Source organism: Kogia breviceps, chromosome 3, assembly GCF_026419965.1.
Source record: "Kogia breviceps isolate mKogBre1 chromosome 3, mKogBre1 haplotype 1, whole genome shotgun sequence".
NCBI lineage: Eukaryota > Metazoa > Chordata > Mammalia > Artiodactyla > Physeteridae > Kogia > Kogia breviceps.
This window is the reverse complement of record NC_081312.1, coordinates 29,182,389-29,326,567: the sequence shown is the minus strand read 5'-3', so window position 1 is coordinate 29,326,567 and position 144,179 is coordinate 29,182,389. Positions and strand designations below refer to the sequence as shown.

At 38.4% G+C, this 144,179-nt stretch overlaps 2 protein-coding genes across 7 annotated transcripts in view; both read left to right on the top strand.

Moving 5' to 3' along the window:
- RBM25 (RNA binding motif protein 25) overlaps positions 1 to 49,701 on the top strand; it is a 53,691-nt gene extending 3,990 nt beyond the window's left edge. Inside the window, exons 2-20 of one of the 3 annotated variants that reach the window (XM_059055798.2) lie at positions 1,904 to 2,013; positions 3,443 to 3,563; positions 9,160 to 9,209; positions 11,269 to 11,436; positions 17,393 to 17,450; positions 20,370 to 20,530; positions 26,568 to 26,753; positions 28,465 to 28,518; positions 28,762 to 28,845; positions 32,339 to 32,625; positions 34,585 to 34,807; positions 34,917 to 35,006; positions 37,618 to 37,691; positions 39,157 to 39,307; positions 42,826 to 43,150; positions 43,532 to 43,806; positions 44,149 to 44,247; positions 45,259 to 45,306; positions 49,015 to 49,701. In XM_059055798.2, coding sequence (XP_058911781.1) covers positions 3,458 to 3,563; positions 9,160 to 9,209; positions 11,269 to 11,436; positions 17,393 to 17,450; positions 20,370 to 20,530; positions 26,568 to 26,753; positions 28,465 to 28,518; positions 28,762 to 28,845; positions 32,339 to 32,625; positions 34,585 to 34,807; positions 34,917 to 35,006; positions 37,618 to 37,691; positions 39,157 to 39,307; positions 42,826 to 43,150; positions 43,532 to 43,806; positions 44,149 to 44,247; positions 45,259 to 45,306; positions 49,015 to 49,107 — 2,532 coding nt within the window. In that variant the 5' untranslated portion in view covers positions 1,904 to 2,013; positions 3,443 to 3,457 and the 3' untranslated portion in view covers positions 49,108 to 49,701. The remainder of the gene's footprint in view (positions 1 to 1,903; positions 2,014 to 3,442; positions 3,564 to 9,159; positions 9,210 to 11,268; positions 11,437 to 17,392; positions 17,451 to 20,369; positions 20,531 to 26,567; positions 26,754 to 28,464; positions 28,519 to 28,761; positions 28,846 to 32,338; positions 32,626 to 34,584; positions 34,808 to 34,916; positions 35,007 to 37,617; positions 37,692 to 39,156; positions 39,308 to 42,825; positions 43,151 to 43,531; positions 43,807 to 44,148; positions 44,248 to 45,258; positions 45,307 to 49,014) is intronic. The other 2 variants (XM_067028198.1, XM_059055797.2) reach the window with 2 other exon arrangements.
- An 8,626-nt stretch (positions 49,702 to 58,327) lies between these two features.
- PSEN1 (presenilin 1) lies at positions 58,328 to 141,668 on the top strand. Of its 4 annotated transcripts, none has more exons than XM_067028196.1 (12): positions 58,354 to 58,504; positions 67,402 to 67,483; positions 67,576 to 67,713; positions 91,031 to 91,284; positions 93,622 to 93,763; positions 102,702 to 102,769; positions 107,654 to 107,874; positions 112,898 to 112,996; positions 122,560 to 122,646; positions 125,675 to 125,848; positions 135,450 to 135,568; positions 137,193 to 141,668. In XM_067028196.1, the coding sequence occupies exons 3-12, from the start codon at positions 67,627 to 67,629 to the stop codon at positions 137,346 to 137,348; spliced, it is 1,407 nt and encodes a 468-aa protein (XP_066884297.1). In that variant the 5' UTR covers positions 58,354 to 58,504; positions 67,402 to 67,483; positions 67,576 to 67,626; the 3' UTR covers positions 137,349 to 141,668. The 4 variants fall into 4 exon arrangements, with proteins under 4 accessions (XP_058911858.1, XP_066884297.1, XP_066884298.1 ...); XM_067028197.1 differs by having other exon boundaries at positions 58,369 to 58,504; positions 67,576 to 67,701; XM_059055875.2 differs by lacking the exon at positions 67,402 to 67,483 and having other exon boundaries at positions 58,328 to 58,504.
- Positions 141,669 to 144,179: the final 2,511 nt, after the last annotated feature.

Genomic DNA, 144,179 nt, shown 5'->3' with positions numbered 1-144,179 from the left:
TTCTTGGTGAGACCTGACCACCATGTTTAAAATAAAGCACTCACTAGCTCTCTTCCCTAGTTCATTCTACAAAGTACCTACCAACTTTGACTATCTGTATAATTTATTGTATTACAATTTATCACCTATAGGCAAAGATGATAAGCTTCTTTTATTATAAAAGTTTATTCTCATTCATTTTCACATACATCAAAGTATACCAAACTATGTTGAAGTAAGTGTTGATATTCATTTTAGGATTTTTTTTTGGCTGTGTTGGGTCTTCCTTGCTGCGCGTGGGCTTTCTCTAGTTGCAGCGAGCAGGGGCTACTCTTCGTTGCAGAGCATAGGCTCTAGGCACGTGGGCTTCAGTAGTTGTGGTGCACGGGCTTAGTTGCTCTGTGGCATGTGGCATCTTCCCAGACCAGGGCTCGAACCTGTGTCCCCTGCATTGGCAGGCAGATTCTTAACCACTGTGCCAGCAGGCAAGTCCCTAGGATGTTTAAAGTGAATATTAATATTTATCAGAGATCATCAGAAATGTTTGTTTTCTGAATTTCCATAGGAGGGGCTGTTATCTTATTAAGATTACCTTCACCTTCGAAGTTTAGCCTACAAATAAGCAACTTTTGAACAGTTCCAAATAAAAGGGAAATACTTCGTAGAAAAATTGGAGTGAATGAAATGAGTATATTAGCATAAACTGAAACATAATCTGGTTAACTCTTAACAGAATGGATACATTTGAAAACCATGAAAAATAGTTTAAACACCAAGAACTTAGGGGGTTTCTTTTTAAAAGTAGTATTTGTATTTAGTACTTGGGAAAAAGTGATTCTGAAGATGAATTCGTGGCCCAATCTTTGTAACCATTGTGAGGCTAGGTACTGAGTCATTGCTAGAATAGTACCTGGCACATGGTAGCTTCTTAATAAATTTATTTAACGAGGTTCTCAGAGTTTGTTTACTGATTCATTCACTGATTATTTATTTAACAGGTATTAATACCAACTGCCCTCCTAAGAAAGTGCTGAGATAGAGTATTATAATGATAATATAAAAGCTTCTTTAAGTAGGACAGTAGCCCTCGATGTTTTAAAAGGATATACACTCCTGTCCCCTTCCATGTGGAATATTTGTTTTTGTTTTGGGCAAAAAAGTATTTTAAAAAAGATTAATAAAAAATTCAACACGTTTTGTTACATTTTTCTTTTTAACTTAAGTTGATACCTACTTAATATTTAAGGCATTTCCAGTACCTTATTTACTGGTATACAGCAACATTCTAGGAATTTATTTTACTTGTAAAGCTTCCTAAATATTTTAAGTGTACTGTGTTTTCGAAATTGAAGTTTAGATTTTACAGAATATTGTATATCCTAACTTTTAAGTGAAAAGAATACTGAGGAAGAAGAGCTGTGAGGATGAAGGACATGATTTTTGAAGAAATGTCTAATAAACAGGTAGAAAGATACTCAGTTGCACTAGTGATTAGGGAAATGCAAGTTGAAACTGTTTTTTTACCTGTCACACTGGAGATTTACTACAGTGATGGTGAGGAAAGAGCGTACCCATGTACTGTTGGTGGGAATATTAATTTGTACACTAGATTTGGAGGATGATTTGGAGGTAAAGAGTAGATACATACAGTACTGATCTGTATTATAGAATTACTTGCACAGGTGCTTAGAGTTATATGTCCAATATATCCAAGAATGTTTAGTATGATTTATAAGAGGTAAAACGTGGAGAATCATCAATGTTGGTTAGTTACAGCTATATAGTAATAGTTTATTGCATTATAAAGAATGGAATAGAACTTTATCAACTGACATGAAGAGATGTTAATGATGAGGGAGAAATGCACATAACAATATAGTATGATTATATTGTTTGCAGAGAAACATAAGTGATTATATATTAGCTTGTGTCTAGAAAGATATTTTAGAAGAATACAACGAATTATACCAAACTGTTGGAATCAGGGGCGAGGAAGTAGAAGACATGCACATTTTATCCTCTCTCTTCTAAAGGGTGAGTAAAACAATATATAGAACATAGAAAAGAAAATAATAGAGAAAAACATTTTTTAAAAGCTTCTGAAACTCTAGACTCCTTCAGTTACAGAGTGTAGGTGGGGGAGTTTTTCCTAGTGTCCAACAGAAAATCTCCTATTAATCAAATCACCACTTTTAGCTGCATCACTGATAGGAGATCAACCCACTTATTTTGGCTGCTTGTTAAAATTGGTGCATGGAATCCTACTAGGGCATTCTAACATCATTTTTCTGCTTTTTTTCAGTAGTTCTGGACACTTGAGTATGTTGACAAAAATATAAAATTTGGGGGGAGGAAGAGTCTTAAGTACTTCTATTTTATTTATTTTTTACTCTGTCGGGTCTTTGTTGCTGCTCGCGGGCTTTCTCTAGTTACGGCGAATGGGGGCTACTCTTCGTTGCGGTGCGTGGGCTTCTCATTGCAGTGGCTTCTCTTGCTGCAGAGCATGGGCTCCAGGGGCACGGGCTTCAGTAGTTGTGGCGCGCAGGCTTAGCTGCTCCGCGGCATGTGGGATCTTACTGGACCAGAGCTCAAACCCATGTCCCTTGCATTGGCAGGCAGATTCTTAACTACTGCACCACCAGGGAAGCCCAGTACTCCTATTCATTTAGCTAAAAGACAAAAGTTTCTTATTAAGGAATGATATCACAAACCAAATCACACAGTTCATTGTGTTCTTGTATTTTTAAAAATCCAAAGCGCAGCGTCTGATTCTTGAGTTTCAGTCATTCATTCATTGAATATCATTCAAGAATGGTTAAGAGGTTTGCTTTTAAGTTTAAGAAAAATTACCACTTTTTTCTCATTGTCACAAGTTGTATGTGAATGATTTATATTTGAACCATTATATTTGAATGGTTATTATGTGACCTGATATATGGAGGTCATCCCCCCTCCCCCCTCAGGTTTGTAGAAAGTTACTGAGACATTCATTTTTCCTGGAAGAACTGGCCAACACTGAATCAACAAATACTGTGTAACTTTGTAAATTTAGTTTTCAGGGTGCTGATGTGTATAAAAAATTAATGCATCAGAACACTTAAAAACTGTTAGATATCTTCCTGGATTCTGAGTTTGATTTTAAAAGATTCATTGATGTTTGGTATTTAATTTTTGGATATTAACTGAACCTCAAAATTTTTTTCTTCCTTTATATGTATTCCCATATGACTGTAGGAGTCTATCCTGAACTTAGATCGTGTACATTTTGGGAACTTATTTTAGAAAAGATCTAAGTTTAAAAAATTCTCAATGGACAGACAGAGAAAAGAGGGTCTTTGCCAACTCCTTTGGGTAAGAAAACTTGAGAATTTTGCAGATACTCTAAAAATGAAGGCCAACAAACCAGGCATATCAAATTGTAAAGTTTTCAAATAACATGATTTGTCATGATTTCTTTCTTTAGACCGCTGTGGTAAGAATGTCTTTCCCCCCTCATTTGAATCGCCCTCCCATGGGAATCCCAGCACTCCCACCAGGGATCCCACCCCCACAGTTTCCTGGCTTTCCACCACCTGTACCTCCAGGTAAGTTTATGGATACGGTTGTTGTTTTTGAAGTGTAGTTGATTTACAGTGTTGTGTTAGTTTCTGGTGTACAGCAAAGTGATTCAGTTATTTATATATATAAACACACACTTTTTCAGATTCTTTTCCATTATACTTTATTACAAGATATTGAATATAGTTCCCTGTGATATACAGTAAATCCTTGTTTTTTATCTGTTTTATATGTAATACTTCATATTTGCTAATCCCAAACTCCTAATTTCTCTCTCTCCCCTTCCACCTTTGGTAACTATGTTTGCTTTCTGTGTCTGTTTTGTAAGTAAGTTAATTTGTATCATATTTTTAGATTCTACATGTAAGTGATGTCACATGATATTTGTCCTTCTCTGTCTGACTTTTAGTATGATGATCTCTAGGTCCATCCATGTTGCTGCAAATGGCATTATTTCGTTCTTTTTTGTGGCTGAGTAATATTCCATTGTAAATATATACCACACCTTATTTATCCATTCATCTGTCAATGGACATCTAGATTGCTTCCATGTCTTGGCTATTGTAAATAGTGCTGCTGTGAATGCTGGGGTGCACGTATGTTTTGAATTAGAGTTTTCTCCAGATATATGCCCAAGAGTGGGATTGTAGGATCATACGGTAGCTCTATTTTTAGTTATTTAGGAACCTCCATACCGTTGCCGTAGTGGCTGCACCATTTTACATTCCCACCAATGATTCTGTGTTTTTTTTTTAACCCATCTTTATGTCATTGCAATATTAACTTTAGGAAGATGATACATATGTGACTGTTGGTAGAAGAGCTGTTAGCATTCTGGAAATGTGATGTCTCATTTTCTTATGGTGATAGTTTTCATTTCTGGCTGAGTATCAGACTCATCTGGGAAATTAAAAAGTCTTTATTTAAAATATAGGTAATACATTTATTTTTAAATACTATACGTTTTAGATAGTATAGTATTTTTAAATATTATACGTTTTTAAAACTATACGTTCAAACATCAATCAAAAAGGTATACAGTGGAAAATTTTTCTCACATTCCCATATAACTAGTTACTGTCCCCTTACTGAAAGGGGGAACAAAGCAGGGTTATTAGTTTCTTTATCCTTTCAGATATTTTTATTTTTCTATCCATTTGTTTTGTTTTATTCTTTTGATACCGATATACAGTAACATCCTATGTATTCTATTCTGCCTTGTTTTTTTTAATACTTGACAATAAATCTTTTTTAAATTAATTTATTTATCTTTGACTGCATTGGGTCTTCATTGCTGAGCGCGGGCATTCTCTAGTTGTGGCGAGCGGGGGCTATTTGTTGTGGTGTGCGGGCTTCTCATTGCGGTGGCTTCTCTTGTTGCAGAGCACGGGCTTTAGGCGTGCAGGCTTCAGTTGTTGTGGATTCTGGGCTCTAGGCGCGCAGGCTTCAATAGTTGTGGCTCGCGGGCTCTAGAGCACAGGCTTAGTAGTTGTGGCTCATGGGCTTAGTTGCTCCCAAGCATGTGGGATCTTCCCAGACAAGGGCTCGAACCTGTGTCCCCTGCATTGGCAGGCAGATTCTTAACCACTGTACCACCAGGGAAATCCTTGACAATAAATCTCAGAGAGCTCTCGAAATAACTATTTAAAAGCTTCTCTCCAATGTTTTATGAGGTTTAAAAAAAAATAAAAAAAAATTTTAAGGCCCCACCTCAAGCCACTGAATCAAATCCTCAGAAAAATTGGGCCTCAGGAGTCTCTTTTTATCAAGTTCACAGATGATTCATAGGTATCCATTTAAGCAGAGTTAAGAGAACCCGCATTTGAGAACCATTATCTTGAGGTTTGTAATTAATATTGACTTAGGAGAAAAGAGTTTTCTTCTGGTTTATGAGTGGTAGTTCACATATTTTTTATTTTGATGGGGTTGAAAGCATTTCATTTAGAATCAGTTTCCCTTCTGAAAGGTAGTATCTAAGAGTTCTCCTTAATTTGCATGTTAGAAGTATTTTCTTTTAACATAGACTCTATGTAATTCAGGCTGAAATGAACAAATGATCTTGTAAACAAAACCATCCAGAAGTATTTCTTTTTGAAGAAAGGTCTACTTCAGTGACCTGGCTTTAACCATTGGATTATGTGTTTGAAGTTAACAGTGTTTACTAAAGAGCTTGACTGTTGCAAAATCCAAAGTACGTTGCAGTTGGCTCATATGATGGGGTGTTAATTCATAACATGTACATTTTAGAGGCTCAGCTTTGGGGGCCTCCTACCCCTAGGTGAAGTACACAGCAGTGTTGAAGTAAGTGTGAAAAGTCACAAGATAAAAATGGCAATTTTTCTGGGGTATCATTTAAAACTTCAGGAATTTGAGGGTAAATCATAACTTTAAAAAATCAGAACAGGGCTTCCCTGGTGGCACAATGGTTAAGAATCCACCTGCCAATGCAGGAGACACGGGTTCAAGCCCTGGTCCGGGAAGATCCCACATGCCACGGAGCAGCTAAGCCCGTGAGCCACAACTACTGAGCCTGTGCTCTAGAGCCCACGAGCCACAGCTACTGAGCCTGTGTGTCACAACTACTGAAGCCCACGCACCTAGAGCCCATGCTCCCAACAAGAGAAGCCACCACAATGAGAAGCCTGCGCACTGCAATGAAGAGTAGCCCCCGCTCGCCACAACTAGAGAAAGCCCATGCACAGCAATGAAACGCAGCCAAAATTTAAAAAAAAAAAAAGAAAAAATCAGAACAACTACTTATGTATATGTATTGTGGAGTAGAATGCAGTACTTGTACAAGTCTTTAAGACATTTATGCTTGTAGCTGGCTGTTTTAAGTTGGTCTTTTAGCTAATCATGGATATGTATTTGTTACCCCTTGCTGCCAGGGACCTAGTGTGAACGTTTGAGTACTATCAGTTTATTATTCCATGTAACAGTTACTGAATTTTAGTCAGTGACTTAACTGCTCTGTAATGGACTGTAAAGGAATTTCTCCCGAAAAGGGGGATTAAGACAATGATGTTAACAGAAAACTGAAAAAAGTTACTTGTCAACCATCAAACCAGTTGATTACTTGAGAAGGATAGTGTCCTGAGCCACTTTCATTTGGGCATCAATATTTGAGGGGGTCCCCATATATTTTTCCATTAATTTATAGTCTCATAATACGATCTATTTTTTGATAGTCTTACTAATAACCATGATACTTTTTGTGTTATTAGAGTTATAGGGAAGAATAGTTTACTTTCTATTTCTGAAGAAATTTTAAGGCATTGGAGATAAAGCTTAATCACTTGTTCAGAATCAGGAAAGGTGGCAATGAAAAAATCAGTTCCTGAATTTCCTTACTAGTATATTGGTTTTATAGGAAAGATTTTAAATTCCTTTGAATTTTTAAAAAACAACATACTAAATGTAACTTGTTTTCTGATGAACACTATACTAAATTATAAATGGAAGTGGAAGATAAATGGGCCATGTTTCTCTTAAGGCTACTCCTAGTATATCTTTTAAGATGGGTCAGCAGACCTTAAAACCAGATTTTCAGTATTTCTTCTTGTCTGTTTGGTCAGTGCCATACTAATGTGGGCATTTGTTCATAGAGTATTAACACTATTAAACAATTCTGATTCCATTTGTGATAGCATACAGTATCATTTCTGTTTAGGGAGGTATACTTGAATGATAAATCAGACTTTAGTTACAGCTAGCTCATTCATACATGCATCCTGTGTGCAGCGTCAATACTTGAAAAAATTTAAAAAAGAAGTATGCTTGCTAAACTAGTATAATAATTCAAGACCACAATACCCATATTCATGTATAATTTTCTTGTGTTGCCTTTTAGTGCAATTAATTGAACTCTGAGATAACGTATGTGGTGATCACATTATATATTAAATTAGAAAATAAATTTTAAAAAACCATAATTTTTCCTTAAAAAGTAATGCATGCTATAGATTAAAGGAAGTTTTCCCCCCATAGTTCCTGAGCATTCCCTTCCCCAAAGGGGGGGGGAGTCTTTCTTATCAGTTTCTGGTGTGTAGCTCTCCAGAGATGTAATGTATATCCCACTGTGTTTGTTTATGTTTATTCTACCCTACTTGTTTTTTCAGACCTCAGCTGGTATATACACTGTTTGCACTTTGTGCACTTTGCCTTTTTTTTTTTTTTTTAACCGTAGCATGCATAGATTTGTAATGAGCAGCAATACATTTTTGTAAATTTTGCAATTCATGAAATTAGTAAGTTGAGGTGGGAACCATACTATTAAACCTTTTAGTAACTATTAAAAAGGAAAAAAAAGTTTTTTTCAAAATGTCTTTTTCTTAAGGTTTTCTTAAATAGAAAGTTTACCTGTGGAAGAATTTCTGCACAGGTTACAGTTGGTAAAAGGAGTATTTGCTTTTGTTTTGCAAAGTTAAAAGTTAAAAATTAAGAGTTGATGATAGTTTTGAGTATCCACCTATTTAAGTGCTCCACATAAATGATCTCAGTTAGTAGGCGCTCTGAGGAAATAATTACCTCATTAGAATTGAGGAAACTGAAGCTGAAGTTAAAGAGCTTTCCCAAGTTTGCATAGCTAAAAGTGATAGAACAAAGAATTGAACCCAAGTTTGATTCTGCAGTCTTTTTTTTTCTATTTTGTACAGTCTTTTTTAGGCTTATTGATAAGTATCTTGATTTTCATCTTCTAAAAATTTTGTTTAAAACTGAGATTATTTTAAATAGGTTATATTGGAAAATAAATGGATAGTTGTTAAAAGAGTTTATTACCAGTCTTAGATGGACAATTATCTTAAGTTGATGCTAAATTTGAACTGAAAAGTGATTTCAGAACTTCTTGAGATACTTCTAGAAGCATTTTAAAATTTGTGTTTTAGTAGACAGATCTTTTACTGATTTTACCCTCATTGCAACCTTTTTCTTAGTTTTCAAATGGTAAGATTTCGTCATTACTTATGTACACAAGGACTGTCAATGTAGCAACTATTGATTAGTAAACAATTTAGTTGAAAACAAAATTGCAGATTCCACTAAGATGTCAATAGTGATAGCCCATTGATAGCTGTCTTAAACCCTTAGGGCAGTAGATGCTTGTCTTAGAGATTTTTTTTTCTCTTTGACATTGGTTGAGGTTACTAATCTAATTTTTTTTCATGATTTTTGCTTTTATTAAATAACCAGGAATAACAAGATTCTTCCTAGGTTTCCAGATTAATTTCTTATTGGATGCTTTTGTTTTTTAACTATCAAGGAGTCATTAATACCATTGTTCATCTGTAAGCAAATCTGTATGAAAGTTGCTGTTTTTGAGGATGTACTGAAGTAGATGAACATGAATTGATAACTATCCACAGTTTTACTCCTTAAGGCAAAAGCAGGCTGTGGTAGTCTTTTTGCTTTTAGAAAGTCTTTTTGCTTATAAGTTAATTTAGACCAACCTGATGACTATGTTGCTTTTGAAAAATATCCATTAATTTCTCATTTTCATTAATCCTACATTTCCCCTTAAAAGAACTGAGTTGGAGGTACTTATATATATGGCATGTAGTTGATATACAATATATAATTGTATATATAATTATATCCTTAAGATTCATTATGCTTTTTTCTTAGGGACTCCAATGATTCCTGTACCAATGAGCATTATGGCTCCTGCTCCAACTGTAAGTATAACTTTAAGGAGGAATTAGGAGTGCCACTGCTTTTAAATCTGAACAACTTTATAAGCCCAGATAAATTATTTTAACTGTTTAAAAGAATAATAGGGAATAAGAGCATCCATGTATATCATACTACTTATTTAAATAAGTATTGTTTTCACTCTATGCATATAAGCAATTGCCCGTAAAATATGCTCCCTAAATAGTTTAGTGATTTCCCTCTTATTCTCTAGACTCTTCATATACTGTTATTTCAGATTTAGACATTGACTCTTTCATCATGCCCTTGTGTCTTGATCCTGGGAGATAGGAGAAGTGATCTGACATGTCTGATTTCTTAAAAGAAAAAAAAAAAGGAGGAATGATCTAGCAGAAATCTAAATTTTTGAAATGAAAGTTGAATACATTTCTACTCTTTCCTACCACCTACCTAATTTTTAGCTTCTTCCAAGCTGTTTTTTTTCTCTGTCCTCTAGTATGATACCTTCAAGCTTTGTAAAGTTTTATTGAAGCCTTTCCTCTGCTGAAGTGTTTCATTATTTAGTCTTATGTCTTGAACTTTAATTCTCTACATCCATAAAAGCTCTGTACACTCTAGGCATCTTAGTTAAGAATGCTAGTATACGGTAACGTGAATAAATAATAACCTTCTTAAAACATTTATTAAACTAAAATTTTTCTTTGAGTTAACTAGTAAAATATCGGTCTTAATTTATAATTCATTGTGAGGGAGAGTAGGTTTCATTACTTTCAACTGTTTTTCTACCTGTGGGTTTTGAAAAGGGCGGGGAGTGTTATTTATATTAAAAGGGTGATGAGATGGGAACTACATGAACAAATAGGAATCTGCTGTGAGGCAGACCAAGGGGGAGTCCAGCTTTTCTTGCATTGGACATTCATTGGGAAACATTTATTGGGAATCCTCCACATGACAGGTACCCTTACCCTCTTGCATTTTAGCCTAGGAAAAGGCAGCTCCCCCAGTTCACCACTTCAGTGCCTATTGTGGATGTTTTGCTCAGTTCAATTTCAGATACAAAGATGGATAAGACTATTTCTTTCCTCTGGGAATTTGAATGTTATGAAGGGAAAATAAGATAGAAACACAAGTAACTGAGAAAAGGTAAACTTTAAGTGTGGGGGAGTGCTATGGGAGTATTTGAATATCCTACAAGAAAATTAGCAGGGATAATTGAATTTCCTTTTATATGAATGCAGAGATTTATGATGTCTTAAACATTTAAACATTGTCTTAAACATAAAATAATTTATTTCCAAGTTTTTATTTTTGTTTTTTATAAATTTATTTATTTATTTCTGGCTGCGTTGGGTCTTCATCGCTGTGTGCGGGCTTTCTCTAGTTGCAGTGAGTGGGGGCTACTCTTCATTGCGGTGTGCAGGCTTCTTATTGCAGTGGCTTCTCATTGGCGGAGCATGGGCTCTAGGCCTGTGGACTTCGGTAGTTATGGCACGTGAGCTCAGTAGTTGTGGCTCACGGGCTTAGTTGCTCTGTGGCACGTGGGATCTTCCCGGAACAGGGCTCAAATCCGTGTGCCCTGCATTGGCAGCAGATTCTTAAGCACTGAGCAACCAGGAAGCCCTCCAAGTTGTTTTTAAAAGAAAGGTAGGGCTTCCCTGGTGGCGCAGTGGTTGAGAGTCCGCCTGCCAATGCAGGGGACATGGGTTTGTGCCCTGGTCCGGGAGGATCCCACATGCCACGGAGCGGCTGGGCCCGTGAGCCATGGCCGCTGAGCCTGCGCATCCGGAGCCTGTGCTCCGCAACCGGAGAGGCCACAACAGTGAGAGGCCCACTTACCGCAAAAAAAAAAAAAAAAGAAAAAAAGAAAGGTAATCCAGTAGTGGGACTTTACTTGTCATGAATAAGTTCATGTTAATGAAAAATGTGCTTTGGGAGTTCTAGATTAAGTATGTAGAACCTGTAATGGTGATGTGCTGTATATTTAATACTTTAAAATTGATGTTTTTAGCCTAATGTTATTACATTAAGCATGATAGCAAATTTAATTGCAAGTTCAAATTTTATTGTCTTTCATCACTTTAGGTCTTAGTACCCACTGTGTCCATGGTTGGAAAACATTTGGGAGCACGGAAGGATCATCCAGGCTTGAAGGCTAAAGAAAATGATGAAAACTGTGGTCCTACTACTACAGTTTTTGTTGGCAACATTTCTGAAAAAGCCTCAGACATGCTTATAAGACAGCTCCTTGCTGTAAGTTAAACTGTTTATTTTTCATTTTTAAAATTTTTTGTTGTTACAAATTTCAAACTAAAGAAAAATTAACAAGAGGGCTCTGAATTATTTTCTCATTTTTATTTTGAAAAGTTTCAGTCCTGCAGTAAAGTTAAATGAATTGAATGGTGAACACCCTTGTAACACATTTTGCCATATTTACACGCACTTTCTTTGCGTGCACACACGCACCCCTCGATTTTTTTTTCTTCTGAATAATTTGAGAGTAAGTTGTGACATTACATTTCACCTTTGAATACTTACTATATTTCCAAAGACCAAGGATACTCTCCTACATTTTCACAAAATCATTATGACACTTAGGAAATTTAAGGCTGATATAGTATTGTTAATTAAAATACATATAGTTCATATTTAATTTTTCCAGTAATTTCCAGTCGGATATATATATATTGCACTTATTTTTATTATTTTTTTTAAAAAATATTTATTTATTTATTTGGCTGTGCTGCGTCTTAGTTGTGGCATGCGGGATCTTTTTCATTGTGGCATGTGGGCTCTTAGTTGTGGCATGCAGGATCTAGTTCCCTGACTAGGGATCAAACCGGCCTTCCTGCATTGGGAGTGCGCAGTCTTAACCGCCAGACAACCAGGGAGGTGCCTGTACATTGCATTTAATTGTCATGTTTCTTTAGACAGTTCCTTTATTGTAGAACAGTTCCCTGCCTCTTTCTGTTTGCTTGTTTTTGTTTTTGTCTTTTATGACATTGATGTTTCTAAAGCGCCTGGGTCTTTTGCAGAATGTCTCTCCCAATTTGAATTTGATTGATTGCTCATAGTTAGATTCAGAGTAAGCATTCTTTGTGAGAGTCGTTCATGGGTGATGCATTGTTTTCAGGTGCAGCATAGCAAGAGACATACCACGTGTCTTGGTCCCATTTTTGGTGGTATTAAATTTAGTTACTTGGTTAAGGTGGTCAGATCTCTCCATTGTAACGGTACTTTTAGTCCCTTTTTCACTAATAAGTAACCTCTGGGTTAGTATTTTGGGACTATGTGAGTCCTTTTCTTTAGCCACCTTTAAAACAATGATTTTAGCATCTAATTGTGATTGATTGACTCCTTTTGTAGTTTTTATTCTAAGAATACGGAAGTTTTTTTGACTTGGTCATTGATTTTCCTTTTTCTCTTAGTTTTAAAAATTTATCCTGATGCTACATGCACATGTTTTTTAAAGCACTTTTTTTTGGCTGCGTTGGGTCTTTGTTGCTGCTCACGGGCTTTCTCTAGTTGCTGCAAGTAGGGGCTACTCTTCATCGCGGTGCATGGGCTTCTCATTGCAGTGGCTTCTCGTTGTGGAGCACGGACCCTAGGCACGCAGGCTCAGTAGTTGTGGCTCGCAGGCTTAGTTACTTTGCAGCATGTGGGATCTTCCTGGAACAGGGATGGAACCCATGTCACCTGCATTGGCAAGCGGATTCTTAACCACTGTGCCACCAGCGAAGTCCCTACATGCACACTGTAAGTGAAAAAATACTGAATGATTTTTTAAAATTAATTAATTAATTAATATCCGGCTGCATTGGGTCTTCATTGCTATGCGCAGGCTTTCTCTAGTTGTGGCAAGCGGGGGCTACTCTTCATGGCGCTGCGCGGGCTTCTCATTTCAGTGGCCTCTCGTTGCGCAGCATGAGCTCTAGGCATGTGGGCTTCAGTAGTTGTGGTATGTGGGCTCAGTAGTTGTGACTCATGGGCTTAGTTGCTCCGCAGCATGTGGGATCTTCCCAGACCAGGGCTTGAACCCGTGTCCCCTGCATTAGCAGACAGATTCTTAACCACTGCGCCACCAGGGAAGTCCCTGAATGATTTTTTTAATGAAAAATAGCACTGTCCATACTCGCTCGCTCCATAATCTCCACTGTGTTAAGAAGTTATTTTAAAATCTTTTCCTTCTTCATTTTATCAGTAACATACATTATTGCCAGTTCTGTTTTATAAATCATGGGGTTCTTGCTTTAAAAAGTGTTTTTAAAAAGGTATTTAGAAAATAAACACAAAACCTAGCTTAGTCAGATCTTAATGTTTTGTGATACTAGCTTCAGATTTTTATCCCAAAGAAACAAAACATGAAGGTTCTAATTCCCATTTCTTTCTTCCACAGAGGTAATAACCAGACATAATCTACTATCCTAAGTTTGGTGTTTATCATTCCTGTCCATATTTTTTACTATAATTATATATATAAATAAAAATTTATAATTTTTAAGTTTTAGTTCTGTATTCCTCCACAATTTGCTTTTTTTCACCCTGCCTATATGTAGCTCTAGTTTACTTTGCACTGTTACATACCATTGCATTATAGAAATATGCCATAAATGGTCAGATTTTTTACTGATGGTCATATGGATTATTTTCTCCCTTTTTTTTGATATTGTGTTTTGCTATATAATTAGTGGTAATAGCACATCTTCCTAGGTGAACATAAAAGAAATTCTGTCATGTATTCTCTTAGAGGAGGAATTTGAGTCATGGGACATGCTTATCTACAGTTTTACAAGATGATGCCACTTTTTTTCCCAAAGTAGAATGTTGGGAGGACTTTTTAAAGACATCTTTATTGAGATATAATTCACATACCATAAAGTTCACCCTTTTATAATATACAGTTCAGTGGCTTTTAGTATTTTCAGAAAGTTGTGCAAACATCACCACTGTCTTAATTCCTGAACATTTTTACCACCCCAGATAGAAACCCTGTACCCATTAACAATGCTTCCCATTTTCTCCTCCCCTGAGCCTCTGGCAGCCACTATTGTACCTTCTGTCTGTGGATTTGCCTATTCTGGGCATTTTACGTAAATGGAATTTTAGAATATGTGGCTTTTTGTGTGTTGTCTTCTTTCATTTAGCATAATGTTTTCGAGGTTCATCTGTAGTGTAGCTTGTTGGCGGTACTTTGTTCCTTTTTATGGCCAGAATATTCCATTTAATGGATGTACCACATTTTGTTTATCTGTCCATCAGTTGATGGACAGTTGGATTGTTTCCACTTCGTTATTGTGAATAATAATGCTGTGAATATTTGTGTACAAGTTTTTGTGTGGACATACGTGTATGTTTTCAGTTTGAAACATCCCCTTTTTTTTTTTTTGCGGTACACGGGCCTCTTGCTGTTATGGCCTCTCCCATTGCGGAGCGCAGGCTCCGGACACGCAGGCTCAGCGGCCATGGCTCACGGGCCCAGCCGCTCTGCGGCATGTGGGATCTTCACGGACTGGGGCACGAACCCGTGTCCCCTGCATCAGCAGGCGGATTCTCAACCACTGCGCCACCAGGGAAGCCCCTGAAACATCCCTTTTTAAAACTGTTGTTGATTTATATATGCAGCAGAGTGTTTTTTAAGCCGTCTTTGGGTTCCTGAATTTCTCTCTTCTATTTCTCTTTCACTTTTAAGGCTTTACTTAGATGTCTGGTGATCCTTGATTGTCCATATTTAAGAGTTAGGGATTAAAAGGCTTTTTGTGTGCGTAAGCTGAACTTGTAAAATGTGGGCATCTTTGTAGGGTAATCTAAATGGCAGCCAGAGGTTTTAAATGTTAATCCGTGGCGTCTTTTCTTTGAGGCTGGTTGGTTTCTCTAGAAAATTTCCTATTTTATGCCTACTGAGTTTAAGATTGGCTGCCTGTATGAGGTTGCAGATGCAGGACTGAGTTCAAGCACTTCTTATACCGTTACTTTCTTCCCTTCTTACTCTGTATCTCATACAGATCTTTCAGATCTGGTGCTCCACATCCCAAGCTTGTTCTGTTCACTTTCTTCAGACTATAACTCTTCAGGCTATCTTCTCTGGGGTTGGGGATAGGGTAGTTGCTTGAAACCTCTGAGGCTTTGATTATTCCATATTTGTATTATCAGGCAAGAACCTATTTTTATTCAGCTTCACACTTAAGCCCCATTCTCCCCTGTACCTTTCCCCCGCAGTCTGGATCCACTGGGTTTTGTAGAATCAGTTAGCTTAATTCTTATTGGTATCTGCTTCTGTAGACTCGGTGTCATAGCTTTCTTTGATCTACTGAATGAGTTATTATCCATCCGTTTGTCTTTTGTCTTTGTAAAATTTTATTGAATTCTGCTGCTGTTAACCTCATGCTATGTTTGACCTTATGGACAATTTTCATTTTTTTTTTGAGGGTGGGGCACTGCATTGGGCCTTCATTGCTACGTGCTGGCTTTCTTTAGTTGTGGAGAGTGGGGGCTTATTGCAGTGGCTTCCCTTGTTGCGGAGCACGGGCTCTAGGCTCCCAGCCTTCAGTAGTTGCAGCACACGGGCTCAGTAGTTGTGACACACGGGTCCTAGAGCTCATGGGCTTCAGTAGTTGTGGCTCGCGGGCTCTAAAGCACAGGCTCAGTAGTTGTGGCATGTGAGCTTAGTTGCTCTGCAGCATGTGGGATCTTCCCGGATCAGGAATTAAACCCATGTCCCCTGCATTGGCAGGTGGATTTATTTATTTATTTATTTATTTTTATTTTTGGCTGCGTTGGGTCTTCATAGCTGCATGCGGGATTTCTCTAGTTGTGGCGAGCAAGGGCTACTCTACATTGTGGTGCGCTGACTTCTCATTGCGGTGGCTTCTCTTGTTGCGGAGCACGGGCTCTAGGCGGATGGGCTTCAGTAGTTGTGGCTTGTGGGCTCTAGAGAACAGGTTCAGTAGTTGTGGCGCATGGGCTTAGTTGCTCCGCGGATCTTCCTGAACCAGGGCTCAAACGCATGTCCCCTGCATTGGCAGACAGATTCTTAACCACTGTGCTGCTAGGGAAGTCCCAGGAAATTTTCTGTCTATCTATTTATTTATTTATTAATTCATGCATATTCATTCATACCACGCTGCACAGTATGTGGGACCTTAGTTCTCCAACCCTCGCCCCCTGCAGTGTAAGTGTGGAGTCTTAACCATTGGACTGCCAGGGAAGTCCCAATTCTTTGACTATCATTTTAGTAATTTCTCTGAAGGGAAATATATTTCCTTTCAAGAAAAATCCACTTAGTTCTCAGCTTTGACAGGCAATCTTCAGTTATTATTTTCCACAAAACTTTTTTTTAAACCTTTGTTTTTACTTTAATAATTAGAAATAATATTTAAGAACTTTGGAAGTAAAGTGTAATAATAGCCCACCCTCAGACAACCTGCCCCATTAACATTTTGGAGTATTTCTGATCATTCTATGGGAAATTTTTTTCTTTACATAGTTACAAATCATTGTATATCTGCAATTTCATGGTTCAAGTTATTTTTGCATCCCATGCTAAGCAAATCCCTGTGTCATTAAAAATCTTTTATAATATATACATGTGTTTTAAAACATAGTCTTTATGAACTCAATATTTACTTAAATTTATTACAGTTTAACTATTATAATATTTGGGCATTTTGGTGGTTTTTTTTTGGTTTGTTTTTTTGTTTGTTTTTTGTTTTTGTTTGTTTGTTTGTTTGTTTTTGTGGTATGCGGGCCTCTCACTGTTGTGGCCTCTCCCATTGCGGAGCGGAGCACAGGCTCCGGACGCGCAGGCTCAGCGGCCATGGCTCACGGGCCCAGCCGCTCCGCGGCATGTGGGATCTTCCCGGACCGGGGCACGAACCCGCATCCCCTACATCGTCAGGCGGATTCTCAACCACTGCGCCACCAGGGAAGCCCCCATTTTGGTTTTATATATATATTTGTAGGATAAATATAACTGTAAAGTGTAAGTTATTGAAAGGTAGGCAGTTTTCTGCAAATAAGAATCAGTAAGTATATTTTCCTTTAAAATGATTTGTTGTATGTTTCTTTCATATAGTAGGTTTGTGAGAATTGTGAAATTTAGTTGTTGACAAGATTTTTTTAACTTCTATTTTTTCCTAGTGGGAATATAATTATGCTCATATTTGCATGGTAAACTGGCTTAGGTGGTAAAGATCTTTGTTTTCTTTTACAGAAATGTGGCTTGGTTTTGAGCTGGAAGAGAGTACAAGGCGCATCTGGAAAACTTCAAGGTAGGTAAATTTTTCCTTGTTTATTGAGATCTTCTTAACCTGTGTGCATAAGTACATTTGCATTTAGTCTCATTGTCCTTAACCGTAGGAGTGTTCTACTAGCACTCTGTCTTCACTCTTTAATAGGATTAAAGGCAATTGGGAAGACGTTGGCTGAGAGTTGAGATTAGAAAGTAGAAAAGGATAACGTGAAGGAGGTAGGAGAGGGAAAAATATTATTCAAACTAACTGGTTTCTTATAAGATTACTTTAAGAAGTCCTTTTTGTGTCAGATCAGGAGTATACGATCAAGATGGAACAATTAGGACTTAGGAAGAAAGTAGGAGAAGAGATGATGAGATAACTTCTTAGTCTTGAAAGCAAACTGTTTTTTTCATACTAGTTGGTAGAGACACCTGTTTGATACACATCCTTTGAACACTTTTATTATGGAAAAAATCATACGTATACAAAATTAGCAGAGTAGTATGATGAACTCTCATGTACTCATCATCTAGCTTTTTAACATTTATCAACTTGTGCCATTTGTGCTTAACCTGTACCCTACCCATTTCCTTCTTGTATTATTTTTAAGCAATCTTGAGCACCAGATCTTTTTTTTTTTTTTTTTTTTGCGGTACGCGGGCCTCTCACTGTTGTGGCCTCTCCCATTGCGGAGCACAGGCTCCGGGCACAGGCTCAGTTGCCATGGCTCACGGGCCCAGCTGCTCTGCGGCACGTGGGATCTTCCCAGACCGGGGCACGAACCCGTGTCCCCTGCATCGGCAGGCGGACTCTCAACCACTGCGCCACCAGGGAAGCCCACCAGATCATTTTGTCTGTAAATATTTAGTATGTCTCTAAAAGATAAGGTCTTTTAAAAAATATATCTAAAATACAATTATAAGACAAAAAACCCCACCTTTCTCATAATTATTAAGTCAGTATTCAGATATCCAACATTCAGTCAATGTCCAGTCAATTATCAGATGTTCAGCTGTCTTAAATGTCAGTTTCTTAAATAGTTTTTTTGATTCAGGATTCGTATAAAGTCTGTGCATTGCAATTGATTGACATATTTTTTAATCTCTTTTAATATTTTTAGTTCTTCTGTCTTTCTTATTTCCCTTGAAATTATGTGTTGGCGAAACTGGATCATTTGCCCAGTGGAGTTTTTTCAGTCTGGATTTGCTTATTGCAGCTCCAGTAGAATTATGTACCATGCATCTCTATCCTCTGCGTTGTAATGTAAACTGGTTGGTAGTTGTAGCTTGAGACTTGATCAGATTTGAGTTTGTGTGCATTATTTTTGTTGATTGTTTTTATATGTAAGAATTCTCTAAAGGTAGTGCTCTTTCATTAGGAGTCATATTGGGGTTTTTTGTTTGTTGGGTTTTTTTTAATGGTAGGAGCTGTTGATTGTCAGTGCCTATGTTGATTCCCTCACTGGGGGGTTGCAAAATGTAACAGTCTATTTGGAAGAATTCTGTCTTTCCCTCATTGAAGAAAAATCTTCATTTGTTAGTAGAATACATCTGTAAGGATAAACTTCTTCCTCCATATACTATTTGGTTACTTAGAAGTATAATTTCTGTAAGAAAAACAGGATAAATGCTTTGGTTCTTTCATTTTTCAAAAGAATGATCTTATGTTCTCAGCATCCTCTACCAGTGATTTTTTTAAAAAGTATTTTGAAGTTCTTTCTAGATTGAAGCATATTCAATTTGGTATTATTATATTTAATGTGGATTAGTTGTCATTATCACTAGTGAAGCTTAAGTTTTCTCAAGTTGCCTCTGGAAATTAGATCTTTGGTGACTTTTGACACAAGCCTAAATGCCTTTGATAGCTTCCTTGTTATCTAGGATGACAAGATATTCAGAACTCAGCTAGTAGTTTTTCTGCCCCAGACTTGGTATCAGCCATTTTTCAAGAAGCTCTGATTCCTTTCAGTGGGAAATTGTTTTCAAAATGGCCATCTGGAAATGAGGTGTACTCATGGTAGGAGTGGTGTGGTCTTTGCTTTGCCAGTGCACATTAATTCAAATTCAAACCTAAAAGTTTTTTATTTAATCTTTTCTGTCATATGTCTATATTTCCTTTCCACATTTAGAATCCTGAGCTTCAACACAGGGGATGATACACTATTAAATAATTATTATTTATTATTATTATTATCATCTCACATTTCACATACAGCAGTTTCAGACCAATACTGTCATCAACAATATGATTATTGAACTTTACTTTTTCATAGACAGGTCTTTTTGTCCTTAGGATATATCAAACTTAAATCTGGTCAAATTTTCTGTTTTAAAATCATTCACAATATGTGGTTATATCATTAACTGTATACATATTTGGATTCACTTGTTTAATTTTATTTTCAATGTTTACTCTTTTTAAAATTTAATTTTGTTTTAATATCTGTTTAAAGTCATGGTAATAATGGTGAGACTAGTTATTAAAATGAAACAGATACAGAAAAATTAGACTGGTAACTAGAATAAAAGATCAGTACTCTTGTAGTTTAACATCTCTGAATTGAAAATGCTGTATTTAGCTTCAGAAAGCCTGTTTTCACTTATCTGTAGCTGTTAGGAAGTCAGGATGGAATGAATTGGTGAAATAATTAAAAGAATTAATCATGGAAGTTGTTGATTCTGCTAAATATTTTATCAGCACTTGTAATAAGTAGCAATTTGCCTGATGAGAATTTTTCTTTTCCCCTGTTTTTGTCTTCTCATTTTTCTTTTGGTTGTTTGAGGGTACTAAAAGAGAAATCCGTATCAAAGGTAATTGCAAAAAAGGGAGGAGTGACAAAAAATAAATAACCCCTGTACTATAATGTTGGTCTGTAATGATTTCGATTTTTCATAAATATTTTTCATCTTTCATAATTGTATTGATATTTCACTAATTCTTTACATCCATTGCTAGCCTTCGGATTCTGTGAGTATAAGGAGCCTGAATCAACCCTCCGTGCACTCAGGTTATTGCATGACCTGCAGATTGGAGAGAAGAAGCTACTTGTTAAAGTTGATGCAAAGACAAAAGCACAACTGGATGAATGGAAAGCAAAGAAGAAAGCTTCTAATGGGGTATGTTTTCTATAGCATTGTCTTCTCTATGCCAGCTGTGCTCTTTCAGTGTAAATACTTCTCATTATAAAAATCTAATACGGGGCTTCACAAGATCATCAAGAGGGTGTTTTTATAGTTTATAGTTATTTTAAGTCTTTTATCTGCCCATAGTGGGTGGATGACTGTTGGTTTGCTTGTTCCAGGTTGGGATGAAGGTAGTAAGGGAGGCTGGACAAGGTTAACTTGCCAGAGAAAACACTGGTACAGACTATTCCAAACAGAGCTAATTCATTAAGGCAGCTTTTAAGTAAGTACAAAATATATTTCAACCTACAAAATTTTTATTAGTTGCCCTCTTGTTTAGAAATACACAGGTTCTAAAATGAATGAAAATAAGTCTTATTGTTTTCATCAGGTGGTGGCTCTATTAAGTGAAGGTAAAGTAAAGGAAATTTTTGTATGTTGTATTGTAATGTATACATTATTATTCCCTCTCAACAAAGCAAAAAATAGCTAAAACCTGAGTGTATATTTCCTTGTTTTCCCTTCCTAGTTCCTTTTGACATGTCAAGCTGAACAGATGCAAAATAGATTCATTATTACCTTTCTGTCTCTACAAAAACAAAACAGCCTTTTTGCTCTCTTCAGGCTTTTCACTATCATTCAAAGTAGAAATAGGTTTCTTGGTTCCACCACTCCCTCCTTTACAAAAACATTGTAAAAAAAATACATAAAAATAGAGCAACCTATAAAGAAGACATTAAGTATCACCCATAATTCTATCATCATTAGTAAGCACTGTAGACATTTTTGTTTCATATTCTTCCAGGCATTTTTCTCTGTATGGATGAATATAGTTTTAATTGGAATATGTGAGTTTATTTTTCTTTTATAAATGGAGGATTGAATTCTGAAGTATTATTTTGTAAACAGCGTTTTTTTTCACTTAATCTTGTCTGTCTCTGGATTTTTAATAGTATTTTAACTGATTTATCTACATTGTTTTCTTTTCCTCTGCCTGTTACAGTAATGCTCTATATTTCTAAAACATAAGTATAATTATGTCAGCCCCCTGCTCATGCATCCTAATGGTTTTGAATTTCTCACAGTGTAAAGCCCGTATTCTTAGCATGGCATCCAAGGCTTGCTTCAGTCTACCTTTCTAGCTTTCTCCATCAATTCCCTTCATGTGTCAGTCATGTATCCCTACAAACTCCTTTGTGCTTTGATGTCCTTGTTGCTCATCCAAGCTCCCTGTTGAAATTCTATCCATATAGTTAAAATGTTGCTTGATTCGTGTAGCTGACATCAGTCCTAGATTCCTCTCAGGCAGAATTAAATCCTTTCTTCTCATATAAAACAGGATTTTACTGTTGTTACGTCAGTCTGGTTTGTAGTATGTATTGTTTGTATCGCTCTCTCACAGCTCCTTGTACCCTGCTTCATTCCCGTATCCTGCATTCTCTGATTATAAGATAGACAGGACAATAAATTCACAGACTATGTTTTTTCATCTTGTACCTCCACAGAACCTGGGTTAAGGTCTTGCTCATAACAAGAATGGGGTGAACATTTATTATAACAGTTTCAGTTATGTTGCTCACCTGGTAATCTTACTGTCTTTCACTAGCTTTAAAAGGAAGTAACACAATTTACACTCCAGAAAAATTGTATTTTATCTCATATTAGCACTATTGCCTGTCATATCAGTAAAACCTTAAAAAAGCCAACTGTCTGCAGCAAGACTTCTTAGATTTTCCTTGCTGTGATAACTGAATTCTTTTTAAAAATAAAGCATGCATTCAGTGTCTTCAAAGTTTTTTGTGTAATTCCCTGGATTCATTGTTTTACTGTGCTTGAAATTTAGCTTGTGAGGCGGTTTAAATGGTGGCATTTGCAGATGGTGTTCTCTGAGCATGAAGTAAATCACTTCACTGTATAGTTATGTAATAAATAAGGAAATGTATAATCATGTGACTTTGATTTATTTTGTAATCACCATTAGTAAGAGGAATCACAATTGAAATCTATTTATATTTTTCTTCAAGAATGGAATTGAAGCCACCTCCAATAAAAACAGAACGGTTATTTCAGATAAAATGAAATTTAAAAAATTAACAGACATGACTTCTGGGTGCATTTGGCGTGGTGCCCAGAGGTACTTGAAGTCATAAGACAAACATGGTATATTTTCTTGGAGTGTCGATTTTACTCAACAATACTGGTAAAATGAAAATGTTGAGCAATTCTGTCAGTGAAAATGTTTTTTCAAACAGCTTAAGCAAATATAAGTATATTGTGGAGTAGATTGCAGGTTTGTCATGATTTTTCAGGGTAAGATGTGAAAGTATACTTGTTCTTTCTCTTTTATTGTCAATTTATTGGAGAAATTTAGAAAATAGTGACTTAAAGTAGGTGACATGAGAATGAGACATTGAGAAACTTGTATGCTACCTATCCAGACATTTTCCTGATTCCCAGACAGAAGAAAAAATACTATTAGTTGTATAGTTCTCCGATTCAAAAAGAACCACGAGTTTGGCTAGAAAGAGATTTTGCCTGACCCAGAATTTTAAGAGGAATTATATGCCTTGAGTAGTAGCTTGATTAAAAGCTTTTATTTGGATTTTGCAGAATTTGTAGAAGCAACTTTTATGACCTGTAGTAAAAGTATTTCATTTGGGGTAGCTACGCTGATTTAGTCCATGTCCTGTTGCTTTCTGATTGTTCAGTAGCAGTATAGGAGTAGAGAGATTTGCTTGATCATCACAGATAGTGCTTGTTAATCACACATTCAAGAATGAATTCTGCCAAGTGGTGGAAGTACAAATAATCTTTGGAAAGAGCTGCTTGCTTTACATTTTAATTGAGGACAGATCAGATATTGCAGGTAAGAACATCTTCACATCTTTGCCTGGAAATTAGTCTGGTTGAATCTACATTTTCTCAAAAGAAAGAACTCTGCATTTGCTTAGTTCCCAAAGAAGTTCTTGTTTTGAACTCTTAGAGGTCAGTGCCAAAGAGTGAGTCTAGTAGAGCTGCTTTCTAACTCTCCAGCTAGCAGCTTTACTATGGAAGCTTTTTGATTCCTCTGAAAAGAGCCAAATAGATTGGCCATGTAAACATCTCATATATTCAGTTGATTTCTTTGATCCTCTTGTACTTCCAAACCCTTCACTTGTTGCTGCTCAGTATTACTGAATGTGCTTTCTGTTTCTGAAGTGGAAGAAAAAACTGGAAATCAGGAAACTGTGGTTCAGGACCCAGAGGTAGAGTTTAGGTTGAAACTAAAAATAACTTTTCCTTCCATGATATATATTGCTACTTTTGTTTTTCTTACATTAACAATTGGTTAAGAGATTTGGGTTCATAAGCTTTCCTTCTAAAAGAGTACATTTTCTCTATAGATGAAGGGGCAGTAGTCATTTGTAAGGTGGTGTGAACTAGTTCATTCCAAATACTTTGCTTCTAATTTAGGTAATACCAGCTATACTAATATTTAAGTTTTGGTTTAGGATGATGGTAGTAGGGAATTTAGGGGCTATGAGTATTTTTAGTTGAGTAAGCCTTTGGATTTATAACCCCACCTCAATCCTTATGCTTAAAAAAGCATGGCGATGTAGAGGGTTCATGGAAAGAAATTTAGAATGTAGGGAAGATGCTAAAGACAGACTGGATGTTTCCTCATGAGGTATATTTTCATAAGAAAGAATTTAGGTCTCAACAGCTGAGTATTTGGGTTGAAATAGCCATATGTATCTCAGGACCTATGGTTTCAGTGACAAGTTACTGGTGGTTTAATTCTTTAATTTAAAACCTTTGGAGAAGCAGAATATCACTGAAGGGATTTTAGTGAAAACTGCATAAAGACCTTATTGTGATATGTTATTGATTCAGAATAAGAAAGGAACACATCACAACAATTTTAGTTTACAATATTCTTGGTAAATAATGTAAACAATTTAATTACAGTCCTTGGTTAAAGCATCTTGTCTTTATCCCAGATGCCAAGTAGAAAGTTAGTTACAAGATTAGATGAAGAGGCAGGTTTGAGAAAGTAAAGTGTGGTTAGTTTTATATAACATTTAATGACTTACGTGAAAGTTATCTATATAATAACCTCTTACTCTGTATTGTTAAATGCTTAAGGGCAAGTTATTTCTTTTTTTAATTTTGAATTTTTTACCATCTAACATAGTATCTTGCATAGGGTAGGCTCTTAAGAGTTTGTTGAGCAAATTAATTTAAGAAATAAATGCTTGTTGAATAAGTATCCATTGGAGATAGCTTTCAGAATGCCAGTTGCTGTGAAATCATGGCTAGGTTATATGAAGGAAGTACAAGGTATGAAACTCACCTTGAATAGAGTTGCATGCATTGTGACCAAGAGCCAGCATTTGTCCAGAAGAGCAGAATTCTTGTTTGTATCTGAAAATTTGCACAATATATGTTTGCCCAAGTATGTATGTAGTTTTAAGTTTAAAAAATTTTTGTACACATACATCTTTATGTTTATCTTGTTGCTTCTTTGTCTTACTTTCCCACCTTGCCAGGTTTTAAGAAGAGAAGAGTCGAGGGTAATGAAATTATCTAGAGGTCATGCTCTAAATTTTGTTATTTGAACTGGATTAATTCCTTAACTAGGAGCCTTAAAATAAAACAGACAGAAATAAGAAGGATAGTAGGACATTGGAAACCAGTAAATTTTTTTTTTTTGCACATCAACACAAGTAACAGTCGACTTCTTTTAAAAAATAATAAAGTGCTGGGAATTCCTTGGTGGTCCAGTGGTTAAGACTGCTTTCACTGCTGAGGGCCCGGGTTCAATCCCTGGTCAAGAAACTAAGATCCCATAAGTCGCGTGGCTTGGCCAAAAATTTAATAATAATAATAATGATAATAAAGTCCTACAAATAGTTACTTATTTGTGAGAAGTATTACAACATGAATTTTTATTTTTATTTATATTTATTTATTTATTTATTTATTTTGCGGTATGCGGGCCTCTCACTGTTGTGGCCTCTCCCGTTGCGGAGCACAGGCTCCGGACGCGCAGGCCCAGCGGCCATGGCTCACGGGCCCAGTTGCTCCGCGGCATGTGGGATCCTCCCGGACCAGGGCACGAACCCGCGTCCCCTGCATCGGCAGGCGGACTCTCAACCACTGCGCCACCAGGGAAGCCCTGAATTTGTATTTTTATAATGTTACATTTTCAAGTCATGGGGAGAAAGATGTGCAGTATTTAGAGTCAATTCCTTTTTAGTGTATAAATATATGAGTTTTATAAGTGGTATTCCCGCATTGTAGAAAGCAGAGGGGAGAAGCCATCATTTCAGCCCCTGACCTTCCTGATGTTTGCATTTTGTTGTATATAGCTATCAAGTGTTTTTTATTTGTTTAACCCACATATGTTTTTGTTTATTTTACTTTTTAAATTTTTTTGAACACTTTATTATATTTATTTATTTTTGTTTTGGCTATGCCGCACGGCATATGGGATCTTAGTTCCCGGATCAGGGATCAAACCCACGCTCCCTACAGTGGAAGTGCAGAGTCTTAACCACTGGACCGGCAGGGAAGTCGCTGTTTTTGTTTATTTTAAATGGTGGCTACCATAGTGTACATAAAATTGTATTTTGCTTTTTTCATGTAATAAAGTTTTCAACTTTGAATGAGTTATTCAGTAAACATCATTAGTTTGTGCAGGTATTGAGCAAGACAATCTGAAAAATTGAGAAAGCTTTGCAGATGTGTAGTACGCTAGCCCTGTGATTTCAGTCTTTCTATAGCTGGTTAGGGGTCAGAATGTTAACTATCAAGGGTAGAAAGGAAAAAAAAAATCGTAAAGTACAGTGTATCTGAGGAAAAAACAATAAAACAAATGAAGTTTAGTTTTGTGAAGTTAGGAATAAATCCAAATCTGCATTTAATAGGACTGCAGAGATGTTTGGGAGAAAACATGTTTGTTTTGTGTACTAATTTGTTGTAGAATGATTTTGATTTTCTTGTTTGATTTCCCCCTTCCCTCTCCTGAATCTGCCTTGTTTTTTTTAAGAATACCAGGCCAGAAACTGTCACTAATGATGACGAAGAAGCCTTAGATGAAGAAACAAAGAGAAGAGATCAGATGATCAAAGGGGCCATTGAAGTTTTAATACGGGAATACTCCAGCGAGCTCAATGCCCCCTCGCAAGAATCTGACTCTCACCCCAGGAAGAAGAAGAAGGAAAAGAAGGAGGACGTATGTGTTACTGATTTCTGACAACAGAGTCATTCCGACAGTTTACATTTTGTACTGTCACTCTTGTGCTTTCATTATTTCCAACTTCTGAGGGGAAAGTAGAATGACTAGCGTTTATAACAATATACTGTTAAGGCTAATTTGACCATGTTTTACCAGCTAACTTCCTAATTTTTTTTTTACCACAACGTTCCTGTTTCGCATGTTTGAAATGCAGTGACATGGAAGCTTGTGCATATTTGTGGATCATTAAGTAAGAGGGGGAAAAAAAAACCCAGACTTGAGTGATGAATAGGAACTGATATTAAGGGGCAAAGTAAGAGGTTTTTTTTTTGGTTCCCTTTTGTCACAAAGGGGTTGGCCTTGTTTTGCCTTACTCCCTTATTTTTTTTTTCTCTCTCTGCTCCAAGCGGGATACCAGGTCTCATTCAGTGAAGATTTTGACCCATTTTCAAATTTTTAGCCACCTTTCCTTATAAGCCACGTCTTATTTCCTTCCATGGACAGTAGTGCTATTGGTCTTATAACTGGAGTACTATGAAAGAGCATCATGAGATGAAACACTCCCCAGTGTATTATATCATCACCTACTTTCATCATCCTAAGCTAATTGAACAATAGGGAATCCAGGTTGAAAGAAAATGTTTGGTTTTCTTATATTCATTTAATTTGGATATACTTAAAGAAATTATAGGGAGTGTTCTTTAAAAATATTGGAAGTGTATTATATGAATGGATTATATATGCCCTGGAAAAGTAGTACTATGAAACATATATTGTGATTTAATATCAAGGTGTAGTTATAGTTCATACCATTTTGGATTTTATAGCCTTTTTAGTCCATCTTCAGTTTTCTTCGTGGCCAGATACATCAGATACATTTTTTTTAATATAAGTTTATTTATTTTTGGCTGCATTAGGTCTTTGTTGTTGTGCGCGGCTTTCTCTAGTTGGGTCAGGCAGGGGCTACTCTTTGTTGTGCAGCTCGGGCTTTAGGTGCACGGGCTTCAGTACTTGTGGCTCATGGGCTCTAGAGCGCAGGCTCAGTAGTTGGGGTGCACAGGCTTAGTTGCTCCATGGCATGTGGGATTTTCCCAGACCAGGGCTCGAACCCGTGTCCCCTGCATTGGCAGGCGGATTCCCAACCACTGCGCCACCAGGGAAGCCCCAGATACCTTTTTATTACTTGGCTTGTTTTTTCTCATGGGGCCATAAGAACCTGTCTAGTGAACTGCCAATCACTGGGAATGGTAATTGGTAAGAGTCAGTCAGGTGTAGGGTAATTGAAACCTGTAGGGTTTGTTCTTCCTCTTCCTCCATTAATGGCAAAGGAGAAAATAACTTGACATATTTGTTTGATATGGGTTGGGAGGAGAGAATCGAAGAAATTCTGCTCTGTGGCAGGAATTATGGGTAAATTTTGTTGTTATGATTGTTTCTTCTGTCTTGGAAGGGATCAAGGAAAAAGCACTGCTAGTGTGAGACCCTCCTTATTCCACTGGTTGGGGGTGTTGGAGGGAGAGGAAGTGGTGGGTCATGGGAGGGGTTATAGAGTGAGTGAAATCTTTTTTATTATCAAGTAATTTGAAATCAAGAAAATGTTACAGAAATCTTGCATTGCTTACAGTATAAACATATAGACAATTGTTTTTCAGAGTAATATGAACTCTTGTTTGTTTGTTTGTTTTAATCTTTTTGGATTTTTCCGCAGATTTTTCGCAGATTTCCAGTGGCCCCACTGATCCCTTATCCACTCATCACTAAGGTTAGTTTACATTATAGGCCTTGACAGTAACTTATGTTGACTGCTAACTGCCAGATTTGTGATTCTTGTCTATCTAACTATTTACCATTTAACTTAGATTGTTGGATTTGTTACTACATAAGTTTTTTATTTACTCCTGTCTTTTGTAAAACCTGTACAGAATATCTAACCTTTAATTTTTATCTGTTTGTATCAATGTAGATTGATCGTTATGCATTCCCACCTGTCCCCCTTGTCTTTTAGGAGGATATAAATGCTATAGAAATGGAAGAAGACAAAAGAGACCTGATATCCCGAGAGATCAGCAAATTCAGAGACACACACAAGGTAGTATTCTTGTTTTTTCACTTGATACCAATCTAGACTTTTTACAGAATCCAAAGCAAACAGACAAAAAAAGAAAAATCAACCTTACAGTAGAATATAATTTTAAATGCTTTTTATATAGGTTTAATTGATATTTAGATAGAAACAAAGAAACAGAAGACCATTACCATATTAGAGTAGTCCTTGGCATATTGTACATAGCTTTTTCAGTTACTGACTACTCTGCAGTCATCTCACTTTAATATGAATAAAAGCTAGTTTTATTTTTAGATTTCAACATAAACATCAAGGTCAGATTTAAACTAGATTCAAGGGGGCAGCAGAATAACATACACTGTAGTGTATTTCTGGGGGCAGTTATTTAACTTAATCTTAGGAAAACCTTTTCTTTAGAGCTGAGATTAAAATTTAAGATTATATTTGTATAGATTTGAGTGGGGGAGATTTTAAAAAGTAGGTCAGTGGTAACCAGACTTACCAAATTTTAGATGCATGGAAGAACTGTAAATTCCCGTAAAGCTAATCTATTCATTGACCCCCACCATTATGATAGAGATCATATGGTGACTAATGCAAGATGAAACTCTCAGCTTGGAAAGTAACAAGGAATAGGATGTAAGTATGAGCTTCTGTTTTTTATTATATTTATGGATGCCCCCTCAGAAAAATATGCAAAGGGGTAACTGGCTTGGAAATGGGTATTTGTTCATAGTAAATCCCACTCACGAGTTTTGCCTATTGAAAGCTTCTCTCAATGACAGTGCATCTGTGAATGTTCCCTGGTGTTGAAGGTGATGCTTATGGACGGTGAAATGCAAATACTGTGTGAAATGTATTTTGATGTTAGAGATAATAAGATGTTACTGGTTCTTTCCTAAGATTGAGTGACCTTTAACTTAGTAAGATGTTAAGTGTTCATTTTTTCTTTTATTTAATCTTACTTTTTTTTATAGCTTTCAAAATCCCACATTGACAGTTAATGCCATCAAATCAATGCTACTGAACACATTATTAACATGATGCCAAGCCCTAGCTCACATACACAGGGCATTTTCAGGAATTAAGTATGTCTAAAAGCACAACTGTAGTTCTCCCAGATTAATTTTGAGAGTTAAAAAGTTAGTCCATGGGAAGTCATTTTAGCGGACTGCTTTTGGTTAGGTTGAGCACTCAAAATTTTCTGAGCAAGCTTGAAAATGGTATACAGTGTGTGTGTGGTTTACCCCCTTTTTGTTATTTGTTAAATCCTGTCATGTCATTGGTAAAGTATAAGGAAATCATGTTTTAAAAAATTAATTCAAAAGGTAATTGCTTCAGAGTTTGAGAAGCTGTCAGGCCTTTGACTGCCTTACACGTATTTCACTGTGGGGAGAATGTTTTGAATTTCCAAAATGCGTTTTAAAAATAAAAATCAAAGTGAAAAAGAAAAAGTTTTTTTTATTGGGTGGTATGGTTAAAGGGGATATTTGAAACTTCGGTAACAAAAATTGAGCTCAGTGAACCTTTGCATGTTTTGGTATGAGTTTATTAAATAACCACAGACTGTCAGGGTATCAGCGTGGCAGGGGGCGTCCATTTACAGCACGGACGAGTCTGAAGAGAGAATAAGGTAAGATTTATGATTTTTTTTTTCTGTCCTTTCCTCTTCATTATTTCACTACTTTCTTATGTCTTTTTAGACCACCTCATTTCCTTTCTCCAGTCTTTGTCTTAAAAAATATATACGTTTGTGTGTGTGTGTATCTATTTACTCCATATATAATCTGATACAATCTTTCAGAATTGCATTTAGTATGGACAAGATTCACTCACTTTTTCATTTACTTAGAACAAAACTTTTGAAATGAGTTCTGAAACAAATCATTATTTACATAAGTGGAACTATACATTTAAGAAATAAGTAGTGTAGTGAATAGGCAAGCATAAAACAATTGAGGGACTCTACAAAAGAAATTATTATTGGAACAGCTAAAATAATCTGTAAGTATTATCTCAGAAATAAACAAATTTCTTTATAAGTGTATGACACTGAGGTAAGTTTTATGTAGTCTAGTAGCCTCATTTTACAATGCACATTTATTTATTCCATTATAGTACTGTTTCAAAAATTAGAATTTACCCCTTTAAATAGTTTTCAGTTTCTGTCCTCTTTTTGCCATTTCTTTTCTCTTCCCTTTGTAATTTCAATGTATTCAGTATTGGCTTTGCCTACATACCATTTTGATATAAGACTGGCACCACAGCTGAATATATTGATCTCTCATGCATTAGCTTTTCTTTTGTAATCTTCTGTCAGTTCTCTGATCCATGAGCAAGAGAAAGAGAGTTTAACAGGTAAGATTGCTTTTTAAAGTTGTTTTAAATGCTTTACATGACTGAGAAAAGAAAAAAATGCACATTTTATTGTTGTCCTTTAAATTTCATTTTGGTGACACTAAACATGGAACCAAAGGAAAAATGTTTTGTTTTTGTTTTTCCTGTTTGGGGTATTTTTTTTTTTTCTGAGTTTGTGTAGAAACCGTGTGGTGCACTGGTAATCTTGTCAGGGTACAAACTTGGTCTGAATGTTATTTGGTTTATTTGTGAACCATGTACTTGCTCTTCCTCCCAGAAGCATAGCTTGTAGGCAAGGTTAATCCAGTGTTGGCGATCCATGTCCTAGCACAACATCTGTAAGTTAATATGCAATCGTTCCTTCCAAGGATGGATTTATCACTGTTAATGTATTTTCATTGTCTTATAGGCATAATGGGCATAAATATGTTGCTTTTAACATTAAGCCAAAAATTAATCTAATTAAATAAAAATATTATGATTATGTACATTTTTGCTTGAAGCGAGTGATTTTCAAACTTTTTGTATTTGGTGGGCTGTCCATCTTGTAATGGTGGGAGTAAATGTTTCCAGTAGGTGATAGGGCAGATATTGGCTGAATTCAGCTTGTCTTTTGGAGGGTGGGCAAACCAGAAGGCAGAAGATTATTTAGTTGCATTCCAGTGACCCGACTCTCTTCTCCCACCTCCCCTTTAAAACACTCAACTAATAATCGTTAGGTAATGGGAAGCCTGGGGTTATAGTTAGCAGCAGTAGTCCCACTGATTTAAAGAAATTCATAATGGGAAGAATTACATTTTAGCCAAGTGATTGTATTTCTAGAAATTATTATGAACCATCGCATTCCTCATGGTCATTTTAGTTATTACATAATCATTGAGTGGTCAGCCACACTTGACACAATCTCCCAGCATCCAAGATTGGAGATTCCTGTTCTGTTTAGAGTGTATGGTTTTGCACGAAATCTATCTAGGCTTGTGATTGCTTCAGTTTTTATTTGTTAAGTAAAACCACAAGTATTTAATATTAAAGTACCAGTGGTTTGTTGGTTTTTTTTTTTTTTTTTTTTTTTGTCGTTCCCAATATTGGGCTTTGCGCCGGGAAAAGTGAATACTGGAGCTATAGAGTTAACTCTAAAAGTACTTTTATTGGTTTCTAGAAACTGGAAGAAGAGAAAGGCAAAAAGGAAAAAGAAAGACAGGAAATTGAGAAAGAACGGAGAGAAAGAGAGAGGGAGCGTGAAAGGGAACGAGAAAGGCGAGAACGGGAACGAGAAAGGGAAAGAGAACGTGAACGAGAAAAGGAGAAGGAACGGGAGCGGGAACGAGAACGGGATAGGGATCGTGACCGGACAAAAGAGAGAGATCGAGATCGGGATCGAGAGAGAGATCGGGACCGTGATCGAGAAAGGAGTTCAGATCGGAATAAGGATCGCAGTCGATCAAGGTAAGGCTTTATGGAAGTTACTCTGTGCTTGATAGCTTTAATAGAACTGCAGGTTAGTACTCTCTTGGGCCATTTGCATGGATGTGGTGATAGAACTTTCTGAGACATGAAGCATGCCTGGCTTGCTGTCTCACACACATGTAAAATATTGGTTAAGGGCTTCCCTGGTGGTGCAGTGTATAAGAATCTGCCTCCCAGTGCAGGGGACACAGGTTCGATCCCTGGTCCAGGAAGATCCCACATGCCGCGGAGCAGCTAAGCCCATGCACCACAACTACTGAGCCTGCACTCTAGAGCCCGTGAGCCACAACTGCTGAAGCCCGCGTGCCTAGAGCCCGTGCTCCGCAATAAGAGAAGCCACCGCAATGAGAAGCCCGCACACCGCAATGAAGAGTAGCCCCCACTCACCGCAACTAGAGAAAGCCTGCACACAGCAACGAAGACCCAACACAGCCAAAAGTAAATAAACTGAAAAAAAAGAAAAATATATTGGTTAAATTAACAATTTTCAACTTTAGTGTTAGTTTCTGTCTGAAGCCAGGTTTTGTACAGATCCAGCACCCACCAGCCGTCCACCCAGTGTTTTGGATAGACATGATTCCTTGTTCTCTCCCTTGGTCACTGGACATTTTCTCTAGTCACTGTTTGATTGAGGTCCCCTCTAGTGGGAAATCAACTCTAATACCACTGCTTTTTTAGCTTCTGGTGTCTGTTTGGTCCTATAGGCCACTGGATGGCCACAGCTTAACCTCCCAGGCTCTAAGTTTACTTTTTTATGGCTCCTAGTAGTTTATTTCACTTTGTTTTTGTTTTGTTTTATTTAAAATTTTTTCATAATTATATTGAATTCATATGACATATCATCTCAAATTCTTTAGGAATGAGGTAGAGCAAAAGTGAACTAAGGAAGTAGAGAAAGGGCGTGAGTAGAAGGAAGCCAGTAGACGGAGGGAAGAGAGGAAATCACACCCCCAAGCTAGTTTTCAAATATAATTACTGTGTTGAGATATTATTTTACCTGATTATAACTGAAGAGAGATCCACTAGTTGCTGGAACTGGAATTCAGTACTCTTATTAATCTTTAGTCGGCATTAAAATCCTTCCCTTCCTTCCTCCACTGGAATAACCATTATTTTGAATAACCACTATTGAGAATTTGACATGTATTAAAATGAGTGGGTTTATACTTTTACTGCAGTGTACTGTTTCATATCATATATATACATAAATGTATATAATTACATCCATGGTATCACAAATCTGCAGTTTGGTTTTATCAGTCTGAATTAAATACTTGAGAACTTTTTATTGCTGATAGATGTACAGTTGACCCTTGAACAATGCTGGGGTTAGGGATGCCGACCCTCTGTGCAGGAAAAATTCGAGTATAACTTATAGTTGGCCCTCTGTATACACGGTTTTCCATATCTGCGGTTCTTCGTCCACGGATTCAACCAATTGTGGATTCAATCTACCTCGGATTGTGTAGTACTGTAGTATTTACTATTGAGAAAACTCTGTATATAAGTAGACCTGCACAATTCAAACTCATGTTGTTCAAGGGTCAGCTGTAGTTCTAGTTTACCCATGCAACATGCCAGAATGCTCTTTGCTTCTCACCTTTGCCAATATCTGTATTACTTGATCACTAGTGAAGTAGACTATCTTGTAACATGTTTGTTGGCCTTTAGTATTTCTCATATCCAGGTTTTTTTGTTTTCTGAGATGCTGATAAGCATTAACATTGAGTTTAGAAAGCAGTTCAGAATTTGGGGCCAGGATTATATTCTATGTCTTTCTGACTTATATAGAGGAGTTTACAATTCTGCAGAAACCAAATGCTAAATTCTGGCTAGTGAGTTTATATATTATTTCATAATATGTGTTGTCCTACTTTCTCTTGGGTTTAAACGAAAACACAAAGACTGACAGATTTTTTAAACCTTTTGTTTATGCAGAGAAAAGAGCAGAGATCGTGAAAGGGAACGGGAGAGGGAAAGAGAGAGAGAGAGAGAACGGGAACGAGAAAGAGAACGAGAGCGAGAGAGAGAGAGAGAAAGGGAACGGGAGCGCGAGAGAGAAAAAGACAAGAAGCGGGACCGAGAAGAGGATGAAGAAGATGCATATGAACGAAGAAAACTTGAAAGAAAGCTCCGAGAGAAAGAGGCTGCTTATCAAGAGGTAAATTGAGGCAAAGCTTTTATTCTTAAATCTTGGTACTTAGTAGGTTAGTCAAAAATTTTAGAACCCTTTGTATACGTTTTTAAGTTTTGACAATTTCTTTTTTTAGCGCCTTAAGAATTGGGAAATCAGAGAACGAAAGAAAACCCGGGAGTATGAGAAAGAGGCTGAAAGAGAAGAAGAAAGAAGAAGAGAAATGGTAATTTTCTTGGTTAAAAATAAGTGATTTTTCAGATAAAAATCAGATCAACTCTTTATTGTTAAGTAGAAGTGACTTTATAGTTAAAGTATGAGCTCCCAGTATAGATAATTTTTATATATTTCAAGTAACTTTGAGACAATTCCGGTACACCAAAATGTTTTTCCCTCCTATTTTTCATGTTTTTGCTCCCTATAAACTAAATTACCATTTGGCATACTGTCAAAGTAAATCTGTCATAGTATAAAATGAGAATTTATAGACCTTGCTTTGATTAAGAATCTGCAATATTTTTGAATTTCAAGAGGCTTTAAGAGACTTTGATATTCTGTATTAGTGTAGTACATTTGGATGAAGGAAATAGTCTCATGAGAAGATCTGTTCTTAGAAATCAGAATTATTGACTTCAATATATAGCTCTTATAAATGATTGTTTTTCCTTATGTTACAACATTATCCTTTTAACTACATGATAATCATAAAAATGAATGTTTTTTTTTTTTTTCATTTACACTGTTTGATAGACTGTAACAGTGAAAGCAATTGGCCAAGGTTGTTACCTAAGTAAAATGACAAAAAGATAATTTATTTTATCATAGTACTTGCTTCAGTATTATGTACCATATGTTCTATCACTGCCAGAAGTTCATGAAGGTTTCTTTATCTCCAGTTTGGAGATTATTCTTCCAAAAACATAACTGAAGTTAGGAATCTTCTTCAAATAGCCTTTGAACATGAGACATAGAGGGAATTTTTGTAAGTAACCAAAAGAGTGAATGCAGCAACTAGATAGATAGTATGGGTTTTCCGGATGGTAGGTCTTCTAAGGTCCTACAGTTATTTAAAATAATTTGATTTCCCTGGATTGTAGCTCCCATTCTAGAATTTCTTCTTAAACCCTAGGTTAGAAAATAGAATAATATAGTAAGAGACATAATTATTTGAAGAAGTGATTCTGCTTCCTGCAAGCAAATCTGAAACCTGTTTTTCTAGAGAAAAATTTCCCATTATTTTTTGTTTAGGAGCTTAAAAAAATATCCAATTAGAAAAGCAGTTACTTGCTCATTAAAAAATGTTCAAGTAACAGAAATGTATAGTGTAAAAAGTCACCTCATGAAAGGTGACTTACGTTAATATTTTAGTATGTCCATTATGGGCCTTCCTGTGTGTGTGTGTGTGTGTGTGTGTGTGTGTGTGTGTGTGTGTATTTATTTGGCTGCATTGGTTTTCGTTGCTGCATGTGGGCTTTCTCTAGTTTGTTGAGCAGAGACTGCTATTCGCTGTGGTGTGTGGGCTTCTCATTGGGGTGGCTTCTCTTGTTGCGGCGCATGGGCTCTAGGCACATGGGCTTCAGTAGTTGCGGCATGTGGACTCAGTAGTTGGCGGCACGTGAGCTCGGTAGTTGCGGCTCACGGGCTCTAGAGCGCAGGCTCAGTAGTTGTGGCGCATGGTCTTAGTTGCTCCGCGGCATGTGGGATCTTCCTGGTCCAGGGTTTGAACCTGTGTCCTCTGTATTGGCAGGCAGGTTCTTAACCACTGCCCCACCAGGGAAGTCCCCTGTGTTTTATTTAGATATTTGTAAATATTGTCACCGCTACCTGACAATCTACTTGAATGCATTTGACAAATTTTGTGCTAGGTACTGGGTGTACAAGAATAACTAATGCTTCAAATTCTTAAACAATTGGGTAGTATTGTCAGAGAGATGAAGTGGTTGCTGTATTGTGTGTGTGTGTGTGTGTGTGTGTGTGTGTGTGTGTGTGAGTGAGTGTTTAAGGTATGATAATGGTGTGTTCACAGTATTTTGGGAGTGGAGTACAGAGAAAGTGATTAATTTTGTCTGGGGGAAGGAGTTGGTCATGGGTAGATGGTTACATTGGGGAAGTCTTTAGAGAGGTGTAACATTTGAACTGGATGAAATGTGTTAATATTTTACTGTAGTCAGAAACCTACATCTGCTTTGTATATAATATTGTTGGTATAGTAGAGATGTAGATTATAAATACTTATTTTAAAGTATTTTTTATGTCTGTATATTAGATATAATTAGATATAATTTCTGTGAAATATAATAGTTGTATTTAAAATCCCAAAAATAGGAGTAAGAGATTCATGTACTTTCATGGTTTGTGTACTCAAAGTTAGGCAGGCATTACCTTTCGATTGATGCATAAACGTGATTTAAATTTTTAATCCTGCAATTCATAAAAATTACTTGTACCATCATCTACCTATAAATGAAATGTAAAATATTTTTGTCCAGTTAACAGATTCAATAAGATAACTTTCAGTTTTCTTTCTTGGTATGCTTGGGTTTCATTAGAAAAAAATTACTGTACTTTGAAGCATATCTTCAGAGAGAAAATTTATTGTAGCATACCATCAGTATATGTGGCTTTCATTTCATGGATAAACCCTAAATCTGACTTGCTTTTAAGAGTGAAAGATTTTAAAAATTTAATGTTACTTAACATTTAATATATGAAGTTTATGAGAATGAAAAAGTTCAAGTGGGATGGATAAGAAAAATCTGTTCCCAAGAGAGGGCGAGGGGGTAATCTAAATTGCTTTTATGTTAATTTTGCACACTTTGTCCTTCATTTCCTCAAAGGCAAAAGAAGCTAAACGACTAAAAGAATTCTTAGAAGATTATGATGATGATAGAGATGATCCCAAATATTACAGGTAAAGAAGCCTTGCTTTATGAACTCATACTGTCAGCTTTTTATTAGCTGTATTTTCTCTTATCTACAAGAGAGTGCAAGTTCACTCAGTGGAATAAGAAAGAAATCTTTGAATTCATCTTGTAATTATCCCCATAGTTGATAATGCTGTTTTCCGGGGGTCCGGGCCTGTTAGAAAAGAATTGACAATTCTATGCACCTTCTTGGGAGGAAGGTTCATAATAGTATTGTGACAAATTAACTTTTCTTCCTGTGTTTTATTTATTTATTTATTTATTAAAACGTGTGTTTGTTTATTTATTTTGACTGCACTGGGTCTTGGCTGCGGCATGCAGGCTCTTAGTTGCGGCATGCATGCGGGAACTAGTTCCCCAACCAGGGATCGAACCCCGGCCCCCTGCATTGGGAGTGCAGAGTCTTACCCTCTGGACCACCAGGGAAGTCCCTTATGTGTTTTAAAGAACTTCAATTTTTATAGCAAATTATAACTTGCCTTTTATGACTATCTAAGGTGGCCTAGAAATTTTTGTCTTCAAGGATTTCTAGAGTGCTACATAGTAATCTGAACACCCTCCCACCCTCCTTCACCCAATTGCTATACTATTATGAAGTGAGTTGTGAAGCCTGCATTTCCTGATATCTGTTCTCATGGCATTTCTAAACTGCTCTCATTCTTCTAACATTTATGGCACTATGGTAAAATTGTTTGCTTTGTTCTGCTCCCTCCACTCCAAACTATAATTTCCCTAAGGTTATGAACAATATTTTGATTTTTTTTTCATGTGCCTGGCATGATACAGGCATGTAGTGAATGCATTTAATATATATAATTTAATACACTGTAGCTGAAATAATCAAAACATTGGATTAACACTTTAAATTGAATGAATGCCAAGGATTTGACTTTGTAGAAAATGCAAAGTAAAATTATTGAATCATAGATTATCAGTACATTATTTCAACATTCTGAGATATAATAAAGTGCTAAATAGAACCTCTGCTTTCTCTTGATTATGCCCTGCTTCTGTTAATTTTTTTTTTCTACAGGAAAGGAGTTGATTTAAATTAAAGGTACAGTACTAATATTCGGGATATTACTACTCCTTGTATTAATTTTTCACAACTTGGCCTCCAAGACAACACAGATTACCTGTTAGTTTCCCTGTGGAATAGGTATAAAATGAGAGCATTCTTCACTCTGAAAGCTACTTTTTTACTTTTAGATACTTATTTAGAATGACTTAAAAATGAGGCGTGGTGATATGTGATAAGACAGTGCCGACTTAGTAAACGTTAACATGCAGAGAGCACACTGTCTTGGGTGTTCTACAGATACAGAGAGTATTAAGACAGTCTTCAGTCTCTTAGCATGCAGCTGTTAATATGGAAAGAACTTGCTTTTGGAGACATCACGTGTAGTAGTTTAGACCTGAGTATGAAATAAGGCCTGTTATTTACTTTTGCAGAGGAAGCGCTCTTCAGAAAAGGTTGCGTGATAGGGAAAAGGAAATGGAAGCAGATGAACGGGATAGGAAGAGAGAGAAGGAAGAGCTAGAGGAAATCAGGCAGCGCCTTTTGGCAGAAGGGCACCCGGATCCAGATGCAGAGCTCCAGAGGGTAAGATACTATGACATCCATAGCAATATTCTTTTAAGACTATCATGTCATCTTAAGCCAGCCAACTATGATATAGTTTAGTTTATAAGGGAAATGTTTACACCATGCGTCTTGCTGTTTGGGGGTAGGATATTAGTATTTTTTTCTTTATTATGTAAGTCATCAATATCAGTTGATTTACAGCTTTATTTTCAACATTTTCTATATGTCTTACTCCTTTATTTCTGTGAAGTATTACTTATTAAGTGAAGGTCTTTTAATGTAACTTTGCTAGAAACTGTCCTTCCTGTATGTGCTCTGACACTTAATGACTTTTGTAGTTTGAATTCTCTCATTACCACCCTAGATATTTTATTTCCAAAATAAAGATGTTTTCATGAACAGCTTGTCATTTAAAAATGAAAAAGACTGTGTCATAGGACATGGCATACCCATTCTTACTTTTAAGAATAGTGTCATGTTAGAAAAGTTTTTAGTTCTTAGTGTATCACAGATCTTAATACTATAAATTCTTCATATCAACTTTAAAAAATCTGTTATATGCTATTAACAGGAACCATGTCTTCTTATATATCCCTTTTATTTTTCAGAATGAAATAGTGTTATTTTTTTCTGTTAAGTACTTACATGAGTAAATAGAAAGTTCAGACAACATAGAACACAGTAATGAAGAAATTAAAAACTGGCTTATTTCTTATAACCCCCCTCACACATAAGTTTTATAAGTGGGAATATTGTTATGTGTGCTTTTTTTCTAATATGCTTTTTTTTCATTTTTAGATTTTTATTGAAGTATAGTTGACATACAGTATTATATTAGTTTCGAGTGTACAACAGTGATTTGACATGTGTATACATTATGAATTGATCACCACGATAAGTCTAGTAACCATTTGTCACCATACCATGTTATTATAACAATATTGACTATATTCCCTATGCTGTATGTTACATTCCCCATGAGTTATTTTATAACTGGAAGTTTGTACCTCTTAATCCCCTTCACGTTTTTGCCCTACCCCCCATTCGGCTCCCCTCTGGTGACCACCAGCTTGTTCTCTGTATCTATGAGTCTGTTTCTGTTTTGTTTTGTTTTGTTTTGTTTTCTAATGTGCTTTTACTTCAGGTATAATCTTCCACCAAGAATTTCTCCAGTTTATAGTCCAGGTGTCTTTTTTTAATCATCATGGTAGTATTGTCAGTGTTTTAAATCCTTGCCATTATAACATTTAGGTTGGGGAATATTACTATGCTTTAATTCTCTGATTACCAGTGGATTTGAATGCCTTGCAGATGGTTTAATGGTTATTGTACTTCCTTTGTGAATTGATAAATGGTGTTATGCACAGATTTAAATTTTTGTGTAGTTCAGGGTATGTATTTTTACTTTTGTTTTTCCTATGTTTGTTTGTTTCATGCTCAGAAAACTTGCTGATGTATTCATCCCAGTTTATAATGCTCTTATGATGATTGTTTTTTATTATATTTTGTAACTTCAGGGGGAGTGTTCATTTTGGTTTAGGACTTTGACTTCAGAATTCTCCCTCCCGTCACTTCTTCCTTTTCCTGTTTGTGAATACAGAAGTGACTACCACCTTCAGCCATTACCAAGAAATAAAAAATGATTATCTATGACCAGGCTGAGGATTTGAGTTGCCTCTTGTGTATTGTGTATACCATTGGGTTCTATTGGGTTGGCCAAAAAGTGCCTTTGGTTTTTAAGTAAAAATAAAAGACACATTTTTCATTTTCACCAAGAACTTTACTGAACAAGAACGTATTCACCCTTTTGTTCGACCTACCTTCTGCCATTTTTCAGGCAACTTCATAATTCCACCTTCCCGAAACTTTTTATCTTTTTGAGCAAGAACTGTTCCAGGTGCCTTTTATAGTCTTCCAGGGAATTGAAATTTTTTCCATTAAGAGAATTTTGTAAAGACCGAAATAAATGGAAATCCGAAGGTGCAATATCTGGTGTGAATACGGGGAATGAATCACAACTTCCCAGCCAAGCTGTAGCAGTTTTTGCCTGGTCATCAAAGAAACATGCAGTCTTGCATTATCCTGATGGAAGATTATGCATTTTCTGTTGACTAATTCTGGATTCTTTTCGTCGAGTGCTGCTTTCAGTTGGTCTAACTGGGAGCAGTACTTGTTGGGATTAATCGTTTGATTTTTTGGAAGGAGCTCATATAATAGAGGGCTCCCAGTCCCACCATTTATACAACATCACCTTCTTTGGATGAAGACTGGCCTTTGGTGTGGTTGGTGGTCGTTTATTTTGCTTGCCCCACGATCTCTTCTATTCCACATTATTGTACAGTATCCACTTTTCATCACCCATCACAGTATGTTTTAGAAACGGAACATTGTCATTACGTTTAAGGAGAGAATCGCATGCAGAAATACGGTTAAGGTTTTTTCGCTTAACTTACGTGGACCCCAAACATCAAAGTGATTCACATAACCAAGCTGGTGCAAATGATTTTCAGCACTTGATTTGGATATTTTGAGTATGTTGGCTATCTCCTGCGTGGTATAACATTGATTGTTCTCAGTGTCTCGATTTGATTGCTATCAACTTGAACTGGTCTACCCAACCGTGGAGCATCATCCAGCGAGAAATCTCCAGCATGAAACTTTGCAAACCACTTTTTGTTGTTGTTGTTGTTCTCTCAGTATGTGGGCCTCTCACTGTTGTGGCCTCTCCCGTTGCAGAGCACAGGCTCCGGACGCGCAGGCTCAGCGGCCATAGCTCACAGGCCCAGCCGCTCCGCGGCATGTGGGATCTTACCGGATCAGGGCACGAACCCATGTCCCCTGCATCGGCAGGCGGACTCTCAACCACTGCGCCACCAGGGAAGCCCCTGCAAACCACTTTTGACATGTTCGATCAGTCACAGCACCTTCTCCATACACGGCACAAATCTTTTTTTGCATTTCGGTTGCGTTTTTACCTTTCTTGAAATAATAAAGAGTAATATTCCAAAAATGTTGGTGTTTTCTTCCATCTTCGATATTAAAATGGCTACACAAAAATTCGCCAATTTTGATGTCTTTTTTTAAATGCACGCTGATATGACAGCTACCACATACATTCTAACAAAATTGTTTTGAATGAAGTTAAAGACAACTAAGTGCTACTAGAGCCAAAAAAACCTGACCAAACCATTTGGCCAACCCAATAAAATAAAATTTCTGATTATAATTTCTTTAATAAAGATATAAAAACATACTTTTTCATTTTGAATTAGCCAACTATTAGCAATTACCTTTGTTATCTCTGTAGAGTATACAAGCCACTGAAGAATGGTAGTATATGTGAAATACTAAAAAAACATTTTGCAGAGTGCCTAATATATTCTGTAGATTTACTTCTGATTATAGAAGGAGGCAAGGTTTTGTTATTCCTAAGGAAGAAGAAAAATAGAGATTTTGTGAAAGATAAAAAATAGAGCTGGTTGAATTGAAGATAGTTGGGGTCTGTTTCAGTTGACCAGGTTATTTTCTGGTTTTAGATGGAACAAGAGGCTGAGAGGCGTAGACAGCCACAAATAAAGCAAGAACCAGAATCAGAGGAAGAGGAGGAAGAAAAACAAGAAAAAGAAGAAAAACGAGAGGAACCCATGGAAGAGGAAGAAGAGCCAGAGCAAAAGCCCTGTCTCAAACCAACTCTGAGGCCCATCAGTTCTGCACCGTCTGTTTCCTCTGCCAGTGGCAATGCAACTCCCAACACTCCTGGAGATGAATCTCCCTGTGGTATTATTATTCCTCATGAAAATTCACCAGATCAACAACAACCTGAGGAGCATAGGCCAAAAATAGGACTGAGTCTTAAACTGGGTATGTTAGCATTTCCTTCCTTCCTTTTTTCCTCCTTTCCCCCTCTACCCACCACAACTACATAAATTTTGCCTTAAGGAAAAAATAAATATGTACTGCTTGGTAGGTAGTTAGAAAACTAGTTAAAAAAATATGCCTTTCTAGCTCATGATTGTTTTCATAGTTCTACTAGTGCTCCTGTATCTGCAGCTGCCTTGAGTTCTGAGAAGAAGTGAAAAGTTAAATTTTCTAGCGCTTGTGAGTAGTGAGTTATTTTTTACACCTGGGATCTTTCTCTGAGATTTATGAAGGTACATTTACACTGCTTTTTAGGCATGGTGGGTTGTAAAATGTAACATTTGAAAATTAAGTTTTTGTGCTAATACAGTATTTTTACTATAGGTGCTTCCAATAGTCCTGGTCAGCCTAATTCTGTGAAGAGAAAGAAACTCCCTGTAGATAGTGTCTTTAACAAATTTGAGGATGAAGACAGTGATGATGTACCCCGAAAAAGGAAACTGGTTCCCTTGGATTATGGTGAAGATGATAAAAATGCTGCCAAAGGCACTGTGAACACTGAAGAAAAGCGCAAACACATTAAGAGTCTCATTGAAAAAATCCCTACAGCCAAACCTGAGCTCTTTGCTTATCCCCTGGATTGGTCTATTGTGGATTCTGTGAGTAGCAAATTGTATTTCATTATTTTATTGCAAGTTTTTGGTTTTGACTATAGCACACAAACTCAGTTCATTCCATTTATGACAAATAGGGGTTATAAGGTTGCTAGAATCTTGACATGGTCAATAATAATAGATTATTGTGGAAATTCTTAGTGGTACCTGAGGTCTTCATAAATTATAAGCAAATAATTTTGTCTCGATACATATCTGTCTTAGTTCAACTTGTTAATGATCATACTGTATTTTATTTAACCTTAAGAAAAATTATGAAGTTATGTAGGTTTTTAAAGTAAATGTAATAAAAAGCTCTTCAATTAGTAACCATGCTTTATTTTATAGATTTTGATGGAACGACGAATTAGACCATGGATTAATAAAAAAATCATAGAATACATAGGTGAAGAAGAAGCTACATTAGTTGATTTTGTTTGTTCTAAGGTTAGTCTTTTACTCTTTCCCCAACATTTGTTATATACTTCAAAATGTTAGAGACTAAATTGAAAATTTTTACAGAGCCAAGTCAGTGATAATTTAGTTTTAATTACAAGAGTCATGGCCACTTAGGTGAACCCCTCTATACTATTTCAGACACCATGCTGCATGCTTTCATTTCAGAGGGTCAGAGAGGACAGAATAGCTGGCTGGTGCCAATTTTGCTCTCTCCCTGCCCCTGAGAATGCCTTGCCACCCCCTTCTTGTCTTAATGGTTAGAATGTTGTACAGTTGAGGTTTTGTGGAGACAGCCAATAGCTTGTCTCAATTCTTTGTCAGTCATCCATCCTTTGGAAAAGAAAGTAGTGCCCTTCATAGCATAATAGTGGTGTTAACTGATTATTATGTGCCAGGCTTCTTTCCTAGGAGGTACGGTGTTAAGCATTTTACAAAACTTCATCTTCTTCAAACCTCCCAACAACCTTAGGAAGTGCAAGTTACTAACAGTATCCCCATTCAATACATGAAGAAGTTGAGGCTTAGGGAGAGATCGTGTCTTGACCATGGTTACATGATAAGTAGCCTGTAGAACTCATGCTCTTAACCACCAAGGTATACCACATCCTTTCATTGTCCCCTGAAGGCAAAGTATTTCTATAAAGGAATAGCTAATTGCATTTTAAGGAAATGGTATTTTTCTACCAGTACTGCTCTTTTAACATTAGGCATAGCTAATTTAAGTCACCCTTTCCACTTGTCATTACTGTAGCATAAACACTTAAAAATATGGATTTGAATTAGAAGACAAATAATGTGATGATTAAGATCCCAGGTTTTAGTGTCAGACTTTTATTGAAAAGAGGGAGATTCTGGGAATTAAGAAATTTATAGAAAGGTTCTAAAGTCACAAGAAATTCTCATACTAGTTTGAGGGTACCTTAAAATTTTTTTTCTTTTTTACTGTATTGCTAATGTTTTATTTATTTTCAAAGTGACAATTATTTTTTCTTCTCTTAGGTTATGGCTCATAGTTCACCTCAGAGCATTTTAGATGATGTTGCCATGGTAAGTTAGAAATTTACTGTTGTTAATATTTTAATTACACAGGGAGATCAGCTCTGTGCTTTGTGACCACCTAGAGGGGTAGGATAGGGAGAGTGGGAGGGAGGTTCAGGGGGGGGGGTATGGGGATATATGTATACATATAGCTGATTCACTTTGTTGTATAGCAGAAACTAACACAACATTGTAAAGCATTTAAACTCCAATAAAGATGTGAAAAAAAATTTAATATCAATGTGAACAAACTAACTTCTGAATTTGATTGAATTTCTCCCTGTGTTGGTTCCAGAATCTTTGTGGGCCTGAATTAAAATTTGAACATGCATTAAGAGGTTAAAGACGTTCATAGTAAGATATTATTAGACAACAGTAGAGTTAGGGGTTTTTTTTTTTTTATCATTCTCTCCCCTCCCCTGTTTTTGGTGTGTGTGTGTGTATATAAATATAAATTCTGAATCTATTCATAAATTTAGAGACCAAATTTATTAAGTGTTTACTGGGTAGAGCAATGTGCTAGAAGCACAGAAAGGTGGAATATCTGCCCTTAAAGAACCAGCAGGGAAACAGGTGTACCAATATTGATACTGTAATATCCTTAGTATAATCGGGATATATAAAAATGATCATGGGGGCAGAGGAGATAGAGTAGTTAGGTGTTGAGGGCAGTTAGGGAAACCATTACAGGAATTACCATGTAAACTGAGACTTGAAGATTGTATTACTCTTGTCACTTGGGCAGGTGTCTGTTGGGTTGGCAGTAGTTAAACATCAAATCCCAAATTGCATTTAATTTGGATATTAGAGTTAGTGGTTGTGGTTGCATTGATTTTTGTGAGAAAAGAAAGGAAGAGAATTGATGATAAAGGTGAGAGAGTGACTGAATGGACTGTGAACTCCAGTCTAGGAAGAAAAGGAAATAATAGAACAGAGTTGGTGGTCTGAATGAATCAAGGACTGGTGGTTCCAGTGAAGCTGTGGGAGATGTGTTTGAATGAAATAACTGGAAAGAGAGGTTTAGTTAGAGAGTAGAATGTTCCAGAATACAATTGGTAAATTAATCCAGATGATGGCAAGGTGCACAGTCTGGCCCTGGGAGTTTCTGAGGCAGAGTTGATGTCGTTTAGAATATCAGTGAACTTTAAGCTGGGTTATAACACACAGAAATAGAAATTACTGTGTGTTGGGACTGGGATTGGAGAGAAATACAAGAACCAGCTGCCAGAGCACTCATTTAATGTGGATGAAAGACTAGATATTTGCTAGACAGCTGCTGTTGGAGTGAACTGGTGGTGTAATGAGATCTTGCGAACCTCAGTGGAGATATTGTTTACGAGGAGAGAAACAACGAAGATCCAGCAGCTTCCCCTCTTTTGTGGAGACTAAAGCTTTGAAAGGGAGGAACTTTCTCAGAAGGCCACAGGGGTGTCAGGGTCTTTAGGGGATGTACCACATTTTCAGTTAAGGTAAGGAGATGAAAAGTCTAATTAAAGAAGTTGGGGATGATTAGCATAAAGTGGAATAGGGTCTAAAGGGCAGAGTGGGAAAGTAGCAACGGGAAGAAGAGTCAGAGAGGAAGGAGAAACGTCAAGCATGATGTGAGATGATAAGTGACCAGGGAAACTTCATTTTGAGCTGCAATTAAAGTTGTCAGGGAGTGCCATAGGAAGGTGCCTAACTAAAAGCTCTAAGGTCAAGATGTTATGTGTCCAAGCACTATATGATGTCTAAAGCCAGATAACATTAGTTTTCTGCTGCCTAGCTAGCCTAATGCATCTGTTGTCTAAAATTCCTGAAAAAACGTTTGTGAAGTTTGATGCCATAGTGCTGAGCCTCAGATGAAAGGAGAAATGTGAATAGATCCCAGTCCTTAGGGATACAATCTGAACTTCCTTGATCTTCCAGCCTCTTCACAAAGTTATCCTTGGGTGAAGAGAGGGTTTTGTAGTTAGGCCTGAGTTAAGGAATTTTTTTGTTAAATCAGGGAATTCCTGGCAGTCCAGTGGTTAGGACTCTACACTTTCACTGCCAAGGACCCAGGTTCAATCCCTGGTGGGGGAACTGAGATCCCACAAGCCAGGCGGCAAAAAAAAAAAAAAAAAATCAGTGTTCTGGTTTGTGGCCTTGGCAGAGGTATAATCACTGTTGGTGAAGATGTCATGTGTCACTATTAATCCGTTTTATCTGTTGATATTTAGAGTATAATTAAACTCTACTGCTTATTTGCTTATATATATATTTTTAACATCTTTATTGGAGTATAACTGTTTTACAATAGTGTGTTAGTTTTTCCTTTATGCTTATATTGTTTTTGATTATTTTCTGGCTCCTTGTTGATCAGAGTGGGAGGAAACCAATTGAGTTGGTATTGTCAGCCAGTTCTGGTAATAGCTCTTGGACCCTCTAAATGTTTCTTGAATAAATGAGATTGAAATTTTAGCTCAAGTAGTATTTTGCTCTTATTAGAAATCTGACTTTTTCAAACTGTACCTTTCCTCATTTTATGTAAGGTAATGAACTTTGGTTGCATTTTTGTACCTGGGTTCAATTCCTCATTAATTAGTGTTGTAGCATAGTTCTTTTTTTTTTCTTTTTTTTTTTTTTTGGCTGTGGGATCTTGGTTCCCTGACCAGGGATTGAATCTGTGCCCTTGGCAGTGAGAGCATGGAGTCCTGACCACTGGACTAGGAGGGAATTTCCACAGCATAGTTTTTTTAAACCTGTGGGTTAAGTCTGGCTCATAGATGTCTTATTTAAGTTCCTTATTTGTCATCAATGAGAAATGTAAGGAAATTTTTCAGGAAAATCCATTTCTGGCTTGTCTTGGGTACTTACTGATTGTACTAATAAGCACTCTTCACAGCACTTGATACATATCAACTTTTTTAATTCCCACAGTAGAAGCAGTATGACATAGCTACTATAACCTCTATCTTACAGATGAGAGAACTGAGGCTCATTGTGATTAAGTAACCCAACCAAGAACACGTAACTAATAGGAGGTAGAAGCGCTATTTGAATCCAAGTAGTCTGGCTAGAGATCTGGTTTGCTTAACTCCTAACCTGGCCTGCTTCTCCAGAGTCTCGGCAGCATTAGGCCAGATGCCATTATGACGGTGGTACCCTGGAACTCAGTCATTGCTGCCTTCTGTAGAAGGAAGCATACTATTCCAGTTTACCGCACAGCAGCCCTGGTATAGAGTGCCACATATGTGTGTGTGATGAGGGCAGGAGTAGTGCAGTGGTGAGGACATGATGCAACTAACTCATAGGTAGATAGAAAAAATAACTTGATTTGCCAAAGAGAAAAGACCTTTTATTTATTCAGTAGTCTTGTGTCCCTTGTGATGATAGTCTTCACTTTGTTTACTCTACCCCAGATACTATATTAAAATGCTATACATATATTCTCATTTAATATTTCAGTGTCACTTACGTAATAAGAGCTCAATAAATGATAATATTGTGAGGTTCTTGGGGAGGGGTAAATGAGATATTCTGTATTAAGTATTATGTAGTTATATAACCAGTTCTGTCTAAATTACTATGTTCTTTATAACATTTGCTTTCCTCAGGAAGTAGTTTTTCAAGACATGTATAAATAAATGCTTGTTGGTAGATAAAGGCCTTTTTTATTCCAGTCACCTTGTTGGGAGATGCTTATGATTGCTTCTCTTACGTGTGTAACTGTTTTTTGTCATCTTCCTTTTCTAGGTACTTGATGAAGAAGCAGAAGTTTTTATAGTCAAGATGTGGAGATTATTGATATATGAAACAGAAGCCAAGAAAATTGGTCTTGTGAAGTAAAATTCTTTTTACATTTAGAATTCCATTTCAATGATTTCTTCTTTCCCACCCTTCAAAGGACTTTAATTTTTTTTTTTTTTTTTTTTTTTTTGGTCTTCAAAGACGTTTGTGAGATCTGTAATTTTTTTTTTAATGTAGAAAATGTGAATTTTTTTTGTCCTCTAATTTGTTAATGCCATGTGTACTCCCTTGGTTGTAAAGACATCTGAATCCTACCATGGTTCTCTTTATACTCACCAGGTACAAATTACTGGTATGTTTTATAAGCCGCAGCTACTGTACACAGCCTATCTGATATAATTTTGTTCTGCTGATTTGTTCCTTGTAAATATTAAAATGACTCCCCAATTCTTTTGCAGAATTGCACTTAATATTGAACTGTACTGTATAGGCACCAACATGAATGATTTTAAATTGAAAGAATACCAGTCATACCTATTACCCTTACCCCCTTGATCAAAAATGGCAGGCCCTCATGATGGCATGGAATTTAAAATTAGAGTGCGAAAAGTAGCAGACAATCCATTCCTACTGTATCTCTCTGTATGAATGTGTTTGTGTGAATGTATGTATAAAAGTCTTACTTTTCCCTAATTCGCTTTGCAAGTTTCCCTGAACCATTTCCTAATTGAAGACTAGAATTGTAAAGGAAACATGGTATTGTGCCAACCCAAATGTCTGGGATAATTAGGTTATTAGTCTCCTGGAGTATGGTATTCTCTTGTGGCAAGCAACAGTCTGTTGAACAGAATGGGTTTTTCTGTTGAAAGCTGGCTGCGTCAGCCTCTCTTTTAAGCGAGTGTGAGTCACAGTGGTTTTCCCCCCTGATTTCATTGTTCAGGTATGAGGCAGATCCTTAGATTCTGGAGAGCTTTATTTAATGCATTTTTTGCACTAATTGGTCCTTAGTTTAATTTTGTACCCCCCCTTTTTTTTTAAAAAAAAAAAAGCTTCATTCAAAAAGCTTAAGTGAAAAAAATCTTTTTAAAAAATAAGCAAAAGATAAAATTAGGCAATTTTATAGACTAGGAATGTTTGACAAATACAATAGGAATTTAGCATGGCAATTTACAAAGTTTACATCTTATTTCTGAGGATAAAGTAAATCGTTTAAAGCAGTTACCACTAGTTTTTTGTTTTGTAAAGGGTTTCTATCTTGTGTGTGTATATGCAGGCACACACCTTGTTTACCTCTGCTCATCAAAGTTTAAAACATACTGATGGTGTTCTTAGAGACATACATGGGGCTTTCTTTATTATAGATCAGAAATTCACCAGGGAGCAAAATTACCTGAAAATGTAACAAGTTTTAAATAGTTCTTAACAGAAATTAGGTGCAGCTATTCCTGTGTCTGAGTATTTATTTTTAAAAAAGATTGGGTGGAGGAGGGGTGTTAAAAACATAAAAAGCATAACTGAGCTTGAGTTACTAGATTTTTTTAAATCTTAAGAGGACATTTGAAAACACTGTTCTTAACATTGGACCATGACATGGTTCCATTATGTAAATATTTCAAATATTAAAAATGTATATATATTTGATCTTGGGGACTCATTCTTTCAGAGTCTTGTTAAATGAATGGCATCATGTTGTAATTATGCGGTGCATACTAGAAACTTAACTTGAAAATACGGGCTGAAATTTTGACGGACTCAGTGTTTGAGTATTAGTAACTAAAGGTCAAAGAGGCCGTTTGCTTTATTTTGGATTAATCTAGACATCTGTGGAGATATTCCACCCTTTAGTGTTATAATATTTTAAATTGTGGTTTCTGAAGGGAAAATTGTAGAAACATGCTTCTTGCCATTTACAAATTCTTTTACTAGCCTTTTCTCAGATTGATCCCAGCGTAATTCCCTGTTCAAGCAGTTTATTATGCCTCTCTATCTTCTCTTACCATATTATTGCTTCTAAAGCATCATATTAGGTTGTTTTTATTTAGCCAGCATTAGCATGGAAGTTTATTCAGGTAGATTTAATTTTCCTTGCTTTGGTCTCTTCTGCTCTTTAAATTACATTTACCTTAAAAGGGCTCTTGTGTGAAACCCTTGGGGGCACATACCATATACTGCGTAACACTTCTAGTGAGATTTGTGTCAGGATCCCAAATTTATACATTAACATTTCTGCAGCAAAATGGGAATGATCACAGTCAGTGGGGTAAGGACCACTACATTAATAGCTTAATGTCAGTTCAAGTCAGGTTTTGCCACAAAGGTTAAACTTAAAGGTTTTCAGAGTTCTTATTTTTCAAGTTTGTATATAAAGAACTGGACATGTATAAGCTGGCATATTGTAGTGTCAGGAAGAATACACATAAGAAAATTTTTACTAAATTGCTTGAACTTTCTGGGTTGTCTTTACTATTTGTCCATAGGTTAATTTCAACTTGGAAACCTTAGTTAATCCATTCAGGTTGTTATAAAATTAGATGAAAGGCTTGACAACCATTCTTGATGTGGCAGTTAGGAAACCAATGTGCTTTTTCCTCATTTGACCCTGTAAATAAAATAATTTTAAATGTGTATATCTGTGTACAGGAAGAAAGTGGTTTTTCTCAAACTTTAACATGCAGCTGAATCACCTGGGGGATCTTGTTAAAATGCAGACTTAGGGCTAGAGTGGGCCTGAGAGTTTGCCTTTCTCACCAGCTACCACATGTTGCCAGTGCTAAGTGATCCAAGAACTACTTTGATTAGCAGTTTAAAGTGTCTACTCAGTACTAGTATTTTATCCTAATAGACTGCACTAATGCAGCTTAATTTTCTTTTTAAGTTCATTTTAAGGAGAAAAACATTTTTTGAGGCAAGCAAAGAGGTAGGTATTATTTATGTTTATGAACATAAAGTAGTCTTCCAAAAAGGTTGCCTGAGAACAACTCCAATATTCTAGGCTTTATTCCCAGCCAGCCCCAGCACATTTTCTCCTGAGAGAAATTTATGTTGTTACTCAATCTGAATCTTATCACATAGCACTTCCTGATACGTAATAGTAGAGGCCGATGATTATTTTGTGGAGAGTGCAGTTTCACGTACTAATCAGGCATGGATAACTAGATATGGTGGACAAACTGAGAGAACAATGAGCTCAAGAGTCAAATTGTACTAAACTTTATTAACATTTTTTTCTCCTTTAATATGAAGAAAAAATTTTAATGCAAATAAATGTCAGCAGGTATACAATGTGTATATGAGGCTTATTTACCCAGCTCTTTCAAATAAGTTCTATGAATGTTTCCACTTTCTACCCAAAAACTGCTGAAAGGTTTTATGTCAAAGTGGTTACACATTTTTCCAAGTCATATTTCAGCCTTCTGTTAATATGAAATTGAGAAATTGTTTTGCTTAGCAAAAGATGGTGAAATTGATTTGTGAATACCAGTAGCTAAAGAAAGGTTATTAGAAGGAATCCCAAACAGGCAAAGAAATAGGCAGTCTTAAGTGTCAGGAAGAAAACTAGGGAAATTCACACGTGTATATTTTAAACCCAGGAATTATTACTATTACATTCATACTATAGGCCTAGGTGAGCTTATAATATTTGATAAACTGGTAGGTTTTTCGAAATATGATTATGTTAAATTATTGAAATATTGTTTATTTGCATTTGAATGCTTAATTTTCATCTTTATTTAAAAGATTCTTTGCCTTTCATTTTATTACTTGACTCATACAAAGGCTAAATTAGGAATGGCAATCTGAAATGCCCAGGAAGAAAAGATAATTTCTATAAACAAAAATGAATAAAAATTTTTTTCAAGCCATGTTGTTTGAATTAAATGATGCTCTAAGTCTGCCTACTCTGCCACATCATGTATTAGTTGTACAGATGACTTTTGGATTCTTTTACACAGAGTGGTAGCTGAAATATTAAGCCAGGTAACCCTTTCGTCTTTTTGTGTATGACTTACATTTGCCATTGAAGCACAATTAGTATGTGCCATTCATGTTTTAAGCTAGATGGAGTGATAGACATAAATAAGATCTCTCTAGTAGCTGACAGTCTAGTGGTGGAGAAAAAAATGAGAGGATCACTAATTAGATATGCAATGTACTATATGAACTGTCAAACTTGATGAGCTAACTTCAAGGTTGAGAGGCAAGGGATAGATAGTAGGAAGCGTCTCAGCAGAGGTAGTAATATGTAGAGGGGACCTTAGAGATCACATAGTCTCTCTCTTGGCTGCACTGCACGGCATGCCAGATCTTAGCTTGCACCCTCAGCAGTGAAAGCGCGGAGTCCTAACCCCTGGACCACCAGGGAATTCCCGAGATCACATAGTCTTAACTACTCACTGCAACACTGCTACAGTGTTCCTTACGTTGGCTATCTAGAGGCCTGCATATTGGATGCTATCTAATTCATGGTCTAGATCTGTGCTATCAAGTTTTTTAATTCATTAAAATTAAATAAAATTTAAAACTCAGTTCTTCAGTTACACTAGCCATATTTCAAGTGTTCAGAAGTGATGTGTGACTAAATTGAATTTAAAAATCCAGTTTTTTGTTAGCAGTGTTCATATTTCAAGTGCTCAATAGCCATATTTAGCTAATGGTTACCAATATCGGGTAGACATTGCAGATTAAAGAACATTGTTTTGACTAAAGAAAGTTAACATTGGATAGATATGGTCTAGATGCTAATAGCCACCTAAGGGCAAAGGAAACTTAATAAAATTCCCTTATAGGAAGCATTTTTAGCAAATCTTTGTTGAGGCAAAAAGTATTGTGAATTTAAAAATAGTCTAAACAATTTTTCCTGTTTTTTTCCCTCACAACAAAAGGAAAAACTAGAGAACACTTCACATTGTAGAATCTAGAAACTATGAAGGTTCATTTTTTTTCCCTGTCAATTAAAAGATAATGGAAAATATACCCAGGTGAAGAGATTTGGCTAATTGTTACAGCAGGTGGAAAAGCTAGATATTAAAGTTTCATTTTGAGTATATTCTTGAGACAACTTTTTTTTTAAAGGGGGCCCAGTTTCTTTTTTTTTTTTCCAGTTTCTTTAAGAAAGAATCTTGAGCTGTTCCAAATCTGAGCCAGATCCTTGCAAAGAATGAAAACGATGTGAGAGCTAGTAAGATAGAATATGGCCTAGGACCTAGTCTTGATGACATTTTCATTTTTCAATTCTACTTTACTCCCATAGCAAACAGAGCAATGATGTGTAAATAAAGGTAAACTGCTTTTATGTGAGAAGTGTTAATAAATTGGACTGCCTTGCTGAATCTGTGGTGTAAAGAACTGGCCTGGAAACCTGACTTTATTTACTTGTGACTAGTGACTGCTCTAGCCTCTCTAGAGGCTCGAACAGCCCCTCTCCCCAGGTAGCTCTAACAGGTCTGGCACTGGATTTCCTGTCTGCTTCATCTTTCACTGCTTACTATTGATTTTTGCCACTATTTTTTTCTTTTGGCCATTTGTTTCTCCATTCCTGTTCCCAAGTTCCAGGCACTTCTGAGGAAAAAATAAATGCACCACTGCAGATAGTCTGGACCCTCTACTATTTTTCTCATTCTTTTACTGAACTTCACTTCTTAACCACAAACACTGCAGCTTTTAAAGTTCTTAAACTTCCAGTGCTGGGACTTCCATGGTGGTCCAATGGTTAAGACTCTGCGCTTCCACTTAAAGGGAAACAGATGGTTTCAATCCGTGGTCGGGGGACTAAGATCCTGCATGCTGTGCAGCATGGCAAAAAAAACTTCCAGTGCTATCTTAGGTAGGTATGAATGAGTAAAAGTCATTAGATTTTCCCACTTACTTAGCAAATAACTCTCAAGGTTAATAAAAGCTTACCTTTAAAAAAGTCATTTAGGCACCTTCTCTCCAGTTTATAGCTCTCCAGTTGATGATGACATACATCTTGAACCTTTGCTTTCTATAAGGATGGGTACTGCTATCCAGAAGACCTCCCCCACTCCTGTTTCTGGTTTCTAGCTACAGTTTGCAGTTTCTTGAGCCTTGCTCTTGAGTTTCTGTTATCTTCTCTCTTCCTTCAGGCTGGAATAGTTTTTAAAGAAAACAAACTTAACCTTAGGTCCTCTCCTTTTCACTACAGTAGAGATTACACAAAGAGTAGTATATATGTGCTCTCCAAATTTCTTTTTTAAAAAAAATCTTCATTAGAGTATAATTGCTTTATAATGGTGTGTTAATTTCTGGTTTATAACAAAGTGAATCAGTTATACATATGTCCCCACATCTCTTCCCTCTTGCATCTCCCTCCCTCCCACCCTCCCTATCCCACCCCTCTAAGTGGTCACAAAGCACCAAGCTGATCTCCCTGTGCTATGCGGGAGCTTCCCACTAGTGATCTATTTTACATTTGGTAGTGTATATATGTCCATGCCACTCTCTCACTTTATCCCAGCTTACCCTTCCCCCTCCCCGTATCCTCAAGTCCATTCTCTTAGTAGGTCTGCATCTTTACCATCTTGCCCCTAGGTTCTTCTGACTTTTTTTTTTAGATTCCATATATATGTGTTAGCATACAGTATTTGTTTTTCTCTTTCTGACTTCACTCTGTATGACAGTCTGTCTCTAGGTCCATCCCCCTCACTACAGATAACTCAGTTTCGTTCCTTCTTATGGCTGAGTAATATTCCATTGTATATATGTGCCACATCTTCTTTATCCATTCATCTGTTGATGGACACACGTTTCTTCCATGTCTTGGCTATTGTAAATAGAGCTGCAATGAACATTTTGGTACATGACTCTTTTTGAATTATGGTTTTCTCAGAGTATATGCCCAGTAGTGGGATTGCTGGGTCATATGGTAGTTCTATTTTTAGTTTTTGAAGGAACCTCCATACTGTTCTCCATAGTGGCTGTATCAATTTACATTCCCACCAACAGTGCAAGAGAGTTCCCTTTTCTCCACACCCTCTCCAGCATTTATTGTGTGTAGATTTTTTGATGATGGTCATTCTGAGTGGTGTGAGATGATATCTCATTGTAGTTTTGATTTGCATTTCTCTAATGATTAATGATGTTGAGCATTCTTTCATGTGTTGGCAGTCTGTATATCTTCTTTGGAGAAATGTCTATGTAGGTCCTCTGCCCATTTTTGGATTGGGTGGTTTGTTTTTTTGATATTGAGCTGCATGAGTTGCTTGTATGTTTTGGAGATTAATCCTTTTGTCAGTTACTTCATTTGCAAATATTTTCTCCCATTCTGAGGGTTGTCTTTTCGTCTTGTTTATGGTTTCCTTTGCTGTGCAAAAGCTTTTAAGTTTCATTAGGTCCCATTTGTTTATTTTTGTTTTTATTTCCATTTCTCTAGGAGGTGAGTCAAAAAGGATCTTGCTTCCAAATTTCTTAAGTCTCAGTCAGTCTGACTTCAGCTGATCCTTCCAGCCACATTAAATTAATTTAGCTCTCAGCAACTCTTTGAGGCATTCTCTTTCTCCAGTTTCTGTCAACTTTTGGTTAATTGCTGCTCTCATCTGCGCATCTTTGTTTATCTTACTAACCACACTCTTGCGCATCTTTGTTCATCTTGCTAACCACTCTCTTTTCAGCTGTCCGGACCTAGACCCTCAGTAGCTCCAGCACCTAAGCACACAGAAAGCTAGCATACGCATTTCCGGGGCGGGGTCTAGTCTGTGTCTTTCTACTAGTTCTTCCTCAGCGCTTTCTGGGTTTCCATATTCCTAAAAAGGTGAAGAAATAGAGAAAACTGGAGGAAAATTTATCTTTAGTCCAGTAATTCAGCCACTGGTTGCTTTTTAAATCACTTTTATTTCCTTTTTGTAGGAATGTGTTTTGACGTATGCATTAATGTTATGTCTAATTTTTTAATTAACAGGTTTAGAATGTTTCTGTTACACATAATCTTCATAAACAATTTTAATGATATTAGGTAAAGTGGGTGAACCCTACTTTATTGTAGGGCATTTAGCATTCCAATTTTTGCTATTAATAATACTTCATGAACATCTTTGCACAAAATTTTTGTATTGAGATTGTTTCTAAGAATAGTTTACCAGAATTTTAACACTTTCTACTTACATCCCAGATTGCATTCAAAGAGATTGAACTAGTTCACAAATGGATGGGTTTTAGCCTATGCTTGTTTGACAAATGTATTGAACTGTTTTATGTGCTAGGCATCGTTCTCAGCATTTACAATATATGTAAACAAACGGACAAAAATTCCTACCCTTGTGAAGTTTTAGGACGGAAGAGAGAACTTCGAAAAAAATTGTTTTTGGGGGGTGTCAACCTTTTTACTTCCCCAACATTCTCTGTTAATGGAAAAACTTAACTACTGCTACTTCTGTTCTTAAATATAAAGTGTGTAAAACCTATTTAAAACCGTTCATGTATTCGAGGGGGGCAGGGAGGAGAGAGGGCTCTAGGAATACGAAGGGTTATCTTGGGGGAAGAATTTAAGAGAAATAAATCTCATTTGGCCAGATTCCATGTTACTGATTTCAGTTTTCTGATTACCTGTGAATTGGAACATTTCTCCATTGTTCACCTTTGGTTTTACATGATAGTATTCATTTGTTAACTCTTAGCTTTCAGATGAATGTACGTGTGTGGTATGCTACTTAAGGAGGTATTGGTACTGTTTTTACAGCCATTTGAATGGAAAGCTGGAAGATGCAAAAATCAAACGACCATAGAGCAACTCACTGTGTACCAGATACTATGTTAGGTTTTGGGATTACAAAAATAACACAATTTATGCTCTCTGAAAGCTTACCATCTAGGAAAACCGGTTCTTACACTTGGAGCGGAAGAAACCCAGACGATGTTTGTTTAAAATGCAGTTTCTCAGGTTCTCCTCACCCACCAAAAGTTTTGATTCATTGGGTAGGGGATGGAGGGCAAAGGTAGTTACAATTTAAGTTAGCTTCCTTTTGATTGTGGTGCCGCTGATTCGCACTGAGAAACACTGTACAAATAGGACTATAGAGAAATGAAAGAAACGTTAGATTTAAGATGCCAGCACTTGTAGGCCGGGAGAAGCACACACTGGGTCCAGTTTACGTAAAAATTTTGATCCTCAGCTTAAGAGCAGTAGATCTCTGACAACCTCATACCGGTGCTGGCACCAGCAGTGGTTCAGGGGGTGCCGAGCGGGGAGCGGGGTGTCCCTCCGGGTCGGAAGGCCAACGGGAGTGCAGGGTCTCCTCAGTCCCCACTCACCACCTGAAGATCCACCCCCTTCCTCTGGGCCACGCCCCTCCGCCATTGGACCCGCCCCTCGGAGGCTGGTCACCAACTACGCCAGGGCCGGAAGTGACGACACCAGTGAGGCCTTTTGGGCGGGGCCTGGGCCGGGTAGCTCCAAAGGCCGCGATTTCACATCGGAAACAAAACAGCGCTGCTCGGGAAGGAACCTCAGCTGCTAGAGGCCGGTGGTGGCGGCGAGGAAAGGGTAGGTGCCCGATGGGGAACTGGGGAGAGAGAAACACACCCCTCATCCGGTGCCGACACGGGTGGCTGCGGTCAGGGCCGGGCCCTTTGTCGTTATCCGGGCCTCGGAGCCGGTGTCCTCGAGAATGGGGAGCGGGGTGCGGTCGGGCGGGCACCAGGGAACCCCGTGTGGAGAACGAGTAAGGGCGGCCCGTTTCTCGGGCTCCGGGCGCGGCGTGCGATCAGGTTGAAGAGAGGTTCCCCTTCGCAGCCTTGGTCCGGAAGTGCTGGTTTCCCGAAGACAGGGCGCAGGTGCCTTGGGCGGGGATTGACCGTCTTGCCTGGAGTGGAGCCGGAGAAAGAGGAAGAGCCTGGCGCTGGGTCTGGTTGAGCAACTGTTGAAACTCTGCGCCTCACGCCCTGAATGTGTCCTTGTCCAGGGGAAGCGAGTGGCACTCAGGGCTAAGTTCCTCCTGTCTCAGTTCGGGGCGGAATACAACAGGGTCTGCCTGATCGGGACTGTCACGAGGCATATATGTCCAGTGCTTTGCATGTATTTTAGATATTTGACGTTTTCATCCCGCTCAAATTCCTTTCAAATAAATATCTGCTTCTCTTGTAGGAAAGTGACTTAATAATTTTAAAAGCATTGCTTGCCTGCTTTGGACAAGATGAATAAAGTGTTAAAGGTTTACTATGGGAGATACGAATAGTATGCAAATTATGGCAGAGTACATTGTAAAAGTCATAGTATTCTCTGAAGTTTGAGGCAAGTAGAGATTACATCTGGTTAAGGGCATCTTGTTATTTGCGTTATCTTTTACAATGGAAAGGTTTTCACCCTCGGAGTTGAATTGAGGAGGGCATTATATCAGAGGGTGTACTAGGAAGAGGGGCCCTCTGGATCCTAAGGGTCCAGTGACCCAGTGTGCGCATTTAATAACTGTTATGAAGGAGGATAAAAACAGGAAAGTAGATTGGAGCCTGTTGCATTTGGCTGATTTCAGTCATCTACAAAAGCCAATTTCAGTTCTCCTTAACTCCTTTGCAGGGTTCAGCCAACTTAAACCCCCTCCCACCTCCATTTAATAACAAGCCCTTAATAATGAAAAGGAGCCTATTTATTGAGTGGATGGATTCCCTCACCTCTACCCGCCTTCCCCAAAGTGAAGTAGATGATAGAAGCGGCATCAATCATCAGCTTTTCCATTCGTCTACTCCTCGTCCTTGGGTAGATAGTTACCACAATTCTGGGCATGCTTTCCTCTGAATGGATGTGATCTAGTGCTGAATTTTAAGTTAATGGCTGCCCCTAGTCCTAGACTGCTGCTTGAATTCCATTTGGGGAGAACTGGAGGATTGGAGTTGGTCTCTGAGAATCATTCTAGCAGGAAAGATGTAACATTTGTCGGCAAGGCTAACGTGGCCCTCTTCTCTCTCAGATCCAGGTTGCCTCTGCCCCTGCTCTCCCACTACTGTTACATCAGATTGCAGGGAGAGGCTTCTTTTGGATGTATTCTGAAAAACCTTTCAGAGCCCGCTAATACTGCCTCTCCTTCATGTGATAGATGCCAGGCAGATTTGGAAGGTGTTTTGAGCTTTGCTTTTCATAAGTTTTGTGATGAGAACTTTGCTTTAGGTACGTGGGGGCTAGAATGGATAAGAGATTTGAGGTGACTTTTGCATAATCCGGGTGAGATATAATGAAAATTTGACCTTTGGTGGTGGCAGAAACTTAGAAAGGAAAAATATCAATATGAAGGGGACATAACAGCCAACTGAGGCACAAGGAGTAAAGTTGACTAGGAGGCTTTAAGTTTAGAGAATGGGGGAGACGATTACAGGAATAAGGGAGTTAGAGGCAAAGATCTAGTCTAGAGAGGAAGATGATGAGGAAACAGTTTGGAAGTCTCACTTTTGAAGTGCCAGCAGTTAAATATCCCATGGATAGGCCTGGAGCTGTAAACATGGGTCACTTAAATAGACTTAGCAGTTGATGTTGGAGCAGTGGAGGAGATGCCTAAGGAAAAAGGGTGGACAAGGAAGCCCAGGCAGAGCCTTAGGAACACTTATAATGAGGGGGTGGAATAGGATGAGGAACCAGCTGAGGGGAATGAGTGGTGGGAGGAGAACCTCCATAGTGCAGTGTCATACAAACTGAGGAAGGGAGGGAAGCTTCAGGAAGGAAAAGGTTGTCAGGGATTTTCAGTGTTAAGCCTGTTCGTAGGAGAAAAAACCTGAAGCTTTAGAGCAGCACTGTCCATTAGAAACATAATGTGAGCTACAAAGGTTAATTTTAGATTTTCTAATGAGCAAAAATTTTTGAGATAGAAATAGGTAAAATTAACTTGAATGATATATTTTATATAACCCATTACATTTAAAATATTTTTATTTCAACATGTAGTTAATGTAAAAACATACTTGTCTGTCTTCCCCTCTATATAGTAAGCTCCTTAGGTGAACAGAAGCATCATCTGATTCACTGGCACCCCTGGTACCTATCACAGTGTATGGTTATGTAGAAGAAACCCAATAAGTGTTTGTTGATTAAAGGGTATTAATGTTTGGTTTTCACAATGTCTTGTACAGTTCCTTAAGTTGATCTAAAGCAAATGAGAGAATGCAGGTATTGCTGAGTATAGTCAATGATTTACAAATTAATTAGGTGTGAATAGTCATTTTCTTCATTAAAGATTAGTTGTGTTCTACGCATTTCCACAACAAATTTGATACAATGACTCAGGGTAATTATATCTTCCATGTAGAAATTAAATTTGGGTGGGGAAAAGACTCTATAATAATACAGAACCATGGTCCCATATCCACAATTCTCAAATCCAAAAGCTCCTGAAAAAACTGAAAGGTTAAGCAACACACTTTGGGTTTCACTGTCTCCCATCACCCTTAGATGGGACCATCTAGTTGCAGGAAAACAGGCTCAGGGCTCCCACTGATTCTGCATTATGGTCAGTTGTATAATTATATCCTTATATAGAAATAAAGTGCACAATAAATGTAATGCGCTTGAACCATCTTGAAACCATCCCCCTGCCCCCGGTCCTTGGAAAAGTTGTCTTCCACGAAACCGGTCCCTGGTGCCAAAAAGGTTGTGGACCGCTGCCTTAGAGCATTAGCTCTCGCTCTACTTAAAGGGGACAGCTAAGGCAATTCTGCTTTGCTTGTCTTGTTCTGGGGCCCAGACTGAAGGGGCAGCGGCTACCCAAAGTAAGTTCTTCGTGAGAGAACAGCAGAAGTACAGAAGGCAAGGCCACCTGCACAAGCACAGTTTAACTGTCTGTGCCACGTCTGCCAAGATCCCATCGACCAAAGCAAGTCATAAGATTGTGCCCAAAGGCCTGGAGTGGGTAGTAGACTGCACCTACCTTGAGGCCAAAGCAAGTCACAGAGCCAAGCTCAACATCACTGGAGAGAAGTATTCCTCCCATGGGGATGCTGGGGGAGGGAGTGAATATTTGCTGAATAATAATCTAATCTACCACAGATGGTTCACAGAAGTAGAGTGGGAAGGAAGGAGGGGGAAAAAAAATCACCAAATAGGATGTATCACTATCCTTGCTCTTTTTAGAGCCTACCACTTTCACAAAGCCTCTTGTAGGGCTGGGTAAATTATTTGCTCCTAGCCTCTTAAAATTCTCAGGGTCTTTCTAGGTTGTATTCCTGAAGTTTTAAATTAATTTCAAGGTTTTTGTTGTTGTTGTTGTTGTTGTTTCTTTTTCTTTTTGTGGTACGCGGGCCTCTCACTGCTGTGGCCTCTCCCGTTGCGGAGCACAGGCTCCGGATGCGTAGGCTCAGCGGCCATAGCTCACAGGCCCAGCCGCTCCGCGGCATGTGGGATCTTCCCTGACCGGGGCACGAACCCGCGTCCCCTGCATCGGCAGGCAGACTCTCAACCACTGCACCACCAGGGAAGCCCTCAAGTTATTTTTATTTATTTTAATTTGTTTCCTTGGATGGACTTCCCTGGCAGTCCAATGGTTAAGACTTTGCACTTCCAGTGCAGGGGGCACGGATTCGATCCCTGATCAGGGAACTAAGATCCCACATACTGCGTGGCATGACCAAAAAAAAAAAAAAAAAAAAATTGCTACCTTGGGATGTAGTGAGGGACAGAAATGTACTTTTCTGTTGATGTTTCCTTAAATGAAATTTTTAATAAGCTCCTTTTTGGGATTTTAAACACTGCTCCTGTGATACTTTTCGAAGTGCTGATGGATAGAAGGATTTCTGGTTAGATAGACTTCTGTTCAGCACATCTGAACTTCAAGATTATTTGTATTCTCCTGGAGCTTTTTTTTAGTCTTTGTATATAATAGAAAGAAATTGTAGTTGCCCATCAGAAAAGGATTTCTTTTTCCTTTTGGCTGATTGAGCAAGTGTCTTGAGAAAAAGGGAATGAATGTCAGTGAATTTGAGTGTTGTGCTGTATCAGTCTCAGAAAATCTTTAGCAGGTGGCCAGAGAGAGAAAACACCAAAATCTGCTTACATTCCTACTCGCACTCCCTGTGCAATCCAGGTCACATGAAAGATCCTCTCTTCCCAACAACTATCTTTTCTTGTTCTCAGGGCACTGTTAAGAATGTTACAAAGTCCACTGATGTCTTTTGCCACGCTGCAGGAACAGGAACAGTGGGTCCGGTAACAGTGGGTCGTTGGCTTTCTCCATTCAGTCATCAATTGTTTTCAGCTGTTACTGGACCAGAATCAAATCCAGCTTTGCCTGCCCCTTTCTTTGTACCAACAATGATTGTTTGTTCACCAGACCTGACTGAAGACCTAGCGAACCCTGTTGCCTATCTTTGCTTCCTACTGAGCTCCACGTAAAGAGCAGCTCTTCCAGGGAGAGCCACCCTACAGCATTGTGATCTTCAACACATCAGTGGAGGCATGAGCTTTCTCCTGTTGAACTGGCAAACACCTGGGCTGGGCATCAGAAGATCTGGGTTCTGGAACTGGTGTTACTTGCCTCATAACTTACACTGACAAATTCTTTCACCTTGCCTGAGCCTTAGTGTTTTACATGTAAATACAGATGTGTCTTTTAAATAGTCATCCCTTGTGGTTGAGGGGGTGGGGGTGGAGGAGAAGTGGTTTCAGGACTTCCCCCCCCCACCCCCATGGGCACCAAAATCCTCAGATGCTCAAGTCCCTTATATAAAATGGCATAGTTTTTGCATGTAATCTACACACATCCTCCTGTATACTTTAAATCATCTCTAGATTACTTATAATACCTAATACAATGAAATGATATATATATAGTTGTAAATACAATGTAAATACTATTGTAATTATTTGCTGGCACAAGCAAATTAAGTTTTACTTAATTTTGGAATTTTTTTCAAATATTTATGATCTGCGGTTGGTTCAGTCTGGGTCGACTATAGTATTGGAATATGTTAAAGTGACTACTGTATTATAGATGATTCTTACAAGATTCGTCTGAGAAAGCTCCAGTATGATAATCAGTTTGTGTGATTTCTTTTAATAGCTAGACAGATCCTATAAGCATAAGATTAATAATGGGAACCACTTAAATTAAAATGACCAGATTCTCATTATAACTTATCTTAAAAAAAAAAAAAAGAAGTACCAGGACTGTTATATTGGGAATGCTTTTGGCACTAGTTTTTTTTGTTTGTTTGTTTGTTTTTTTGCGATACACGGGCCTCTCACTGCTGTGGCCTCTCCCGTTGCGGAACACAGGCTCCGGACGCGCAGGCCCAGCGGCCATGGCTCACGGGCCCAGCCGCTTCGCGGCACGTGGGATCCTCTTGGACCGGGGCACGAACCCGCGTCCCCTGCATCGGCAGGCGGACTCCCAACCACTGCGCCACCAGGGAAGCACTAGTTGTTTTTTTTTTAAAATAAATTTATTTAATTTATTTTATTTTTGGCTGTGTTGGGTCTTCATTGCTGCACGTGGGCTTTTCTCTGGTTGTGGCGAGTGGGGGCTACTCTTCATTGCCATGTGCAGGCTTCTCATTGTGGTGGCTTCTCTTGTTGTAGAGCACGGGCTTCAGTAGTTGTGGCACCCGGGCTCAGTAGTTGTGGCTCGCGGGCTCTAGAGCACAGGCTCAGTAGCTGTGGTGCACGGGCTTAGTTGCTTGGTGGCATGTGGAATCATCCCAGACCAGGGCTTGAACCCGTGTCCCCTGAATTGGCAGGTGGATTCCCAACCACTGCGCCACCAGGAAAGCCCTGGCACTAGTTTTTAATTTCTAGTTAGACCAGTTATTGAAGTTTAAGATCTCATTTACTACTTTTTTTTTTAAGATCTCATTTACGTCAAAGCAATAGTTTTACTAGTAATAAAAATCAGCTCAGTGTGTCTTAATGCTCACTGTTATAAACTCCTAGATGGCAGGGATGAAATTTTATATAGAGGCAAAGTAGTGTAATATGTGAACCTTTGCTTTGCTCCTTTGCTTACTGAATGTGACTTTGGGCAGGTTCATGAACTTCTGTGTGCCACATTGTTTTCTTCTGTAAAATGGGTAAAGTGAACATAATTAATTAAATCCTCTCAGTGTTTGTCTTTGAGTTTTGATATAAGTAGACAGCCAGTAAGCTCCTGTTTAGTGAATGAACAATCACTTTTCTTCTGCTCATATTTTACCTGTAAGTGTACTACACTTTATTTACTTTTTATTTATTTTTGCCTGCATCGCCTTTTCTTGCCTTTTGTTTGTTTCATTTGGCTAACACTGTCTTGCTTACTTGGTTTTGTTTCTGAGGGATTGTATGAGAATATCAGTGACAGACTTCTAAGGGTTTTTTTGTAATAGAACTGTACTTTAAATGACGAGGTATAGTCTTCAGAGCAGCCAGTGGAGGTAACCAGTTGCAACATTTTCTATTTGCCATCCTGTGGCATTTCTTCATTAGCTGAGGTAGTAGGTGCTGTACTAAATGTTTTTGTGAAAAAGAAGGGAATAATATGTGCTGTGTTGCTGATCATTAATGCTACATTAATGTTAAATTTTCAATTAGATACTCAACTTTTAAAAATATAGAAGCATAGGTCAGGACGTTTACTTTCAATACTTTGAAAATATAACTGTTCTATTGGAATCCACCTCCCTTTTGGGTAAGCTAACATACATATTGCCAAACCCTAAATATAGGTTTACACCCACAAAAATCTATTTGACGTTTTAAATTGAAGTATATAGGAATGTGCACAGATCATAGGTGTACAACTCAGTGAATTTTCACAGACTGAAAGCTCTGTGTAACTAGCACCCAGATCAAGAAACAAAGCATTACCAGTACCCCCAGAAGCTTCTTGTGTATCCCCTTCCAGTGATTAACCCCTATAAAAGTAATTATTGAATCTCTTAATTTTAATTCATTTTATTTTTAAAACAAATTAACATTATATATTTAAAACAGAATTGCATAAGTACATCATGTTTAGTTAATATTAATTAACAGTCCTCTGATCCCATGCCAGCTAACCATGGGCTGAAGTTGGAGGGGAGGAGAAAGGTAGACAGGGTATTTATTTATTTTATTATTTTTAAAAATATATATATTTATTTATTTATTTGGTTGTGCTGGGTCTTAGTTGCAGCAGGCGGGCTCCTTAGTTTTGGCTGATGGGCTCCTTAGTTGCGGCTCACCCGGCTCTTTAGTTGCGGCATGTGAACTCTTAGCTGCGGCATGCATGTGGGATCTAGTTCCCTGACCAGGGATCAAACCCGGGCCCCCTGTGGAGCGTGGAGTCTTAACCACTGTGTTACCAGGGAAGTCCCAGACACGGTATTTAAAAGCATGTAGGATAGGGACTTCTCTGGCAGTCCGGTGGTTAAGACTCTGTGCTTCCACCGCAGGGAGCACGAGTTTGATCCTTGGTGGAGGAATTAAGATCCTGCATGCCGCATGGCGTGGCCCCCCCAAAAAAAGCATGTAGGATAAAAGGGAAAGCATACCTTGATTAAGAATTTGTCATGATTTGAATGATTCAAACATAGGTCATTAAAGGTTAATTGGAAGTCAATATCTTTACTAGAGGAAAAAGTTGCTTTATGTGTTTTTGATGAAAAAATCATTAGAATAAGAAAGTAGAATATTTAGAGTCTAGAAGATCCTGAAGTTAAAAGTAAAAATGAAACAAGACATTGACAAAATGCTTTCATGTAAATATGTACATGGTAATGTTTTGAATACTATAAGTGAATTAGAATACTGCTTAGGTATGCAAACAGATTTTTCTCCTTCTATATTTCTGAAGACTTTCAATGAAAAGAATATTTGAAGTCATACGGAATTGGCTGATGGAAATTCAGGTAGACAGGCAAATGGGAGTATGGCCTCCCAGGAGGCTGAAGTGTGGGAGACAGAATGATGTGTGTAAGCAAGGCTGTGCCAGGATGCAGAGTAGAGGCTGGGAGTTAGGAGTCTGCGATTTTGGTCCTGGTCTGCCCAGTTGTGTGCTTTTAAGCAAGTCACTGAACTTGGGTCCCCTTTTGCTTTTGTAAAATAGATATGTTACCTGTTTACCCTGCCTTGGGTCATTGTGGTAAAGAAAAAAAATGAGATGATAAAAAGAAATTTTGCAAAATTAAAAGCATTAGACAAATAATTTTATGGTGATGTAAATTAGGTTCGATTGGAAGAGGGATGTTGATGAGAACATTCTTTAAGGTCTTTTAGCTCCCTTTGCTCTAGGTCTGAAATCATTAGATATCATTGTGATTGAAAATATTTGGTTTCTCAAGTAAATCTACTCATTACCAAGAGGTATCTTGAGCTGACAAAAGTTTGTCAGTTGAAGGTCCTGTCAAGTTAATACATTACTGGTTTACAAATTAGTCTTATAAGTATTTAATTGGTGTGAATGAATTTACTAGGATTTGACCAACTCAGGGTAACCCAGTAAAATCCTATTTCAGACCTAATCCAGGAGCCTGCAAGTGACAGCAGCCTGTGAGGTCCTTAGAAAGCTTGGCCTGGAGGATAACACATGAAAGAAAGGTTTGTTTTTGGTGAAAGTAACTTATGAAAGTGTTTCAAAATAAAAGTATAACTTTAATGCACAAAAGACTGTTTTCTTTTTCCCTTTTCAGAACCCCAAGAGGCTGTTTTCTGTGAAAAAGTATTTCTATACAGTTGCTCCAATGACAGAGTTACCTGCACCCTTGTCCTACTTCCAGAATGCACAGATGTCCGAGGACAACCACCTAAGCAATACTGTACGTAGCCAGGTACAGTGTCAACCTTTACAACTGCCCTTTCAGACTGTGGATTCAGTGACCACCCTCCCTCGCCTCCAGGAGAGGCTCAGGGGGCTGAGCAGGCTTTCTCTACTTTATCAAATTTACATATTTGCTGAACTTCAAGTAAGGAAAAGCATTGTACCATTTGGTGCAGGGGACACAAGGCTGTGTGAGACTTGGGTGTTGATACAGTTCCTCCCTGGCTCAGGCATCACCTCCTCCTCTGATGCCTTTTCCAACTTTTCTGGCTATTTATTATTTTACCTAGCTTGTTCTTATTCTTCTATGAGCTGAGTACATTTTATTTACTTTTAGTTTTTCAATGCCTAGCCTGGTTCTTTTTTTTTTCTTTTTAAATTTATTTTTGGCTGCGTTGGGTCTTCCTTGCTGCATGCGGGCTTTCTCTAGTTGTGGCGAGCGGGGGCTACTCTTCATGCAGTGCACGGGCTTCTCATTGCGGTGGCTTCTCTTGTTGCAGAACACAGGCTCGAGGTGTCCGGGCTTCAGTAGTTGCAGCATGCGGGCTCAGTAGTTGCGGCACACGGGCTCTGGAGCGCAGGCTCAGTAGTTGTGGCTCGCAGGCTCTAAGGCGCACGGGCTTCATTAGTTGTAGTGTGTGGGCTCTAGAGCACAGGCTCAGTAGTTGTGGTGCACGGGCTTAGTTGCTCTGCGGCATGTGGGATCTTCCCGGACCAGGGATCAAACTCGTGTCCCCTGCATTGGCAGGCGGATTCTTAACCCCTACACCACCAGGGAAGACCCTAGCCTGGTTCTTGACGGTGCTCAGTAAGTGCTCATTGACCGAATGATGAATGCAGGCCTAAGGGTAGAAGTCCTAGGATAGGTCAAAGGAGAGAATCAGGAAGGGGGTGTAGTCAGTGGCATGGGACACAGACACTTCACTGGCTACACACACAGACCAGAGCTGCCTGCCACTCTGTTAGCTAACCATTACAGGTTGAAGGCAGTCCACAGATGGCTTGTGAGATGGCTGGGGCATCAGTCGCATTTTTAGAGGTGGAGCCAGAATGGGGAAAAACACAAGGCCAACTGTAAGCTATGCTGGATGCAGGGGATGGGGGGGCGGAGGGCAGACTTTCCTCTATTAGAACCGGAGGGCAGAACCAGTGATAGAAGGAAACAGGTTCTGGATCAATAAAAAGAAATTTCCTCACAAGTACTTTACATCTGAAAGAGCGTAGGCTGCCTTGTGGGCTAGTGTGTGCGTGTCACTAAAAGCAGTTACGGAGGCTGGAAGACTACCAGCCAGATCTGCAGAGGGTTAGTTCGTGGAATGAGCCATGAACTAGAGCACTAGGTGGCCTGGAAGTTCCCTCCACACTCCAAAGATTTGGGGTTCCAATTCAGGGTCAAAACATGGGAGGAGGGCTTCACAAAGTAAACTTTGATGGGTGTGTAGGATTAGAATAGAGCAAACTGAGAACTCATTACTGAGAGAAGAAATAACACTAGTGGAGGAAGAATTTTCCTACCGTATCAATTGACAGGGGACTCTATCTGGAGATACGTCAGCAGAGGCAGATGACACTGTATTGCTAGAGCATTTTTAAACAAGTGAAATCAGGTTAAAATGAATTTCAAGGGATGCCCTGAAAGAGAACACCTGAGGGGTTACGGGGTGGGAAGAGGGGCTGTCGCAGCTGGTGCCTGGGCGGGTATTTAACAAGCAGTGGTATGAAGGACTGCTTTTTCTGACAGCACTCGTGCTCCTCTGCTGTGTGTCAGCAGCTTGACTTACTCCTTTTTGCCGTTCCCCAGGAATGGCCTTTTGAAAAGATAGGCTGGGTAGGATTATAAAGTTCTTGGGGTACAGGCTGTGAAAGTTTGGATGCTACAGACTTTGTACTCATTTTCAAACTGTTACTTCAGAGGAGAGAGGAGAAAAGTGGGAACAGTTGACATAAGTCTCTGGGAGCCCCTTCCTTAACCAGAGCATCTCCTATTTTATCTGTTTTACATATTGAGCTTCTGTGGATCCCTTTGAACAAAAGATTCCACGGCTAAGAAGTTAAATGTCACTCATCTGCCCCAAACCCTCCAAAGACATCTCATCTCAGAATAAAATCTAGTCTCTTAGGTTTAAACTGTCCCCTCCCCCACCCTCTGTTGTCTCCCTCACTGCTTCCTCTGGGCCCTGGGTTCTCCTCCCACTCTTCTCCCTGGCTCTCTTCAGTTCCTTCAGGCCACCTCCTGAGTCACCTTCTCAGTGAGGCCATGCCTTCCTTCCCTGCCACCCCGGCACTCCCTGTACCCTTCCTTGGCTTTACTTGTGCGTAGCACTTACCAGTGTTCCTAACATACTGTGTAGTTAGATATGATTTGCTTACCTGCTTCCCTCCAAGAACAGTGCTTGGCATATAGGAAGCTCTCCACTGTTGGTGTAATATTGTTTATATCCCTCATACTCAGGTTTTGTGGGGCTTTCCTGGTATTTTTTACTGCCTTTTTTTTTTTTAACACCTCAGTGACTGATAAATTGAAAAAACAGTAGCTCTAGAGGAGGTACAAATGATATAGGATTGTTATTGATAATTACATGTGTTCATGGTCTAATTTTAGCAAGTCTTAGACCTCGTGTTCTCAGTGGTACCTTCCAGATCTATTAGGGCACCACTGTCTAGAAAAATCAGACCTAATTTATTTGTTTACTTTTGACTCTGCTGTTGATAATGTGATGTTAATTGAGTTTATCCTTTATCTCCTTAAAAATATCTTCTACAGCTTATGAAGATCTTATGCATGCATTCTCATATTTTCCATTTACCACAGGACAGGTATTATTGCCACAGTTAAAATGCTTGTCCAAGACCACATAGAAAGTTAAATAACAGACCTGGAACTTAAAACTGTGCTTTCTAATCCCAAACTCGCTCCAGTATTTTTTCTGTTCTTCCAACGCTCTCATACCCCAGAAAAATGTTGTAATACTGAAAGGAGATATTGTATGAAAAAATGCTGGGGAGGAAAAATACGAAGTCTATGTCATTTTGCACCAACGTACTTTAAAAAACCACAAAGAATGAGGAAAAGAATCTCATCGTTAAGTTTTTTAGCTATAAAGAAGCCATTGTTTAAGTATACGCTCTGGTTGGTTATGAAAAAATGGGGGTAGGTCCAGATTTAAGTTGGACATAGAAGACTGTTTTTGCAGATTAATTGAAAGCAGCTCTTTTATTTCTGCTGTTGGATAGTGGAGTTGTTAAATACAAGTACCTGAAGACAAGCCTCTGCAGGCACAAAAAGTCCTTATCAGGCTTATTTCTTCATTTGCTCAGGATTAGTTTAGAGGAATTAAAAGGAAATTGACAGATGTGGAAAGTGTGAATCTTTCCACACTACTCAGGAGAGGAAACTCTCATGTTGAATGTCTTCAGTGTGTTGGACTCTGTGCTAGGTGCTGTGACAAACATTATATAGTTTTAGGGCCTGGCATTTTGGGGACGTTTATCATAAATGAGCAGATTTTCCTTTTTCCTCTGTCTTTCCCTCCTTTGAATAGCTACTCTAGTAAAGTGCTTATCTGTATGACTCTATATTCTAGAGTACTCAAACATGCTATTTTACAGTAGATATTACAAAAAGAAAATTCATTAAAAAATTTTTTTGAAACCAGAAGGAGAGTGAATATCTTCCCTACAGATTAGGTAAAGATCAGTGTAAAGAAGTGGAGCCTCTGTTCCTTTCCTCTACTCAGTATCTCCCTCCAAGGTCAGGAGCATCCCAAGTCTTGAACTCATATCATGGGGCAATGCTTTGAGTTTGGGAAAGAAGTGAGAGGTTAACCGGGTATTCAGAATTGTCCAAGAACACTGATGAATTGGCATTTAGGGCTTGTGGCTGAATGAGATGTAAACAGGTTCCTCAGAAGGAAGAACTAAGTTTGATCCACTTGTAATTTGAAGTAGCTATGTGTACGTTTGGTTTAATTCAGCTAATTTCTTAGTACCTCATTTTTCCCATCTGTAAAATTAGCTGACTTGCTAAATAAATTCTCTTCCAGAAGTTTTGTTGTGACCAGAAGGTAGGGTGGCCAGCTGCCCCAGTGTGCCTGAGACTGAGAGGTTCCTGGAAGGCAAGACTTTTGGTTTTAACACTGGGGCAGTCCTGAGAAAATAGGATCAAGTTGGTTACCCTGTAAGAAGTATAATGAAATTGAAACCATTTTGGATCTGATTAACCAAATCTTCCTCAATTAGATGACTTTTCTTGTGTAACTTCAAGTATTGTTACATGATATATTGTTAGTGTTCAGTAAAAGATAACATTTAAAGCATTTTTCTCTTTCCAAAGGTCAAATGTTGCTGGTGGCTTTATTCTTCAACCCTTAGCAGATACAGTGAGGGCAGCCTTAGCCCAGAAAATAGGTTTTCCTTTTGTAGGCTGCTATAGATAATCTCATTCACAGTGAAGGGATTTGAAGTTTATGAGATTAGTCAGAGAGCTGAAAAATAATGGACTTCTTTTAATCCAAATATTTATTTCTTAAATTTTTATTATGTAATATTTTAAGCATGTAGAGAACATATGGCAAATAATATAATGAGCACCCATGTAACCTGCCACCCAACTTTATTAAACTTTAACATATTGTCTTTTTTTAAAATTGCATCATTTTATTGTTGAGGTAAAATTTATAGTGGAATATGTAGATCCGAAATGTATAATTCAATGGATTTTTTAAAATACGTATACCTGTATAACCAATATGACAGTCAAGTTATAAAACATTTCCATTACCTCAGAAAGTACTTTTGTGGCCCATTATAGTCAGTTCCTACCCACCATAGACAATCATCATTCTGATTTCTTCCTTTTTTTAAAAAAACTTTTATTTTATATTGGAGTATAGTTGATTAACAATGTTGTGTTAGTTTCAGGTGTACGGCAAAGTGATTCAGTTATGCATACACATGTATTTCTTCTTTTTCAAATTCTTTTCCCATTTAGTTTATTACAAAATACTGAGCAGAGTTCCCTGTGCTATACAGTTATATATATAGTACAGGGAACTCTACTGTATAACCTATTGTCTTATATGCTGTGTGTACTTTTTTTTTTTTTTTTTTTTTTTTTTTTATTTATTTTTTTTTTTTATTTTTTGCGGTATGCGGGCCTCTCACTGTTGTGGCCTCTCCCGTTGCGGAGCACAGGCTCCGGACGCACAGGCTCAGCGGCCATGGCTCACGGGCTTAGTTGCTCCGCGGCATGTGGGATCTTCCCGGACCAGGGCACGAACCCGTGTCTCCTGCATCGGCAGGCGGATTCTCAACCACTGCGCCACCAGGGAAGCCCTGTGTGTACTTTTTTTTACTAAGTTTTTTCTGTTCCTGTTATATATTGATTGTACACTAAATGAAATCGTAACCAAACAAGACAAATTTTGCATTTAATTTGGAAAGATAGTCAGTCTAGTTATACAACAAAAAGAAATTACAGATAAAATTGAAGCACCTCTCCCACATTCCCCTTCTTCTCCCAGGATAGTAGTTACTATCCTGAATTTGGAGTTTGTCATGCTTATTATAAATATTTATGAACATAATATTGAATATTCTATAATATTACTTTGCATGTTTTAAAACTTTATATAGAGTGTGTGTGTGTAAAAGTTGTAGAAGAAGGTTCCCACTTTTTAAAAAATTAATTATTTTTATTTTTGGCTGTGTTTGGTCTTCATTGCTGCACGTGGGCTTTCTCTAGTTGTGGCGAGCAGGGGCTACTCTTCATTGTGGTGCACTGACTTCTCATTTTGGTGGCTTCTCTTCTTGTGGAGCACGAGCTCTAGGCATGCATGCTTCAGTAGTTGTGGCACGTGGGCTCAGTAGCTGTGGCTCGCGGGCTCTAGAGCGCAGGCTCAGCAGTTGTGGTGCACAGTCTTAGTTGCTCCATGGCATGTGGGATCTTCCCGGACCAGGGCTTGAACCTGTGTTCCCTGCATTGGCAGGCGGATTCTTAACCACTGTGCCACCAGGGAAGCCCTTCCCACATTTTTGAAATTTATATATGTAGGTGTGTGCTGCAGAAGACACATGTTTTGGGAATTTATTTATAGGTGCATGTATCTCTAGATCATTCATTTTATTTTGTGAATATATTAAAATGATCTATTCTCCTGTTTATAAATATTTGGTAGTTTCCAATTTTCACAGTAACTGACAGTGTTACAGTGACATTCTAATTCATGAATCCTTCTGCACATGTGTGAGTTTCTCAAGGATCATTGCTGCGATTGGGTATAATGATCTTAAACTATATTTGAGATTGCCAGTATGCTCTCCAAAATGGTTACACATCAAGAGTGTATGGCTGTTTGCATTCTTTTACATCCTTGCCAATTCTTAATATTGTCTGACTTATTATGTGTCAGTTGGATGGGTTTCTTTTTAGTAAATTTATGTATTTATTTATTTATTTTTGGCTGTGTTGCGTCTTCATTGCTGCATATGAGCTTTCTCTAGTTGCGGAGAATGGGGGCTACTCTTTGTTGAGGTGCGCAGCTTATTGCGGTGGCTTCTCGTTGCAGCGCGTGGGCTCTAGGCATGCAGGCTTCAGTAGTTGTGGCACGTGGGCTCAGTAGTTGTGGCTCACGCGCTCTAGAGCGCAGGCTCAGTAGTTGTGGTACATGGGTTCAGTTGTTCCACGGCATGTGAGATCTTCCCGGACCAGGGCTCGAACTGGTATCCCCTGCATTGGCAGGTGGATTCTTAACCACTGCGGCACTGGGGAAGCCCAGTTGGATGGGTTTGAAATGTTATTTTTTTTTTTTTTTTTTTTTTTTTTTTTTTTTTTTTTTTTTTTTTTTTTTGCGGTACGCGGGCCTCTCACTGTTGTGGCCTCTCCTGTTGTGGAGCACAGGCTCCTGATGCGCAGGCTCAGCGGCCATGGCTCACGGGCCCAGCCGGTCCGCGGCATGTGGGATCTTCCCGGACCGAGGCACAAACCCGTGTCCCCTGCATCGGCAGGCGGACTCTCAACCACTGCGCCACCAGGGAAGCCCTCTTATGTTATTTTAATTGTATTTCCCAAATTTCTAATAAAGTTGAGCTTTTTTTTTTTTTTTTCTTACTGGCCATTTGCATTTCCTCTTTTGTGAATTGCCTGTTCATGATCTTTGCCCATTTTTCAATTGGTTATTTGGCCTTTTCTTACTGATTTTGTAGAAGTATATTTTTGGAGGGAGGAGGGATGCTAATCTCATGTTAGCTGTATGCTTTTCAAATATTTTCTCCCATCTGTGGCTTCAGTTCGTTGATGGTGCCTAGTTTAAATGTTTTAAGTAAGTGAATTATCCTTTCCTTTTAAAAACGAAAATTATTTGTTTTTTTTTCAATTAAAAATAGATTAAGAAAGATATTCAACAGCCCTGCATATAAAAAATACTTTTCCATATCCTATAAAGACAGACTGAACTGAAGTAAACTATACTGGAAACTGCTGTGTAGTCCAGCTAATATTCAACTGTTCCAGTTATTGTTTTACACCCCTACCAGAAAAGTCTGACAAGGAAAAGATGGGTGATTTTGGTGATTTTCCCCTTTTATTTTTTTCCACATGTTCTATAATATAGTTATCTCATAATTTTAAAAGAAAGGTAATTTTAAAGGGGAAATTTTTTGAATGTAAAGAAAGGTCACAAAAGGACAATATGCTACCTGGGGGATATCTATGGAAAGGGGAGAAGCATTCAAGGTGTCCATGATGACTGACTAACAGTAGTGGGGGAATTAGAGCAGCTGATATAAAAGAAACTAAAAAACTATGATAGCCTGGGGTCTTGGTAATTGGAATTTATATTATGCCCTTGATAAAAGCTTCAGTTGTGTTTGTCAGTCTCCATTTTAAAAGACTGAAATGTTCATAGTGCACTATAGAAACTTTTCATTAAAAATATCGAGTTTTTGGACTTACACCTTAAGCAGGCTTTCATTTTCTAGAAAACTAGCTCATATTAAAATCTTAATTCCTGCTAGTAGCAGATGAGAGGAGTTACGTCGTTTTCACCTTTTCACTTTTTAGAATTTTTTACTTTTTTATGGTTGTTGACCCCATCTAGGCTGTAAAATCCCCAAAGGCAGAACTTCATTCATGTTTCTGAGCTGACTTTAGAGTTTATTGATCACCCAGTATCTCTAAACCAGTTCAATACAAATATCCCTGCAAAAGAACAAAGCAGCTTTTGTTTTTTTCTCACATTAGCAAGAGAAAATTTTAAATTTTCTATACGCAAATAAGAGTCTGAAGTGAATCTTATCAGTTGCTTACGGACTTCTTCTTTCATGTGAGAGGGTGCTCTGGGCTCCCTGTGCTCTGGACACACTTCCTTAGCCATCCCACATCACTGCTGTTGCCACCGTGTCATTATCTGCACTGCTGTCACCATGTGGGGCAGAGCTCCAGTTTTTATGTAGAACAGCTGTCAGACATTGGCATGTCACAAGAACCAAGTGGAGAATCCATTTTATTTATTTCTCCCTCAAGAGTGTTGTGACCTGATTCCTTAAGATGGCATTCAACCAAAAATTTTACTACTTTTCATTAGTTTACCCACCACCTCTAACTAGAAGCTAGCATGGACTTCATGTTTGTTTTTGCTGTTGGTTGGCTATGTCTATAGGGACTGGAGACTGGAAGGTCGACTGACTAATGACTAATAGTCGACTGACTATTTCTGACAAAGGGCAAAGCTTATAAGTTGTAAAATAATGGAAGTTCTTTGTTTTCTAAATGTATTTTGCAGGTAAGATATTAAAGGAGCTCTAAGAAGAACATTATTTGGGCCTTTTTCTATAGTTTGTGATCTGTCATCATCCTTTGATTTACTTTTACACTATACCTATTCATTTGTAAAGTTTTATTTTCTGGTGCAAAATTTTGATGGGTAGAGTTCATGTTTTGATTTGATGTAGACTTACAACTTTTATGTGGATTAGCTGAGACCTTTTTGCTTTTCTAAGATACAAAGAAGTGATTTTTCTGAAGTAAGTCTAAAATTCATTTATATTGTTAATTAAGCCTTATAAAATGTATGTTACAGCAGTGACTTTCAAACCTTAGTGTGCATTGGAATCCCTGGAAGAATTGTTAGTACGAATTCTCTGGCCCCAAATAAATCCAGAATTCCTGATTTTGTAGGCCTGGGATGGGGCCGGAGAATTTGCATTTCTGACCGATTCCCAGATCATGCCAATGCTTCTGGTCCAGGGGCCATAATTTGAGAACCACTATATTTGAGTAAAGAATTAAAGGGAAAGTGACATTAGAGAAAAACGATTAGATTTATAAATTGAATACTCAGTGTTTTAATTCGTATTAGTTGATTCTGACCCAAATTTTCTAGTCCTTAAGGAAATAAATTGTCAACAGCCTTTTTGATTTAGCATAGAAAAAAGTCAGTCATTTGCTAACTAAAAAAGAAGCCTTAAAGGAGTAATCCATTGAAAGGTCAATAATAATTCTCTATGTAAAGCAATTGCTGAAGAAGACATGTAAATTGTTACCTTCAGCAGCTAAATTTACAACATTAAAATGTGTCTGGTCTTTATAAATAAAGAAGGTCATCTGCAGTATCTTTTCTGAATTTAAAATATTAAATGCAGAGAACTTTATTAAGTTACTAGCAAATTATAAACTGGCAGAACTAATCCCCTCATTTTCTAGATGATAGTGAGTCACTTTTTTAAAGTGTGAGAAATCTTATAAAATTAAACAGAATGCAAATCTATGAGCTGTTGAAAGTGGTGATCAAGTACTTGGGACCTTGAGGAGAAAAAAAATAAATGAAAAGAGCGATCTAAATTTAAGCTGAATCGGGTCCACAGGCTCAATCAGCCTTTGGTTGATGGTGTTACTGTACTGTTTATGGTAATGAATTTGTTTTCCCATTTATGCCAAAATGAAATAAGGAGAAAAAAGAACGTAAAATCTTGGTGACCTCCAGAGGAACATGCTTGTTTTTGCATGAGAGTAAAGTCAGAAATCTTTGGCACAGATCTTCATAGTTTATTTAAAAAAAAAAACAACTCTAGGTTCAAGCCTAACACAACAGCACCATAAATGTTAAATATTATCTCTCACCAGCTATAGCAACTGTTCAGGGAAATGACAACCTTCCTTGACGACAGAGTGATGGTTAAAGCTCTAACTCTGGACAATCACAAAGCTTGGGCAGGTGCTGGATGGAATTCTGCTTGCTGTTGGAAACATATTGCGTATGATTAATAAATATTTTCAAGTTTCCACATAACTTGCCAGTTCTTCAGTTAAGCTCCTCTTCTAGTTTTTCCTACAGTGCAGGGCTTAGGAGCCTCACATTTCTATTTGTGGAAATCCAAACAATATGTATAAAGTCTTATAAGATTGATAGTTTTTCTTATAAATAAATATCCATCTTTAAGGAAGTAAATAATATACAGATATATTTATATCAACATAATGGAATACAGTGTTAATTTTTACATGGGACTTATTACATGGGAATGTATACATGAAATAATATTTGATGAAAAAAGTAGGATGCAATATTTGTGAACATTCACTGTAACTATGTACCTATGTGTGTACGTTGAAAAACACTAGAATTTGAGATGTAAAAACGAGTTTTCCTTATAAAATCATCTAAGTTCATATTCAGCAATACAAAATTATAAAATTAAGTGTGGCAAAACTGCCATGAACAAAGTCAAAAAACAAACTGGGCAAAGGCTTATAATGCCTAATGACAGATAATATTTTAATATACGAAGAATTCTTATGAAGCCAAAAGGGACATAAACAACTCAGAAACAACATTACCAAAGGATACGAACAATATATGTATATGGAGGAGGAAGAAGAAAATATACATGGTAATAAATATATGAAAAGACTAGTTGATCAACCTTATTCGTAATGAGACATAGAAATGAAAACCTTTCATTTTTCACCTATCAGTGAGCAAGGCTTCATCCCCATTGCTACTAAAAGTGTGGGGAAATAGGCATTCTCGTTTGATGTTCACGGGAGTTAAATTTGTGTTTATTTGGAGGCAAGTTTTTAAGTAAGTCCACTACATATACATGCCTTTGGGAGATAATTTGGCAATTAAATCTAAAAAGGCATATACCTTGTGACCTGGCATTTCCACTTCTAGAAACTTGTCCTATAAAAACATTTCCATACGAGTGCCAGGAAATATAGACAAGAATATTTATTGAAACATTATTTGTAACAGTGAGAATTTGGAAGTAACCTCAGTCTTTTCTTATGGCTTACCCAGTCAGTAGTATAAGGTAATGGCGAATAGTAGGATCTTTTGGCTAAACTGTCCAAATTAGAATCTCTGCTCTAGAACTTCTTAGCTCTGGGATCTTTGGCACACTGTCTGATCTCTCTGAGTGTCAATTTCTTTATCTGTTAGAGAAGTTTAGAATATTAATAAACTCAGAGTTTTATTAGGATTAAATGAGACAACTCATCTGAAGTGCTGAGAGTGTCTTGCACATACATAGTCAATAGATCTTAGCAATTATTATCATAATTGTCATTATTACTGTGCCATTACTGTAGTGTTTAAGTTGAGGTATATTTACAAGTGTTGGTATAGAAAGGTATCTGACATATCATTAAGTGACAAAAGCAAATTGCAGAACACGGCTTTAAAAGTATCTGAAAGTACATCAGATTGCTCACCATGTTCATGTTGTGGAACAGAGATTAGGGAGGACACTTAGTTCCTATGTTATAAACACAAGTTGATAACACTTTTTTAAACTTCTAAAAATGTTTATAAACTTTTGTTTATAATATTTCTTTTAACTACAGAAATAAAACTAAAAACCAGGGGCACGCAGGCAGAAAACAAGGTTTAAAAAAAAAAAAATGGGCAAGCCCTATGCTCTATTGAAAATACCTCCACAATTTTTGCTACCTGAGAACTATCCCTGCCTGAGGGTCCACACGCTTTCGTGGCTCGACCTGTACTCACATCATGTTCTGAAGTGAGAGAAAGGAAAAAGAATTAAAATGAAGCCTCTGACGTAATGGTGTAGGAGCTCTGGGGAATGTGGCTTCAGAGGAACTCACTTCCCACATGCTGGCCACTTCCCATAGGACCCTGCCCTCCCTGAAACTTACAACATTTATACAGTGAGTAATCCTTCCTCTTGCCACTGAAATGAAATCATTTATAATGGCTACAACACTGGTTTTTCTGAATCTTAAAAATAGCCTTTAAGGGCAGAACTGTGCAGGTTGTAAAAAGATCCTTGGTGGCCAGAACATAGGGGGAAGGTGAGGGATCAATAGGCAGAGAACAGAGGATTTTTAGGACCGTGGAACTATTCTATATGGTACTATGGTAGATGCATTTATTATGCATTCTTCAAAACCCACATAATGGGGCTTCCCTGGTGGCGCAGTGGTTGAGAGTCCGCCTGCTGATGCAGGGGTCACGGGTTCGTGCCCCGGTCCGGGAAGATCCCACATGCCGCGGAGCAACTGGGCCCGTGAGCCATGGCCGCTGAGCCTGTGCGTCCGGAGCCTGTGCTCCGCAACGGGAGAGGCCACAACAGTGAGAGGCCCGCATACCGCAAAAAAAAAAAAAAAAAAAAACAACCCACATAATGTACAATACCAAGAGTGAACCCTAAAGCTAACTGTGGACTTTGGGTGATAATGAGGTGTCAGTGTAGATTTGTTGATTGTAAAATGTACCACTTTAGTGTAGGATGTTGATGGGGGAAGACCGTGTGGGGCAAGGGGTGTAGGGTGTATGGGAACTCTTTGTACTTTCTGCCAAGTTTTGCCGTGAACCTAAAACTGCTCTAAAAAATAAAGTTTTTTTTTTTAATTAAGAAAGAAATGAGCTACTAAGCCACACACACACAGAGACCTTTATGTTCTTATCTTTTAGAAATATATACTGAAATATTTATGAAGGAAATGATACGTCTGAGTTTGGCTCAAAATAATACTGGGGGCAAAGTGGGTGGGAAAACAAACAGAATAAGATTAACCATGAGATGACAATAATTGAAGCTGGTCAAGTGCACGTGGAGCTTCATTATATACTTCTGACAGTATTTGCTTTAACTTTTTCCATAGTAAAAAGTTTGGTTTTAATTAGCCTTAAAAATAATGCCTAAGTCGTCATTCTAATATTTAGCCAAGATTTTTCATTTTGGAAATCCCTCAGTAGTTCTAGTGTCACCTTCCTAATGTGATAGTTTTCAAAGGCTCTACACACCTCTTTGCGAAAAACACTTCTTAAACATTCACTTTTTAAAAAAAAATATTTATTTATTTAGGGACTTCCCTGGTGACGCAGTGGTTAAGAATCCGCCTGCCAATGCAGGGGACACGGGTTCAAGCCCTGGTCCAGGAAGATCCCACATGCTGCAGAGCAGCTAAGCCTGTGCACCACAACTACTGAGCCTGCACGAGCCCGCGAGCCACAACTACTGAGCCCGCATGCCACAACTACTGAATCCTGTGCCCCTAGAGCCTGTGCTCCACAACAAGAGAAGCCACAGCAATGAGAAGCCCTCACACCACAATGAAGAGTAGCCTCCACTCACCACAACTAGAGAAAGCCCGTGCTCTCAGCAACCAAGACCCAGTGCAGCCATAAATGAATGAATGAATGAATATATATATATATATATATATATATATATTTTTTTTTTTTTTTTTTTTTGGCTGCACTGGGTCCTAGCTGCAGCATGCAGGATCCTTTAGTTGTGATGTGTGGACTTTTAGTTGTGGCACGTGGACTTCTTAGTTGTGGCATGTGGACTCCTAGTTGCGGCATGAAGACTTTTTAGTTGCGGCATGCAGACTCTTAGTTGCAGCATGCATGCAGGATCTAGTTTCCCGACCAGGGATCAAACCCAGGCTCCCCTGCACTGGGAGCATGGAGTCCTACCCACTGGACCACCAGGGAAGTTCCTAGAAAAACACTTTTTAAAAAACAGCTTTATTGAAGTATAATTGTTACACAGTGAACTGCACATATTTAAAGTATACACTTTGATCAGTTTTGACATATATTTGTACCCTGGAAACCACCACCACAGTCACAATAATGAATATAACCATTGCACCTAAAAGTTTCCTCATGCTCCCTTGTAATCTCTCCCTCCTGTCCCTCCCCAGCTGCTGTCTATTCCCAGGGAACCACTGATCAGATTTTTGTCACTGTATTCTAGTTTTCATTTCGTAGAATATTATATAAATGAAATCATATGGTACATACTCTTTTGAAAGGCTTTTTCATTCAGTATAACTCCTTCTAGTCAAGATTCATCAGTCTTATAGCATGTGGCAGTAGTTCCTTTTTATTGCTGTGTTGTAGTCCGTTATATAGATATACCACAGGTTTTTTTGTTTGTTTTGTTTTTTTTATCCCTTCACTTGCTCATGGGTATTTGCATTGTTTCTGGTTTTGGGTTATTACAAATAAGGCTGTTGTGGATGTTTGTGTACAGATCTTTGAATAGACATAATTCTTTCATTTATTTTGAGTAAATACCTAAGAGTAGAACATGATCCAATGTAGAAGGTGTATATTTAGTTTTTTAAGATACTGTCAAACAGTTTTCCAAACTGGTTGTATAATTTTGCACCAGCAGCATATGAGAGTTCCAGTTCCTCCACATCCTCATCAGCCCTTGGTACAGTCAGTCTTTTCAGTTTCTCAGCCATTCTAGTGGGTGGGTACTAATATCATTGTGGTTTTAGTTTGCATTTCTCTGGATAATTTATGTTAAGTATCTCTTCATGTGCTTGTCATCCTAATATCTTTGGTGAAGTATCTGTTCAAATCTCTTCCTCAATTTTTAAATTGGGTTGTTTGTTTTCTTTTTCTTTCTTGTTTTTTTGGAGGGGGTTGTTTTATTGAGTTTTTTTTTTTTTTGAGTTTTGAGAGTTCTTTATATATGCCAAATACAAGTCCTCTATGATATATATGATTTGCACACATTTTCTCCCAGTCTATGGCTTGTCTTTTTATTTTCTTAACAGTGTTTTTTAAAGAGCAGAAATAGATCAGTTCAAATATTGATAAAGTCCCTTTTATCTATTTTTCCTTTTGTGGATCTTTTTTTTCTTTATGTCATACCTGAGAAATCTTGCTTAACTCAAGTTCTCAAAAGTTTTTTCTTACATTACTTTCTTTTGGAAACTGTAGTTTTAGGTTTTACATTTAGGTCTGTATTGTAAGTATAATTTTTTGTATATGGTATGAGGTATGGATCACAGTTCACTTTTCTCCATTTGGATATCCAGTTGTTTCAGCGTCATTTGTTAAAAAAGACTATCCTTTCTCCACTGAACTGCCTTTGCACCTTTGGGAAAAATCAGCTGTCCATATGTGTCAGGCTGTTTCTGGGCTCTCTGTTTTGTCTATTTGTGCCAATATTACATTTTTTGATAACCATAACTGGATAAGAAGTCTTGTGGCATTAGTTCTCCAACTTTCAAAGTTGTTTTGGATATCTTAGGTCCTTTATTTCCATATTAACTTAATAAACATTTCTACAGAAAAGCCAATTGAGGTTGCATTGAACCTTCAGATCACTCGGCAGCGGGGTGGGGGGGTGGCGTTGGTAGAATTGACACGTTAACAATATTGACTCTTTCAATCCATGAATACACTGTATAGCTCTACATTTATCAAATATTTAGGTCTTTAAAAAAATTATTTTAATTGTGCTAAATGACATGACATAAATTTTAAAATTTACCATCTTAACCATTTTTAAGTGTACAGTTCAGTAGTGTTAAATATATTCACATTGTGGCACAGTAGATTTCTAGAACTTTTTCAACTTGCAAAACTGATATTCTGCACCTATTGAACAACTCCCTATTTCCCCATCCCCACAGCCCCTAGCAACCATGGTTATACTTTTTTTGGAGTTGGACTACTTTAGATACTTCATGTAAGTGGAATCATGCAGTATTTGTCTTTTTGTGACTTGCTTATTTCACAGTATAATGTCCTCAAGATTCATCCATGTTTTAGCAAGTGACACGATTTCCTTCTCTTTTAAGGCTGGATAATATTCCATTGTACATATGTATCACATTTCCTTTATCTGTCTATTGATAGACATTTGAGTTTCTTCTGTCTCCTGGCTCTTGTGAATAATGCTGCAGTGATCATGGGTGCACAAATATCTCTTTGAGATACTGCTTTTAATTCTTTTGGATATGTACCTAGAAGTGGGGTTGCTGAATCATATGACAATTCTGTTTTTAATTTTTTTGAGGAACCTGCATACTATTTCCTATAGCAGCTGTACCATTTTACATTCCCGCCAACAGGGCTTCAATTTCTCTGCACCCTTGCTAATACTTGTTGTTTTCTGTTTTTTTGGTAGTAGCCATCCTAATGCATATAAGATATCTCATTTTAGTTTTCATTTGAATTTCTCTGATGAATAGTGATATTGAGCATCTTTTCTTATGCTTGTTGGCCATTTGTATATATTCTTTGGAGAAATGTCTATTCAAGTCTTTTGCCATTTTAAAATCAGATTATTTGTTTCTTTGTTGTTAAATTTTAGGAGTTCTTTATATATTCTGGATATTAACCTATTATCAGGTATGTAATTTGCAAACATTTTCTTCCATTCTGTGGTTGCCTTTTTACTCTGTTGATTGTTTCTTTGGTGCACAGAAGTTTTAAAGTTTGATGTAGTCCCATTTGTCAATTTTTGCTTTTGGTCTTTAATTTCTCTTAGCAATATTTTATAGTTTTCAGTGTACACATATATTTGGGGTTCCTTAAGACCATGCTCAGGTTCAGTGATTAGGTAGTAGAAGGACCCACAGATCTCAGAAAAGCCATTATACTCACTGTTACAGTTTATTACAGTGAAAAGGCAAAGACTAAAGTTAGCTACAGAAAAAGGCACAAAGGGCAAGGATCCAGGAGACACCAGGCCCAAGCTTCCAGTTGTCCTCTCCCAATGGAGTCATGCAAATGGTGCTTAATTCTCCCAGGAACAGAGTGAGACAACATGCATGGAGTATTGCTCACCAGGGAAGCATACTTGAGCCTTGGTATCCAGGAGTTTTATTGGGGGTTGGTCATGTAGACATGTCTGAACATAGTTCTGTAGCCCCTCCTAAGGTCAAGCAGATACCATGTGGCCCAAGATTCCCACATTGTTAACAATGTGACCCAAGGCCTCAAGTAAACAGAAACACTCTTAACAGGCAACCTATTCCAAGGGCTTAGAGGTTATCTCCTAGGAAGCAGACCAGATCTTTCTTTGGCATGTGCAGGATTTGGACACCCCTGACCTGCTGAGTTAATCCTTTACAGTACCAAAGCCCTTTCACATCTTTTCATCCTTCAGGTCTCAGCCCAAATGTCACTTCCTCAGAAAGATATTCTCTGGTCACATTACTTGAAAGTAGTCCCATTCTATGTATTTATCACATCACTCTATTATAGTACTATTCCAATCTGTAATTATCTTGTTTATTATCTGTCTTCCCCTGCTTGAAATCATTTCATGAGGGCAGTCTTGTTGACTGCTATGTCCTTGTACATAGCTGGCATTCACTTTTTTAAATTAATAAGTTTTTTGTTTGTTTTTTTTTTGTGGTACGCGGGCCTCTCACTGTTGTGGCCTCTACCGTTGTGGAGCACAGGCTCCAGACGCGCAGGCTCAGCGGCCACGGCCCACGGGCCCAGCCGCTCCCTGGCATGTGGGATCTTCCCGGACTGGGGCACGAACCCATGTCCCCTGCATTGGCAGGCGGACCCTCAACCACTGCACCACCAGGGAAGCCCTAAATTAATAAGTTTTAACTAAAACAAAGTACCATAAGCCAAATAGAAAGATGACAAAGGATATGAATACTTAGTTCATTAAAAAAAATACTCATCTTTTCTAATAATAAGAGATGTAAAAGTTAAAATTACACTGAGATCCCATATTTTAATACCTATCAGACTGGTATAAATTCAGGCCTCTCATAGTTTACTATGTTGACAAGGGCTTGTTGAAACAGGCACTCTCCTGCATTGCTTAGACTTTAAACTGGTACAACCCATAAAGAGGGCTATTTGGCAATATAAATCAGGATTTCAAATGCATGTATACTTTGACCCCATACTTTTACTTTTACTTCAGGGAATTTATCCTGCAAATATGCCCCCATACACGTGAAGTAACTGACAGGGGGCATTCATTGCAGCAGTGTTTGGAACGGCAAAAAGTTGGAAACAAGTTTAATGTCCATCATTAGGGGATTGGCCTATAAATTATATATTCATATACTGACTATACAGCTGGCTAAAAAAAAATTTTTTTTTAGAGAATAAGGATATTCTTTACTGGTGTGTGAAAAACTCTCTAAGATACATAGTTCAAAAAAGAAAGCAAGGTAGAGGACAGTGCATTTATTTACTGTGTACCTTTTTATACTCCCTGGCTTTAGAACCATATGTATGTTTTACCTGTTTAAATAAATAAATTATACTTTGAAAGATAATAGTATGGTTATTTAAAAAAATAGTATCTGAAGTATTACTATAAAGATGAAGGGGTGTGTGTGTGTGTGTGTGTGTGTGTGTGTGTGTGTGTGTGTGTGTGTATGTGTATGTGTGAGAGGGAGAGAGAGAGAGAAACAGTGCTGTAGTATCCCGCATCAGCTCCAGGGGCGGGGCAGGGTGGGGTGCGCTAATGTGCATCATAAACCGGAACATCCAGTAGAGTACCATAAACAAGCATTTTATGATTGCCGCTTTCATGCTAGGCTCACCCAGTTACAGCTCACGTAGCCTGGTAGGACAGCTGTGGTGCCAAAGCAAGAACTCAGGTTTTGAAGCAAGAGACTTGGATTTGATTCCTGCCTCTGCTGTTTTCTGGCTGGGAGATTTTGGACCAGTTGCTTTAGTGTTCATCTGCCAAAACCTTCCAACATATGAAAAGAATAAATGAATGATGTGAGAGTGCTTTGTAAATTATATAAGTACTTTATTATCAATTATATAATACTAAATTATATAAATGCTTTGTAAATACTATATAAAGGGAGCTGTTATTACTTGCATTTTAGTTTATATTGAACATTAATCAGCCCATCAAGTTGGTCGTAATTGTATTGCTGAGTATTAGTCACAAACATAACCTTCTTGGCATATGACGTAGTCACCTCCTTCTAAGAATGTAGAAGTATGAATTCCCTCAACCCTCCTGCTCCTCAGCTATATCACACTATGCCCCTGTTTTCCAGATCCCACCTTCCTCATAACCATTTCCTTCCTACTGAACGTTAGTGACTTGTGTTTGGCAAAAATTATCTTTCTTGTTGAGTGGTATACATATTTCTATCTTTTGTGCTTTGCATTAGTTTCCTTTCTGCTCCTCATAGGGCTTGAGTCTTCATAAATGTTTTCTCCATGAGGTCAGACTGAGGCAGAGGACACCAGTGCCTTTGTAAGACCAACTTTTCTCTCTCCTTCTATTCTCCGCCATTTATCCCTTACCCTGTTTCATTAATTATCATCTCTCTGTCTTGTATCATCACCCTTTGACTCTAATCCTAATTCTATACTTTGACCTGACAAGTATGCTTAAGTCTCTAAAATAACTTTTTCAAATTTGAATCCCTTCTTTTGTCACTTTTTTTGTTTTTGTTTTTGTTTTGCTTCAAGGAATGGTTGCCTCTAATTTCTCAGTTTCCATTCAATCCCCAGTCCATTATGATTTACGAATAACCTGCTGCTTCTCTCGTTGGTTGTCCTCCCACTCTGTATTTTTCCTTCCACAGCTGTTGTAGTACATTAATGACCAACATGTCCATCTATACTTTCTCCCTGAGATTTCATCCACTTGCATAGCAATGGAAACCAATTACTTCCCCCAACTCTCTTCTGAGCTTGAAATTCTTAACTGCCTTTGGAATTTCCTGCCTGGTTGTAGGTACTTCAGATTCACCTATCTCCCTAACTAAAATCTCTCTCCTCTCCTCTAGCCTGCTCATCTTCTTGTGTTCCCTATATCTGTCAATGCCATCACCACTTTCCTAGTCCCTTATGCCTAAACCTCCAGAGTCATCCTTTACTCCTTCCTGACCATTCACATGTAATTTGCCACAAAGCCCTGCCAATTCCACTTCTGAAATATTCTTCTCATACCTCTCCTATTTTCCGCCGTCACTCAGTCAAGTTTCTTAAACATGAAACATAATCTGCTATGTCACTTCCTCAACCTTAACAATTTTTATGACTTTCTGTTTCCTACAGAACAAAGTCTGAAGTCCCTGGCATGGCAAACAAGGTTCTTTACAACCTGTTCCTAACCTTCCTTTCCTGCCACCAGCCCTGACCACCCTATCCTCCAGCCACCTCAGGAGTACTCACTGATTTTCTGCATAGGCCTGTGCCACTCTACATGTTGTCTCTGACAGGAGCCCATTCACCTTCTGCTCAAGAATTATATCTTTTATGTTGTGTTTCTTTTTTATTTTATTTTATTCTTAGTTTTTTATTGACATATAGTTGATTTACAATGTTGTGTTAGTTTCAGGTGTATAGCAAAGTGATTGTTATACATATATATTTTTTTCTTTTTCAGATTATTTTCCATTGTGGTTTATTACAGGGTATTGAATGTAGTTCCCTGTGCTATACAGTAGGACTTCGTAGTTTATCTGTTTTATATATAGTAGTTTGTATCTGCTAATCCCAAACTCCTAATTTATCCCTCCTCCACCCCCTTTCCCCTTTGGTAACCATAATTTTGTTTTCTATGTCTGTGGGTTTGTTTCTGTTTTATAAATATGTTCATTTGTATCATATTTTAGATTCTGCATATAAGTGAGATCATATGATACTTGTCTTTCTGATTTACTTCACTTTGTGTGATAATCTCTAGGTCCATCCATGTTGCTGCAAATGGCATTATTTCATTCTTTTTTATGGCTGAGTAATATTCCAGTGTGTGTGTGTGTGTGTGTGTGTGTGTGTGTGTGTGTGTGTGTTGCATATACGTATATGCCACATCTTCTTTACCCATTCATTAGTTGATGTACATTTAGGTTGCATCCATATCTTGGTTATTGTAAATAGTGCTGCTGTGAACATTGGGGTGCATGTGTCTTTTCAAATTAGAGTTTTGTCTGGATATATGCCCAGGAGTGGGATTGCTGGATCATATGGCAACTCTATTTTTAGTTTTTCAAGGAACCTCCAGACTGTTTTCCATAGTGGCTGCACCAATTTACATTCCCACCATATGTTGCCTTTCTTGATCATACAAAATTAATCAGTCCTGTAGCACTTTGTTCACATCTCTAGTATAGTATTTCTCCTATGTTAAAACTATCTCATGAGCTACTTAAGGACAGCACCTAGATCTTTTTAATTTCAGTATTGCCACAGCAGAATACCTGGAATATAGAATTCCGATTACTTGTGGAATGAATAAATTGAAAGTCAAAGGAAAGAGAAAGCCTACATTGAGTGCGCAGAACCTCCATGTTGTCTTGTGAGTGGCACATTGAGAGGGCGTTAAAAACTTGATTTCTGCAGTCTGGCACACCTGGGTTCAAACCACTTCTGTAACACTTACTAGCCTTGCCTGTAAAGTGGTGATGATGAGGTGGCTGTGAGAATTAAATGTAAAACACATCTCAGGGCTCCCCTGGTGGCCTTGTGGTTGAGACTCTGCATTCTCACTGCCAAGGGCACAGATTCAGTCCCTGGTCGGGGAACTAAGATCCTGCAAGCCGTGCAGTGCAGCCAAAAACCAAAAAAGGACATATCACAATCCGTAGTACCTGTAATAATTTTAAGCTATTATTAAGCATGTTATGTATTTTTATTGAATAATAGTACTCCTCTGTAGTGATACTTGGTTAAACTCTAGTCAAAAATGAGGTACAAGAGTGGCATGTTCTCACATGAGCTTCCTGAGAGAACCCTGTCTTAACCAAGCTGATTTTATCTTATCAGCAACAGTGACTATCAGTCTACTTCCATCTCCTGTTTTATTTAATTCTCTGTTATTTTTCTCCTTTTGTCTTATTATTTTTATTTTGCTGTTGTTGTTAGTGCTCTTGGGATTCATTCTACCCTTTACAAAAAGTGAGTTTTAGATACAGTAATACCAAAAAGGAAACTGAACTTGAAGAATAGGAAAGGATAAACCCAGGATAAGGATGAAGTTAACAAAGTGGTGGTTAGGTTAAGAGGAAAGTAGAATCTAAGGAAGTTCTACGTCCATTCCTTTATTCATCACATATTTATTGTCTCTTCCTCTATACAGGGCAAGATGGAAATGGGGTGGGGATAGGGTGGGAGGGCATCAGAATTAAGGCCTAGTTTCTCTCTGTAAAGGTTTTTTTTTTAATTGAATATTTTTTTGAGATAACTGTAGATGGTAAGAAATAATACCAAGAGATCCCTTATAAATCACTTCAAGGATTTTTAAGTCTTATTAATAATGAAGGTGAGGGACTTCCCCGGTGGTGCAGTGGTTAAGAATCTGCCTGCCAATGCAGGGGACACGGGTTTGAGCCCTGGTTCGGGAAGACCCCACATAATGCAGAGCGACTAAGCAACTAAACCCATGCACCACAACTACTTAGCCTGCACTCCAGAGCCCGTGAGTCACCGCTGCTGAGCCCACACGCCACAACTACTGAAGCCTGCGCACCTAGAGCCCGTGCTCTGCAACAAGAGATGCCACCGCAATGAGAAGCCCACACACCGCAACGAAGAGTAGCCCCCACTCACCACAACTAGAGAAAGCCCGCGTGCAGCAACAAAGACCCAATGCAGCCAAAAATAAATAAATAAATATATATATATATTTAAAAAAAGAATGAACGTGAGATAGTTCCTTGTATAACTGACATGAAACCACAGGTAGAAAACATTTCATGATTTTGAAAACGGTGAGCGTACTCTGCTTGCAGCTGCTGCAAGTAAAGAAGGCTTCATGCAGGTGTCGTTTTTTAAGTCAAACCTCAAAGGAGGAGTACAATTGTATTAGGTTGAGAATGGAAGGTGAGAATGAGATAAGCCACAAGCCAGGTGAAAGGGAGGACCTGGGTTCCTTCAGTGGACAATGGTAAATAATCTTGGCTTTTAAACTGCATACTTCTTGTAAATTGATTCTTTCTTGCCTCAGGTTTTTGGAACTCATGTAATAATGGGCCTATTGATAATCTCGGGCCTGTTGATAATGTCGGGTCTAATCATTAAATTTTCTGTTTTCGATACAGACCACCTTGATTCTACTGGGAGTCGAATTTACTGAACAAGTCTCTCTTGTGCTTTTAGAATGACAATAGAGAGCGGCAGGAGCACGGCAGTGAGAGGCGGAGGCATGGCAACTCTGAGTCGTTATCCAATGGCCGAGCCCCCGGTAACTCGCAGCAGGTGGTGGAACAAGAGGAAGAGGAAGATGAGGAGCTGACGTTGAAATACGGCGCCAAACATGTGATCATGCTCTTTGTCCCCGTGACTCTCTGTATGGTGGTGGTCGTGGCCACCATCAAATCAGTCAGCTTTTATACCCGGAAGGATGGGCAGCTGTACGTATGAGTGTTGTGTATCATTATGCTCAAGGCCACCATAGCTGTCCTTCATAGTGTGTCATCACCACCTTGAAGGCCTCTGCACTGAAGGGACATGAAGGCTAGAGAGTCCATCCTCTCTGATGGCCAGAAGCAGATGATGCTTTAAGTAGAGAAAACGAAAGCTTCAGAATTATATTTTTTATGTGGTGTCCCTAGATAGGGTTGAACTTATTTGGAATTGAACAGTTGAGTAGTGATTTTGCCACCTCAGGGCCACTGGGCCCATTGTTCTTCTCCCTGGAATGTTCTTTTCCTTTTCTAACTTTGGTGGGTTAATTCCTATCATCCTTCTCATCTTGGCTTAAATGTTGAGTCCTAAAAGATAACTTCCCTGATCCTCCTTACAGAATTAGGTCCTTCCTGGTATCCTTTCTCATAGCAACCTGTTCTTTCTTCACTTGTTACAATATGCAAGTATATACTTATTTTCATTATTTAATGCTTGGTTTCCTTCTGTACTATGAGGCCTGTGAGGGCACTTTGTTTCCAGGGTGAGGTATGTAATAAATGCTCAGCAAAAAAAAAAGTTGTTCAGTGAAAGGATGAAGAAATAATGCAGGCTGGCACTAAGTGTTTGCGGAACTGTCATGTAGATTTCTCTGGTGCTGTTGGTGTCTAAGAAAAATGCTTTGATTCAGATGTCACCTAGTTCTGTCTCTAGGACTCTTGTGGGGCTCAAAAAGTTTTAAATGAATTTCGAAATTGGCAAGTGTCTGGAAAACTCTGTGGGGTTCTGAAAGCCAAGCTTTTAACCGTTTGGGAGAAAGGGTAAGACAGTGAGTGAAGGACAGGGATTGGAAACAGTAACCAAAAGAGGTTGGGGAATATTTTCTCTGTAAGTTAGAGTTAGGTTTGGCTGCATATTAAAGAACAGGGGTTAGCAAGCTATGCCCCACAGGCCAGATCTGCCTGCCACCTCCTTTTGTAAATGAAGTTTTATTGGAATGCCGCCATGTCCATTCGTTTATATATTGTCTACGGCTGCTTTCATACTACAGTGGCAGAGTTGAGTGGTTGCAACAGAGACCATATGACACACAAAGCTTAAAACATTTACTCTCTAGTTTTTTACAGAAAGTTTGCTGAGCCCATTATAGAAAATCAAAACAGGGAATTCCCTGGCGGTCCAGTGGTTAGGACTCGGTGCTTCCACTGCCGGGGCCCGGCTTCAATCCCTGGTTGAGAAACTAAGATCCAGCAAGCCGTGTGGCGCGGCCAAAAGAAAGAAAATCAAAACAACTGGTTTGAATGATGCACGTATTTTCTCTCTCTCCCACAGGGTAGTAGTAGTTCAGATTGTGTAGTGGCTTCTCTTCATCAAGGACTGAGGCTCCTTTGTCCCTTCTTTTTTGGCTTCTACCCTCTAGGTTATTTCGGGGTCCAGTATTGGTGCTGGAGCCCCAGTCTTCATTCAGACAGCAGGAAGGAGTGGGGGAGAAAAGGACATGAGACGTGACTCTCAGCAGAACTAACTCCTCCCTTAGAAGTTCCACACAACGCATCTGCCTATAACTCATTGGCCATTACTTATTCTCATGGCCACACATAACTGTAGGGGAGGCAGAAATAAAGTCTTCTACTGGTAACATTGGTACCTGGGATAAAAGTGTTTTCATGTGAATGAGAAGCAAGGGCAAGCTGGATATGTGACATTATCTCAAGACAACTTCAGTTGCAGTCACCATACAGATGAAGGATAATTATCAGCCATTTTACCTTCCTCTGACAACCACTTGTAGCCTAGGTAGTTTATGGCAGAATCTGGTACTTTTTTTTTTTTTTTAATGTTTTTGGAGTATAGTTGCTTTACAATGTTGTGTGTTAGTTTCTGCTGTACAGCAGAGTGAATCAGCTATACATATACATGTATCCCCCCTTTTTTGGATTTCCTTCCCATTTAGGTCACTACAGAGCACTGAGTAGAGTTCCCTGTGCTGTGTAGTAGGTTCTCATTGGTGATCAGAATCTGGTACTTTAACAAATCACTAATAAGCTGTGGAGAAAGAACATTTGATGAGGTAATTATTTCGGTATAAATCATCCACTAGATGGAGCCAGTGTGTGGCTCACATAGGTCCACCTCCATATTTTAACTATCTCCTTTTATTTTGAAGGCCTTATTTTAGCATATAGCTATCTTTACTAGGTTAAAAACTATTGGTTAGATTGATGAGATGGAAAAAAGTGACTTCTATCAGTTGAATCAAGGAAATAAAACTGGTGTTGGAGAGCATGTAGTTTGGAATCTCCATTAACGCTTACCTGGGGCTTTTGTGTTTTATTTTATTTTAGAATCTATACGCCATTCACAGAAGACACCGAGACTGTGGGGCAGAGAGCCCTGCACTCAATTCTGAATGCTGCTATCATGATCAGCGTCATTGTCATCATGACTATTCTCCTGGTGGTTCTATATAAATACAGGTGCTATAAGGTGAGCGTGAGACGCAGAGCTTTGCTTTCCACCATCTTCTTTTCATGGTTGGGTTTTGTTGTCACCTTACTTGGTCTAATAAAGAAAAAGGTCTCATATTCTAGAACTAAGTTAATTTTAAGTTTCCCCCCTCATTTGTGGAACATTTAAAAAATACAAAAAGGCATAAATGAAAAACAAATGTTTTCATATAATATCACACTCTAAATGGTTTTAACGTTTTGATTTGCTGTATACTTCGGACATTCCAGAAGGATATATCCTGAACCTTTGTGAATTCCCTCATTGACAGATAGCGCTGTATCATATAATTGTCCCCATAAAATAACGTATAACTACGAAAATTCAGATTCTCAACTTGAGTGCAGAACAGCAAAGCCACCTTCAGCTGCTGTTGTTAAACTCATTGGTGACTGGCCGAATTCCCGGTTCTAAATTCGTAGATGTCCATTCCCTCTCTCTCTCCTGCAGGAACACAAATTCTTTGCTTGGGAAACAAAGGCAAGGGAGGTTGTGCAGGAAAGACACAGGTCCAGCCCTCCAAGCCTCTGGTCCCCTCCCTCACTCTCTACCTAAGTGACTTGCTTGTGAATTTCAGCTACCTGGCACGTGTTTCAGATTCATGCCTCAGAAAAAGGACAAATTATTACAGGTCATGAACCTTTAGGCTCATTCTCAAATAAAAGAAATATTAACTTTTCAAATATTGAATTTTACTCTCTTTTTAGTATTTACCTCTGTATATTCTTTAACATGGTTAAAATCAAATGCATAATCAGCATGTGTCCTTTTTTAAGTTTTACTTTGGCATAAGCACTTTCCATATAAATTATTAGCAAATATGTCTAATGGTTACATAATATTTGACTCTATGAGTGTATTGTAATTCACTTCCCCTAATTTGGACATTTAAGTTGTTTCCAGATTTTCGCTCTTCTAAAAAACAATGAATGTCTTTATGCATAGAACTTTTCCATTTTTCAAATTATTTCCTTAGGGTAAAATCCTAGGCACAGAATTTCTGGAGCAAATTATCTGCATATTTTTAACTGTCTTGCTATGCAGAATTTTGTTTTCAAGATGATAGTATCAATTTGTACTTAGAAAAAGGCTGTCTTACCACACCTTCATCAGCGTTTAATTTTTAAAAAAAAAAACATGTGCTAACCCTCATAGGCAAAGCAAAAATGTCTTAATTTGCATTTAGTTTATTATTAATAAGATGGAATACCTTTTCAATGTTCACAAACTAAAATTATACAGAGTTTAACCTAGTTTGTTGAGTGGGTGAAAGTATTAACCTAAGTGATGACCATTTGCAGTCTGACATCAGAATCTAGAGACTGAAGACAAAAGATGTGTGTGATGGTGACAGGTAGTGATCAACACTCAGAGAGCCAAAGAGCAAATGATGTAAACCCATGTTGAGAAGCATACTCCTCCCCCTGCTTAAATATGCTCATGTCTCAATTACTTTATCTTTTTTTTTTTCCACCATATATATTTGTTTACATATAAATGTTTACCTGCCAGTTCCATTTCTCTGCCTTATTGGACTTTCTTTGTGACTTGTATCTGGATTATATGCTACTTTGGTTCCTCACATGTTGTTGGGAGTCACCTGGGGTTTTGCCTTCTTTGGTGTTAGGAGACCTCTTTCTGCTTTGCTAGCAGGAACTTAGAGGGCTTCTCCTGGAGCTCATAGTCTTGCTAATGTCCACTTGGGTTGTGTTGAGTTCAGGTGGAGGAGGGTAGTACTGGAGGGAAAAAGTGGTAAACTCATTGCTGGCCTCCTGGTACTTCTGACTCCCCAGCCTACTGGCAGCTGCACGCATTCGATCCAGGTTTTGTAGTTGTATTCGGTAGGTAGAACTAGAACTTATCCTGATGTATTTTTGGTCAGTTTTGTGCATATTTTAGTTAATGCTTCATATTAGACAATCTAAAAGGTTTATACTTAGCTGGATTTCCACATTCACCCATTCATTTTTGTGTTGTTTTCTTTTGCTTTTTAATATTCAAGTCTTAGCAAACACAGCCAATTCTATAGAAACAAGTTGTTAATTTTGACTCCTAGTATAAAAATAAAAGGAGCTTTTGAGTCAGAAATTCAGAAACTTGCCAGGACCTGTTTGGAAATAAGCCCTGAAGATTTGTGTGTCAGTGGTTGATTGTGCAATGTCTCTGAGAAGCACAAGAAGCTAAAAGACCAAACAAACCTTAAAAAGGAAGAAATGGAAAAGGCAGTTAATTATTATATATCATTTTTTATAGATGAAACTGTATAGCTTACTAAAGTCACATGATTTCTGGCCTAGATAGTTCAGTGTTTAGAGGAGATCCTTGCTGTTCTGTACTGAAGCAGGGGCTCTTTTCTTTCAGAGCCTTTAGCACAGGAAAGCTGAACTAGGGATTGTAGCAAGATGAGAAAGGCCTGTTTTACCACCTGATGTTCTAGAAAAAGGGAAGGTGTTAGTTAGTCATCATCAGAAGAGGCTTTGAATTTAGGTAATAATTCAGAAAATCATGACATCAGTGGTTAACCTAAATAAGAAGACCATTTACAACCATTATTACAGGCAGAGGGCTAATATTTTTACCATATGAAGAGCAGTTACAAATAATTAAAATTATGAACCTCCTAATAAGAAATTTTAAAAATCCAAGCAGAAAAATTATGAAGGAAATATAGATGGCCAGGAGAGGGCGAGGGAGAGAGAGGTGTATGTGTGTTTCCTCACTAGCAAAAAATATATATATTAAAATAACAAATTAACATATTTAACTTATTGACTTGGTGAAGGTTAATCAGGCCTTTTTTTGCGAAGTCACTAAGCCAGTATGTATCAATAGTCAGCAATTAGAAAATGTCTGTACACTTTGGTTCTGTATTTTGCTTTCATGATTTATCCCAAAGAGTTACAAATGCTGGAAAATATTTGCATACTAGATATTACTCCTAGCATAAAATATAATTAGAAAAAGAAGGAAAACCCCACAAATTCCATGCATAAGGGAAAAGTTAAATTGTGGGTTCATGCATGTAAATAAACTATTATTTACTCATTTAAAAATCATATTTTAAAAAAATATTTGGTGGGATGAGAATTTGTCTTTAATAAAAAATTAATTTAAAAAGCAGAATGTAGGGCTTCCCTGGTGGCACAGTGGTTGAGAGTCCGCCTGCTGATGCAGGGGACGTGGGTTCGTGCCCTGGTCCGGGAAGATCCCACATGCCGCGGAGCAGCTAGGCCCATGAGCCATGGCCGCTAGGCCTGCGTGTCTGGAGCCTGTGCTCCGCCACGGGACAAAAATAAATAAATAAATAAATAAATTTTCTATTACCTGATTCTAATTTTTTTTAAAGGTCTTTCTTTACATATACAGACAGAAAACATGTCTGAAAGGAAATGTTAATGTCAACTATGGTTCTCATTGGTCAGTGGGAATTGTTTTTTCTTTTAGTGTTTCTGTATTTTCTGTATGTTATAAGCATATGTTACTTTGTATTCAGAAAAATGCTGGTTTTTTTAAAATAAAAAACATTCCCATGTTCCCTTGCCCCTTCTCCCATAAAACAAGGTAAAAAGCATTTCTTAAGAAAGTGGAGGATTTCTGGTACATAATATTTACTCTAGCCCTTAATTTGGAGCTCAGTATGGAATACCAGTGTACATCTCCCACTCTTTAAAGTTTTTCTGTTTTGTAATATTTTATATACTTTTTAGTTTTATAACTTGGATTATTTCTAAAGCTAAGACTTGTGATGGGCTGGGATGCAGGTGGGAAGATTCATTTCTGCTTATTATTTTTTTTGCAGATGAACTAGAGTAAGGACTTCCTTTAGAATATTTTGCTAAAGTTGAAGTACTTAGAGGGAAATGTACAGGTGTCTTCAGTTTACTTTGATATGTATTAAAATGGGCTAATGGGTGGAGCAAGTACAGCAAAATGTGAATAGTAGAATTTTGGTGGTATCTGGGCAGTGGTTCGCTGTGTGTTTGAAAATTTTTAGAATAAAATGTTAGGGGAGGGCTTCCCTGGTGGCGCACTGGTTGTGAGTCTGCCTGCCGATGCAGGGGACGTGGGTTCGTGCCCCGGTCTGGGAGGATCCCACATGCCACGGAGCAGATAAGCCCGTGAGCCATGGCTGCTGGGCCTGTGCGTCCGGAGCCTGTGCCCCGCAAAGGGAGAGGCCACAATGGTGAGAGGCCCGCGTATCACAAAAAAATAAATAAATAAATAAAAAATGTTAGGGGAGGGGATTCCCTGGTGGCGCAGTGGTTAAGAATCCGCCTGCCAATGCAGGGGACACAGGTTCGAGCCCTGGTCTGGGAATATCCCACATGCTGCGGAGCAGCTAAGCCCGTGTGCCACAACTACTGAGGCTGTGCTCTAGAGCCCGCGAGTCACAACTGCTGAAGCCCGTGTGCCACAACTACTGAAGCCCACACACCTAGAACCTGTGCTCTGCAACAAGAGAAGCCACCACAATGAGAAGCCTGCGCCCCGCAACAGGGAGTAGCCCCCGCTCACTACAACTAGAGAAAGCCAGTGTGCAACAGCGAAGACACAATGCAGCCAAAAATTAAATAAATTAATAAATTTTTTAAAAAAAATGTTAGGGGAGGTTTTTATGGAGGAACACCAGATATTAAATTTGTTGTATTCGGATAGTCAATTTAGAATATTTAAATGTCAAAGGAATACCAACTTTAATGTTGTAAAGCCACTCTTTTGACCTTTTCCCAAATTGTAACATTTTATAAAATTGTTTTAAAGAAAGAGAGAATTTTTAAGAAATCTTTTCTTCAAAAGAATTAACAATCACAGATCACCTTGAGTGATCAAAATGGAACCACAAGACAAAATTAACATAGATTCTAGTGTTAACATTAGTAACAACTAGATTTTGATAGTTTAGAGTGAGATAATTGGAACAACTGGATCTGGGAGGTGTGTGGGGGAGATTTTTTTTAAAAAGAAGACAAAATAATATTCTTGATTTGGAGCTTTTCTTTTCTCCTTTTTCTTTAAGGTTTGATTTAGGCTTTTCTGATTAAGAGATATGTTTGGGAAAGTTGTTGATTAAGTAGCTCCTGTCATTAAACGGTAAAGTTCATTGAAAGCATAAAGCATATTATGGGTGTATCTACCTCAAAATAATTTCACTTTTGGTTAAAAATTACCTGACAATTTATCATGCTTCTCCATTCTATTTTTTAAAACCCCAGACTCTTTGGGTTGTATAGTATTTTCCCCAATATACTCATTACATAAAATTACCATAAAATTTTTTTATCTTGTGTAATAGATTATAAAAATCAAGTTTTGGGGACTTCCCTGACGGTCTAGTGGTTAAGACTCCACGCTTCCACTGCAGGGGGCACGGGTTCGACCCCTCGTTGGGAAACTCAGATCCCGCATGCCACATGGCATAGCCAAAGAAATTAATTATTTAATTAATTAAAAATCAAGTTCTGATTCTATCTCTCATATTAATAAGCTGTACATGAGTAATAATGACTAAGATTTATATAGTTCTATATGAATGCATAATATTAATGGACTGACATATAAGTATTAACTTATTAATGAACCAAGTAAAATAAATATAGCATAGCAATACTTATTGAAACCTCAGATTCAATAATACTTATTGAAACCTCAGAATATTCTTTTGTCAAATGGTTATGTAATTTAGAAGACCTATTTTCTCTGTACAGTTAAAGTATGTGTACATAGGTCACTTAACTGAATATCTGATTTTCAATTTTATTGAATTTGATTTATCAATTATTTTATCAATTTATTATCAATTATTTATCAATTTATTGTTTGTTTAAGAAATACATCAAAATTCCTCCATTGAAAATATTGCTGCTTTAAAGTTTAAATGTTAACTGTTGACTCTGTTGATAATTTTTTAAATTGAAGTATAGTTAATTTACAGTATTATATTAGTTTCAGGTATACAGCATAGCGATTCGTTATTTTTACAGATTATACTCCATTAAAAGTTATTACAGGGGCTTCCCTGGTGGCGCAGTGGTTGAGAGTCCGCCTGCCGATGCAGGGGACACAGGTTCGTGCCCCGGTCCGGGAAGATCCCACATGCCGCGGAGCAGCTGGGCCCGTGAGCCATGGCCCGTGAGCCTGCGCGTCCGGAGCCTGTGCTCCACAATGGGAGAGGCCACAATAGTGAGAGGCCCGCGTACCGCAAAAAAAAAAAAAAAAAAAAAAAAAAGTTATTGCAAGATAATGGCTATAGGGGCTTCCCTGGTGGCGCAGTGGTTGAGAGTCCGCCTGCCGAGGCAGGGGACGCAGGTTCGTGCCCCGGTCCGGGAGGATCCCACATGCCGTGCAGCGGCTGGGCCCGTGAGCCATGGCCTCTGCGCCTGCGCGTCCGGAGCCTGTGCTCCGCAACGGGAGATGCCGCAGCGGTGAGAGGCCTGCGTACCACAAAAAAAAATAAAATAAAATAATGGCTATAATTCCAAGTGCTATAAAATATATTCTTGTTGCTTATCTATTTTATACATAGTAGTTTGTACCTTCTAATCCCATACCCCTAATTTGTTTTTGTTTTTTTTATTTTTATTGGAATATAGTTGATTTACAATGTTGTGTTGGTTTCAGGAGTACAGCAAAGTGAATCAGTTATATGTCTATATATATCCACTTTTTTTTTTTCAGATTCTTTCCCATATAGGCCATTACAGAGTACTGAGTAGAGTCCCCTGTGCTATACAGCAGGTTCTTATTAGTTATCTACCTTATATATAGTAGTGTGTATATGTCCATTCCAGTCTCCCAGTTTATCCCTCCCCACCCTTATCCCCTGGTAACCATAAGTTTGTTTTCTACATCTATGAGTCTACTTCTGTTTTGTAAATAAGCTCATTTGTGCTCTTATTTTTAGATTCCACATATATAAGCAATATCGTATGATATTTGTCTTTCTGTGTCTGACTTCACTCAGTATGACAGTCTCTAGGTCCACCCATGTTGCTGCAAGTGGCATTATTTTGTTCTTTTTTATGGCTGAGTAATATTCCATTGTATGTATGTACCACATCTTCTTTATCCATTCATCTGTCGATGGACATTTAGGTTGCTTCCATGTCCTGGCTATTGTAAATAGTGCTGCAATGAACATTGGCATACCTCTAATTTGTACCCCTACTTCCCATTCCCCTTTGGTAACCACTAGTCTGTTTTCTATATCTGTGCATCTGTTTCTGTTTTACATGTACGTTTATTTGTATTACTTTTTCGTTTCCACATATAAGTGGTATCATACAATATTTGTCTTTCTCTGTCTGACTTATTTCACTAAGCCTAATACTCTTTAGGTCCATCCACATTGCTGCAAATGGAAGATTTTATTCTTTTTTAAGGCTGAATAATATTCCTGTGTGTGTGTGTGTGTGTGTGTGTGTGTGTGTGTGTGTGTGTACACATCTTATTTATCCGTTCTTCTGTTGATGGACAGTTGGGTTGCTTCCATATCTTGCCTGTTGTAAATAGTGCTACTGTGAACATAGGGGTGCATGTATCTTTTCAAATTAGTGTTTTTGTTTTTCCTGGATACATACCCAGGAGTGGAATCGCTGGATCATATGGTAGTTTTATTTTTAGTTTTTTGAGGAACCTCCATACTGGTTTCCACAGTGGCTGCACAAATTTACATTCCCACCAACAGGGTACAAATGTTCCCTTTTCTCCACATCCTCACAACACTTGTTATTTGTGGTCATTTTGATGATAGCTATTCTGACAAGTATGAGGTGATAACTTGTTGTTTTGATTTGCATTTCTCTAATAATTAACAATATTGAGCATCTTTTCATGTGCCTGTTGGCCATGTGTATGTATTCTTTGGAAAAATGTCTCTTTAGGTCTTCTGCCCATTTTTTGATTGGGTTGTTTGTTTTTTGACATTGAGTTGTTTGGTTTGTTCATATATTTTGGATATTAACCCCTTGTCAGTCATATCATTTGCAAATATTTTCTCACATTCTGTAGGTTGTCTTTGTTTTTTTGTTTTTAACACAATAACCCTTAAAATTTTATTTATTTATTTATTTATTTTGGCTGCATTGGGTCTTCATTGCTGCTTGCGGGCTTTCTCTAGTTGCAGTGAGTGGGGGCTATTCTTCATTGCTGTGCGCCGTCATCTTATTGTGGTGGCTTCTCTTGTTGCAGACTATGAGTTCGAGGTGCACAGGCTTTGGTAGTTGTGGCACACAGGCTCAGTAGTTGTGACTCACGGGCCCTAGAGTACAGGCTCAGTAGTTGTGGTGCAGGGGCTAAGTTGCTCCACGACATGTGGGAATTTCCCAGACCAGGGCTCGAACCTGTGTCCCTTGCATTGGTAGGTGGATTCTTTTTTTTTTCTTTTTTTTTTGCGGTATGCAGGCCTCTCACTGCTGTGGCCTCTCCAGTTGCGGAGCACAGGCTCCAGACACGCAGGCTCAGCGGCCATGGCTCATGGGCCCAGCCGCTCCGCGGCATGTGGGATCCTCCCGGACCGGGGCACGAACCCGCGTCCCCTGCATCGACAGGCGGACTCTCAACCACTGCGCCACCAGGGAAGCCTTGGTAGGTGGATTCTTAACCACTGAGCCACCAGGGAAGTCCCATAGGTTGTCTTCGATAATTTGGTTTTTTTAATGTATTCTTTTCTTTTTAAAATTTTACCTATTTCTAAAGGAACAAAGGTTTACATGTATTTTGGTGAAATTTCTAATTATATTATGAGTAGTTCAGCACCAAAGAGTTCTGTTATGGGTATTCACTGATCCCAAAGCTGCTTGTGTTTTGCCATTTGAAAATCATAACACATACAGAAGTAATATACAATTTTTGAAGTAAGAAATTTGGATTTTTTTTTAGGGTTATGGGATCTGTTAATTATACTGAAACTCTTTTCTAGGTCATCCATGCCTGGCTTATTATTTCATCCCTATTGTTGCTGTTCTTTTTCTCATTCATTTACTTGGGGTAAGTAGTGAAATATTTGGTCTGTTTTTCAGAAATTAACTTTATTTGGGCTCTATAACTGTCACTTAAATGTACTTTGTTGATGAATTATTCTTAAATTATAATTGTTTCTATGTATAGGCCATACTTGGTATATATACAACTAGTTAATATTATTGATAGGGATATTCTTTTGTTGATCCTTGTTTATAATAAGTAGAACTGAAAGCACTCAAGACTACAGTTAATTCTAAGTCTTTTTAGTAAAGAATTTACTGTATCCTTTACTTTTGAATCAGAACGTTAAAGCATTTCAAGCATGTGTATAAACATGAATTGATTTTTAAACTTTTATATTGTTCCATCAGTTAGTCTTTCGCCTTTTTAATGAAATCTTACATGAGAACTTCATATATAAAATAGAAAAAAGTGGAGCTGCTCTGTTGAAGAGAATAGAGAGGCTCAGAGATTTGCCTGCCTTGCCTTTCTCTCAGCCTCAGTGGCAGAATACAGGTCGTAAACCATTGCACTAGCTCTTAAATTAGGAAGAAGCGATAAAACTAAAAAATAAATTGAAGAGTTAATTCTTTGGTAGAAGCAGGGGGAATGACCATAGACAAAAGAAATAAATGTAAGAATCTCTATGAAATGGATGACTTTCTAGGAAAAAACTAATTACCAAAACTGACCACTGAAGCGATAGAAAATCTAAGTAGAGAAAAGAAAAAATAGAGAAGGTTGTTGAAGAGGTTCTCATCCCACCTCCATCAGTAACAACAATACCAGGCCCAAATGGTTTCATAGGGAAATTCTTTTAAACCTTTAAGGAGCGGATAACTCTAATGCTATTTTAACTGTTCCGGACACACAGGCTCAGCGGCCATGGCTCACGGGCCTAGCCGCTCCACGGCATGTGGGATCTTCCCAGACTGGGGCACGAACCCGTGTCCCCTGCATCGGCAGGCGGACTCTCAACCACTGCACCACCAGGGAAGCCCCAGATTCTTTTTAAGAAGGCAGGGTAACACTGGTACCAAAACCCTATGAATTATCAAGAAAGAGGAAACTGGATCAGTCCTATTTATTGATGCCAAAAGAATAACTAAATATTCACTAACAGGATTCAGCAACAACCCTTTGAGGGTATAATATATATGACCAAATGGAGTTTGTTTGCAGAATGGGAGACTGGTTTATTATTAGGAAATATCAGTACAAGTCACCATGTTACTAAGTCATCATCTCGTACATGCTAACAAGAATTTAACAAAATTCAACACTTGTCCTTGGTCAAATTCCATAATAAAACAGATGATTAGTTCTCTAACATGATAAAATATATGAATCTTATTCTAAAGATTGGTATCATCTTCTCAGGAAAACTTCAGAAGCACACCTGTTACTGGTAGGACAAGATGAGGATTTCCTTTATCACTATTGTTGTCAATCATTGCTCTGGAAGGACTAGTGAACGCAATTAAATAAGACAAAGAAATAAGAGCTACAGAATTTGGAAGAGAAGGTTAAATTATCAGTAATTAGAGATAAAATGATTGTTTACTTGGTTTCAGAATTAACCAAAAAAACAATTAGAATCACTAAGTAAATTTGGTAAGGCAACTGCATACAAAATTAATTAACATAAATCAATAGACATCATGTAAACAAGTAGTTAGAAAACATAATGAAAAGAAAAAAATCCCATTTATGAGAGCAGCAAGAAAGAGAAAATATCTGGGATTAAACAGTAATTGTTTAAGCTCTATAATTAAGAAATTTTAGGGAGTTCCCTGGTGGTTTAAAGGTTAGGATTTGGTGCTTTCACTGCTGTCGCCCAGATTCAATCCCTGGTCAGGGAACTGAGATCTTGTAAGCCATGCGGCATGGCCAAAATTTTGAAAATAAATAAATAAATAAAATAAAGAAAATTTTTAAATGCCTCTTCAGGGCTTAAAAAGAAGACTTAAACAAATGGAAAATTATACCAGGTTACATAGAAAGAATATCATCATAAAAATGTCAGTTCTCTCTAAGTTTATTTTAAATTTTAATATAAGCCCAATAAAAATACAAATAAGATTTATTTTTAATCTGGACAAGATAATTTTAAAATTTATTTGAAAAAATAAATAAGTGAAGGTACTCCGAAGAATCGTAAAAAAGAAGAAAACTGAGGGATACTACTCCCACCTGATACAAAATTATAAAACTAGAGACTTCCCTGGTGGCACAGTGGTTAAGAATCCGCCTGCCAATGCAGGGGACATGGGTTCAAGCCCTGGTCCGGGAAGATCCCACATGCCGTGGAGCAACTAAGCCCGTGCACCTAGAGCCCGTGCTCTGCAACAAGAGAAGCCACCGCAATGAGAAGCCCAGCCCACGCACTGCAACAAAGAGTAGCCCCCGCTCGCCACAAGTAGAAAAAGCCCATGCGCAGCAACAAAGAGCCAGCACAACCAAAAATAAATAAATAAATAAATAAATAAATAACTTTTTAAAAAATTATAAAACTATAATAATTGAAATAGTGACACCTGCACTATGAACAGATAATCAGTAGAAAAGATTAGAAGGACTTTAAAAAAATACTCAAATATATAAAGGAATTTAATTTATGATAAAGGTAGTGTAGAATCAATAGGCTGTAAATGGATTATTTAGTAATTGGTGTTGAGATAATTGTGTAGTCATCCAGAGGAGAAATTTGAATTTCTTCTTTATATCTATACCAGGATAAATTCCAATGGATTAAAAATTTAAATGTGAAAGTAAAACCATAAAAGGACTAGAGAAAACCATGGGGGATGCGGGATTTAAGTATATATATATATTTAATTATATAACTTAAAAGGTCCTTCCTTAAATCTAATGTTTTATATATAAATATTTACACACACATATATATACACACACACACACACATTCACACAAAACCCCAAAATCAAGCCAACCAACCACACCATGAAAAAAATCAGAAGATGAATGACCAACTGCTAAGTGTGTTTTCAACTCATTTTATAAACAAAGGGTAATTTACTTTATATATAAACCTCTACAAGGCAACAAGAACAACAACCTAACAGAAAAAAAAATGGGTGAAGGATATGAAAAAATAGTCAACAGAAAGACAGGTTACTTATAAATATATGAAAATATGCACACCCTCCTTATAAAATTAATGCTAATTAAAGGTGTACATTAGGTTAACAAGGATCAAATAGTTTAATAAATGTTCTAATTTGGCAAGGTTGCAGGAAAATAAACATGCACACATTGGTGTAAAACTTTGATTAAGAGCAGTTTGGCATATCCATTAAAGTTTTATATGAATATGTCCTGAACCTGGTAATCTGTAGGGATAATCATTGCAGCATTGTTTCTGATAGCAAAAGAATGAAATCAGTCTAAGTATCCATCAATAGAAAACTGGTTAAATAAATTATGGTACATGCATACAATAAAGCCATTGGAAAGAATGAGGTACTCTAGTATACTAATATGGAAAGTTCTCCAGGAATATCGTTAATAGAAAAAACCCTGGTTTAGAACAATGTGTATGCTATCATTTGTATCCAGTAAAGAAGTATATTTATGATATGTATGGACAGTCTCTGGAAGGATGCATATGAAGTTAATAATAGTGCTTTCCTTTGGAGAGGGAGACAAGGTTTTGGGGGAAACTTTTCACAGTATATGTTGGGAATTTTACATTTTAGGCATGTATTACCTAGCCAAAGATAACAATAGTTTGGAGTTTTGGGGATTTTTTGTTTTGAGTGCTGGGATATCTGAAGTGCTTAATACGAATAGCTACATCATCCAGAAATTTCAACATTTATTTTGAAATTTCAAAATGGAAAGATCAGCTTTCTGGGTAGTCTCCAGAATCCAAAGTTTGTGCTTAAATAAACAAGTGCTTTCTTTCTCCTCAGTTACCCATCTTCTATATTTGTATCTCTTTATTTTAAGATGGAATTCCCCCTCCCAAAATTAAAATACTATTTTCTTCATTATAAAAATTCATTCATTCATTGTGGGAAAAAAAAAAGAAAGAAAGAAAAGAAGAAAGGTTTTTAAAATTCCAGACTCCCATCATCTAAAGATAAGTCCTGCATCTTTTCAGGAACTACTACAGTGATCTCTCGCTCTCTCTCCTCACACACTATTTCATGTAAATGAGATCATTTTTTTTTTTCAGGCAACAATATATCATGCCTGTATCCCATGTTTGTGTGTATGTGTGTAAAACATATATATATACTTAATGGCTGCACTAAATTTTATGAAAATAACACCTTATGTCCTAAGCTCTAAAATTATTTTGCATGTTTAATTTTTTCCAATTTCAGATACTTCAAACAAGCGTTTCCCAAAGTATAGAATAACATTTTAGGTGTTATATGGCCTTTTTTTTTAGTTTTTGTACTTATTTTTTACAGCTGTGGCCTGTGATACTGGTTTCCCATTTATATGACTGATACAGTTTTCTATTAAAATAAGCTCAACAAGGGCTTCCCTGGTGGCGCAGTGGTTGAGAATCCACCTGCCGATGCAGGGGACACGGGTTCATGTCCCTGTCTGGGAAGATCCCACATGCCGCAGAGCGGCTGGGCCCGTGAGCCTGTGCATCCAGAGCCTGTGCTCCACAACAGGAGAGGCCACAACAGTGAGAGGCCCGCGTACCACACACACAAAAAAGAAATTTAAAAAAAATTTTAAAAATAAAATAAAATAAGCTCAACTTGAGGAAAAAAGTACATTAATTTAAAGAAAGATATGGTAAAAGTGTGAAGCTGGGATATGAATATCTAATGAATATCTATGTTGGAACCATAGTTCTAAAAAATGTTTTGATGAAACTTATTGTATGCAAATCCTTTTAGATATCTGTTTAATTTTTTTCAGGGAAGTGTTTAAAACCTATAATGTTGCCATGGACTACATTACAGTTGCACTCCTGATCTGGAATTTTGGTGTGGTGGGAATGATTGCCATTCACTGGAAAGGTCCACTGAGACTCCAGCAGGCATATCTCATTATGATCAGTGCCCTCATGGCCCTGGTATTTATCAAGTACCTCCCAGAATGGACTGCGTGGCTCATCTTGGCTGTGATTTCAGTATATGGTAAAACCCAAGACTGACATTTTGTTCATCACAGAAATACCTCCTGGTGTGTTTTCCTTCCTCTTCTAGTTATCTTGACTTAGGGAAAATGACAACAGTAATGTCCCATAGCTTTTCAGTAAATAATCATTTAACTCTACTATCTTTTTCATATAAAGATTTCAAATTTTTTTTAACATCTTTATTGGAATATAACTGTTTTACAATGGTGTGTTAGTTTCTGCTTTATAACAAAGTGAATCAGTTATACATATACACATGTTCCCATATCTCTTCCCTCTTGCGTCTCCATCCCTCCCACCCTCCCTATCCCACCCCTCTCGGTGGTCACAAAGCACCGAGCTGATCTCCCTTTGCTATGCGGCTGCTTCCCACAAGCTATCTATTTTACATTTGGTAGTGTATATATGTCCATGCCACTCTCTCACTTCGTCACAGCCTACCCTTCCCCCTCCCCATATCCTCAAGTCCATGCTCTAGTAGGTCTGTGTTTTATTCCCATCCTACCCCTAGTCTCTTCATGACATTTTTTTTTCTTAGATTCCATATATATGTGTTAGCATACGGTGTTTGTTTTTCTCCTTCTGACTTACTTCACTCTGTATGACAGACTCCAGGTCTATCCACCTCATTACAAATAACTCAGTTTCATTTCTTTTCATGGCTGAATAATATTCCATTGTATATATGTGCCACAAAAGATTTCAAATTTTTTGAAGTTAAGTTCTTTAAAAATGTTTTATTAATCCCCGCAGTTTAATTCAGTGATGAGTTAGTGGAAGGATCCATAGACTGCTGGTCCTAAGACTTAGATTCAAATCGCATCGCTACCACTGATAGCCTTCATGACTTTATGAAGGTGATTCGGGCCCTTCGAGCTTCAGTTTCCTCATTTGGAAAATGGGAATAATGCTTCTCAGAATATTTGTTGGAAAGCACTAGCAGAGTGCTTGACACACATAAAATGCTCAACTAATTTTTAATATAAAAATTAAGTTAACTATTTTTTATAAGGCAACTTGGGTAGAATTACTCTTTTAAAGATAAAACTTATTTGGGCAGTCTGAGCTTCAAATTTATTAGCAACCCGTGTGACATGGGTCCTGAAAAGTCAGAATATACCTTAGCCATGAATAATCAAGATGTGAACTCTGTAACTCTCATTGCATAAAAACCAAAAAGAGATCCGTTTTCAGAGGTCAATTTGTGGTCTCTGTATGATAGCTGCAGTGTTCTTTCATCCCTATTCAAATGCTTATTAAAATGTCAGGTGACCTGTAGTAGAAAACCTCATCATTCCCCCTTGATTGATGAATAAAAGGTCTGTGGAAATAGAATTCGATTGACTCTGTTCTCATATTTGAGCAGTCAGTCACAGAACTATAGAAGTCATATACTCTTTGTGACGGACTTTTCATAGTGACCTTAGGTTGTATAGTATTTGATGATTCGCAAAGTACTCATCTTTTCATTGCACAGCTGCGATCAAGAATGCCAGTTCTGTGCTCCATCCAGTCAGCAGCTGGTTAATACTTTGCAGTCAGAGATTTTATCAATATGTTCTTCTGTTCCATGCCTTTTTCGACAGCCACGGTTTGCCTTCTCCTTCAAAGGGACACATTATATCTTTACCTAGCAACTCGGGTACTTCAGCAGCCCTACTACTGTTGCACAAAATCTTTGCAGGCTGGATCTTAACCACATCCACCTTTGTCCAGGAGCACAGATACAACATTACACTGATGATATCATCCTCTGAATAAATTCACTGGACCTACTTGGTGAGGACATACAGATATTCACAGTAGAGCTCAAAAGGGAGGTGGCATTTCCCTGTACGTAGTACAAGGCTCTGCCACCCCAGTTAAATTCCTGAAAGTTACTTGGTAAGCTGAGGGCTTCTGCATCTCTGGCACTGTCAAGAAATAGCAGCTGACCCTCTCTGCACCCACGATGTTAAAACAAGCCCACTATGTTTTAGGCCCTTTGGGGATCTGGAGGCAATATACTCTTCATTTACAAATTTTACTTAAGCCTATTTATACTGTTACAAATTGGCCCACCTTGAATGGGGACCTCCTACAACATAAGGTTCTAGAATCTGTCCAAATTGTAATACAGTAGTTATCCGTTAGTGTCCCTTCTTCTGCCCCAGAGAATTATTCACTGTAGAGGCTTTAGCAACCTCTTCTCATACCTCCTGAAATATCTGGATCACTCACTATGATCATAATTTGCCCACGGATCTCTGGTGTGAGGAACTACCCTTTTCAGTCTCATGCTGTACACGTTTAGAATGGCCATTTCTGACTGTATCCCGAGCTCTTCTGGAAACAGGTTTTCACAGGCCTTGAACCTGTGAGGCTCCGAATCCATCTACTCCTTATCTCCATATCATGGAGGCAGCATTCTACAAGTTCAGCACAGCCACCAGGGCTCCTTGCTAAGACAGAAATGTTAGCCATATGATAGAGCTGAGTCTGGGCCCCCTGGAGTATCTCACCCACAGGAGATGGTGGCCTCTTCTTTCCTCAGTCGCTTGCCAGTTGACAAGATACTAGAGGAGGTCACCCCTCTCTTGGACCCCTGGCTACCACGGGAGCCCTTTGGGATCAAATGAGTGAACAAACAGCAGTGGGAGTTTGTACACTTTATGGACAGCATCAAAACTACTTGTGAAGGAGCTCACTGGAGAGCTCTGCTTTTCATTGCTTAATCCAGGCATCCTTGATCAAAGAATGGGATCCAAGGGTCAGCAAAGTTAGCTGAACTTTGGGCAGTCGTCTTAATCTGGCCAACAGTTGGCTCCATCTGTGCATTTTTACAGACCCTTGGAACATTGCAAGTGGTCTAGCCGCCTGGTTCTGCCAGTGGTAGCAACAGCAATTACTTGTCCAAGGTTTCCCTCTTTAGGGAAAATAACTGAGAATCTCTTGCCTCACAGATAACAAAAATTGAAATCAAAGTTATACATGTCTCAGTACGTATTAAACACACAATACAGGCCTCCTCAATTTATCCACTTTGGAGTTCCAGATATTGTTATAGTGACTATTTCACTTCTGAATATACAATGCTGGGCTCTTGAACAAGATGTGCAGTGGAACTTTCACCACAACACAGTCTCACGCTACAGGCCTCATAAGGCACCATTATGACATACTAGAGCAAGTTAAAACTTGATTAAATGAAACATCAGGGTTGAATCATAATAAAGAGTCTGATTCTTTTTTGATATTAAAAAAAAAATGCCAGTTCTGGAGACGGACTGCCTGGGTTCAAATCCAGACTCTTCTACTTCTATCATTTATTGGGTATGTGGCCACAGACACATTGCTCAACCCCTGAGTCTTAGTTATTATGAAGATTAAATTAAACAATATGTACAGTACACACATATAATGGTATCTATCAGTAAATTTTAGCTGTTTCTTTAAAATGTATAATCCTGTGAAGTAAGCAAGGCAGTTATTCTTGTTTTACTGCTAAGAACCTGAAGTTTGTAGAGGTAAAGTATTTGCCCAAGCTTAACACCATTTGATCTAGAATATGAGTCCTAAGTCCCATATTCCTTCTACTACATTACACTGTTTCTCCCATCAGCCCTCTGTTTCTTCCATACATATGCAAATTATCTCCACAGACCTTTGAGTTCCTTTAAAATAAAAGACTTTCGTGTCCAATATTTAGAGTAATGATTCTTAACTCCATTTCCATAAGATCTCAGGATGTCACAAAGATTGTTCTAAGAATTTCAAAACAAAATTAATTAATTCACTTTAATTGCTCTAAAAAATAAAGATTTATCATTTAGCAATTCTATAAGGAGTAGTGTGTCGCAAAACCAAGATAGTTACAGGACATTGCAGGTTGAAACAGGTTAGTAATCTCATTATATCAGAGCATGGCAAATTTCCCTTTTCTCATCCCAAACAATCAAAATGGAAGCAGTGAGAGTAGAGATTTTGTGTGTGTGTGTGTGTGTGCGTGTGTGTGTGTGTGTGTGTGTGTGTATGTGTGTTTTATTGTAGTAGTAGTAGTAGTAGTAGTAGTAGTGGTGGTGTACAAGAAGACATGACCACTTACAGGTGTGAGGTTTTTTACTTAAATGCATCTGAATGATAGTAATGTCAACACAAGCTATCAAATCTTCCTTTACAAGTTTACCTATATCTGTTTCCCATTATTCAATGTATGAAATTATTTTCTGTATTTCTGTACTCTGAATTTTCACGACATAGCAAATGTAAGAAAAACTGCAGTTACTGGAAAGAGATGGTGGTAAAATCAAGAATAATTTATGCATATTGCTTCCTCCTCCGGGTTGCTGTTTTCGTAAAATAAGACAATTTTCAGCACCACATGTATTCTGAGACCTAAATATTTGTGAAGTGCTTTTGAGAGGAGAGCTAAAGAAATGCTAAACTCATGCAGAGGTTTATTAGTTATTTTGTTTTGTTTAAATTTACTGCCCTCTTATTTCAAGTATCCCTAAATAGTACATATACTGTTTTCAAAAAGGGGAGAAGATGAATCTCTTCTACTCCATTCTTCATATTTTGAAAAGTTAGGTCAAATCCCCTCTATTAAATCCCTCCTAAAGTAAACCTTCAGTTTGTGGCTCACAGGTATGTTTTGTTTGGAAATGGCTTGTCCTTGTTCCTGCTTTGGAAATTGACAACTGCTTTAGAATAATTCTGTCTTGTCGTTATTTCTGCCTCTTTTCTTCAAACTGGGAAGACTTATTCCTAGAACCCAACGATGATACACTGTAAACTAACCAAATAGCAGTCAAACCAAAATGAAGTTTGCACAGGTCTCTATGTGGTTTTGTGTATTTTGTTTAGATTGTCTCCATCTGCCTCCCCCATCAGCTTACCTGCTGTTTATTTCATATTCATTCAGCATCTTTCTGTGTAAAAAAAATTAAACCTCTTCAATTGGTTAATTCCTCCCTCACACACCCATTTACAAGTTTAGCCAATACATTTTTCAGATGTCTTTTCTATTTTTCTTTTTCTAGATTTAGTGGCTGTTTTGTGTCCAAAAGGCCCACTTCGTATGCTGGTTGAAACAGCTCAGGAGAGAAATGAAACTCTCTTTCCGGCTCTTATTTACTCTTGTAAGTATTTCAGAATGATGTTAAGTTAGTGAACAGCTTAGAATTTACAGAGATTCAAACACATGTAATTATGGTCATTATCATGGTACTTTTTCTCACCTTAAATGCATAGCATTGATGGAACTGCTGCAGATCTGTTTCCTTGCAAATTATTATCTTCTGCCTGACATTGGTTCAAGAGAGTTTTCAGTATGTGTGGAGATAGAAGAAATATTTAGAGATTGAGGAGCCAGTATTCTCATTTAAAATCTTATTAATCAAGAGCTATTGATTACTTGTTATATACATATATTGTAGGTGGATCTTACACTAGCATGTTGAAAGAATTGTACTTTTCCTTCAGAATGTGTTTGCCCTTTTTTTGGTTTTAGAGTCATACACTTCCTAATCATTCAGTAAATATTTATTCATCATTGACCTGATCTGCTCCCACAGAGCACTGTGGAGGATATAAAGATAATTAAGAGGGACTTCCCTGGCTGTCCAGTGGTTAAGACTTCATGCTTCCAATGTAGGGGGCCTGGTCGGGGAACTAAGATCCCACCTGCCATGGCATGGCCAAAAACTAAATTAAAAAAAAAAAAGATGATTAAGATACTTTGCTTTCCCTCAGAGTGCATTTGCTTACTTTTTTTTTTTTTTTGGCAGTGCTGCGCGGCACGTGAGATCTTAGTTCCCTGACCAGGAATCGAACCCGAGCCCTCAGCAGTGAAAATTCAGAGTCATAACCACTGGACCGCCAGGGAATTCCCTTGCTTACAATTTAGAAGTGAGATGAGACACGTATATAAACAACATTCAAGGCAGACTGTTATCAAATTATTCAGAAGGAACGCAAAGCACAGAAAACGCTCAAAACAGGGAAAATCTAAATGGGGAATCAGAGAAAGGCTTCATGGAAGAGACAGCATTTGGATTGAACCTTCAAAGGGTGGGTAGGATTTCAGCAAGCACAGATGGGAGAGTCAATTCCAGAAGTGGACTTGGGGACATCCCTGATGGCACAGTGGTTAAGAATCCACCTGCCAGGGCTTCCCTGGTGGCGCAGTGGTTGAGAGTCCGCCTGCTGATGCAGGGGACACGGGTTCGTGCCCCGGTCCAGGAAGATCCCACATGCCGCGGAGCGGCTGGGCTTGTGGGCCATGGCCCCTGAGCCTGCGCGTCCAGAGCCTGTGCTCTGCAATGGGAGAGGCCACAACAGTGAGAGGCCCGCGTACCGAAAAAAAAAAAAAAAAAAAAAAAAGAATCCACTTGCCAGTGCAGGGGACACGGGTTCGATCCCTGGTCCAGGAAGATCCCACACACGCCACGGAGCAACTAAGCCCCTGTGCCACAACTACTGAGCCTGCGTGCCACAACTACTGAAGCCCGTGCAGCAACGAAGACCCAATGCAGCCAAATAATTTTTTTTTTTAAGTGGGCTTGTCACAAAGAATGGCTTGGAGCATAAGTGTGGGGCATCTTTTTCAAATTTCAAGTGTTCCAGTTTACTAGAACATGTAGTACAAAATAGGGAGAGTACTAGGAGATGGGCTTGGAAAGGCACTTAGGGCAAGATCACGGATAGCTTTGAGGGACTGGTTTAGATCTCTGTATTCTATTCATGATCACTTGGGAATCATAGAAGGTTCTTAACAGAAGACTAATGTGAACAGAGCTGTGCCTTTGTAAGCTTGCAGCATTGTGCAAGATGAATGGGAGAGAGAGAGAACAGAAAGCATAACTAAACAGATATTGCTATGATCTAGGTGGAAAGTAATGAGAATCTGAATTATGGGATAGGTAATGGCAGTCAAGGGAAAGGCCTTGATGAGAGCTTTTGGAGGTAGTTTCAGTCGTTCTTAGTGATGAGTGAGAGAAGTTTAAAGATTAAAGGAAGGATGATAAAGAAGAGAGGTTTTTCTTATTTGAGAAATCTGTATAGTGTTGCCTGTAGCCCATATCTAATTTTCTTGGCAGGACCTGTGAGCCATCCAGGTAGAAATTTCCAGCAGGAGTTTAGAAGTGAAGTACCAGTTCAAAGGAGAACGTTGATAATAGAGATGCAGAATTGAAGAACATCAGCATGGAGGTGACAGTTGCAGCTGTGGGAGTGGTTGAGTGATTCAAATCAAAGGAGAAGAGAAGAGGACACCAGGAGTAGATCTTTGTCAGCTACTATGTTTAGAGAGTGAGAAATGAAGAGAGAATAGTAAATGGAACATAAGAAAATATCAGAAAATTGGGAAAACCAGCATTTTTCACTTAGCAGTAGCATGACTTTTTTCATATCAGTACATGAAATGTCTGCAGTTTTCTCTTATATAGATATTAAATAAAGAGTATCTTTATTGATCATTTCCCATTAGAAACAATGCTTGCAGAGAACATTTGTGAATTTTGTTGTACAGATACATTCATAGAAATGGAATTGCTAAGTCAAAGGATGTGTGCCTTTAAATTTTGATAGATACTGCCAGATTGCCTCCTCAAAAGGCTATACCAATTTATATTCCCTTCAGTAGTGTGAAGGTCCTAATTAACTAACACCTTCATTATCACTTGTTTGTATATGTGTATGGGAAACTAATAGACAAAAAACATCTTGTTTTAGTTTTCATCTTGGCTTATTGACTAATAACTATTAGTTAATAGTAATTAATAACTATTAATGATTATTTGGACTTTTTAATGTATTTTTAGCTGCATATTTAAATTTCTTGTTTTATGACTGGCTTGGTATTGTATTTTTCCATATTTTTAGAATTAATTTTTAATTATACAAGTAATACATTAATACTTTACCATTGAAAAAATTTTTGAATTACAGATAAAGTTAAATTTCATTATAACTGTCATCCCCAATCTCAATACTTTACCAAGCAGTTACTTACCAGTATTATCAGTGTGATATATATCCTTGTGGACTTTTGGCCTATTTATCTGTTGAGTCATTGAAAAAGCAGAGTTTCAAGAAGGAGAGAATGTCAGATGCTATTAAGAAGTGAAGGATGATGAGGACTAAGTAAACCATATAGAATTTGGTGCTTTAGACATCTTTAGTGACATTTAAGAGAGCAATTTCAGTAGAATGATAGGACCAGAAGCAGTATTCCAAAGGGCAGAAACTGTGCATCTGTGTGTGTGTGTCTGTGTGTGTCTGTCTGGGTTTTGCTGGCACTGGCAGTGGAAGTGATACAGTGGACAGAGACTGGGTGATGAAGGAGAGGTAAGTTATCACCTGCTAGTTCACAGGCAGAGCAGTGGTGACTTGAGAAGAGAACAGGTTTGAGGAAAGATGGTTCCAGGAGAGAGAAGGTTGAGGGAAAGGAGCCAGTGGAGAAAGGCTTTGAAGAGAACAGCAAGAAGAAGTAATTACTGGAGCAAAGTAATAAACGAAGCAGGTAGAAATAGCTCTAAGAGTTCAGTAAGAGGAATTAGATGAGAATAGTGAAAGACCCGGAAGGAAGGCAAAGACAGAAAAGCAGAAGATAGTAGAACGTAGAGAGAGGTCAAGTTGGGAGCACGTGTTAGTTCACCTCAGTCTTTCTTGTGAACTTGCTGTTAGGTCCTTTGTGGGAAGTCGAGAAGGTGGGGATTGTGCTTGTAGCTGGAGAAGTCTGGTAAAGCTTTAGAGCACCCAGTGTCTGAAATGCAAGGATCTTTCTCTTACTTTTTTTTCCATATAAATTTATTATCATGTGTTTATGGTGTTTTTCGGCCAAAAAGAACAGACAAGATTTTGAGCATCAGCATTTTCCTTTTTTTTTTTTTTTTTTTTTTTCGGTATGCCCGAAAAAGCCCCAGCATTTTCCTCTTAATGAGCATTTGTGTGTGAGCTTCTTCTGTGTTATTCCTGGAAATTAAAATCTATTCATATAATTTATATTTGTGCATACAGAATGTTACAGCAAATGTTAATAGTGAATGCTAGGAATTTAGAGTCACGAATATACTTATAAAAGTATAGAAGGATGTTCACTGAAGCAATGCTTATATTAAGAAGTAAATGGAAATAACCTAAGTGCCCATGAAAAAGGGACACTTTCGGGGCTTCCCTGGTGGCGCAGTGGTTGAGAGTGCGCCTGCCAATGCAGGGGGCGTGGGTTCGTGCCCCGGTCCGGGAAGATCCCACATGCCGCGGAGCGGCTGGGCCCGTGAGCCATGGCCGCTGAGCCTGCGCGTCCGGAGCCTGTGCTCCGCAACGGGAGAGGCCACAACAGTGAGAGGCCCACGTACCGCAAAAAAAAAAAACCACACAAAAACAAAAAGGGACACTTTAAAATAATTATGGTACATTCATACAATGGATAGTTGTGCAGCCATTTAAAAGAATGAAATAGCTCTATATAGTTCTGATTTTTTTTAATGTCAAAGATTATATATTAAATACAAAAAGCAAGATTTTAGGGGACTTCCCTGGTGGCACAGTGGTTGGGAATCCTCCTGCCGATGCAGGGGAGACGGGTTCGAGCCCTGGTCCAGGAAGATCCCACATGCCGCGGAGCAGCTGAGCCTGTGCGCTACCACCATGAGAAGCCCGCCCGTAGCAACGAAGACCCAATGCAGACAAAAATAAGTAAATAAAATGAATAAATTTTAACAACAAAAAAAAGCAAGATTTAAAACAATACATGCAATATCCTGTGGAAGGAGTGGGGGAAAGGAGCTGTATATGTATGGATATGTGTATATATATAAGATCCCAGTGACACATTTCAAAACTGATAGTCTCTAGGTCCATCCATGTCTCTACAAAGAGACTCATACAGAGTGAAGAAAGTCAGAAAGAGAAAAACAAATATCATATATTAACACATATATGTGGAATCTAGAAAAGTGGTATAGGTGATCTTATTTGCAAAGCAGAAATAGAGACACAGATGTAGAGAACAAACTATGGATACCAAGGGGGAAGCGGTGGGGGTGGGATGAATTGGGAGATTGGAATTGATGTATATACACTATTGATACTATGTATAAAATAGGTAACTAATGAGAACCTACTGTATAGCATAGGGAACTCTACTCAGTGCTCTGTGGTGACCTAAATGAGAAGGCAATCCAAAAAAGAGGGGATGTATGTATACGTATAGCTGATTCACTTTGCTGTACAGTAGAAACTAACACAATATTGTAAAGCAACTATACTCCAATAAAAAAAAAAAAACTGATAATATGCTACTAGTGTTTACCTCTGGGAAGTGCGATTTAGAGACTGAGACAACTTTTACATTTTTCCTTATATCTTTCTCTACTTGTAGATTTTTAATGTACTCTATATTTTTTTAATTAAAAAAATTTTAATAAATTGATTTATTTATGGCTGCACTGGGTCTTTGTTGCTGCGCACGGGCTTCCTCTAGTTGCAGCGAGTGGGGGCTACTCTCCATTGCAGTGCGTGGCCTTCTGATTGTGGTGGTTTCTCGTTGCAGAGCACAGGCTCTAGGCGCGTGGACTTCAGTAGTTGTGGTACACAGGCTCAGTAGTTGCGGCTCACGGGCTCTAGAGCACAGGCTCAGTAGTTGTGGTGCACGGACTTAGTTGCTCCTAGGGCATGTGGGATCTTCCCAGACCAGGACTCGAACCTGTGTCCCATGCATTGGCAGGTGTATTCTTAACCACCGTGCCACCAGGGAAGTCCCTGTTGTACTCTGTATTTTTTAATTGTGGATGTCAAAGTGAAGGGATTGTGAGTTTTAAATTTTTTCTTAGTTTTAGGATTTTACGTTGTTCTACCATTGTATCTGTTGTTAGTACCACGATAATACTGTGTAACAAACCACCTCAAAACTTAATGCCTTAGGGGAGTTCCCTGGTGACACAGTGGTTAAGAATCCACCTGCTACTGCAGGGGACACGGGTTCGAGCCTTGATCCAGGAAGATCCCACATGCCATGGAACAACTAAGCCCATGCGCCACAACTACTGTAGCCCGTGTGCCTAGAGCCCATGCTCTGCAACAAGAGAAGCCACCGCAGTGAGAAGCTCAAGCACCACAACAAAGAGTAGCCCCCGCTCGTCACAACTAGAGAAAGCCTGCATGCAGCAAGGAAGACCCAATGCAGCCAAAATAAATAAATAAATTTATTTTTTTTAAAAAAAACAACTTAATGCCCTAAATATAATAATCAGTCACCATCACTCCTGCACCTGCAGGTCAGTTGACTCAGCTGATCAGACTTGGCTGTGGTACCTCTGCTCCACATGTTCCCTGTCCTCCTTGGGCCAGTGGGTTAACTGAAGATGTTCTTGTATCTGGAGAAACAAGAGGGCAGCAGGACTGTTAAGGCCTAGGCTCAGTATTAGCACGCTGTCATCTCTGTGCATGTGCCATTGGTTGAAGCAAGTCACGTAGCTGAGCCCCTGGTCAGGAAGAGGAAAACTGCATTCCAGTCTCAGTGAGGCCATGGCAAGAGTGTGGGTGCAGGAGGGGTGAAGAAGGAATCTTTCAGTCTGCCACAACGTTAAGCATGTATGTTAATTTTATACTCAGGAAAAGGATTTACTGTTTTTAAAAAATCATTCGTATTTAGTATTTTTAAAAACTCAAGTCTGTATAACAATCAATATTGAGATATTTTTGCAGTAATTCCACATATATGGGAAAATATAAGCATAAACCTTTACCTCCTGTGTAGATGAAATAGGTTCAAGAAAGTATCTGTTCTCATGAAATACTGAATCTTTAGTGAGCATTTCATAAATCATTGAGTTTGACAGGTTTTTTTTCAAGTAGAATATACAAAAAAGAGCAATATTAATCAGTTCTTTCCCCCTGAAATGGATATAAACATTAATATGAAAAGTTTTAAGTCAGTCCTCTCAGTTATTTATTTGTTCTTTAAAAATACAATCCTTGGGCTTCCCTGGTGGTGCAGTGGTTGAGAGTCCGCCTGCCAGTGCAGGGGACACGGGTTCATGCCCCAGTCCTGGAAGATCCCACATGCCACGGAGCGGCTAGGCCCGTGAGCCATGGCCACTGAGCCTGTGCGTCCAGAGCCTGTGCTCCGCAATGGGAGAGGCCACAACAGTGAGAGGCCCGCATACCGCAAAAAAAAAAAAAAAAAAAAATACAATCCTTTGATGCATTTGTATACTCTTCCCCAGTTAAGAGTATTCAGTTTGCAAAAGGGTCTTACCCTCAGGAAACGTGAGCATTTTTGTTTGTTTTCTCTATCCCTTGTTTGGACAGGAAGAATGTACACCTACTCTTTGGTAGCTTTTCAGAAAATAAAGGTAACAGTTCCTTGAGGTTGACCATTATGTAAAGTTTTTCTCTGATTTCATATCAGTTTGGGAAGTTTTTAGATTGTTAATTTTTAATTTGCATATTTTTCTATTGATCTAAGATGTTTGGTGTTAAGTTGAAAGATTGGAAAGTGGGTTTTTTAGATATTATTTTAGTAATATTAATTCATTCAGCAAATATATATTCTGCTCATGATAATTTACATCAGAGGTTAGCAAACTACTGCCCATAGCCAAATCTGGCCCGTGGCCTGTTTTTGTATAGGCCTGAAAGCTAAGAATGGTTTTTACATCTTTGAAGAGTTAATGAAAAAGAAAAGAACAAAGAAGAATATGTGACAGAGGCCAGATGTTGACCCACAAGCCCCAAATATTTACTGTCTGGCCCTTTACAGAAAAATTTTGCTGACCCTTGATTTCCATGGTTAATATTAAGTGTTAAAAGAGTTTGTAGCTTTATTTTTCTACACTTGCATAAAGAAAGAAAATCAAATAAATACCTGCTGCCTTCATTGCCAAGAAGACTACAGAAATTCGTAAACCCCCGTGGTTGCCCTATTTCCTCTTCATTGGGTTTGGATTTAGTTACAGTGAATCGCCAACCTGGCTAATATTTACTTTGATCAGTTAGTCGGGTTATCATATAATGAAACTTGTCTGACCTCTGAATTACAAAGCTATGGTGAATGAGTAAGTGCAGCTATTACAGGATTTTTATCCTCTTTGGTTATGTATTTCTTTCATAAGCTATTCAAGAAGCCTTAGAGTATTAGGAAAATGGATATAATTGTAAAATCAGTGACAAAATGCCAGAGAAACACAGAAAATGCCAAGTCTTGTTTAAAATTGCTTACCATTACTGGATTGGACTCAGGTTGCTGCTGGCTTGATTTCTGCTGTCACCCTGTATGGCACATGTTTGTATGTAGTTTTGTATTATTGTTGGTGTATCTTCAGGATAAATTCCAAAAGTGTTATTGCTGGGTCAGGGGGTAAATGTACATGTAGTTTTGTTAGATGTTACCAAATTCCCCGCCATGTTTTATCCTACCTGCAGTATGTAAGAGAAGCTCCATTTTAAAGTATTCACATTGCCTCTTAATTAAAATGTGACAAGATGTGTGTGTATATCTGGAGTTATATAGATGTATTGATATATACGTATTTTTGTGGAGGGGACATAGAAAAGGCAGTTGACTATCCATTTATGTTTATTGCTTTTATTTATTTATTTTTTATTCCCTGTATATAACACAGTTTAGCATTATTGAAAATCCCAGAAGTAAGACATTACATGAAGGGAACATATTCGTTGCATCTTTCGAATTATAGTAATTCATCCGATGCTTTGTGAGCCCCAGTTTGTCCTCTAATTTAGTTCCAATAAGTAATTTTCACCAGTGAATTCACACTATATTAGGATATTCAACTAGTCGAGCTGTTGTTTCAGTGCAATCTTGCTGGCCTGAACAATTTTCCTTCTGGTTACTTTTCAGGGATTATAAATAACAATGAACAGTTGTATTATAGCAGCTGCAGTTTGAAAGCTACAGTAAATGTCCAGTTTCAGAAGTTTTTTTTATCTGCCAAAATCAAAGAGAACCTTTTGTGGTTTTTATTTTTTTAATAAATTAATTAATTTATTTTTGGCTGCATTGGGTCTTCGTTGCTGCACGCCAGCTTTCTATAGCTGCGGCGAGTGGGGGCTGCTCTTCGTTGCGGTGCGCGGGCTTCTCATTGCGGTGGCTTCTCGTTGCGGAGCGAAGGCTCTAGGTGCGCAGGCTCAGTAGTTGTGGCGCACAGGCTTAGGTGCTCCGCGACATGTGGGATCTTCGCGGACCAGGGCTGGAACCCGTGTTCCCTTCATTGGCAGGCAAAGCCTAACTACTGCACCACCAGGGAAGTCCCTGTAGTTTTCTCTTTAAAAAAAAAAAAAATTATTTATTTATGGCTGCGTTGGGCCTTCCTCTTTGTTGTGGTGTGCAGGCTTCTCACTGTGGTGGCTTCTCTTGTTGCGGAGCACGGGCTCTAGGCACACGGGCTTCAGCAGTTGTGGCGCGCAGGCTTAGTTGCTCCACAGCATGTGGGATCTTCCCGGACCAGGGCTTGAACGCATGTCTCCTGCATTGGCAGGAGGATTCTTAAGCACTGCACCACCAGGGAAGCCCCGTCCCAGTAGTTTTTAATATGCATTTGCTTCTGATTGTTAGGGATTCTTATGGTGACATTAAGAAGATTGGTGATTTGTGTGGAGAAATAACAGTCTGCTCTCTATTCGTGAGCTTTCCTTCTGTGTTTCCAGTCCTTACCTGGATTTTTGTCTTTCTCAACAGCAACAATGGTATGGTTGGTGAATATGGCAGAAGGAGACCCAGAAGCCCAAAGGAAGGTATCCAAAAACTCCAATTATAATGCACAAAGTAGGTGGCTTTTATTTGGTAATTTCCTGGTTTTCACGGTCATTGTCATCTTATGAGTTATGAAGCAGTGATTTTTTTAACCACTTTCTTTTGAGAATCTCCTGGAAGCTGTGGTAATACCTAGCAAACACAGATAAATATTTGAGTTCACATGCTCCAAACAATCAGCCAAGGCACCCTAGGTTAAGAATTTCTACCATTAAACACCATTAATTCCAGTATGGAAAGGTTCAAGCTGAGGCTATGATTTTAAAAAGGTAGAATAAACACTCTCTTCAAACATGTAAAAATGAGAACTTCTTGTCTGACAAGTCCAGAGTAACTGAAATATAATTTGATTTGAGTTGTGATAATGTTTATGTTGAGAAGATAAAATATTCCAGGTGGACATGACTTTCTGGAGGAGGGTAAGGATGATGACCTAGGATGGGAGATTGAAAGGCCCACTTGTGGATACTACAGAAGATGTTAAGGCAAACACAAGTTAGGAGAAGTTATAATTAGAAAAGTTGAGTAATAACAGCACAATATCAGTAGTCAAAAAGAAAGGAAACCTTTTGTTTGTTTGTCTGTTTTTAAGAAAAGCAAGGACTAACCTTATGAGGAAGCTGACAAACAGGTGGAATAAAGGTTGGTCAGAGAAGAAAAAAGGGCCTTAATTGAGTTGCTGTTTGTCAGGAAAGGGAGAGTTTAGGTTTTCTAGAGCCAAGAAAACTGCTGTTGTAGCATTTGGGTAACTACAAGGAGGACGCTTTCAACTTAGAATTTGTGTATTTGGGACCGAAAGATATTAGGCCCATTCTGCAGTGAGCGAGGCAGCAAAACAGGGTGGCATTAGACCAGCAGTAGACCTAGTAGAGAAGTGAGAAATAGAGGAAACAGTTGCTCCAGGTCTGGTTGTGTTAACCTTGTTAAGCTAAAGAAAATTGAAAGATTAGTTGTCTGTGAGTATGTATGTATATATATGTATGAATGTCTTTTGGGTACATCAAGATTTTGTTCTTTTGACAAATGTTGACTGAGCACCTAACTGTGTGCCTAGTATTTGTTAGGCACTGGGGATATAGCTCTGAACGAGAGGTCCCATTCCTGTGGAGTTTATAGCCTATTTGGGGAGGCACGCATGTTGAACAAATAATTCATTCAGTTTATGATAAGCACTGCAAAGGAGAAGTGTAAGTTGCTATGAAAGTTTATAGTGGAAGAATTTCATTTATTCTGGGAAGTCAGGAGGGCTTCCCTGAGGAAGTGATAACAGGAGATGGCCAGCCAAAGAGAGGACGAAGAGCTTTCCAGAAGAGGAAGCACCATGGACAAGGGCCTTGAAGTGAGGAGGAGCCGGATGAACTGCCGAGCTCCTCAGTGGGAGTGTGGTTGGTGTTTCGGGTGGGCGTTCTTAATTGTGTTGACTCCCCTCACATTGTTTAGCATTCCTGGCCCCTCACCCACTAAATGCCAAGGGTAGCTTCGAGGTTTGCAATAACCAGAAACTCCCCATCCTAGTTATTTCCAAACACCCCATGGAAGGGAGGTGCTACCCCCAGTTGAAAACCTCTGTGTTATAGGAACTAGAAGTTAGTTTGGAGCAAAGGGGTGTAGGATTCCAAGAGGGATGTCTGTAAAGAAAAAAAGTAGTAGAACTCAGAGGTTGCCCAAGTGAGCACCTAAGATAAAAACGTCAAGATACAGCATTATGAGCATGCTATTTGTAATTAATTATGGAGGTAAATGCCAAAATAAACAGCTGAAAGGGTTGAAGGTAGGGTGAGAATCAGGAGTCAGGAGGGATAGGGCAGAGCAGGGGCTGATGTTTTTATTTCTAAATCGTATACTTTTATGATTTTATAAACTAGCTCATAAAGCAGAAACTAACACACCATTGTAAAACAGTTATACTCCAATAAAGATGTTGAAAAAAACATAAAAAACTAGCTCAGGGAAGATTCCGGTTTTGTGGAGACCTGGTTAAGAAAACAATGCAAATTAAAAATACAAAATTGCTAGAGCCCCTTTCAGAAAAATGTCCAGGCAAGCGAGAGGCCTGAAGTATGCAAGCTTCATTTATTCATAGTAGATGAATAAATATGAACATGTATTAATTTTATAAAAAATAAATGAGAAAAAAGAGCATTATCAACTTCACTTATGTATTTTAATTATTTTTGATGTATGGAAGGTTCTTGAGACAATCATGTTATACTCACAATTTTCAGTCAGACCGAGTCATTATAACAAAATGACTAGCCCATAAAAAAATTCACCCCCTCCTTTCCCATCCTCCCAGCCCCCAATCGTGGTCTACTTTTATAACTTAGTCACTGAAGCCAGTGGTGAGTGCCATCAGTTCGTGAGTGCCAGCAGCTCCAGCTGCAAAGATCAGAAGAAATGTTCTCTCACCTGACCAGAAGTCCTGAGGTGTAGCCATTTGCACGGCTGGCTAATTTTATGACTCGATAATTATCAGGGGCCCCAGTTCTTTCCTGTCTTCCTGCTCTTCTACCCTTAGATATGAGCTTGGTCCTCAGCCCTCTGCTCCTCATGGCCACAAGATGATGACTGCAGTGCCAGGCATCATATCCAGATAACACAACATCCAGGGGAAGAAAGGGGCTGTTTGTGTCTCCTTAAGTCTCTCTCAAAGAGTGAGAAAATTTTTCCCCAAATTTCCAGCAGACTTTGTCTCACCACACATTGGCTGGTACCAACCCCACAGCTTTAGAGCTTTCATTGGGAAGAGGAATTGTAGGATGACCACACTTAGCTTGGACTGAACTGTATTTACCACCGGAGTCATGGGTGGGAGGTGGAATCCCACATAAATCAGTACTCTGCCCTCAAGAAAAAAGGGGAGAAATAGCTGTTGGGGAAGCAACCAACAGGCACTGAAATAACCCGTGATTTGTAGTTTAAGAGCCAGCTAACCCACCTAGTTACAATGACAGGTAATTACTGTTTCCATGTAACTTTCTTAAAGGTATTAAGAGATTTTTCTAAATATTACATCTGTGATGTTCACTTTTTCTTGAAGGCACAGAAAGTGAGTCACAAGACCCTGTGACAGAGAGTGATGATGGTGGCTTCAGCGAAGAGTGGGAAGCCCAGAGGGACAGTCGCCTGGGGCCTCATCACTCTACGGCTGAGTCGCGATCTGCTGTACAGGATCTTTCCAGCAGCATCCTGGCCAGTGACGACCCAGAGGAAAGTATGTGCCTTTCTCTACATTGGAAATGCATGGATTCCTTTAGGTGCTGCAGTATCAAACTCTCCCAAAATAAAATGAATCAAAGTGTTAACAGTCTAATTCTAAACAGCAGTGCAGCTTTTAGTAGGAAATAACAATAGTTGGTGCTTTTCTCATAGTTAAATTTGTTAATGGACCAAATTCTGCACCTCAGATTTTTGAAATTATCCCTTTACAGGCTGATCTTTGGCATTGATTTTATAAGGTAAAAAAAAAAAAAATTAATTTTATTCTGATAAGACTTCACGTCTACAAAATTTTCATTAATATATTTCACTCTTGCTGCACAGAGACCTATGGATTTAAATGCTTCACCCTTTTACATTGTTACTGCCCTTTGTTGGCAAGCACTGTATTTTATTAATTTTAAAGAAAATCAAAGGGATTTAGGTTCTCTGCAGAAATGTAAGAGTTTGTTCAGTGTCTAAGGTGTGCTGTCACTGGGATTCAGGTCAGTACTTGGGGCTTCTTAGGATATTAGCCAGTAGAGCCCCCTGGTTAGGGCTCAATCATCTCTTTACTTAGTCTTAGTTACAGAGGTTATTTACTGAATAAAAAGAGATTAGCACATTTCCCAACTAAGTTACCCTCAATTTTTTCGTTTTCACAAAAGTGAAACACTTGATTAAAATATTACAACAAAAATATTAAGTAGTTTCAAAGAAACGGACACCTAGATTCCTTAGCTTCGCTAATCACTATTAATTGTGACCTTGACATTATCCTTCAGCTTGAGCAGAACACTTCTTACAACTCACCATTAGTCTTTTACCTGGGTCAGAACCTGGGCAGATCCATGACTTTGGTGCTGGGCGAGTTTTCCAGATTTTAGAGCCAGCTGCAGCCTGCAGCTTTCACACTCTGGGAAACCAGACACAGTTGCCTCCTCTTATGGCCAGCCTTGAGCTTGCACTTACTGATATTTTCTCTGCCTTCAAAGTTATCACTGTAATTAGGTTGCCTCTTCTGTTCCTTCCCTCTTTTCTCAAAGATGCATAGAGCCAAAAGAAAAAAATATAGCTGTTAAGCATAGCTGCAGTGTGATTCTTTCACGACTGCCTTTCCTACTTAAAGATTCTCTCTCCTGATCATCTCTTCATGTCCTTCTTTTCATCTCTAACTTTTTTTTTTAAAGAAAAACCCAAGTATTGCCCCTTCTAACTTCAGATTAATATTTTCTTTATCTGGGACCAATATAAACTAATAATTGATATTCTTTCCTTATCTTAGCATCCAAAACACACATAACCATATCTGATTGCATTTGTGTTTTAAACCAGAGTTGTTACTTAACAGAAAAGTCTCAGTTTACAATAGAATTTGACATGTAAAGGCACATGTGTATTTGTGTTTTAAACCAGAGTTGTTACTTAACAGAAAAGTCTCAGTTTACAATAGAATTTGACATGTAAAGGCACATGTGTCTTCCAGAGCAACCTTTTAAAAATCAAAAATTGGGCTTCCCTGGTGGCGCAGTGGTTGAGAGTCCGCCTGCCAATGCAGGGGGCGCGGGTTCGTTCCCCGGTCCGGGAATGATCCCACGTGCCGCGGAGCGGCTGGGCCCGTGAGCCATGGCCGCTGAGCCTGCGCGTCCGGAGCCTGTGCTCCGCAACGGGGGAGAGGCCACAACAGTGAGAGGCCCGCGTACCACAAAAAAAAAAAAAAAAAAAAATCAAAAATTAATCAGAAAGCTGAACACTGAGAGTTTTTTGTTTTTTTTTTTTTTACTGAGAGTTTTTAATTAGAAATGTAAAACATGTTTATTCAATGTGCAGTTCGTCTTCTAGTGAATTTCAAACTACACTTCTTCCAAGCATCATGCCAATAGCAAGCCTAAGTGTACTACTGATAGATTTAAAATTTATCAGAGTAGTGAAATTAACCTGTTGTTTCCAGGAGTAGAAATTTAATTCATAGAGGTTCTTTTTCTATAACCTCAAGGGAAGAGTGGGAGATGGATTTTGTTATTTTCTTCAAGTGCAGGAAGAGGTTTTAGTAGTTAAAACACAAAATAATAAATTTCAGGAAGTTTTTTTATATGTTTCTGTATTAAAAAGATAGTTGGAAATATTCATTATTTTTATTGTGTTATAGTTACATTTAAGCTAGGCATATATTCTGCTAGATGTCCTGTAGCGAAATCTTACAATTAAAGTAAGTATTCACCATCATTTATTATTTTTACCATGTCTTGTGTTTGGTAGACCTGCAAATGCCCCTTTTAATACTAAAGGAACTCCATCATTACTTAAAATTATTTTTCAGAGTTGGCCAAAACAAAGCAAAACAATAGGAGACCTAGATAGCAGTAAAACAACTAGCATCCAATCTCAGCATTAGCACTTGGCAGTGGAATACCGATAATACTTTATGTCTAACTTAAGCAGTTTCCATTGCTGTGATTTTAGTTGTTTGGCCATGGCATATCTTTACTGAATAAATCAAAGAAGCTGTTTCAAAAAAAAAAACATATTCCTGAGCAACATGATTTTTCTTAGGTTTTATATACTGATTCATCCAGTCTCTCTGGTTATGGAATATAACTTGTAGCTTCAGTAAGTGCCTAAAAAAAAAAAATTGATGGTTACTTCTTTGTTTCCTGACTCTTTTAATTTTGCTAATAAAATATATCTATATTTCTCTCTCCATTAAAATGAATTCTATAGAGTATAACTATAGCATTTGCCATAATATTGGTATTATTTAAACAAACATAAGCCTTTAAATGAAAAAAATGCGAGGCTATAATTTTAAGCTTGATTTGGTACATTATTTTTGTTTATTTTTTGATACCTGTGTTGAGACATAATTCACATACTATACAATTCACCCATTTAAACTGGTGACATTAGTATATTCACAGAATTGTTCAACCATCACCACAATTAATTTTAGAACATTTTCAATACCCCATAAAGAAACCTCATACTCCTTAACATCACCTCTTCAATCCCTCTCATTCCCCCCAATTTAAAGTGGACAATGCAATGTTTTTTTTTTAAAATAAATTCATTCATTTATTTATTTATTATTTATTTTTGGCTGTGTTGGGTCTTTGTTGCTGTGTGCAGGCTTTCTCTAGTTGCGGCGAGCAGGGTGCACACAGGCTTCTCATTACAGTGGCTTCTCTTGTTGCGGAGCACAGGCTCTAGGCACACGGGCTTCAGTAGTTGTGGCACGCGGGCTCAGTAGTTGTAGCTCCTGGGCCCTAGAGCTCAGGCTCAGCAGTTGTGGCGCACGGGCTTAGTTGCTGCGTGGCATGTGGGATCTTCCTGGACCAGGGCTTGAACCTGTGTCCCCTGCACTGGCAAGCGTATTCTTAACCACTGCACCACTGGGGAAGTCCGCGATGGTTTTTATTATAGTTGTGCAACCATCACCACATGCTAATGTTAGAATATGTTCATTACCTCAGAAAGAAACCCTGTACCCATTACCCCTATTCCCCCCAGCACCAACAAATATACTATCATAATAGATTTGCCTCTTCTAGACATTTCATATAAGTGGAATCATACAATATATGGTTCTTTGTACTGATTTCTTTCATGTAGCATTATGTTTTCAGGGTTTATCTATGTTGTAACATGTATTAGCATTTCGTGTTTTTTTTTAACATCTTTATTGGAGTATAATTGCTTTACAATGGTGTGTTAGTTTCTGCTTTACAACAAAGTGAATCAGTTATACATATACATGTTCCCATATCTCTTCCCTCTTGCATCTCCCTCCCTCCCACCCTCCCTATCCCACCCCTCTAGGTGGTCACAAACCACCTAGCTGATCTCCCTGTGCCATGTGGCTTTCGTTTCTTTTTATAGCCAAATAATATTCCATTGTACGGATATGTCACATTTATCATCCATTCATCAGTTAATGGGCATCTAGATTGTTTCCATTTTGAGCTGTTATGCATAGTGTTGTGTGAACATTCATGTACACATCTGTGTGGACGTATGGTTTTATTTCTCTTAGGTATATACCTACAAGTAGAATTACTGAGTCATATGGTAACTCCATGTTTAACCTTTTGAAGAACTACCAGACTGTCTTCCAAAGTGTCTGCACCATTTTACATTCCCACCAGCAGTGTATGATATGAGTGTTCCAATTTTTCCACAGCCTCGCCAACACTTGTTATTATTTGTCTTTTTGATTATAATCATTCTAGTGGGTGTAAAGTGGTATGTTATCATGGTTTTGATTTGCACTCTTCTGATGGCTAATAATGTTGAGTATCTTTTTGTGTGCTTTTTGGCCATTTGTATATTTTTTTGGAGACTGTCTATTCAGATCCATTTCCCATTTTGGGGGTCCCTTTTTATTATTGAGTTGTAATAGTTTTTTATGTATTCTCTAGACACAAGTCTCTTATCAGAGAAATGCAAAATTTTTCTTCTGCATTATTTTTAAAAATTCATTTCTATAGCATTATTTTTTCTGAACAACTTAATTTCTTTCAGTTAGTTTCTTTTTTAAAAATTTATTTTTTAAATTTATTTATTTTTGGCTGCATTGGGTCTTCGTTGCTGTGCACGGGCTTTCTCTAGTTGTGGAGAGTGGGGGATACTCTTCGTTGCAGTGCGCAGGCTTCTCATTGCAGTGGCTTCTCTTGTTGCGGAGCATGGGCTCTAGAGCACTGGCTCAGTAGCTGTGGCGCACGGGCTTAGTTGCTCCACGGCATGTGGGATCTTCCCGGACCAGGGCTCGCATCCATGTCCCCTGCATTGACAGGCGGATTCTTAACCACTGCATCACCAGGGAAGCCCTCAGTTAGTTTCTTAAAGCACTTACTATTTGGAATCAAAAGTATTTCTAAGACTTTCCTTTGTTTAGCCTCTGTTTGTGCCAAGAACTTTTCCTGTATTATTTTTAACGCTGATACCAACCTTGTGAAATAGCTCTGTAATCCCCATCTTGTAGCTGAAGAATTTGAGGATTAAAGAAGTTAGTAAACTTGCCCTGGATCACACTAGTACCTAAATAGTAGAATTGGACTCTTCTCCACAACTGAAACTGGTGAAAGTATTCATCAGTCTGGGAATGTTAGCAAGTTAAAGGGTAACTGACCATGTAATTCATAGCGTCCGAGTTCAGGGTTGTATGTTTATTTTTTCCACTATGGAAGACTTTGCTCTGGCTTCCACGATTTAAAAAGAACAATGGTTTCTCAGTAAGATGTTTTTTAAAATTTTTGACTGGGTTGGGCCTTCGTTGCTGTGGGCGGGCTTTCACTACTTGTGGCGAGTGGCGGCTACTCTTCTTTGCGGTGCGCAGGCTTCTCTTGTTGCAGAGCATGGGCTCTAGGCACACTGGCTTCAGTAGTGGTGGCACGTGGGTTCAGTAGTTGTGGTGCATAGGCTTAGTTGCTCTGTGGCGTGTGCCATCTTCCTGGACAAGGGATCGAACCCATGACCCCGGCATTGGCAGGCGGATTCTTAATCACTGCGCCACCAGGGAAGTCCCTCTCAGTAAGATCTTATTAATCAAAACTCTGCCCCTTTCTCCTGCAGACTCTGCTTCTCAAGGCCCTCAACACCTATCTTCCAGAAGTAGTTTCTGTAACTCAGGCAGCAAAACTTTAAGATCAGGATCACACTTCAGTTAGGAATAGTTACATAACAACCAGAAAGGTAAAAGCCAGTAATAAAGCTTAATGAGTTACTGTTGAGACCCAAGTCAAAGCATATTTTTATTTATTTATTTATTTATTTATTTTATAATTTTTTTAAAAACAGTACATGTTTATTGTGGAACTTTTTTTAAAAAATAAATTTATCTATTTATTTTTGGCTGTGTTGGGACTTTGTTGATGCACACGGGCTTTCTCTAGTTGTGGTGAGCCGGGGTTACTCTTCGTTGCAGTGTGCGGGCTTCTCATTGTGGTGGCTTCTCTTGTTGCGGAGCACAGGCTCTAGGCTTGCAGGCTTTAGTATTTGTGGCATGCAGGCTCAGTAGTTGTGGCTCGCAGGCTCTGCACAGGCTCAGTATTTGTGGCACACGGGCTTGGTTGCGCCGCGGCATGTGGGATCTTCCCGGACCAGGGCTCGAATCCATGTCTCCTACGTTGGCAGGCGAATTCTAAACCACTGTGCCAGCAGGGAAGTCCAAAGCATATTTTTAAATACATAGTTTTGTTTATCATTTTGAAAAGAAATTGAAAAGTTAAAAATAATGTTTGACAACAGAAAACCTAGGGCCTTTGCATTTCTGTGTACATTTTAGGATCAGCTTGTCAATTTCTACAGGCTGATCCTAAAATTTTTTGGAAGTGTAAAGAACTTAGAATACCCAAAACAATTTTGAAAGAGAAGAAAAATGTTGGTGGACTTAAACTGTCTGTTTTCAAAACTTACTCTAAAGCCATAGTAGTCAAGGACACACATATAAATCAAAGAAACAGAACTGAGAGTCCAGAAGTAAAGCCTTATATTTATGATCGATGATTTTTTACAGAGGTACGAAAATAATTCAATGGCAAAACGATATAATCTTTTCAACAAGTGGTGCCGGGACAATTGAATATCCACATGCAAAAGAATGAATGGAAACCCCTGTCTCACCCTGTCCATCATGCACACAATCCAAAATTAACCCCAAATTGGTCATAAACTGAAATGTAAGTGGTAAAACTCTAAAACTTCTAGAAGAAAACGTAGGAGAAAAATTTCATTACCTTGGGTTGGGCAAAGAGTTCCTTAATATAACAGTGATACATAGAAGAAAAAATTGATCGATTGGACTTTGTCAAAATTGAAAACTTTCACACTTCAAAAGATACCATTAAGAGAAGAAGTATTTAGGGAATTCCCTGGCAGTTCAGTGGTTAGAACAATGCACTTTCACTGCAGAGGGTACCGGTTTGATCCCTGGTTGGGGAACTAAGATCCCACAAGCCACACAGAGAGGCCAAAAAAAAAGAGAGAGAGAAGTAGTATTAATATACCCGTGTTCATAGCACTGTTCACAATAGCCATGAGATGGAAGCAACCTAAGTGTCCGCTGGCTGATGAATGGATAGACAAAATGTGATATATACATACAATGGGATATTTTTCAGCTTTAAAAAGGAAGGAAAATCCAATACATGCTGCAGCATGGATGAGCCAGGACATTATACTAAGTGAAATAAGCCAGTCACAGTAAGACAAATACTGTATGATTCTACTTAAATGAAATACCTGGAGTAGTCAAACTCAGAGATGGAGAGTGGAATGGTGGTTTCCAGGGGCTGGAGGGAGAGAAGAAGGAGGAGTTACTGTTTAATGGGTACAGAGGTTCAGTTTTGCAAGATGAAGAGTTCCGTGGATGGATGGTGGTGATGGTAGTACAACAATATGAATGTACTTAATGCCACTGAACTGTGTATTTTACCACAATTTTTTTAAAAAAAGATACCATTAAGAAAAGGAAAAGGAGCCACAGACTGAGAGAAAATATTTGCAAATCATTGCAAATCCTGTTAAAGGATTTATAGTTAGGGTATACAGAGAATGCTTACAACTCAGTAATAGGAAGATAACCTAATTAAAAAGTAGGGTAACACTTTGGGTAGATATTTCCCCAAAGGAGAGACATAATGGCTAATAAGCACATGAAAAGATACTCAACATCATGAATCAGAATGGCTATAATCAAAAAGACAGCAATGCCAAGTGCTGGTGAGGACTGAAGAAACTGGGACCCTTGTGCACTGCTGGTGGGAATGTAGTGGTACAGCCAGTATGGAAAACAGTTTGGCAGTTTCTCAAAAGGCTAAACATAAACTTACCATATAACCCAACAGTGCCACTCCTAGGAATCTACCCGATGGAAATGAAAGCAGTCTGCCCACACAAAGATGTGTGCACTGATATTCGTAGCAGCATTATTCATAAAAGCCCCAAACTGAAAACAATCTAAATGTCCATCAACTATTCACCAGTGAAAAGCAACAAACTACAGACACATGCAATGTCATGGATAAACCTAAAAAATATTATGTTAATACAGATGGCCAACAGGCACATGAAAAGATGCTCAACATCACTAATTATTAGAGAAAATCAAAACTACAATGAGGTATCACCTCACACCAGTCAGAATGACCATTATCAAAGAGTCTACAAATAATAAATGCTGGAGAGGGTGTGGAGAAAAGGGAACCCTTCCACACTGTTGGTGGGAATGTAAATTGGTGCAGCCACTATGGAGAACAGTAGGGAGGTTCCTTAAAAAACTAAAAATAGAACTACCATAGGATCCTGCAACCTCACTCCTGGGCACATATCTGGAAAAGACGAAAACTCTAATTCAAAAAGATACATGCACCCCAGCGTTCATAGCAGCACTATTTACAATAGCCAAGACATGGAAGCAATCTAAATGTCCATTGACAGGAGAATGGATAAAGAAGATGTGGTATATATACACAATGCAATATTACTCAGCCATATAAAAGAATGAAATAATGCCATTTGCAGCAACATGGATGGACCTAGAGATTATCATCCAGAGTGAAGTAAATCAGACAGAGAAAGACAAATATCATATGATATCACTTATATGTGGAATCTAAAATATGATACAAATGAACTTACATGCAAAACAGAAATAGACTCACAGACATAGAAAACAAACTTATAGTTACCAAAGGGGAAAGTGTGGGGCAGGGGGAATAATTTAGAAGTTTGGGATTAACAGATATACAGTACTATATTTCAAGTAGATAAACAACAAGGACCTACTGTATAGCACAGGGAGCTATTTTCAGTATCTTGTAATAACCTATAATGGAAAAGAATCTGGAAAAAAAAAAATATATATATATATATCTGAATCACTTTGTTGTACACCTGGAACTAACACAACATTGTATGTCAACTATACTTCAATTTTTAAAAATTATGTTAAATGAAAGAAGCCAGTCACAAAAGACTTCATATTGTATGAGTCCATTTCTGTGCAGTGTCTAGAAAAGGCAGATTTATAGAGTTAGAAAGCAGATCAGTGGTTGCTTAAGGCCTGGGAGGGGAGTGGAGATTAACTGTAAATGAACACAAGGTATCTTAATTGGGGTGATGGAAATATGATGGATTGTGGTGATGGTTGCACAACTCTAAATTTTTTCAGTCGTTGAGTTGTACATTTTACAGTGGGTGCATTTTATGATATAAATTATACCTCAGTAAAGCTGTTTTTCAAAAAAAAGGAGATGATACCTATCTCATAGGGGTTCTTGTGAGGATTTATTAGAACAAGTGCAGGTATAAACTAGGCATTCAGTAGATGACAATTATTATTTATTGTTATTATTTTTTCTATATAACAGCAGCATCTACTGTTAAGACACCAGAGTTAGCCACATAAACATCTGAACCTCCTGTTATAGAAAACCAAAAAAGAAAAGGAAAACGTAGCTAAAGCCTAATTTTGTATGATATCATTTACTGACTTCTCATTCAGCATAGGATGAGGGGTGGGGGGCAATGACAGTTTTGAACTGTGAAGTCATAGCAAAGAGTGACAAACTTTCTTTTTTTTAAGAGTGACAGACTTTATATTCATAATCTTTCCTTTTTAGGGGGAGTAAAACTTGGATTAGGAGATTTCATTTTCTACAGCGTTCTGGTTGGTAAAGCTTCTGCAACAGCCAGTGGAGACTGGAACACAACCATAGCCTGTTTTGTAGCCATATTAATTGTAAGTATACACGGATTGAAAACATGTCAGAACTCATCTCAAAATTCTGATTAAAAGGTGGTCCTTTTAACCCCAGCCAGGCTGAGTGTTCCAATCACTTGGGGAGCTTTTTTTAAAACACAAATAATTGGACCTCACCTGAGTAATTCTCTACCTGGCCACACATTAAAATCACCTCGGAGCTTTTAAAACTGTGGGTCTCTACCCTGAGATATTAGTGGGCTGGCCAAAAAGTTCATTCAGGCTTTTCCATGAGATGTTATGGAAAACCCAAAATATTCGGTTTTGGCCAACCGAATATTTAATTTGTTTTAATTGTGTATTTTTTTTAAAGTTCCCCAGGAAATTCTGGTAAGTACCTCTGAGTAGGAACCATTGCTTCAAGCTCAGCAGCATAGATAATGTAAGGAATTAGATCAGTCTTAAAGGGGTAAGCAGATCCTCACTTAGTCTGCGTTTGGTGGTGGTATTGTGTTTAAGGCCATGACCTGAAGCATACAGTGTCCTTTGGGCAGTAAGTATGAGGCAAGAAAAGCTAACTCAGTGCACAATCACACATAGATTTTGCTTATAGTGCTACAACGTGAGCCTGAAGCTTTCAAGATAATGATTTAAGTAAATAATTCATATTTCTTATTGCTATTTTTGCTAAAGATGTGATATCTTTGATATATGTGAGTGAAGTTGGATGAGAGGTTAGGCGAGAGCCTTTACTTATGCATTTATTTTATGATTACACTTGTGATTTATCTTAATCATATGACCAGTTAGGATTTTCATTTATTTTATTTCTCTTCTGAGGTTAGTTTTCTGGATGTGTTAAAGCTTTTAAGAAGAAAATTACTTACTTTGGATAAACCTTAAATGCAGCTCACCCTCCAGACTTTATAGTTAATGTCTCAGTAACTAGGATAAAAAATGGGGTGTATTGGGCTTCCCTGGTGGCGCAGTGGTTGAGAGTCCGCCTGCCGATGCAGGGGACGCGGGTTCATGCCCCGGTCCGGGAAGATCCCACATGCCGCGGAGCGGCTAGGCCTGTGAGCCATGGCCGCCGAGCCTGCGCGTCCGGAGCCTGTGCCCCGCAAAGGGAGAGGCCACAACGAGAGGCCCGCGTGCCGCAAAAAAAAAAAAAAAAAAAAAGTATACCAAAAAATGGGGTGTATTATATAGCTGCTCTGTGTTTATAAGAAAACAGTATACACTTTATAAACAAACTTTTATTGGTTTATTCCATGAGTACCTTTTTGCCCCCAGACAACATAAAGAATGTTCTTCACCTCTGGGATGTTTAGCTAGCCAAACTTAATCTACAGTAGCCAACCCAATAGTTTAGATAGAAATTTCAGTATTGTTTGTTTTCAAAAATAATTTTACTTATTTTCAGATTCTATTCCCTCCCTAGAATTAGGAATGAAATATCAACAATGTATGGATAATGATCTCTGTTGCAAAGGAAAATAAATGTTGTTTCCAGATTTAATGAAAAAATTTTGTTCTAAACGTTAACGTCAAAGGATTGTATTGAATTAACTAAATTAAAACTGAGACTTGTGATTGAGTTGATTTGCACAAAATACTTGCATAGTTATGTCTGGGTTTGTGTCTTTTCCCCTTTTCTCCACAGGGTTTGTGCCTTACATTATTGCTCCTCGCCATTTTCAAGAAAGCATTGCCAGCTCTTCCAATCTCTATCACCTTTGGGCTTGTTTTCTACTTTGCCACAGATTATCTTGTGCAACCCTTTATGGACCAATTAGCATTCCATCAGTTTTATATCTAGCATATTTGCAGTTAGAATCTCATGGATTTTTCTCCTTTGACTATAATAAAAATCTGGGGAGGACAAAGGTGATTTTCCTGTGTCCACATCTAACAAAGTCAAGATTCCCAGCTGGACTTTTTGCAGCTTCCTTCCAAGTCTTCCTGACCACCTGCACTATTGGGCGTTGGAAGGAGGTATCTACAGAAAATGGTTTTGAACATGTCATTGTGGTGGACTGAGTCCCCCAGTGCAGAAACTGCTGGGTTTGAGGGACAAGAACAAGGCAAAGTGATGGGCCAGAAAGTTGCTGTGCTCCCACCAGCAGGTTGACCTTTGGTCACAGGTGGATTTTACCAACGCTGCAGACTCTCAGGACTACCATTACCAAGAGGTTAAATGAAATGGTTTAAACCAAACAGGACTCTTCATCTTAAACTACATGTTGAAAGTCAACCTAATAAATCTGTATTGAATTCTGAAACTTTTCGGGAGATACTGTAAGGAGAGCAGGCACCAGAGCAAAATGGACAGATGGAAAGGGGCTCAAACTTTCAGATTTTTTGCTGCAGACTTACCATTTTAAAATAAGACTTTTTTTCACCTGAGTCAAGTCAGAGGTGTAGGTTGATTTTGACACTTCTTGTTCTCAAGCACTGAAGCTCATTACCATCTATGGCTGCCATTTCTTCCCAAGGCCAGTCTGAACTTATTTGAGGTTGCTTTATCTTAAAAGTCTTAACCTCAGGTTCCAAATGCAGTCATTTATTTCTGGAAAGAGTGGAACTATAACTCAACAATTCCCTACTACCCTTGGGTAAATTCTGGATTTTCCACCAAATTCCTAACTTTTAGGCATACTTGTAGGTTCACTTGCCCCCAGGTCCCTCCCTCCTTCCGTCTCTCTCCCGGTACTCCCCTCACAAGCACTTCTCCTGTACAGCGAATAAGACAGCTCTGTTGTGGAAGCAGGTGATCCAGTTGTTCTAGGATTTTGCCCTGTGTGTGGTGCAAAGAATGTGTCATGAGTCAATGCTACCAGCCTTGCTGTCGTACTTTCTTAAATAGCAAATGCAATGTGCCCAAAGACAGTAGGATTAAAGAAGAGTAAGATGGCTGGTGAAGCACTTTCTGTCCTGGTTTGTCTTTTCTTTTTAACTACAACCCATTGTCTCTTGACAGTAGGTCAGAATTGGAACCAATAGCCAAAAGCTGGTGGTTTATAACGTTTATGAGTTAGTTGTATCAGTACAAAGCTTGGAGACGGCTTTCACTTCACTTGGTGAGCTGTGGGAGAACCAAGGGTTGGGGGGAGAACCAGTGGCCAAGAGGAGAGAGGAGGGGCCTCCAACAGCCAATGGGACAAGATGAGCTCAGGGCCTGGGAAGGAGGGGATCCAAGTGATTCCTCAAGAACCTCACGATGGGCGCTTTGTGTTTTCCCTTCTGCGTTACCTTTCGTTTCAATCTACCTTTGTGAGAATTGGGCTGCAGGGTTCAGGCCCTGTGCAGTTCAGCTGCACAATGCACATGAACAGAGCCGCCGCCTGCGGGCACACGGCACCTCTGGATGAAGCTTTTCTGGGGCACACCCCCTCTTTTACCACGGACAGCCCTCAGCCATGGTGATCAGACTCTAAGCATTTGAGAGAAACTGAGTTTCTCCTTGTGGCTGAAGAGAGGCCAGCCTTCCCTGTTTCCTGCTGCTGTCTCTCCGGCCATCATTTGATCTGGTTTGGGGTTCTCCTTGGAGTTTAGAGTATTTGTTTTCTGTCATGGAATATTTCTGATAAGAAACTAACTTTAGGAGTGGTGTGCCAGTACTAACCTGTGTGTAAAAACTGGCTCCTCTTAGGCCCTTTTTCCCAAGATTTTCTTTTTCTCCTCAGATATGTGACAGTGTGGGTATTATCTTCCAGGAGGACATGCAGTTCAACAGTTACAGCAAAGCCACCTGAACACTAATGTGTGATTTGAAGATTTGAAGCAGTCCTGAAGGGAGGAGCCCTGACCTAGAGTAGTTTATTTGTGTGAGGATCCCAAACATGCTGTGTCTTTCATGAAGGGCTTATCTCCGAAGAGGGTGTGTGGTGTGTGTGATTGTGTTCAAATCCATCCTATGTATTGCTGTCCTATGTAGAAAGATTGCAATAGACCTGTCACCTTCTGCAAGATGGAACCACATCTCAGCAGAGAGAGAATACATCTTATTTCTTTAAAAAGCACCGGTCTCAGACACAGACTTTTCCTTTGAACCTTCTTAGAGTCAATTCAGTTGTTTCTGAAATATCAAAATGCTAGTCTTCCACCATGAAAAATCGATTGTCACCAGAGAAAACAGTAGGAATTCCACTGAGGATGCGCCCTCACCCAGGGGCAAGGGGTGGCTGTGGAACCAGACAGAACAAATGATAAAACCTGACCAGCCCAGCTGACCTGCTTAATGAAAAGGGGAGGACAGTAGGAAGAAGGGCAACCACTGATGTCTGTGTCTGACTTGCCTACAGAAGAATAGAGAGTGTTTACATACAGAATGTTGCCACAGACTAGCCTATGGAAATACCAACCATATTTGGAGGATTTTTTTTCAAAGAGGAAGGGATCGCTTCTGTTTTTGATTCTCACCAGGTTAGTGTGTGGTCCTGAGATCACAGCTCTCACTGTAAATAACTATCTTGATCAGAAAAAGTTGAAGCTTTCTAAGCAACTTGAAAGAAAATCATAAGTGAACAATTTATTGATTTCACTACAGAAACAACAACTGATGAGGTGGTGTTTTTACTTTTAAACTCACGGATCCCCATTTTGCAAAGTGTCCCTTGATTTTAAAAACCCTCCTTCCATAACAGATGCCCAAACAAATAATATGTTTAGTACTTGCCCTTTACTTGGCCTCAACAAACTTTATATATGTAGTCTTGATTGTATTTTGTAAAATGTGAGACAGAACTACCACTTAAGATCTTCCAGGGTCAGACATCTCAAGGAAGACTCTGATCCTGAACCCCAGTGCCTGGCCTTGCGTATTTGCCCATTCATGATCTAGCCCTGAAGAAAATGAGCTCAGAAACCACTATGAAAAATTTTGTTCAATGTCTTCTGTGTTGCTGGCATGGTGCTGGAGTCTAAGGATGCAAAAATGAGTAAGGTGTAACCTCAGAATGTAGCTGTAGTCTCTTGTTTTCTGGTAAATACCAGCTTTAACTTCTCTAAAATATTAGCTACCTGTCAGTAACCCCTTTTCATGGTAACTTATTGAGGGCTTATAAAACTGATGTTATAAAATGGTGACTTGAGTCTTCCAGAAACCAGTCCTTCCAGTAAAGTACTCCTTTTTCTTTAGATTTGCTTTTGTCATTCTCAACTCCCAAGAGGATCCTGAACGCTGAGTTTGGGAAGAGACTTGAAAACTGGTTGTTTGGTTTTGCCCTGGGATGAAACATCATCATAAATTTGAGCCAAGAAGTGATCCTTGTGATCTTCTTGCCTCATTTTAAATTCCCCAGACACAGGAGATTAAAAACAGTGGTTTCAGCTCTTCACAACCCTCATTGAAGCTGCAGAGCAGGGTATCCCAGCAAGGCCACCATCACGCTCACATCCCAAATCATCTGAATAGCATCATTGGAACAGTCCTCTCCTCTGGCAAGAAACACCTCAGATCTGTGCATTAAAGATCAGCCTGGTGCTGAAGTGAGCTCCCTTCTTGAATGTCTAAGCTCTTCCCCAGGGCCTCGGACAGCTTCAGCGTTGCCCTGAGGAAGTAGTTGGGTCCACCCTGGGCCCTGGAATCTGGTGTTAGCACTTCAGCCTGGTCTGTGTAGCAGGAAGGACTTCCCAGGAAGCAGTTTTCCTTTTAAAATAAGTAAGTGCTGCAACAGGACAGTTTCCAAGTCAACTATTGGAACTGAGTACAGGACTGTCGTGTTTATGGTGCTTTCAAGGTGCTGGGGTGTGGGTTTCAGTGGGATCATTTACCCTCGTGTGTTCATTGTCTGGCTTTTGCTTCTACAGACACTGATTTGTACATGATTCAGACAGACTGTGAATACATCTTTTTTAAATACCTTTCAAATTCTTGGTAAGATATAATTTTGATAGATGAGTGCAGATTTTCCTGTTTTTTGTCAAATTAATAAAGACCGCCTGACTCCAGTTGTGCTAATTTTCCTACATGAAAGTATTATCATATGTAACTGAAAACTATTCAGCGATTATCAGGAAACAGTTTAGAAACACAAATGCATTGTTTCCATCGTTCACTCATAATAAAGTGGTATGGATTATATCAGGCCACATCTCTGAAGGGTACGATATTAAATCTATTTATGGAAAGTCTCAACTATTTTTTTAAATTTATTTCTTTCTTTATTTTTGGCTGCATTGCGTTTTCGTTGGTGCACACGGGCTTTCTCTAGTTGCGGCAAGCAGGGGCTACTCTTCGTTGTGGTGCACGGGCTCTAGGCACGCGGGCTTCAGTAGCTGTGGCATGTGGGCTCAGTAGTTGTGGCTTGCGGGCTCTAGAGCACAGCCTCAGTAGTTGTGGCGCACGGCCTTAGTTGCTCTGCGGCATGTGGGATCTTCCTGTACCAGGGCTCGAACCCATGTCCCCTGCACTAGCAGGTAGACTCTTAACCACTGTGCCACCAGGGAAGCCTTCAACTATTCTTAACACTTAGTTTCTGAAAAATGTTTCTTCTAGAAAACATCTAACTCAAATTAATGTAAAGACTATCAAAATAACTTATAGGATGTATGTTGTAGTACAGTGTAGATATTTCATAAGCTAGAGGATTATCTTTTAAAAATTATTACATAAGCCACATGAATGGAAAAAAGCAACATTACTTTTATTGACCTGGTAGAGCATAGGTTGTCCTATCACTCTACCCCTAAAACTCTACAAAGCCTTTTGTTTCTAAACAGTGAATTGCATACACGGTGTTGGGAATTATTGGTCAAAAATAAGTTTGTGCCAGAAAAACCAGAGTTGGCCTATTTGTCTTCAGAAGAAGCAGAGGAGAGGTGGCAGATGTGTTCCTGGGTACATTGGCCAAGGGCATCAAGAAGCAAAGAAGGTAATAAAGATGTTTAAAAAAAAAAAAAAGCAAAGAAACATAAACTATAAAAAAAAGCAAAGAAGGTGTCTTTCCCTCCTATGGGGATCAGAAGCATCATTTGCTTTTATGAATCTCATAGGCAGTGTCACTAGAGTCTGCCAGAGCAGCCTCATGACGTGTCCTCGTCAGCTGATAGGTATCTGATTCTTAGGGGCCCTGATAATGGTGCTCTCGATGAGAAGGAAGAATGTCCTCAAGCAGACAGAAGCAGGAGTAATGAGGCTGGATTTCCTGCATCACTAGGTAAGCACCACAGCTTTTTGTAACACAGCCACTCTCCCTGGGGATTCTTCTGTGGGTCAGAGTCAGAGGAGGCCCTGCCCACCAACAGCTTAGGATCTGGTTAAAAGTGAAACAGCATGCTCGAGTACAGGCAAGTACAATGTTGGCTCACTACCTGATCTAAATGGGAAAGCAGAGTAAGGAGGGATCCACAAAAGACAGGGTTTAAAAGCAGAGTTTCCTCCAGCAGCATAAGGTTTGAACCAAGTTTGGGAACAAGGGAAGAATCTGAATCAGCAAGAAGACAAAGAGCATCCGCTAAAAACAAAATCAGGAAGAAGGAACGTGGGAGACATCCAAGGATAACTGGATTTTGAATTCAGTTGATTTACTCAGAGGGAAACCTAATTTGTTAACTAAATCTGTTTCCATTTTTACTTAGACTATACCTCCTTCATTAAATAACTTCTAGAAACCGTGGAGGATGATGACCTGACCTACCACAGGGACCTTTCAACACAGGGGCTTTTATTCTTGACAAAGATTGATTCTCGTACACGGGCTGGCCCTTCTGTTCCTGGTATGCCAGACCCTTTAATGGGGGGAGATGGAAGAGCCTCAGAAACCAAGATGGGAGAGTCTTAATTCTTGGGAGAAAGGGTGACATACTCTTGCTGCCTCTGTCTTTTTTTCCCCTAAAACTGTTTTAATTATGTAGTAACCCAAGGTCAATTCCTCATGCAAAAGAGAAAAGGATTTTGTTACCCTTTTACCCATAGAACACCTCGAAGTGGACCGAGGGTGAAATTCTGATTGGATTCGTTTTCTTGGGTCGCAGACCTAGTCAAGAACCACTAAACTCAAAGGTGTACATACAAGGATGATTTAAAAGTGGAAACAACACTGGCAGCTAGATAAAAATGTTTATACTACACTTAAATACCTGAAATTAAGTGAGTTTTTTAAGGGTTGGTGCATCCTCTCCCAGTAAGGTTATCACATACCTGTCAAGGAAACTGAGGAGAGATTTTTTTGGAACTTTATCCTGCACTTAGATTTTCAGAGATTTTGTCCACCAAGAACTGTATAACTCATTTGGTAAATAATTCGTTTTTCTGTTTACTAATCGGATTTACCTACATCTGCCATAAGATAGCATAAATGTTGAGTCAAATGACTTGAGTTTTAACTTGCTTGAGCCAGATAGATGTGAATGTGTGATTTCCTCAGATTTTCTGAGATGTTGAAAATGACCTCCCCGCCAACTTCCGCCATCGTGGAATCTCATTGGGAAGTCTTATTTCTGAGACGCCAAACCCAGCCAGAAGGTCATCCAGTTTGAAAAGGTCATCAGGCTTGAGTACTGTACCATCCCAGTGGGAGGGAAAGGGCTTTCCTAAGCTGGGTAAGCTGCACAGGGCCAGGGGCAAGGTCTGAGGATGCCAAGAGGGTGTCTGCTTTCACCCTGATTCCCTCCGTGTCTGTGCTATCTCTAAGGCAGGCCTGGGAGA

Bases quoted from the DNA above. Each gene is read 5' to 3' on its own strand.
- PSEN1 (XM_059055875.2), top strand. From the start codon at position 67,627: ATGACAGAGTTACCTGCACCCTTGTCCTACTTCCAGAATGCACAGATG. The intron at 67,714-91,030 runs GTACAGTGTCAA...TTGTGCTTTTAG, and splicing joins GCAATACTGTACGTAGCCAG to AATGACAATAGAGAGCGGCA. The intron at 107,875-112,897 runs GTAAAACCCAAG...TTCTTTTTCTAG, and splicing joins GGCTGTGATTTCAGTATATG to ATTTAGTGGCTGTTTTGTGT.